Below are 139785 nucleotides of genomic sequence, written 5' to 3' on the forward strand. Positions count from 1 at the left end.
GGCATGATTTTCCTCTCACTGATACCATTTAATATTTAGTATACTTTCATTGTATTCAGTGGCCTTACTCCTCATTTATGCTAGTGTAAGTAACCAGAGAAACTGGCTCTCTGAAACTCATGTAACAAAACATTAAAAAAAAAGGGGCAAGTCTTGCTAGAAAAAGGAAATGAATAAGAAGTAATTTGCATAAGACCAACACGAAAACAGGAAGGAACTTCCCACCAGTATGCTAGATGAGAGCTCCTCAGTGACATGTGCTTGACTATGAGAAAAGCAGATCTCCTGAAATTATTAATAGCAATAATTATCATGTTCTTTGTAAGTTTGCCTGAATTTTTCAAAACCCATGAAGGTGAGTGATCCGCTTTAAAGAATGAGGGCTCTTCTTTATTTTAAGGTCAGATTGCAATTAAAGAATTCACATGTACTTTCCCAGAGGAGCTGATTGTGATACAATTTTCTTACTGATAGTAAACTTAACAAAATGTATATGAAATGTGTCACTTTTATTAGCTTTTTGTTAATTATAGTTAACTGTACATATTAATTATGAAGAATATTTGTCAAACAGTTACATATACCAGAATCAAAAATGTTGTAGGTGTTTTCATTTAATTGATGTTGTACTTCTTGCTTTTGGCAGGGTTTTTCTACAGAAGGTAATTGCTTGTTAGAATTATAACTATTTTGAACTTCTTGCACCCAAAGGCACAAAAATGTTTGTAACATTATTGTATTATACTTTCATTCAAAGAACATGAAAAATAGTTAATCCTGTTGAAGATATGAAAGTATTATGTATGTATGGTGAACTGAAACAAAGAAGTGCAGAGTGGGTAGAATGGAGTGAAATCAATCTCTTAATATGAATTCCAAATATAATTTGGTCATAGAGGTCAATACTGAGAGTTGGGAGAAAATGTATGAATAAGACTTATTTATTGGTTTCAGAGTAACAGCCGTGTTAGTCTGTATTCGCAAAAAGAAAAGGAGTATTTGTGGCACCTCAGAGGCTAACCAATTTATTTGAGCATAAGCTTTCGTGAGCTACAGCTCATTTCATCAGGTGCATACTGTGGAAAATACGGAAGATGTTTGTTTATATACACACAAATCATGAAAAAATGGGTGTTTATCACTACAAAAGGTTTTCTCTCCCCCCACCCCACTCTCCTGCTGGTAATAGCTCATGTAAAGTGATCACTCTACTTATAATGTGTATGATAATCAAGGTGGGCCATTTCCAGCACAAATCCAGGTTTTCTCCCCCCCAACACCCGCCCCCAACACCCTCCCCCAAAAAAACCAAACAAACCACTCTCCTGTTGGTAGTAGCTTATCTAAAGTGATGACTCTCCTTACAATGTGTATGATAATCAAGGTGGGCCATTTCGAGCACAAATGCAGGGTTTAACAAGAACGTCTGGGGGGGGGGGTTAGGAAAACAAGGGGAAATAGGTTACCTTGCATAATGACTTAGCCACTCCCAGTCTCTATTCAAGCCTAAGTTAATTGTATCCAATTTGCAAATGAATTCCAATTCAGCAGTCTCTCGCTGGAGTCTGGATTTGAAGATTTTCTGTTGTAATATCGCAACTTTAATGTCTGTAATCGCGTGACCAGAGAGATTGAAATGTTCTCCGACTGGTTTATGAATGTTATAATTCTTGACATTGGATTTGTGTCCATTTATTCTTTTATGTAGAGACTGTCCAGTTTGACCAATGTACATGACAGAGGGGCATTGTTGGCACATGATGGCATATATCACATTGGTAGATGTGCAGGTGAACGAGCCTCTGATAGTGTGGCTGATGTTATTAGGCCCTGTGATGGTGTCCCCTGAATAGGAATGTGGGCACAGCTGGCAACGGGCTTTGTTGCAAGGATAGGTTCCTGGGTTAGTGGTTCTGTTGTGTGGTATGTGGTTGCTGGTGAGTATTCGCTTCAGGTTGGCGGGCTGTCTGTAGGCAAGGACTGGCCTGTCTCCCAAGATTTGTGAGAGTGTTGGGTCATCCTTCAGGATAGGTTGTAGATCCTTGATATGCGTTGGAGGGGTTTTAGATGGGGGCTGAAGGTGACGGCTAGTGGCGTTCTGTTATTTTCTTTGTTAGGCCTGTCCTGTAGTAGGTGACTTCTGGGAACTCTTCTGGCTCTATCAATCTGTTTCTTCACTTCCGCAGGTGGTATTGTAGTTGTAAGAATGCTTGATAGAGATCTTGTAGGTGTTTGTCTCTGTCTGAGGGGTTGGAGCAAATGCGGTTGTATCGCAGAGCATAGCTGTAGACAATGGATCGTGTGGTGTGGTCAGGGTGAAAGCTGGAGGCATGCAGGTAGGAATAGCGGTCCGTAGGTTTCCGGTATAGGATGGTGTTTATGTGACCATTGTTTATTAGCACTGTAGTGTCCAGGAAGTGGATCTCTTGTGTGGACTGGACCAGGCTGAGGTTGATGGTGGGATGGAAATGGTTGAAATCATGGTGGAATTCCTCAAGAGCTTCTTTTCCATGGGTCCAGATGATGAAGATGTCATCAAGATAGCTCAAGTAGAGTAGGTGCGTTAGGGGATGAGAGCTGAGGAAGTGTTGTTCTAAGTCAGCCATAAAAATGTTGGCATACTGTTGGGTCATGCGGGTACCCATAGCAGTGCCGCTGATTTGAAGGTATACATTGTCCCCAAATGTAAAATAGTTATGGGTAAGGACAAAGTCACAAAGTTCAGCCACCAGGTTAGCCGTGACATTATCGGGGATAGTGTTCTTGACGGCTTGTAGTCCATCTTTGTGTGGATGTTGCTGTAGAGGGCTTTTACATCCATAGTGGCCAGGATGGTGTTATCAGGAAGACCACCAATGGATTGTAGTTTCCTCAGGAAGTCAGTGGTGTCTCGAAGGTAGCTGGGAGTGCTTGTAGCATAGGGCCTGAGGAGGGAGTCTACATAGCCAGACAATCCTGCTGTCAGGGTGCCAATGCCTGAGATAATGGGGTGCCCAGGATTTCCAGGTTTATGGATCTTGGGTAGTAGATAGAATATCCCAGGTCGGGGTTCCAGCAGGAGAGTGGGGTGGGTGGAGAGAAAACCTTTTGTAGCGATAAACACCCATTTTTTCATGATTTGTGTGTATAAAAACAAACATCTTCTGTATTTTCCACAGTATGCATCCGATGAAGTGAGCTGTAGCTCACGAAAGCTTATGCTCAGATAAATTGGTTACTCTCTAAGGTGCCACAAGTACTCCTTTTCTTTTTACTTATTCATTGTTATACCTTCATTTAAAAATCCATTGATAGGCTAACATTAAATTATGGGGTTTTTTCTTCTGTATTCCAAAGTAGGACCTTGAGGAGAAAAACATAACAAGAAAAGTGTCCATCTGATAAAGATGGTTCATTTTCCTGAAAGGCTTTATGTTAATTTTTAATGAAAAGTGATATTCAGTAAAAACTCTGAAAGCTTAAAGTGTATGCAAGTTAGGAAAGTTAATTTAATTTGAATTTATATTTTTATTTACCAAGCAAGAATTAAATTGATTCTAACTCAAGCATAAGGATAACAATCTATAGCTTACAAAATGATACTCCTGAGGGAATTCTGTGCCAAAAAATTAAAAATTCTGCACATAATATTTTAAAATTCTCCAAAATTCTGCCAATTTTATTGGTCAATAAATAAATGTGGAGGCTCCAGCATGGCAGTGGGGAGCACAGGCCACTGACTGCACAGAGGTGGGAGATCACCCTGCAGCCCCCACCCCGGGACATGGACTCAGTGGTGAGGCTGCACCCAGCCCTGACACAGAAAAAGGCCCAGACTTGTCCCTCCATGCCAAGCACACAGGCAGGCTCAACACAGCAGGATCCAAGTATGGAAGGGCTTAGTGTGGGGAGATCCAGGTGTGGGGTGATAAGGGCTCTGTGTGGGGCAGTCTGGGTGTAGGCAGCTTGTTGTGGTGGTCTGCATACAGGGCGGGATCTGGATGAATGAGCTTATTGTGGGGTAGGGTTCTGGGTGCAGAGGCAATGGGACTCTGCAGAAGGGGTCCAGGTGAAGGTGGTTAGGGCTCAGCAGAGGGGGCTCTGGGTATGGAGGGCTCAGCAGGGGGTAGGGGTCTGGGTCCTGGCTTGGTGGGGCTCAGTGGGGTGGGGGTCTAGGTCTAGTGGGGTGGGGAGCTAGTTTGGGTGGTCCAGGTCCAGGTAGGGGTAGGATAGGTGGAGGCTCAAGTATGCAGGGGCAATCTGGATGCAGGGGTGGAGTACAAATGCAGGGAGGTGGGGCTCAGCAGGGGTTTCTGGGTTCAGGGGTGCTCTAGATGCAGAGAGTGAGGCTTGGTAGGGGTGTGGGTTTGGGTTCAGAGGGCTCAGTGGTGGGGCGGTTCTGCGTGCAGGAGGAGAGGCTTGGTGGGGCAATCTGGATATGAGGTGGGTCCAGATGCATGGGGGTTGGGCAGATGGGGGAGCAGCTCCCGTACAGTGACTCCTCCTCCCCACAGCTGAGGAATGAGGGAGCAGGGAGGAGGGGGTGTGTGGAGCTTCCAGCAGCCAGGGAGGTTTCTGGGGGTGGGTCTGACCCAGCCCTGGCCGCTCCTTGAAGGGAAAGAGGAAGTCCCATCCTTTCCAGCCCTGTTGGGACTAGCAGCTGAGCCTGGCACAGGGTAGGAGCCACCAGCTGGGGAGTCCCCAGCCCCCCTCCCACCCGTGATTTACCTCTCTGCTGGCTGCTCCAGATGCCTGAAACAACGCACCTGCGCTGCTGGGTAGTGGCGCATGACCGGTTTTGCGGCTTCGCTTTGTTTGCCCCATCAGAAAGTCACTTTTCTGCAGGGAAGCAAAGAAATCTGCAGGACACATGAATTCTACGCATACACAGTGGCACAGAATTTCCCCAGGAATAAAAATGACAAGATCAGTGGGATGCTTTAAGTTTTCAGATATTGTAGAAGGTGTAAACAAAGTTTGCAGATTGCCATACCTAATGTTTTACCTCCATGTAAAAGTGGCGAAAGTGCTAAATAGTAATCAAATTGTTTAACAGATTGCACAAATATACAGTGATGACATAAATGTTATCACAAGAGTACATGTTGACATTACTGTCAGTACCATGTTATTTCTAGTTGATCTTTTCATATATAGTTCCTGTTTAGATAACACTGCATGGTATAACTGATGCAACCTCAAACATTTTGTCATTTTTGTACCTGCTGAATTTTAACTACAGTGCGGTAAAATTCGAAAGCGTGGTTCTGCCTTAAGTTCTGCACTAAGGGTTTCAGAGGACTTAGAGCAAAGTATATGAGAAGCAGAATGCACCGCAACACTCTATCTAGGAATTTTAAAACTAGCTACCCCATGTTATCTGGATGCTTTCTAAACTATGTAACAAATTTTGAACTTATGTAAGAGGGTGTAAAAACACTGGAATTACGAGCCTGGAATACACCATCTTAGAATTTGGCCCTGTGTGTGTCCTAAGAGCTGCATGGGCATTGTTAGTTAAAAATCTTCTTTAGGAGACGTCTCTTGTTTTGAGTTTTGTTACAAACCTGAATCATGCAGATGTTTGCTGGGGTTCAGCTGAACTTCTGGTAATTTCAAATTAAGTGATAAGGTACAGAAATACTCAGTTAAAGCACTCAAACAACCTTAACTTTGCTGTATAGTGATACCCTTGAGGAAGAAGGGGGGAAACAAGAAAAAAAAAAGTCTGTGTCTTTAAAATCAGTTTAATCTAATCTGGAACAAGGACTAATATGACCACAAAGACTAATAGGCATCATTCATAATTGTAAGCTATTGTATGACATCACTACATGGCAGAATAAAGGCTGTTTGAGTGCCTTCATTGTGTGTTTCCATATCTTACACATTTGGATTTCTTTTAGTTTAACATTAACTTTGAATTTCCTGGATCTGTATTGCTTGTTTTGATGATAATCACAACATCCACATAATACATTTATCCTAACTTACTGGTATGTGTTCTCAACCTTGACTCCACCTTAATGTAGTTGTGTGTCTGATACAGTGGAGCCTTGTTTCCTTAACTACAGTATATTTCACTATCTCAAGAAAGCATTATGAATTAAAAGGCATATCCTGTCACCACCCTTTTGTGGAAATGCAAGATCTATAAATAAAGCAGCAATACTGGTGCAGTTCTGCTGCAGAGCAGGGGGTCAGTTAGGTTGTGGACTGGCAGTGCATGAGAGTGGGGGGGGGGCATCAGAGACAGGTGGGGGCACATGTTACAACCTTGCCCAATACCCCACTGTATGGTTACCAGTCTGTTGCAAGTGGACCCCGTTGCTGGGTCCTATGTGCTTCCAAGCTGAATGGATTTTGGTAGAGTCTAGTCATTTGTTTTTGTCCTAAAGAGGATGAAAAGTTGAAATTTAAAAACTTTTCATGGAATGGAAAATCTAAAAAATTTAAATGAACAAATGAATAAACATTTCATTCTGACATTTTAAATCAAAACAAAATATTTCAATACTCCCACAATTGAAATGTTTCATTTTGATTTGTTGAAATTATCCTAAATGCTTCATTTCAACATTAACCTGTGTTTTCTTATGGTGGCACATTGCATTATGAGAGGTGTAGCACAGCAGGGAGTCTGGCCCAAAGGGAGAATAGGGACATCAAGGTCCCAAACATCTCCCACAATGCACCCAGAGTCATGTGACCACACCACTCGGTCAGAGTGAAATCAGCATGTTGCCTTATGGGAGAGATGGTCCTCTAGGGGGCCCAGTCCATAGTAGAGAATAGGGACCAGAACAACAGCTCCAATAAGATAATGCTACATAATATAAAAATAGTTTAATGTTTTGTTGAACTTATTCAAAATGAAACCCAACCCAAAATGATATATTTATTTTCGAGTTTCTTGATGGAAAATTGAAAATTTTCAGCAAAATCAAAGTTTTTCTGAAGAAAATCATTTTGATGGAAAATTCCTGAACAACTCTAAACACAGTCTTAGCAAAGGAACTTCTTAACCACAGAAACTTTACTTGCAAAGCAGAAGAGGGCTACAGATCTTAGAGAACAAAACAAGAGTCCGGAGACACACCCTTTCTTGGTCTGACTTCACCTCTTCTCGGGAATCAAAAGGTTGTCAGTGATTTAAGTTAGGGAGAGTCTCTCCTGCTCTCACTTGCCTGCCAGTCCTTTTTATGTGGTGATGGTTTCTCCCCCTCCCTGGCACACAGCAGCTCCTGCTCTTATGTAGGCCTCTGTCTCCCTGCCATGTACTCCACTAGGGACCACCAACTTCCCTCCAATTATGCCCACCCCGGACACTTTTGAGGGAAGTCAATTGTTCCAGGGGGATGGGCTGGTAGTTGAGAAACATACATGATGGCTCTAGTCTTGATGGCTTCTCAGTGATAGGGTTTCAGTGAGGTGTCAAGCCTCTTCCCCCAGTACAGCAGCTGCCTGGAATACATAAGAGGCTGCCTTCAGGTAAGATTAGTAAAATGTTCAGCACATAGCACAAAATGGACTTCATAATGTGATACAGACATATCTCACTCTGATATAGCACACTCACTAGCTCCACAAACTACATGGACAGAATACCTATGTAAAAGATGTATAGCAGAAAGTAGCCATTTATAGCTTGAAAACTGGAGTAGTAGGTTTGAGGAGGCTGCACAGGTGCTCAGCATCCTAGCTCCAGGATGGGAAGGAAAATTTAATTTCCTCCCCCTACACATTCTGCACAAAGAATATTTATTAGGAGTTTACTTGGGCAGATAATAAGAATTTGTCTCCAAGGGTCACAGAATCATAGAATCATAGAATATCAGGGTTGGAAGGGACCTCAGGAGGTCATCTAGTCCAACCCCCTGCTTAAAGCAGGACCAGTCCCCAACTAAATCATCCCAGCCAGGGCTTTGTCAAGCCTGACCTTAAAAACTTCTAAGGAAAGAGATTCCACCACCTCCCTAAGTAACGCATTCCAGTGTTTCACCACCCTCCTAGTGAAAAAGTTTTTCCTAATATCCAACCTAAACCTCCCCCACTGAAACTTGAGACCATTACTCCTTGTTCTGTCATCTGCTACCACTGAGAACAGTCTAGATCCATCCTCTTTGGAACCTCTTTTCAGGTAGCTGAAAGCAGCTATCAAATCCTCCCTCATTCTTCTCTTTCACAGACTAAACAATCCCAGCTCCCTCAGCCTCTCCTCATAAGTCAGGTGTTCCAGTCCCCTAATCATTTTTGTTGCCCTCCACTGGACTCTTTCCAATTTTTCCACATCCTTCTTGTAGTATGGGGCCCAAAACTGGACACAGTACTCCAGATGAGGCCTCATCAATGTTGAATAGAGGGGAACGATCACGTCTCTCAATCTGCTGGCAATGCACCTACTTACACATCCCAAAATGCCATTAGCCTTCTTGGCAACAAGGGCACACTGCTGACTCATATCCAGCTTCTCGTCCACTGTAACCCCTAAGTCCTTTTCTGCAGAACTGCTGCTGAGCCATTCGGTCCCTAGTCTGTAGCGGTGCATGGGATTCTTCAGTAACTGTGCAAATGAGGAGAGATCATGGACATTTAGAAGAAAACCTTCAACTTGCCTAAGGGAAGGATCAGACCCTAAATTTTATATTTTTAAATGTTCTTTATAGTATTAAAACAAATCATTGTCTTATATTTTATGTGCATAATATGGTATTTTAGAAATCACTGCAGTTTTTGTTTTTATGGAATATTTATTACTCGCCAATCTACTGTCACTAAAGAAGAGAAGGTAATTGACTTTGCATTTACTGTAGGATGTCGTTTCTTTATCCTGTCTGAAATTTTTCACTAAATTGATTCTGAGGCTAGTCCCCCTGGATGCTAGCACAGATGGCCTATTGCAACTGTCAGGCTACAATGAATGTTGGGCAAGTTAAGGGATGTATTTTCATCTCTATACATGAGAATTTATGACCATATAACTCCCATTAGTGCTAGTGGGAGTTAGGTACTTAAAACCCTATTTCATGAAGATGAAAGTATATATCTAAATTGGAAGGTGAGTTACTGTCGTGTGGGTTCCTACATCATTAGCAGAAACAGAGTGTTATTTGCTTGTTTTACAAGTTGGTGTTAGGTACCAGCATTTTTTGCTCTTTAATTATTTTCAGATTTTAAAAAATATTTTAAGACAAGTACAAGTTCAAATATAAAAGAGTGCTGTACAAAAAAGCCTTAATGGTTACTTACTGTGAGTAGGAAAAAATAAGAGATTCATCCTCCTCCTTAATAATAAATAATAGAGTATCCTTGTATCACTTGTCCAAGTTGAATCAAGGCACACTAGCTAAAACCAAAGAATACCAAAAAGAAGGAAGTGAAATAGGAGATAAAATTGGTGGATGATTTTTGTGTTAGAGTACACAAAAGCTGTAGTGTGGAGGTTTCAGGTATACCTTATATAATCCTGCTTTATGATAGCATTATCTTTGGAGACAGGTTTAAATTTGACTACAGCTGTTCTCCAATATAATCACAATGACTTATTGTAACCAGGCTTATTACTTATGTAACTTATTGCAGGCTGCCCCTCTGAAGTAATTGAAGAGACCCAGACCTGTTCTTACTCCACAGTTCTGGCATCTCCTTCTGCTGTCTCCATCCCGCCCCCATTTATTTTATTGTAACCATGTAGGTTTCTGAGCAAACTTCTCCTCTGAAAGTGTTAAGGGCTTCATCTTTTTTCAAACAGGATCAGATCCTAAGAGCTTTGGAAGAGGAATGTGTCCAGATACAATTATGAGTGCAGGTTACCGTTAGAAGAGATTTAGTATTATTGAGCAATAAAATCCAGCCTGTACAATGTGAGAGGCTTTCTTCTTTCATGCTCTCCCATTATACAATATGTTCAATATGCTGCCAGAATGTGGGAGATGTTTCACAGTAATATGGTGAAAGGATATCTATCTTTATGCTTAGATGTACATATTTTACTATGTGCTTCCAATATGACCATTCTTACAATATATAACTATCTTTCTTTTTGTTTTACAGCAAGCACTGTAATTATATCATGCATGGATGCTTGTTCATTTAATAACATCACCTTTCCACTCTGTGCTTTTAACAATTCTTCTGAAAGCTTCCTGCAACAAGGAAGTAAAAAACAGACTATTTTTTTGAAGGTCTTTATAAATTACTCTGATTTTCAAAATACTCCAAGTATTTGCCAAGTCTCGAGGAGTGAACTGCAACCATGTATTTTAAACTCAGCCTGTGAATCCAAGAATGATATGAATGTTGTTCACCAGGAATCAAGATCAGAAGGTAAAGAAAGCGAACAAGGGAAAAGAAGTGCTTAGTTTAGAGGTAGTTAATTACTTGCATATATGATTTATTCATTTTTTGTCAGTTAAACCATCATGAAAATGTAATAAGCTTTATACTGATTCCTTAATCATAAACTCTTGGAAAACTCTGTGAATATAGCTTCTTGGCCTTGGCAGCTTATTTTTGCATTGCTACAAAGTGCATAATTAATGACAAATTCTGCCCTCAGATACATAGGCAGTGTCGTGAGTGCAGAATTTATATTTAGAGCTAAATGCTGCCTTCTTCTATGTTGTGGCCTCATCAAAAGTCTATTGAAGTCAAAAGGAGTCTTTCCATTGACTTCCATGGGCTCTGTGTCAGGCCCTTGGTGCAGAAATGTGAAGTTATGAGAAAGAGTATAGAGATCCACTTTTCCTCCCTCTATTCCACCCTCTATTTCCTCCCTCTATTCCAGCAGCGAGCCAGAATACAGCCACATGTCCTTAACTTATACCATGATTTGTTTCTAAAAGTTTGCACCTGTCCATCCTTCCCATCTTTGTGCATTCTACTTAAATCCTTAATTTGCCCCGAAAGGGCATCCTGTCATCAGTTTTCATGCAGAACTCCTTATTGATTTCAATGTGGAGCTCTACTATGGAATATAATTAATCAAAAGATTAACTATAGATTATAGTTTTCCTGTGGTGGAAGGGAATATTGAGAGAAAATATCTGAAGAATGGCTTTGAAGACAGGTAATAAATAAATAATAAAACAAATAATGATTAACAAGTGTAGATTGTGGTTAGTTCTATGCAAGTGCATGGGTACCAGACAGCTAAAAGAATCAGTGTCCATGTTTGCAATATTGAGGGTGCGTAGTTCCAGAGTGGCATTGGATGATTCAAGTAGGACAAGACTGAAAAGGTCCTAGCCTCTTTCCAGCCACGCAGGGCAGAGCAGGGAAGTCAGAATCTACACCTTTTCAGAGAGGGTCTCATCCTCTCTCTGGCATTCACTCCTTCAGTGCTTCTGGAGACATTCTGGATTTTGCCCTCTCAGCATGGGCTCTGCCTACTGTGACAAAGTTGGAATGTTCTGTAATATTTTTATGAATCCTAGGCATGCCTCAGTTTCCCTCAGTATGTTGCTTTGCTATCCAGTGGATGCAAAAGTGTTAACACTGCTCCTGGAACAGTGCAGTAGGTGTGTGTGTGTGTGTCACCTTGCTGTCTGGAGGGAATGAATATAGTCATTAAAGAACTGGCTCAAACTGACCCAGATCAATTGAGGGTCCAGCAAGACAGAGAGATGTCCCAGTCAACATCTAACAGCAGGAAACCCCAGCAGGCAGAACTTGGGAAATGAGCTGGAGAACAAGATGCAGGTGACTGGATGAAGGGGGCTTTTTGGAGGGACTCAGGAGCCCAGACTGGGAGATACTAGAGGGGACAAGAGAGGGATCCAGAAATGGAGTCCATCACAGCTTCACTGGCTCATCATGGCACTCCTATGACCAAGATTGGACTATGGCTTAATTTCTGCCTTTCTGTGCTGATCTAAGGACTTTCAGATTTTGTGTACCAGGTGACTAATAAATGGGTACCTTGTTTTGAAAAGGCTGCCTGTGTCACTGCAAACACTCACTGAAAGAACTGCACCCTGAAAGGGTACTGTACAAGCCTCCTGTAGGACCCTGGCTTGGCTGGATTCATTACAGGGAGCTATGGAGAGACAGGGATTCTGGTGCTGATGGCTCAGTCTTGGAGTCATGGGCCTTCCCCTGTGGAACTGTGTGGGTCCTGGGGGCCTGGCCCACTAAAGGGGTCACTCCCAGGAGATTAGTTACAGGCTGGAGTATAGACCAGACTTTGTGACTCTTTGACACCTGCAAAAACAAGAACAGGATCCTGAATGAGCAAGTGCCCAAGTCTATGATGTTGTTGCTGTTGTTATTTTCAAACTGCATTCATAAAAATGAATCCTCTAGCTTTTACAAATTAGTTCCCTGTACAGATTTGGAGAATAACCAAATAAGAAGTACATGGGACAAATTCTGCTCTTATATTCGCTTGTGCAACCGTATTGATTTTGACAGAGTTATGTGGATGTTACTGAGGGGACAACTTGTTCTATGTTGTTGACATAGACATGATGGAAGCCCCATAGCTTGAATCACTTAAAATTGGACTGGGCAAAGCTCTGGAAAATATTGTGAAATGGCAAAGAGATGGGTTAGATGACCTAATAGGTCATGCCCAGCTCAAACCTCTATAATTTTCACATGTTCTTTTTTTTTTAATTTAGCGTTGGTTTGTGTTATCTCTGACAATGACAGATTCCAAAAAAACTTTTGCAGCTGGTAAATGAAGTCACTAACAGTTACAAGGAAAACACATTTTGTATAGCAAAATCAATAGAGCTTAGATTCATTCTGAAGGCTTATTACATATATTATTGTCCATTTTACTAAGTATTCAGTAATGATGAGTCTTGCCATCTATTTATAGGAATGGGGTTTAGTAGTGAGTTATGGTACTTTTATTTTGTAAGTACAATGTGCTACATAGCAGATCTTAATGTTTTTTGTTTATTTGTAGTTCCAGAAGTGACAGGATCATTAGAAATGAAAGCAAAAAATTTTATTTCTTTCCATAAACATTTCAATTTCACTGTGGGTTATGTGAATGAAGAAAGCGAGGAATACAACACTTACTATATACTGGAAATCCACATTAGAAATTCTACAACCAGAAGAGGAAACACTACAGAAGAAAATATAAATCACTTATGTATAGCAGCAATGATGGAAGACCAAAATGGCTGTATAAATATTTCACTGCAACTACAGACTTATGTGAAAAGTAAGTTATGAAAAGGGAATCAGAGGGCAAATCAAACATGGAACTAATATGAATCTTACACTAAGGAAGGAAAACTTCCAATAGGCAACCTTAAGCATTTCCAATAGGCAACCATATGCAACTCTTTGAAAGTATCCACCCCAAAATTGAGTGCAATTTTGATTTCTTGAAAGGCCATGGTCAGAATGGTCTTTAGATAGTACCTTAAGGTAGATTTGCTGTATATTTTTGGAAACAAACCAAGAACACTAACATCTGTGCCTTTGATTAACATTTTTTTGGCTTATAGTTCAGAGATTGATTGAATTTGTGTTTAACAAGAATTGATTTTTCTTATTTTTATTAGTTTATTCTGCCAAAGTTTTTGGCACAGTTCTGCTCCCTTTGAAGTTAATGGCAAAATTCCTGTTGACTTCAATGAGAAAAAGGTCAGGCTGCAATGTCAGTGTCATGATGCAATGTTTCGCTTATATTCTAAGTCCAGTATGCTTCAGGGAGAAGTCTTAGTCCAGTTAGTGAAGACAGTCTCCTTACAAAGACAATCTTTTCCTAGAGGATAGCCTGTCAACTCTTTAAATTTCTTCTTGTGCTGCATAGGCCTTTTAAGAGTCTTTTCTGTCTGATTATCTGTCACACTCAATGCCAGAGAACATTTGCCATTGGGATATTGGTGAACTCAAGTATTGTTTATTATTTATTAATGTATTGAAAATTCTAGATTTTTAAGTTGGCTGTGTCTTCACTAGGGAAAAAGAGGTGTGTTCTTCACTTAAATTAACTAACTCAAATTAACTAAGTTGAGGTAAAATCCTAGTGAAGATAAGGCAGTCTGCAGTTTTCACACAATTAAGCAGGTTGAGTTGAAGTCTAGGCTGCCTCATAGTCTTTCACTCGATCTACTAACTTGTGTTAAAGCTACAATCTGTTAGGTCGTAAGTAGAACTTTACCTCAAGTTAATTAACTCAACTTGAGAACATTTTTTCCCCTTAGGAATATAAATTCTAAAGTTTGGGAGGTGTTCAGAGCATCAAGGAAATAAAAATCAATAAATATAGGGTAGCCAGGTGGGGAAGAGCCATAAAATCTGGCCTGTGGAAGGGGAAGGCATAGGTAACTGCATAAGGCTGCCTCTCAGGAGCAGCTTATCCATGAGAATTGGGAGCTACCAAATGGAACCATCTTGTTACTTACTGGGTTCCTCTGTGGTTTCTCAGCTGTAGCTGAGTAGGAGACCCAGAAGGAGTTAATACAGCTCTAAACTATATTAGCTACTGAACAGATTTCCACATGGAACTCCGGTGGGTTTCTGCAGCAGATATTTCCACAGAGAACAGCCTCCCGCCGATGCTTTCCCTGTCTCCAAGATGCTTTCTCTCAATAGAACCCTAATAGATGGGATTCCCCAGGAGGTGGTCTTGGAAGTGGCACTCCTCTCCCTTTTTGCAGAAGCAAGAAGACTTCCATAAGCACCATGTTCCTCCTTCTCACGCATATGCAGTCGAACTATCTGGTTGTGGACACAAGAACAGGTGTATGTTGTACACTGGGCATGTTCCTTCTATTTCCCATCAAAACATATACCACTTTTTTGTTTATATAACACCTCCTTATATGTAGATGTTGACTTTTGCAGCATCTTCTCATTGGCAGGGTCACATATAATTTACACAACTTCAATGAGTTGTTAATTCACATATTTTACTTAACTATCTCAGACATGCACTGTGGTACATCCAGATGAAGATGAAACTTAATTCCAAACAATCCTACTGCTTCTGAACAGAAGGGGAGGGAAGAGAGAGGCAAAGGTGTTTTGTCTTTTCTTTTATATTTGTAAGCCACTGAGATACCCTGGTGATGGGCATGGTATAGCTATCTAGATAAAATGATGGATGACAGAAAATTGCTTTTTTTATCTCTTCTCCATTTTATTTTAAAACAGATCCAATGTGTATGCCGAAGATCATTTGGCTTGTTCTGATTCCATTTGTTTTTGTGCTTGCCGTCATTATTGTTGCCTACAAAGTATTCCAAGAAAATAAAAAACACATCAGTAAGTAATGAAGCTATGTAAATTTAAATTCCTATAATTTTTAAAAAGTACATTCAGCTTTGCAATAGGCCACACCCTTATTTATTAAAGCAGTTTAAAGAATTATGTTTTAGTTGCAATATACGATACAATAATTGCAGATGGGGGATTGGAAGATTTAGCAGATTGATAATGTAATCTTTCCCAACTGGATCATAGGTTCAAATCCAGCAAAGGCTGGCAGTGACTGAAATATGTTAACAACTGAGAAATGCCTGGTGGTCTATGTAAAATGAGCTGATGGTTTCAGTCCAGTTCTTGGAGATAGGAAACCACAATTAATGCCCTTGTTGAGTGTCTCAACAGAAGAGCCAAAGACTGAATAGGCATAGAAACTGAAATATCCTCTTGCTCCTAATGATGATCCCTGCAGGTTAGGATTGAGACAAATTAGGTAGATGTGATGAAGCATTCACAGCAGCTGCCTGTTCTGAAGACTGATAATCCAAATTCAGTCCTGGTTCAGTGACCCAGAGGTCAACTGTGTTGCACTTGCACTGAAGCTGAATTTGGACCAGATGGCACTTGGTTTCAGTGCTGTTAATTCAGCACCTTGTATGCATTTTGAGTATTTTAAAAAGCATTTACTGTGCTATAGAAGAGTTTGTCTTGAGTTCAAAGACCAAAATAATTTTCTAAACAGTATCTTCAACACTATGGGCTAAATTCTGGCTGCTCCAGGTGACATCAGTTAGGGTAGAGGCTACACAGGGAACTACCTCCAGCCTAGTAACCCAGGACTCCATTGAGAACTAGACTTCTGGGCAACTGACATAATGCCTGCACCCAACAACACTCTTCTGTACTGAAAGAGTGTGGGCAGCTGGCCTTTAGTACAAGCAGGTCTCTGATTTCTTTGTGACTACCAGAACTCTGAGACCAGTAGGTGCGGAGGGGTGAACGTACTGCTCCTTTCACCAGCATATAAGGAGTGTTAGTAAGCTAGCTCCCACCACACAGTGCTCACTCAGGCATCTGCCCAAAGCAGCCAGGATGCCTCCGAGCACTAGCACTCAGTTGTTTTAGCTTTGTTCTCTCCCAGTGCTCCAGAACTGAGCAACGCCAGAAGTTTTCATTACTCATATGGCTAAAATGATATCACATATGTGCCTTTAGTCATCCTAACTCTGGGCACAATGAGCCATTTCTGTAATAAAGGTACACTATAGGATTCTGGCTTTAATCATAATTGGTCAAGAGGAAGAAAACTAAATGCATGGAAAATTTTTCTATTTAAAGGTGAACTGAAAGATTATTTAAATGGATAAGCACTAGAGTTGTCTAAGATCCTAAATCTGAAGCAAAATACATAGATTACAAATAAAAAAAAATAATATATTTTAAACTATATCATTAGAAAATTATTTTATCTTTTTATTTCTTGCCGGAACCTGAGTCAGAGTTTTTTTCCCTTCTTTTTTTAAAATACAAAAAACAAAACAAAACAACCCCCCCAAACAAAACAAAACAAAAACCAACAACACATAGCCCTGAACTCATGTCCTAGCAGGTAAACTAAAACTATTATATCTTGTAGTTTAATATTAAAAATATTTTAATAGAAATTTTAAGATTATCTGTGCATTTTAAGGATTTAAGAGTAAGATTTTATAGCCTTTGGATCATAACCTGTGATTGTAATGCATACATTTCTAAGGTAATTAAACAATTTTTTGTATTTATTTTTAAACAACTCAGTCCATCTTTAATTGAGTTTCTCAGAATTTTCAAGAACATAATCAGTGAAGAAAAATATTATTTAAATTTTCAAGCTTCTAAGCTTCCAATTAATGATTTGATTCCAGAATTATAATTTCCGTTAATTGATAATTATTTTAATTAGTTAAATGTAGAATGTTATATTTCATAAAAGCCCACATTAAAAGAATGTTAAGGTTGCAAAGTCAACCACACAAAGGTTAGAAAATGCCAGAATTAAGTTTGCCTCTCCAATCTGAATTACACCCCTTTGTGCATATGCAGTGTAATGCAGTCTTTAATTACGTACTAGATGACTGGTGCCCCCGCAAGACACGTGACTTTCCCACCCCATGTTATCTGGGGGTGGAGGGGCTTTGTACTCCCGCTGCGCCGGCTCTCCCCGGCATGTTCAGCTGCTCGCAGCCAGACCCCAGAGTCACTCCCAGATGCTGGCTGGTGCAGCACAGCAGTTGCCTGGGAGAGTGCCTGGTTGCAGTGGCAGCAGGCTGCCTCCCTCCTGGGCTTGGCTTGCTGGACAGCATCTGAGAGGGTCGGAGCCCCCCGCCGCCCCCTGCATGCTCAGTCGGCTCCTGTCCCCAGAAGCTGAGCCTGGGCACGGAGGGGTGGCAGCGGCAGCCTGTTCCCTGCCCAGGCTTGACTTCTGGGGACAGGAGCGGGGGGCAAAGGGTGGGCCCTCCGACACATTTGGCCACTGTTCCCAGAAGCTGAGCCTGGGTGGGGGGCAGCCTGCTGCTGCCGCAGCCAGGTGCACTCCCAGTCTGCCACTGTGCTGCACCAGGCAGTGTCCCAGGCACCCTGGTTGTTCCTCACCATAATATTTAAGTGTCACAAATATAACAGAATTTATCTGAGATATGAGATATAAGGCAGAATGATTGCTAAGATCAGGGGTTGGATCCAAAAGGTGGTCAAGGCTAGTTCTGTCCAGTTCTCTCTTTCCATTTCCCCCGGGAGGGTGTGTGTGGTTCCTTCGCCATGTGGTGCTCTCACAGAAAGGGACAGGTTGCTGGGTCCATGAGGAGGGAATGTTAGGAGGAAGCTCAGCCTGACTCCTACTCTTCTGCTCCCAGACTGACTGACTGCCCCCAGAACTCGCAGTGACCAGTATGTGATGCTTCTACTTCAGCAGTGATTTGGGCCTTCAGTTAACATTCAGTTAATATTTTGACAGGCTGCCAAAGTTATCCTGAGGTACATAAGTGTCTGAAAGGAAAAAATCATTTTCAAAATCCTAACTTGAATGGAATTTCATTGGACAATGAAAAATCTGGCACCAAGATTTTCTCTTGGCCCAATTTCCCAGTCTTACTGTAAACAATGGAGGTGCTAAAGCAACTTAAAAGAAGTCACAAGGCTCTTTTATAATGGAAAGTGTTAGGCAACCTAAATATAGGGGTTGCTATGAGCTCCCCGGTGACGAGTAATATATATGTAACGATACAGCTGAAGATAAACTATTTTTGTTTTAATCAGATAGCAAATATAGAGCAACGGCAACTTCTGTTATCCAACAAAGAGACAGCAAATGGTCAAAAGAATCTACACCTACTAATATTACTCAGCTCCTTTCAGGTGAGTAATATATAAGCAAAATAAAAACCTAACAAATTCTGAAACAGAGAGGGGGCCAAGAAAGACCTTCTAAGACATCCTGTCTTAATCCCTATATTTTGTAGCATTCTCACTACATCTTTCACAATGTCTCTTCTGGCCTGCTCTAGGACCTCAGCAACGATGGTACTGTGAACACCTCTATTGTTAATCTTCTCCATTACTCAGCTATGCTCATTGAAGTCAATGGGATTTTTGCTGTTGGCTTCAAAGAAAGCAGGAGGAACATAGCCATAGTTAAGCATGTTTTCCTAATATGTAGTCTAAACACTTCTTTCCTTTGTTTTAAACCTTTTTTCCTTGTTCTGACATCTCCTGAGACTGTGAATAACTCCCTTTATGTATTTTGTTTAACTTGTACAGTTTAACAGACTCTAATAATATCCCTCCTAAATCACCTCTTTCTTAGATGATAAATATTTAGCTAGCTCAGGTTCCTCATATATTCTAAACCTAGTATGTTGCCCCATCATTTATTTTTTCTAGATTTTGTATCTGAAACCATGGGTAACTGAAATACACATTTGTTTTACATGTTATCATTCTATGTATAAATCTAAAAAGACCATAACTTTGTTTAACAACTGCGTTGCACTGAGTCCTCTTATTTAGGCCCAGATCCTCAGATTTCAATGAGAGTTAGGTACCTAAATATCTTTGAGGATCTGGGCCTTACTTCTGAGTATCTGAGTATCTTACTTCTGCCCACAGATCTTTCATGGATTTGCTGCTTTCTAATTAGCAGCCTCCAATTTGTATTTTTGCTGTTTATTTCCTATACCTGTATTATTGTTCAGTGTTTGTACAGCGCCTAACACAATAGGATCCTGGTCTAGGACTGGGTTCCTAGATGCTATGATAATACAAATAATTATAATAGCTATCAGTATTGCCTTGCATTTGTTAGCATTGAATTGCAAGCCTGTTTGGTCAAAAGCAGGAGATGACTTAAGGTTGGGTAACCGTTCCCTCCTATGCAGGGAGTTGGTTTGGGGGAAGGGAATAACACAGCCCTGACTCACCTAATGTACAGGAGCTATTTCAGGGACAGCAATGCAGGAATTTGTTCTTGCATGAAAGCAGATTGAGAAGATGAGAAGACATAATCAGTTTGGGAGAATGCCCTCACATGCCCGGGCCTGCAAAGAGGCAAAAGGGGTGGGGAAAGGGGCACTATAACCACTTTGTTACCAATAGTGCTGTCACAGCAGTTTAAGGAGTTTGTGTATTATGACTGGCACCTTAGAGCTCACGAAAGCCTATGCTCAAATAAATTGGTTAGTCTCTAAGGTGCCACAAGTACTCTTTTTCTTTTTGCGAATACAGACTAACATGGCTGTTACTCTGAAACCTGTATTATGGCTGTGATGTTAGCACTGAAAGCTAGAGTCACAAGCCTCTAGTGTTTGTAATGAAATCCGGCAGAAAGAAATCAATGTGAATGGGCAGGCCAGATATATAACCTTGCTACAAGAAATTAAAAAGCAACTGTATGGCAGGCCTAGTGTGGATTCTCTACAAAGAGAGGAAGTCATCTGTATAAAAGCAGAACTTGTGTCATCCCTTGACTGACAAGCACTCTATTCTCAGCTCAGAACAAATTAAATGGGCTAGTGAACAAATGAATCCCCATGTCATGTGGAAATAACTCTGGGTCAAATCCTGCAGCCTTCTGAAGCACCATAGAAGGCCTTACATTGGTGTGACTTACTGTGAGGCATATCCGAGGCATGGAAAGGCCACACAGGGTGACTTTACTCTTCTTTTGTGCCATTGTACTGGAGTTCGGGGCATACCTGTAAAATGTCCCTCAAGTCACATGAAGGCATACAGTTTAGTTCCAAAGTTACCTCCTTCCAACACAAAGTTGGCATTCACTCACTTTATTGTTGAAAATTATTTATATCAGAAAAAAAGAACTGTGAAACTGAGGTTATAGAAAGACTTACGTATGCTGCCAAGACTTTTAAATTTCCTGCATCAATAATTTTGTTGTGTTCCTCATTTTCGGTCCCTTGTCACATATTCCATCCCACATCAGGGCCTTGGCAGATAAGGTATTGTGGCCTGAGGCTCCATGACTCTGCAAGTTCCTCTTGACTAAAGCCCACATTAAAGGATAGATTCAAAACGATAGTAGCAACTTGAAATGGCTGTGCTGGTTTTCCGAAGCCTGGTGAAGGGGGAGGATTCCATTCCTTCCCTCTGCGCAGAACCCATTGATATGGCTTTGGGCAGGAATCAGTATTTGACCTTCTTAGTGTACATTATTAGCAACCCAGGGAGACTCTGGTGCATGGCTCAACTCACTGCAGGGTTGAGTTGGTAACCAACATACTAAACTGAGGAGATTATTCAACTTGGTCAAAATATCTTTGCTGGCTCAGGAAAGAATTGTCCTGGGCTCAGAGTATTATTGATATTACTAGAAGAGCCGTACTGTTTAATAAATTCCATGTAATTTGATTTCCTTATCTTTTTATTGATTAACACAAACCAGGAGTCCTCTGAAATAACTGTAAATGGCAAAAAAAAAATTACAAAGTCAACAAATGGGAAAATAGTTTTTAAACTGTCTAGACTTGGGCACCTCGCTGATCATTCAACATATTAGCAATATCCTTGTCTTGCCAATTTCTTCAGCAGTTTCAAGAGTCTCAATAATTTCTCTCTATAATCCAGTAATTTGTGGCATTTCAGTCTTACCTAGAAACGAGCGGATAGCTTCCTGTCTGCCTAAGCACTCTTGGGAATACAATTTATATTTCCAACTTTTAGAGAGCTGGCTAACTTCTGAAGATGTATTTATGAGCTCATTATTTTCATCCCTCAGGAAAGGAATCTGTCTCTGAAATCTTTTGTCTTTAGTAGCTCTCACTAATAACATTCTTGTTTTGTCACTATGTTCACAATAGCATTGTTTAGCACTGTATGTCTAAGGGTTTTTTGACCATGGAGTGTCTTTTGAAATCCCAGGGTAAATTTATGATGTTGAAGAAAGAACATGTAATTGGTCTTAATGTTATGCTCCTTCCACTCCAGGCTACCCATTTGACTGAAAAGTTTCTTGCTTATGAACTGCTTTTACTAACACCATAGGGCTGATTATGGAGCCATTCGCTGGTTTTAAACCATAACGCCGCTGACTTGAGTGAAATTACTCCTGGTTTACACCCATACAGCAAGCAGAATCAAGACCACATGGAAAGAAATGCTGTTTTTCCTAAGCACTAGTTTTAAGATCAGCCATTGCAAGATGGATTATAAATATCTACTACCTCCATTGTTTCAGAGAGCCATACTTCGACTCATTACATATTAGAATACATTCTCCAACTAAGTTGTCGTGCTCATGACAATGCAAAGTTAACTTTAATGAACTTAGGACATTTTGGGTTTTTTTTTTTAAAACGATGTTATGATGCTTCTGCCTTTCAACATTATTAAATTAGCATTCACGTCATAGGAGCTGAAGACAGACTGAATAAATCTCCATAATGTCACTGAATAACAAAGATCATTACGTAGAAACAAATATATAACTGAAAATTCAATAACTTGTGAATTGCAAGGTATATTTTTCCAATACGTTATTTTGTTAGGTTCATTTTACCATCACATCTATATCACTCAGCTGAAGTTTTAGGGCTACCTATGTAATTCTTTTATGAAAATGAATGTAGCCCAGGAATAGGAAAGTACACACAGTAACCAGGCAAATCAATTAAATCCTAGCCCTTAAAAATATAAAAGATAGAACTGTACATTGAAACAATAGAGATACTATTAATTCAAAATCCCAAATTCTGCAAACCTAAGGCCAATAGAAATTTTCCCTGTGATTTTGTTTTTTAAATTCCAGTGGTAGCAGTTATTTTAAACAAATAAACATTAACCTGATGTGTTTGCAAGCCAAGCAGTACCACATTAAGAAATTGAAACTGAAAATGATTATACAAGACAGGGGTGGCCAACCTGAGCCTGAGAAGGAGACAGAATTTACCAATGTACATTGCCAAAGAGCCACAGTAATACATCAGCAGCCCCCCGCATCAGGTCCCCCCTGTCCGCTCCCAGTGCCTCCCACCCACCGGCAGCCCTGTTGTTCAGCGCCTCCCGGCACCTCCTGATCAGCTGGTTTGTGGTGTGCAGGAGGCTCTGGGAGTGAGGGGGAGGAGTCAGGGCATGGCAGGCTCAGGGGAGGGCGTGGGAAGGGGTAGAGTGGGGGGAAGAGCCTGTGGCAGAGCCAGGGTTTGAGCAGTGAGCACCCCCTGGCACACTGGAAAGTTGGCACCTGTAGCTCCAGCCCTGGAGTCGGTGCATATACAAGGAGCTGCATATTAACTTCTGAAGAGCCACATGTGGCTCTGGAGCCACAGGTTGGCCACCTCTGATATAAGATAAAAGTAAAAGTGATTTAATTGACTTTCTTTGTTCAGGCAGGAGGACACTGCAAAAGCAAGCAAGCAATATAAATGATGGAAAGGAAACTGGAATATTTAAAACTCTTTCCATTTTAATTTTAACAACCTCTGACATTAGTAACATGGTAAATGAAATGGTTTGTTTGGTATCTGGGGTTTATATTGACAGTGACCTCTAATAATGAAGGGCTGGATTATAATTTTACCATCTAGCCTGAATAAGGGGAAGGATGTCACTGCCCTGCACAATCTGGTCAGGAACCAAGGCTCTGAGAATCAAAACTTGGTGCTTCCCCTTCTGTGCTGGCTTTGGGGCACTGGCCAACGTGTTGAGGAGCAGATCCTGCCCGGTCCCCACTGTGCCTGTCCATCCCTGCCCATCTGTGTGGGAATAGAAGTAGCAGCTGGCTGTGGTTGCGCTCTTACAACATGTAGACTTCGAAGATGTGGGTAGCTCATGAAAGAGAGTAAAGGGGCTCAGTGGCTACAGTGTGTGTAAATAAGTGAACAAGACACATTACCTCAAATCATTCGAATTACTGCATTGTTTCCCTTATTGTCTTGTTAAAAGGATAGTCCCTTGTCTCTGACATAAGAGAAAATAGTTCAAATCTTCCCTCAGCTATACCTGTGTCACCTCATTTAAGTCAATGTGGTGTAAATAAGAGCAGAATTAGGCTCAATTTATAGAACAGTGTTGGCATTCCAGGGAACTCTAAGCCCAGGCCCACCTCTCCTACCTATTCTGCAGCATTCCTTCTTGTTGAAGAAGGCAGGCAGGATGCATCTTCAGCAATGTTAAATAGATGTGAAGACTAGTTAAGAAGGAATTTTCTTGTTTTAATCTTGGCCAAGTAGAGCATCACATATTTGATTCTGTTCCTCCTCAGTTAATATTTGACTTAGGTGAGCTGTTGTCTCTTCTTCTACAGCTTAGGTGAGTAATGCAGAGAAAAAAAGCAAATCTTGTCACAATATTTAAAACAGACCTCCCAGCTTCAAAAGGCATGAAATTTAGGCAGAAAAGTATGAAATCTAGTGACTAATTTGGGTTTTTTACTGTGTTTTACAAGGGAGGATAAAAAAATATATGGGTCCAAGGCAGTTTCAGAGCAACTATCTCATAGTCTGTATGTGATTTCAGCTGCCCAGGTCCACAGTCATAGCCACAGACGACAGGACCAGAACACTGGTCCAATATATGTCTGGGTCATTTCTCCATTTGATATGCAGGCATAACAGTGGGAGTTACACTTAGATTCTGACGGGAGAATGGATACATTCACAATTCTATTTTAACCTTGTTTTTCAAATTTAATTACTTAAATGTTGAGAGCTGAATTGTACTTTCGAATTATATTTACAAAAAGGGGAGGCATAAATTAGATGCATGTTTGGACAGGGTGTGTCTTAATCTAAGCAGTATACTTTGTCCTCCTCCTTGGAACATATAGAAGTTCCTTTGCAAGTTTGGAGGGGTTGTGGCTGTGCAGGGAGCAGATGGATCTGGAGTTAAGATACTATCTACAACATCATCCCATTTCAGATCTGCATAAAATGTATCATATCAGATAATGCTGATTTCTTGAATGGTAGCTTATGAAGAGCTTCCAGCAAGCTCCAATTCCTTCATTTCCTAATGGCTCAGACTCCTTACGTGGGCCCCACTAAGGTGTCTTGTCTATAGGGCAGCTCCAATGCCAGCCTGTTGGGGTATCCTCGTACCCCTACGCTGCCTCCACCACTTGCAGATGTATGTTGGTAACTGTGTGATTCCTGGGAGCACTCCATGCTCCCCCTGTAGCCACAATAGCCTTTGAACCTCTGTGGGGTGGTTGTTCAGCCCTTCCATATGGATGATGCTCTGGAAAGTCCACAGATTGAGTTTTCTGCTTCCTGCTAGCAAATCTACAGCTTTATATGATTTTGATTTAGCCCTGAATTTGCTCTTACAAAACATGTTTCTGTATTTTCACTGAGTAAAATTTTCAAAAGTTTCTAAGTGACTTAGGCACCTAAATCCAGCTGACTTTCAATGGGACTTAGACTCCTGATAGTGGGATTTTTAAAAAATGTACTTGAACAGATTAGGTGCCTAACTTTCATTGAAATCAAATGGGAGTTAGGTGCCTGAAGTGTAACATTCCTCAGATGTTTTTGCTACTTATTAATGTGGACTAAAACTATTTTCTCTTTTCACAGAGCCCAATCAACGAAGACCCACAGCTATCCCACAAACAGCAGAGATATTGCCTGCAATACCTGAACATGAGCATTTTCAACAGGCGTAGGAGGTAAACAAATACCTTAAACCTCTCAGATGATTCGGCTTTCCCATCTATTGTTAAAATCAACAGATTAACCACATGCAATATGTACTCTAAATAAATTACATCGTACTTCTGGCCAAGATGCAGAAGGTGGTGAACTTGAAAATATGTTTCACAAGAGCTAGATGGCAGGAAAACAAAATCAATTTTTCTTTTAGCACCAAGACTGATCAATAAACTAATATTTTAGTCTGTTAAAAGATTGTGTGCCCCTGAAGACTTTAGCAGAAACCTTGGCACGTGGAGTAGTGTGTCCTGGATTTCAGAAGTAAGCTGACAGTTGTTTCTGACAAGGAGTGAGGCTATGGGAACCAGAGAAAGCAGCAGGGGAAACAATTTGCTAACGAGTCCTGAAAAGAACCATGCGTTTGAAATAATAAATAATTTGCTGACCAAATGCAAACAGCAAAGAATTCCACCATCAGTCCACTCTGACCACATTACAGCAGTCAGCAGAAATGACTGAAGATGTGGGTTTCAATCAGAGGTGGGCCCAACTGTGGAGTTCAGATTCACTTTCAAACTTCCTCAAAATTCAGAAGCATCTGGATATAGGTGTCAGTTCTAATCTCAACAGACATGGAGACAGACAAGTCTGAAAAGACATACATACTGAAAGGTGTTTTAATGTCTGAAAATTAAATAGATCATATTTGAAACACACAAAACAAAACTACATAGAAGACAGGGGCCTACAGATACTTCCACAGAATTGTCATTGTATATGAAAAATTACTTAAGTTAAAAGCTTAAGAAAATCCTTCATTATTTACGTACATGAAGTCTGCAGGCTTACAGAAAGGATATACTTTTGGTTTAATCGTAAATTTTCCAAAAAAATCGTATTTGCTAAAATACAGTTTGACTTCAGTAGTTCAGGTGTGTTAGGAGTATTAGGGTCAATGTAGTTTTGCCTGAGATAGTACTTTGAGTTCCGTTTGCCTATTTGGTTTTGGATATATATGGACACTGTCAGAGTTTGGTATTGCTCAGGTACGGGGTTCTCCTTTGCCCCGTTAGAGATAAGGACGAGCTATCAGGTCTGGATCATTTTCCACAGCCCAGCTTCCCAAAGTCTGTCTGTGACATCTCACTCATTGAATATTAGACTTTCATTCATTTGCGAATGAGGAAATGGCTGCCCTCATTTAATTATTGACAAGCCTGTGCCTTGGTATGCTGGCATCCTAGATGAGAATGGGATTTAAATCTTGCTTCAATCTCTCACTTGTTTGCTGCTCCTTTCCTCTCACTAGTTGATTTGGTCCCATTTTTCTATCATTTCCTCTTTCAAAAGGGTGTCCTCGGTTGTGCCCACTCACCTCCAGTAGGCACCTATTATTTCTCAAAAATGCCCCCAGCATCCTCTGCACCAGCTGCAGTGATGCATTGAAGAGCTATCTTGACAGTCAACATAAAGGATTCTGGGGTTCACTTGAGTCATAAAACCACAACTGAGCAGACACACAGAAATCTTTTTTCATTATTTGGGTGGGGGAAATTTTAATGTGCAGAATCTCGAGAGCCAGGAAAGAGCAGTTAGGGACAGGCCTGGGTATCACAGGCCTTTATTTGGTGGGTAAAGACCACTGTATCCCCTTTACATTAGGTCTCCTGGGTTATCAGGGCTTCAGAATTCCCTGGCTATTGATTTTGCTCCTGTCCTTCATTTTGAGGGGTAGCTGTGTTAGTCTGCATCTGTAAAAGTGGCAAAGAGTCCTGTGGCACCTTATCGACTAACAGACGTATTGGAGCATAATCTTATCCTTCATTTTGACTGTTTTTTCATTAGACTTTTTTTCCCTTGGTGATAAAAAGGAAAATTCAGTACAGTGAAAGTTATAAGAAAACTACATTTATTAAATACTTTATGAGGGGATCCACTAAACTTAAAGTAAATGAGAAATGGCTCTCTTTTTTCTCCCACATTCCTTTTATCTGATAATAGTTTCTTCTTCAGTTTCAGGCATTCCAGTATGAAACATAATCGATACACCATGAAAGAAGTCATCTTCATTTCCAAAACATCCTTCCTTAGTCACCTTTTATTCCTGAGAATGCCAGGAACCTCAGTTAACATGATTTTGTATTAGTCAAAACCACTCTATTAAAATATGAACAATGGATAAACTGATATGGTGCTGTAGCATCAACCTCAGTGGAAGACTATAGATTTCATATCTATTTTGGGTTCATTCAGGATTTATACTTACTCACAAAGTTGAGAGATTATCCTTGCTATAATTTTTCTTTCCAGCTGAGAAGAAATCAATTTGTATTCTCTGTGAAAAAATGAGACTGTTTTAAATGGAAAATTTTGATGGACCATGGATGTTAGTTTGTGAAATGTGAATGTCATAGGTGACAATGATCCTTAAAGGTGTAGTCTCTGGCTGCTGCTGAAGAAGCAAGAAGGGTCACATATCATGGGCTAAATCTTGAAGTTCAATGTGAAAACAATGGAACTTTTGCAGTGAAGTCAATGAGAGTTTTGTATGTACAAAGACTGCAGGATCTTAATGGGTTAAGGGGAAAATGCGGATAAATAGTGCAGATTTGGCTTCAAACTATGAAACCAATTTTTTTAAACAACTCATTAGCAGCACCAAATGGATTTTGTACTACTTGATAATTGCAATCCTATTTTTGCACCAGCTTAGGTCATTAGAATTCAGACTCATTATCTCCTGCAACTTTTCCTTATTTTCCATTTATTACTGATCCTTTGAGTGTAGTGGAGCTGTTTGGGCTTATCAGGGTCCCAAACTCATTCTGTGCTTACACATTATTTGTGGGTACAATTTAGCCATAAATTACCAGCAAGAGACTGAAATTGCAGAGCCAGGGCTTCTAACTCCCTTGTGCTAAATCCATCAGGATGAACAGATTGTAAACTGCCCATTGCAAATATGATATGCAGTAATTTAGCATCATGTTAATACTGAATAACCTCCATCTCTTACATTTATATGGCTCTTCCCTCCAGAAGCTTTCTGAAATTGCTTCTCTAGTCATTATACTGTACCGAGCAGTTCAGATTTAATAGGAACAATTGTGAACATTAGTTTTTGAATGGCTGAGCCTATTTGAAATTTTTATATCTAGTTGGATAAACTTGAAATATTTATTTCTACTGCTTGTGTCATCATATTACAAAAAAATCCAGGAAAAACCTTGATTTTGTTGTGTCTTTGGGGCTGATATGGTTAGTTGTAATAATAACTTCAAACCTTCCAGAAATGGCCTCTTAAATATAGTATATAAAATAAACTTTTGCCTCTATTTAGTTTGGTTTTCTTTATTGAAACTTACAGATGGAAGAGTGATGTTTTGGTTATTTTAAATCAATGACAGATTGTTAGTGCTTTTCTAGTGAAGGTTTAAATGCTTCAAGGGATGGCACTTTCACTGCTTTCCATAAGAGATTACTCAATAATCGAAAGAGATCTCACTGTCAGGAATTTTTTCTTCACATAAGCCTATTTTTCCCTTAATTTAATTCCATTACTTCTGCTCAGACCCCATTATACCAACCGATACAATTCCTCTTTCTCACTCCTTAGATGTCATTGGGCTAAACTGTAACTTATGTAGCTATTTGATTTCCTCCTCGTCAATTTTATTTTTTCAGTTCACCAGATGAACTGAAAAAATAAAAAAAAAATGTTTTGGGTTGACTTGAAATGGAATTTTTAAAATATTTCAGCAAACTGAAATAGTTGGGAAAAATGTTTCAGGTGAATGAAACATTTCATTCAAACTGAAATGAAATGTTTCATTTTGTTTGACTTTTTTTACCCTTTTAAAATTAAAACAAAAATTAGACAGAAGTAAATTTTGAAAGGAATAGTCATTTTCAACTGAAAATCAAAACATTTAAATTTTTTCCAAACTTTTTTGGTTTTGACCAATACAATTCAGTTAGTTCAACATGAATTCTCAGTATGTTTCAGCGGCAAAGAGTCCTGTGGCACCCTACAGACTAACAGACGTATTGGAGCATAAGCTTTGTGGGTGAATGCCCACTTCGTCAGACCCACGAAAGCTTATGCTCCAATACGTCTGTTAGTCTAAGGTGCGACAGGACTCTTTGCCGCTTTTACAGATCCAGACTAACACGGCTACCCATCTGATACTTGACAGAATGTTTCAGTCAACCTGAATGGTTTGGTGAAAAAAAGTGTTGTCCAAAATTTTTTGCCCAGCTCTATTCAATGTAATCAACCAATTCCTGAGTGCTAATGCTTCCTATGCCACCCTTTGCATCTGAGCTGTTGATGAACAGTGTCCAAAGTGATCAGAAGCACCATGAGTAGGGTTGTGAAGTTACATGCTCAAAAATGGGATTGAGATGTCTCCACAAATGTTTAAAAATTCTTGTTGAATTACACAGTGCCCCACTCTTGGGTGCTTGAGTTTAGCCCCATAGTTAGATTCCTTTCGTTGACCTAATCTTGACAGATAAAGAAGAACTGATCACAGAACTAAAAATTAATGGTAGCTTAGGTACAAATGATCATGACTTTATCTCATTTATGATGTGCAAAGAGAATAAATTCCAGACTAGTGATGGTCACACACACACTCACACTCTCTCTCTCTCTCTGCTTTAAAAAGGCTAACTTAAAGCTGAAAACAATTATGAGCCAACTCTGCTGGGAGAAAGAATTTAATTAGAAAAACGTGAATGATAAAGAATACTTTACCAAATGCCCCAAAAGCCACAATCGAGGAAGAAGGCTGTATCAATTTTAAAAAAAATGACCTGGTTTAGAAGTCTATCTATAAAACAAATGGAATAAAGGGAAAGCCGATAGTAATGACAACAAATCAGAAGCTAGGAAAAGACAGTTACCTTTCCGTAACTGGTGTTCTTCAAGATGTGTTGTTCATGTCCATTCAACTTAGGTGTGTGTGCTCACCACATGCACTGGTGCCGGAAGTTTTTCCCTCAGCAGTATCTGTGGGGACCGGCTCCCGCACCCCCTGGAGTGGTGCGCATATGCTGCAGTAAATAGGGCACCACCCATTTCCTCCACCCACAGTTCCTTCTTGCCGGAAATTCCAATAGTGGGGAAGGAGGGCAGGTCGTGGAATGGACATGAGCAACACATCTCAAAGAACACCAGTTATGTGTCCATTCAACTTAGGTGACTCCCAAGCAGTACCCCTGGAAGGTGGGTAGAAGTTCACAGATGTGTAGATTGAAACACTGCTCTGCCGAACCCAGCATCACCCCTGGCCTGCTAAGTGATGGCATGGTGGGCTGTGAACATGTGCACCGAGGACCATGTCGCGGCTCGACAGATGTCCTGGATCGGGAAGTGTGCCAGGAAGGCTGCCGAAGATGCCTGCGCTCTGGTCCAGTGGGCTCTGACGATTGGTGGCAGAGGGACTCCCACCAACTCATAGCAGGTCCGAATGCAAGAGGGAATCCTCTGCATTCGGACAGTTAGAAATCCTCTGCGTGGACACCAGGAGGCCCTTCATCCTATCAACTGTAGAGATGAAAAGCTGAGTCAACCTATGGAATGGCTTCGTCCAATCTAGGTAGAAAGTCAGGGCCCTTCTTGTGTCCAAAGCATGAAAGCACCTCTCTTCACTAGTCTCATGGGGCTTAGGGCAGAAGACCGGAAGGAAGATGTACTGGCTCACGTGGAAAGTAGACACCACCTTGGGAAGGAAGCTGGGTGGGGCCGGAGCTGGACCTTGTCCTTATAGAAGGCCATGTATGGCGGTTCTGAGTTCAGGGCTCACAGATCGGAGACTTGCCTCACCGATGTCACTGCCACCAGGAAAGCTACCTTCCACGATAGGTGAGACAGAGAGCATGAGGCCAAAGGCTCAAAGGGTGGGCCTGTGAGCCTAGACAGAACCAAGTTGAGATCCCACTGAGGGACAAGGGACTGAACTTGAGGAAAAAGTCTCTCGAGACCTCTGAGGAACCTGACTGTCATGACATGGGAGAACACCATCTGCCCCTAGATGGGTGGATGAAAGGCAGAAATAGCCGCCAGATGTACTCTGATAGAGGAGTGCGTCAGGCCCTGGTTCTTCAACTGAAGCAGGTAGTCTAAGATCGAGTGCCCCGAAGAATGCGAAGGGGAGATGCCCCGTTTGGCTGCTCAGTGGGAGAACCTCATTCACTTTGCCAGGTAAGTCTGTCTAGTCGAGGGCTTTCTACTGTTGAGGAGGACCTTCTGGACCTCTTCTGAACAGGCCCATTCCTCAGGGTTCAGCCACACAACATCCATGCCGTGAGGTGGAGGGATGCGAGATTGGGGTGCACTAGTTGACAGTGATCCTGTGACAGCAGGTCTGGTCAGTTTGGCAGGGGCCACAGAAGGATCGTCGACAGGCTTAATAGCATCCCAAGCCGGTGCTGGCAAGGCCACGCTGGGGCGATCATGATAACCTGAGCCTTGTCTCTTTTGATTTTCGCTAGGACTTTGCTGATGAGTGGAATTGAAGGGAACACATATATCAGACTTTCTGCTTATGGCAGGAGGAAGGCGTTGGAGAGGGAGCCCTTGTCCAGACCCCGTCTGGAGCAAAACCTGTGGCACTTCCTGTTCTGCCTGGTGGCGAACAAATCCACTTGGGGAGTTTCCCACCTCTGGAAGATCATGCCAGCTACCTCCGGGTGGAGCACCCACTCGTGGTGAGAGAAGTCCCTGCTTAGGTGATCTGCTAGTGTGTTCTTGGCACCTGGAAGGTGACATGCTTCTAGGTGGATTCCATGGTCAATGAAAAAGTCCCAAGGACAGATTGCCTCTTGGCAGAGGGCGGAGGATCGCACTCCAACTTGTCTGTTGATGCAGAACATCGAGGCTGTGTTGCCTGTCAGGACTCTGATCACTTTGCCCAACAGGTAAGGTCGGAAGACTGCGCACGCTTTGCGCACCGCCCTGAGCTCTTTTACATTTATGTGTAGCGTCATTTCCTCTGGGGACCACATACCTTGGGTTTGGAGGGTGCCGAGGTGTGCCCCCTAGCTGAGGTCCGAGGTGTCAGAAACCAACTCGAATGAGTGAGGACTGCTGTCGAAGGGGACTCCTTCAGGACTCTCTCAGGGTTGGTCCACCATCGCAGCGAGGTAAGTACAGTTGCAGGGATGGTAACGACCTTTTCCAGATGGTCCCTGGACGGGGAGTAGACAGTTGCCAGCCATGGCTGCAGGGGTCGCATCCAGAGCCTGGCACTGCCATGTGACCTAGTAGGTGCAGGCAAACCCTGGCCGTGGTGAGGGGAAATGTGGAGACTTCTGCAATGAGGTCTTTCAGTGCCCAGAATCTCTCCAGTGATAGATAGAGTTGAACACCACTCCGATGAACTCTATCCTCTGTACCAGAACTAACATGGATTTTTTTGTTGTTTACCAACAGGCTGAGGCAATGATAGGTGGCTAACAGCATCACGACATGCCTTTGGACCTGGGACCTGGAGGTGCCCTTGACATCTGACATGCACTTAGTAAATACAGCCACCACCAACATGCACTTGGTAAATACCTGCGGTGGGGTCACTAGGCCAAACAGGAGGACCGCAAACTGATAGTGGTTGGGACCTACCATAAAGCAGAAGAAGCGTCTGTGTCCCTCAACGATGGCGATGTGAAAGTACACATCTTTCTGATTGAGGGTGGTGTACCAGTTTCCCGGATCCAGGAAGGACATGATGGAGGCCAGGGGCACCATGAAGAACTTCAGCTTCGCTAGGAAGCGGTTCAGGTCTCACAGGTCCAGGATAGGTCGCAGACTGCCATTGGCCTTTGGGATTAAAAAGTAGTGGGAATAGAACCCCTTGTTTCTGTACTCTGGAGGAATGATCTTCACCATACCTAGATGCAGTAACCCCTCTACCTCCTGTGAGACTCTTGTGAGAAGGGTCCCTGAAGAGAGATGGGGAGAATGGGTGGGAAGGAGGGGTAGAAAGTAACTGAAGGGTGTAACCCCACGCCACCGTACTGAGGACCCATTGGTCCGATGTTATAGATACCCTTGCAGGGAGGAAAGGAGAAAGGTGGTTGGCAAAAATAGGGGAGGGAGGATCCTGGGAACAGTCCGGAAGGTCGCCCTTGGGCATACCCTCAAAATGAGCACTTGCCTGCCTGCTTATTGCTGGTTGAGCTTGACTGAAGGGCCTGCGAAGGTTGTTGGCTAGGATGCCTCTTGTAGCCTCTGGATTTCTTACGGGGAGGCTCCTGGCAAGGGTGGCTCCCCTGGCCCTGAGGCTGCTGAGGCTCAAACCACTTGCGGGCAGGGCCGGGAACATACAGGCCCAGTGTTCTAAGGGTTGTGCAGGAGTTCTTTTGGCCATGGAGATTATTGTCCGTCTGTTCTGCAAACAGAAGGGACGTCTTGCATTGACTACTGAGCCTCCATGGAGAAGCCAGAGAGAAGCAGCCAGGAAGCCCGGCACATGGCGACAGCTGAGGCCATGGTTCGGGCGGCAGTGTCCACTGCATCTGACGCCACTTGGAGTGTCGCCCTGGCTGCAGTCGTGCTCTCCTCTCTCCATAATAGCTCAGAACTCTTTCCTAGAGGCCTCAGGAAGAGACCCCTCAAACTTGGCTATGGCTTGCCATGTTAAAATCATAGCGTCCCAGGAGGGCTTGATGGTTGGCCATCGTCAACTGGAGACTAGAGGATGTATAAACCTTATGCCCAAACAAGTCTAGTCTCTTGGAGTCTTTGTTCCTAGGGGTAGCTCCGGGGTTAACCTTGTCACTCCCTGTGGTTAACCGCTTCTACCACTAGGGAGTTGGGAGCAGGATGGGTGTACAGGTACTTGTGGCCTTTGGATGGCACAAAGTACTTGCACTCAACCCTCTTGGAGATGGATGGCAGGGAGGAGGGAGTTGGCCACAGGGCATTGGTAATCTTTGAGACTCCTTCATGAAGCGGCAGAGCCACCCTGGACAGTGCTGTGGAGCAGAGGACATTGAGGAGAGAGTCTGAAGGCTCCTTTAGCTCCTCTGCCTGAAGACCCAGGTTGGCAGTGACACACTTCAGTAGTTCTTGGTGTGCTTTAGCATCATCTGGAGGAACCGGGGGAGGGGGCCCCATTATAGCCTCGTTTGATGATGAGGAGGAAAATGCCGGTGCCGTAGCGTCCTCCACAAACATAGGTGGTCCAGTGGCTTGTTCCCCTGCTCCCTCTTGGACCTGTGGGGTCCTTGCGCCCAAGGCTTTGTGCACCATAGGAGGGCAGGAGAGAGAGGCAGCTGGTCTCTCTGAGGCTCCGGACACTGAGCGGGCAGCCTGTGAGGGCTGGGTGAACCTCCACGGGTTCCATGGGTACCACGGCGCCAGCGACTGGGCCTGAGGCTGGTTTCAGTGCTGACAATGTAGCTGGTACCGCTGGTATTGGAGCTTGTCCTGCTGTCAGGGAACCTCGCTCCAAACCAGGGCTGGATCCTGAGCGGTCGCTCCCAGGTGACTAGGACAGAGCACAATGGTGGCTCTGTCCCAACCGGTGCTGGTCACTCCGCCTTGAGTCCGATCTGGAGTGGGGTTTTAGGGACCGGTGGTGCTCGACGAATCTGTGACAGCTTGGAGCCGGTGATCTACGTCTTGTGCTTGACGAATGGTATCAGGATGAGGAGCATGATCGGGAGTCAGAATGAGCCCAGTGCGGGGAAGCGCCTGCATGTGGTATGCTGACATAGGGGATCGGCGACGGTCCGAGGAATGGTGACGTTGATCCCTTGACAGGTCCCTGGAGTGGTACTGAGATCTCGGAAATACCAGGTGCTGGGACTGGTACTCCTGCTGGGGGGTGCGTGCCTCCAAAGGTCTGCGACCAGTGGCCGGTGAGCTGCGCCTCGAGCCTCTCTGCCTGTGCCCAAGGTCCGGGGACTGAATGGGGCTGTGCCTTATCTTCCTTTCACAGTCAGATGCTAGGGGAGGGCGAGTGCTGGCGGGACATTCCCTGCGACGGGGAACGGTGCTGCTGAGATGGGGACCAAAGCAGTCCGAACGTGGGTTTACCCTGTGACCACAGAACTGCAGGAGCTGGTGTGGGTGGCACCGGGAAGGACACGATCTCTTGTGCTGCCTGCAGAGCCTCTGGCGTGGCTGGCACCAGGAGCTGATGGAGGCTTCTGCTGTTATCCGGGGTAGCTGGCGGGGAGTGGGTTGGGCTACATCGCTCCAAGGGAGCTTGGGTCCAAGATCCCGACGTGGGTGAAGAGTTGCCCGGCATGAGACCTTGCTCAAACCCAGTGTTATCCTTTCCCTTACGGGAGGTTGGAGACTGGCCTCGCACCACCTTCTTGGGCTTCTTGGTTGGAGCCACGGATGGGGACCGATGCCTGCTATTGGATGCTCCTGGTGGGGCTCTGAGTACAGGTACTCGGTGCCAAGTTGGAGCATTAATCTGGTGCCGGGGTGAGGGCCGACTCCATAAGGAGCGCTCTTAAATGAATATTGCACTCTTTTTTAGTCCTTGGCTTGAAGGACTTGCAAATTTTGCACTTTTCACTAACGTGTCCTTCGCCCAAGCAATGCAGACAACTGCTGCGTGGATCACTAACGGGCATGGGCCTCTTGCAGCGATAACAGGGCTTAAAGCCTGGGGACCGGGGTATGCCCCGTCCCAAGGCAAAGTCACGTTTGGGATGAACCAAGTCTCTAACTATAGCTAAGGGATTTATAAACACTACAGAAAATTATATACACTATAATACAAGAGATAACTAGTTCATATGAACGAGCAGCAACAACACTAGCTGAAGCAGCAACAGTTCCAGCACCATCACTGGTGGCAAGAAGGAACTGAAGGTGTGGGGAACCGGTGGTGCCCTATATACCGCAGCAAGTGTGTGCTATTCCAGGGGGCACTGGAGCTGGTCCACTACAGATACTGCTGAGGGAAAAACTTCTGGCACTGGCGGGCACACACACCTAAGTTGAATGGACATGAGCAAGCACTCGAAGAAGAACTGTAGGAAACTGATAAGAGATGCAAAGGGATACAAGGAGAAATCTATGGCCAGCAGAGTTAAGGACAATAAGGAGTTTTTAAAGTATATTAGGAACAAAAAACTTCTTAACTAAAGTATTGATCCATTACTAGACGGGAATGATAGAATTATCAATAATGCAGAAAAGGCAGAAGTGTCCAATAAATATTTCTGTTCTGTATTTGGGGAAAAAAAACAATGATGTAGTTTCATCATAAGATGATAACACTGTTTCTATTCCACTAGTATTTCAGGAGGATGTTAAACAGCAGCTACTAAAGGTAGACAGACATTTTTAAACCATAAGGCCTAGAAAGCTTGCAAGCAAGAGTTTTCAAAAATCTGGCTGAGGAGCTTACTGGACCATTAATGCTGATTTTCAATAAATCTTGGAACACAGAGGAAGGTCCAGAAGACTGGAAGAAAGCTTATGGTGTGCCAATATTTAAAAGGGATAAATGGGATGACCCTGGTAATTATAGGCCTGTCAGTCTGACATCAATCCCTGGCAAGATAATGGAGTGGCTGATACGGGACTCAATTAATAAGAATTAAAGTGTTGCGGTCCAAATACAAGACAGCAAGGCTTTAAGCAAGCAAGCAGGCTGGTCTGCCAACAGGCTGGTCCGCCTGTCAGCTTTTCCACCCTCTCTTTTATTTCTCTCTCTCCCCCCGCGCATTACATACTCCAACAGATAAAAGGAATACACTGGCTTTGTATAATATTCTTATTTACCAATATCTATTTACCGCATTCCTTGCTCTTGAGCCTTGAGCCCAGTCCTGGGAGGCTTCCCACGATTCATGTCATCTGGGCGAGATTCCAAGGTTCATGCCCTTGAGAGGAGCTGTGTGTGCACTGCTCCTACACTACACTCCGGGTGTGCCCTGAATGTTGCCAAGTGCATGAAACCCGTATGAATCCTACATAAAGGAGGGTAATATTAATGCCAATCAACATCTGTTTATGCAAAATAGATCCTATCAAATTAATATGATTTTTTTTTAATGATTACAAGTTTGGTTGATAAATGTAACAGTGTTGATGTAAAAGACTAAGGCTTCTGTAAGTTGTTTGACTTTGTACCTCACATTTTGATTAAAAAGACTAGAATGATATAAAATTAACATGGCACTATGATGGGGTTATGGCCTTTGTGGACCCCTGCTGGAGGTCCTATCACACCCTACCCCAGGAAAACAGCAGGGAAGCAGCCAGTCAGAGTGCAGCAGGCTTAGTTAAAAGGAATTGCAGGGCCTGAGCAGGTTGTCACGGAGTCCCCGGGCGATGCTCTGGAACTGCTCCCTACGAAGCCAGTCAGGACTCTGGTGAAGTCTCCTCTCTGTGAGCAGATTGTCTTTAAGGCAAAAAGGTCACAGCTTCCACCTTCCTGGGTCTGACCTCTGAGCATTCACATCCTCTGCCCCTCGGTGCGCTTCCCACAGCAAGTCCACCCAGGCAGGGTCCTGGGGAAGCCAGAGGGTCCTGTACCCCAACTTCGCAGTCAGACGTGACTCTCAGCCAGCCAGTAAAACAGAGGTTTATTAGATGACAGGAACATGGTCTAAAACAGAGCTTTATGTACAGAGAACAGGACCTCTCAACCGGGTCCATTTTGGGGGGCAGTGAGCCAGACAACCACGTCTGCACTTCACGCCACGTCCCAAGCCAGCCCAAACTGACTCATCCTCCACCCCCTCCTCCTCTAGGCTTTGTCCCTTTCCCGGGCCAGGAGGTCACCTGATTCCTTTGTTCTCCAACCCTTTAGCTCTCACCTTGCAGGGGGGAAGGGCCCAGGCCATCAGTTGCCAGGAGACAGAGTGTCGGCCATTTATGTACACTGGCCCTTTGCTCTGCAACAATTACACCCCCTTATCCCACCACCAAGAGACTTAAGAAATGCATAGGGGAAACTGAGGCACCCCTACAGTATTCAGAGGAAACATTAAGAACAGTCCCACTTCGTCACACAGGTCAATTCATGGGTGGGACCAGTAGGGATAGGAGAGAGGAACTCTAAAGGCAAGGACGTATGGGAGAGACGTTGCTCAAACAGAGACAGGACAGAGTCTCTTCAGGCAAGGTTGCTTGGGTGAGACCCTGCTCAAACAGGGAACAGTCAGAGGGAAGAGGACTGAATTTAAGGAGTGAGCTGGCTGGATTGCTGGGACACCAGAGAACCACTGAGGACAAAGAGTCTCCAGGGAGAAAACCCTGGTGGCACTGCTCTATAACAGGGCAGAGATGGACTTAAAGCTAGTACAGAAGGGGCTGAGAACTGAGCCCAGAGACAGGGCTGCAGATACCAACAAGGGCACAGCGATAGTCCTTTTTTGGACCTTTGTTATCCTGGAAGGGGGTCATCCATTTAGATGATGTGTGACTTAACTGGAGAGCTTAGCCACTGAAGACCCGCCTGATGAGGGTAACAAACTACAGGGGACACCAGAGAGAGGATGGGATCATACCCAGCTGATACGAGGTGCTCATGAGAGGTGAATGCACCACGTTATGGGCACATAATAAATGGATAAAAATCTGGCTAACCGATAGGTCTCGTAATTCCGTTTACAAATATATTATCACTGAGCAGGTTTGTTTCTAGTGGGGTTCCAAAGGGACGGGTTTTTGGGCTGATGCCATTTAACAATTTTATCAATGACCTGGCAGAAAACATAAAATCATCACTGATAAAAGTTTGCAGATGACAAACAAATTGGAGGAGTGCTAAATAACAAAGAGGACAGGCAATTGATACAGAGCCATCTGGATCACTTGGTAAACTGGGCACAAGCAAACAATATGTGTTTTAATATGGCTAAGTGTAAAGGTGTACATGTAGGAACAAAGAATGCAGACAACACTTACATGGTGGGGGACTGTATCTTGGGAAGCAGAGACTCTGAAAAAGATTTTGGGGTCATGGTGGATAATCAGCTGAACATGAGCTTCCAGTGTGACTCTGTGACTGAAAGGTTCTTGCAGTCATAAACAGGGGATTCTCAAGTAATAGTAGAGAGGTCATTTTACCTCTGTATTTGGCATTGGTGTGCCTGATGCTGGAATATTGTGTCCAGTTCTGGTGTCAACAATTCAAGAAGGATGCTGATAAATTGGACAGCGTTCAGAGAAGAGCCATGAGACTGATTAAAGGATTAGAAAACCAGTTTTCTAGTGACAGACTCAGGGAGCTCAATCTATTTACCTTAACAAAGAGGCAGTGAAGGGGTAACTTGATTAGTCTGTTAAGTACCTACATGGGAAACAAATATGGGATAATGGGCTTTTCTGTCTAGCAGAGAAAGGTACAGAACACTCCAATGGCGGGAACTCAAAACTAGACACATTCAGCTTGGAAATAAGATGTAAATTTTTAACAGTGAGGGTAATTAACCACTTGAACAACTTACCAAGGGTTGTGGTGGATTCTCTATCACAGGCAATGTTAAAATCAAGATTGGATGGTTTTTCCAGGAGATCTGCTTTAAGAATTATTTTGGGAAAGTTCTATGGCCTGTGTTATACAGGTCAGGCTAGATGATCTCAGTGGTCCCTTCTGGCTTTGGAATCTATTGAGAACTTAATTTCATCCGATGAAGTGAGCTGTAGCTCATGAAAGCTTATGCTCAAATAAATTGGTTAGTCTCTAAGGTGCCACAAGTACTCCTTTTCTTTTTGTGAATACAGACTAACGCGGCTGCTACTCTGAAACCTATGAGCCAAATGTGCCTCCACTCTGTCATGCACAAGAGAACGACCTGTCATTTACTTGGGCGTAGTGTCCTCATGCTTCCCCTTTTCAGCAGCAGCAGCTTTCATTCATAGAGTTACAGTTAGCCGTTATTAGGGGGTTTGTTTTGTTTTCTACAGTTTATGCACTTTACTATGATGTTACATAGGGAATAGTCTCATTAAGTTCTGGGCTGGGGGGAAACAATTAAAAACTGGAATGAATAGACCTCAACTCCATTAGTGAATCTTCTCCAATGATGGTAATGGGACACAATCAAAGTGGGGAAACTCCTCTATTGCTGATTTTTTAGCAGGTCTGCACTTCAGAGTGAAGGGCTGGAGGTAAATACAATAGGGGGAAGTGAGCACTGCAGATCGAGTTTGATCAGTTCTTTCAAAGTAACTGCCCTCATTCCTTTGTGTTTTATTTCTTTGAATGTTCTGTTCTTTGCCTCATCTTCTTCATGCTTAATTTTTGTTTTACTTCAGAAAGACTGTGACTCAGATCCTGCTGGAACTAATTCGATATCATCTCTTCATTATTTTGAACAATGTTCAGCACTTAAAAAAAAAAGTCTCTTCTGGTACTGTCATCAGACCTTAAAAAAATAAATAAATCTCCCCTTTGCCACAGATCATGTCCTTTTTTCTCCCTGCCTGGCTTGTGAATACAGCTGAAATAATGACTATTTGCATTTTAATTCCACATTTATGCACAATCATCAACAACCATGACAGTTACAGCAATATTGTTGATATGCTGAGTCAGGTATCAAAATAATGCAAATACATAGGGCCTATGATAAGAGTGGTTATTTTAGTCCTCATATTCTCAGTAGCAGAATTTGATTTTTAGGTAAAAGAAATATACTTATTTAAAGTCCAGAGGGCTTTCCAGTCAGATTGCAACCATTTCCAAGTAGGTCAAATTAGTTGACAGTGTCACTTTAAGCCTTGCTCTGAGATGGCTTTAAAAAGATCTCAGAAAAGTCCTTACCCAGTCTTTCCATTCCTTTGAGACCAACAGAAGAGACAGGGCTGTCATTTTGAATTAAAAATAGAATGGCTCATAAATACTACTACTAGTGGGTGACTGTTCATGTGATAAAAAGTGCTTCTGTGAGTCAGACAAAGGTAAAAGTTCTCTAACGTGTCAAAACAGGACTCATCTACCTTTCAGACTCATTAAAGCGGTTATGAAGCCTGACCTGCTGATGACACTGGCATCATTAATAAAACATCTGAAATGCTGCTGGCTGCAATCATCTATTACAAGTAAAAAAGAAAGAGGTATGTTTTACAATTTAGAAAAAGATAATCAGTGGCTAATCTAAAGGACTTCAAAAAAGTGGAAGTGGCAGTTCCTTTGTTCAACTGTGTTAGGCAGTGGATGCAGGAGTCAATCACTGAGAAAAGCCATTTATAATTGAACAGCAAATAGCAGCAACTAATAAATTATACCTTTCTTTTTTCCATTTTGGAAAAAAAATGCAAATACTTTTGATACAGACATATAAAAAATGCCCTGTCAAATAGTTTGAAACCCAACTAAAATATGAGCTAGAAGCAGTCACCTGAAATAGCTGGGATTATTTGCAGGTTTGCAAATGTGCAGACATTCCAGCCCAAACACTATTTCAATCTAGTGCATGTAAAAGCCTAGCTTATTCTGAAGCCTTCATCTCTGGATAGTAAAAGTGAATCATTACTCAACAACCAAATATCATGTTCCACAATATGAAAAATTGGTTTGTCCATGAGTATAAGTAACTTTCATAAACACGATTTTTTTAAATTAAGTATTTAGGGTTTAGTAGTTTGAGATTTTCCTTGTGCAGATTTTACAAGGAATTTCATATAAAGTTTTCTTTTTAAAAAAATTATTTTCACTTAAGGTCAAAGCACTGATACACTACATGCATAATTTAAGTAATACAGTGAAACCTGTTCTAAAAACCACCTTAAATAAGAAATCCCCTGTCTCAAATAATTTCCCTCAACAGCTCCTTACAGTATCCCCTAGGGTTTCCCATACAATTCTGTTCAACCTTTAGTTAAAAGAACATTTTTATTCTTATTAGACAACCGATTTTTGCTGTCCCCTTCAGTGTTTCCTTGTCAGGTTCAACTATATGTATCTTGCTCTGGACCCCAGAGGAAACCTGAGACACTTGCCCAATTTTAAATCCAAAAAGATTAACCTCTGCATAGGGGTAATATGAAACTGCCATAACTATTCCTTATTAACGATTCATTTGACAGCAATAACACACTTACCCATACCGAATGCACAATTCTGATATGTCTGGTTTGGACTGAAAGGCTTTTCTCAACTATAATTAATGGTCAAACTAATTTAAAGTCAATAACATCTAAAACGTAATAACTGATAAATAAAGGCACTTTTCCTTTTGTGATACTCTCTCTTTAAAATGAAAACAGGGTTTTAATCATGCACTGTATACTGGTTTGACAACATTGTGATTAAACAAAAATATTACTTTAAATAACGAGGTACCTGTAGCAAGACACTAGGCCTTGGAGGCATGCGCATATCCCAGTGCACCCCTTGTGGACTTGTGCCCTTTAAAACTGGGAGCTGCAGGTGCAGGGCACATGACTAGAAGAAAACATGTGACCTGGTATATGGAAATGAAGTACAAAGCTTCTTCTCTCTAGGGCAGGGGAACAAAAAGGAGAAACCTAGGTTCTAGGAAGTCTTAGTGTGGGTCTCTCTGTAGTAGCTTCGTGGGGCTATCAAAGGGGAAGGATGTGTCCTCTCCCTTCCCAACTGGTTGAGGCTGGGAAAAATTTGGGCAGTTAATACCTAATATTTCGAATTTATTTGCTTTTGTTTTGGGACTAGTATTTGGAAATAAAACAAGCCTTGAGTAAAGAGGGCTACTGTTGAGAGCTTTATTCTACCTTCCCAGCCAGTAAATTTGCCTACCAGTTTACAGTAGCTTTTCTACACTTTCCCAAGTGCTCCTCTGTTTCATATTGGGCTATTATTTCAAGATGGTGTAAGTAACAATGAATGTCAGGTTTTGCTTACCAAGTTCAGCTGCACAGGCAGAACAGAAATTGTGCATAACAAACCACAGAACTACATAATGAGTATCTCCCATCTAAATGATGAAATATTAAACACAGTCACTACACAGATAACAGCAGAACATGGACCTCATTATGTAAGGCAGAGACACAGACCCTGCTTTCTGTCATCTCTTATTTAGGCTCCCTACAGTTACCATGCCTACGCAGATAGATGACTTCTCATTTCTAACAAATACAATTATAACATTTCCTAGTATTCTATTTGGATTATGTTTATGATGTGTGAACACATTGCTTCAACGATTAAATACATTCAGATGTTAGCTACAATTTTACAATATTTAAATAGAGCTCATCACTATATCAATATGAATTACAGTTATATTAAATTCTAATTACATTAGAAAAATGTAATAAACACGGACAATTCAGGAGAACCGGCTACTTAAATAATTGAAGGTTTGTATTGTCATGAGATAATTTTAACCTGGGCAAAATAAACCCTGAGGCTGAAGACTGCGAATTTATTAAGCCCAAATATGGATATCACCAAGTTTAACACAAGAACCCTTAAATTACTGTTATACTGAAATGTGCTTTCCACCCTCTCAGGTTGGCTCTGTGCACAGAATCCCTCTTCCATATTCCCACAACATGCTTCAACTTGTGACCTCCCCACCTTGTCACTCCATCCAACTCAACCTTCTCATAACTCCTTCTCCTCCTCTTTGACCCTTATAGGAAAACTTAGTTCCAATCCCTCCCTAGCAGTAATCCATTTTATTAAAAAAAACCCTGTATTTAAAGTCCAGATTTAGGTGAAATGATAGATTGGGGAGAAGGCTGAGAAGATGAGGCAATTTGTTTGTTATGGGCACACAGATTGGGAGTTCTGTCAACCAAAGTGAAGGTATTTTCTGATTTACTGTGTAGTTGTGAAATAACTATATGATTACTCTACAAATCCCTCTACTCTGGTCTTTAATGTCTTTCGGCCAGAGTGAAGGGACTGGCATAAATACAGTAAGTATACAATTATGGGTTAGCACGTGTACAGTTTTGCCTATGCTCTAACTGGCTCAGACAATTTCACTTCACTATATTGTCTGATATGCATATTTTTCATAATTTTCATTAGCTTAAGTTTGCTTAATGTTGTACAGCTCTTTGAACACCAAAGCACGGTATGAGTGCTAAGGATTACTATCAGACTGTCACTGAAGAAATAATACTGGAATGCTCAAAACAGAGTTCATTTGCTTAAGTTAACTTGAGAGTTAATGAAGGTTAAATACAGAAACTAACTTTCAAAAGTAAACATTTTAAACTGAGAATTAAAATGAAATGGTGCATCAGGTACAAAATGTTTAAAAAACATTGTTTTCAAATTTCCTTCAGACATCACTGTTTAGAATTGAAAGTGTCAACATTAATTACCTCCTTCATATTGAAGTCGATACTAACCTCAATAAACACTTCATCAGTTTAAATTAATGTGAAGAATATATACTAACTTGAAAAGAAATTACCTATTCTAGTAACTACATCTAGTTAAAGAACTTCTATTTGATTTTTCTCAAACGTTTTTCAGTACTGCATGTGCAAAACGGCTTTTAGTGTCCTCAAAAGGCCCCTCAGTGGCCAGACATCTTTTGTGCCATCTCTTCAAACTGTATACATTAAAGAGATTAGGTTTGTGGTTTCTTTTACACACAGTGATGACAACTGCTGGGAAACTGTCACTCTTGTGCTTTCAAACAATTGGTCTGGATATGTGAAATCTGAAGAACCGGAAGCAATAGCTGGAAAGCATCCTGAATATAAGTAGTGCTGTTGCAGCCCTAATGAGAGAAAAGATGTGATTCAGTAACATATTTTTCATGTACCTCAGTGACTCTATTCATACTCAGTCTGGTTGTTGCTACATCAGGATACAAATTCATGTGAGATTTTAAAAGCTCTATCCAACTACACTGGAAATCACAACAAGAACAGCCATACAGAGTCAGACCATTGGTCCATCTAGCCCAATATCCTGTCTCCGACAGGGGCGAATGCCAGATGCTTCAGAGTGAATGAATAGAAGAGGGCAATTACAAGTGATCTATCCCCTGTCCTCCAGTCCCAACTTCTGGCAGCTGGAGGTTTAGGGACACCCAGAGCATGGGGCTGCACCCTTGACCATCTTGGCTAGTAGCCATTGATGGATTTATCTTCTGTGAATTTATCAAATTCCTTTTTGAACGCTGGTTATGCTTTTGGCTTTCATAACATCCTCTGGTAATGAGTTTCACAGTTTGACTGTGCATTGTGTGAAGAAGTACTTCCTTGCGTTTGTATTAAACCTGATGCCTATTAATTTCATTGAGTGACCCCTAGTTCTTGTGATATGCAAAGGGGCTAAATAATACTTTATGTTTTCTGCATAACATTCATGATTTTATAGACCTCTTTCAGTCCCCCCTTACTTGTCTCTTTTCTCAGATGAACAGTCTCAGTCCTTTTAATCTCTCCTTCTATGGAAGATGTTCCATACTCCGAATCATTTTTGTCGCCATTCTCTGTACCTTTTCGAATTCTTGCATCTCTTTTGAGATGGGGTGACCAGAATTGCATGCAGTATTCAAGGTGTGGGCATACCATGGATTTATATAGTAGCATTATGATATTTACTGTTCTATCATATATCCTTTTCCTAATGGTTCCTAACATTCTGTTAGCTTTTCTGACTGCTGTTACACATTGAATGGATGTTTTCCGAGAACTAACCATAATGATTCCAAAATCTTTGAGTGGTAACAGCTCATTTAGACCCCATCATTTTGTACATACAGTTGGGATTGTTTTTCAATGTGTATTACTTTGTACTTATCAACACTGAATTTCATCTGCCATCTTGTCATCTGCAAGTCACCCAGTTTTGTGCGATCCCTTTGTAACTCTCTGCGGTCAGCTTTGGACTTATAAAATTAAGATAGTTATTGTCTGCAAATTTTGCCACCACACTGTTCATTCCCCTTTCCAGATCATTAATGAATATGCTGAACCACTGAGGTCTCAGTACACATCCTTGGGGGAACCTGCTATTTACCTGTCTCCATTGTGAAAACAGACCATTTATTCCTATGCTTTGTTTCCTAGCTTTTAATCAACTACTAATCCATGAAAGGACCTTCCCTCTTATCCCATGACTGCTTAGTGAGTTTAAGAGCTGAACGACCTTATCCAAGGCTTTCTGAAAGTTCAAGTACATATTTAGATAATAACTGTTTTCTTGTTTGTAAATAGTTTATAGCAAGCAAGCATAATTATATACAGAGGTATGCCATCCCCCCTGTTTGACTGTGCATCACCCTTCTAGAGAGAGTTGTGTGTGTAATGTAGGTGGAATACACCTCTGTGTGGTCAGGAGCAGAATCAACTTCCTCAACAAAAAGCATCAAAAATGAGTGAATCTTGCCATATGCTCAGGGTTTAGCTGATCGCCGTATTTGGGGTCGGGAAGGAATTTTCCTCCAGGGCAGATGGAAGAGGCCCTGGAGGTTTGTTGCCTTCCTCTGTAGCATGGGGCACGGGTCACTTGCTGGAGGAGTCTCTGCTCCTTGAAGTCTTTAAACCACGATTTGAGGACTTCAATAGCTCAGACATAGGTGACAGGTTTTTCGTAGGAGTGGGTGGGTGAGATTCTGTGGTCTGCGTTTTCAGGAGGTCAGACTAGATGATCATAATGGTCCCTTCTGACCTTAATATCTATGAATCTATGAAAATCGTTCCACCCACAGAGCTAATTTCAGACCTACTGCATGGGGATGTAGCACTGCTGAAATCAGTGAGTTTAAAATTATTCATATATTGCAGAATAAATACACAAGTATATTATTTTCTGAATTTCTAATACAATGTAGAACAGCTGCTCACATTTCTTTAGTATGCTGTAATTCTGGACTGACTAATGGCAAATCTTCGTATGGGTATACAAGACCTGGATACCCCAAACTTTGTGGTATGGAGTGAGCCTCAACTTCAGATCCAAATGTTATGGCTCAAGCTTTGTTAGGAATTTATCCAAGAGTTATAGTACAGTAAAATGAGCCAACTTAGGTACCAGCAACTTTAATCTTTACACTATAGTAAGAGGAAATATAAAAATAATCTTTACTCTAAAGCTAGGAATCTTTACAACAGTGTTTTAAAATATATTGCTCATTTAATACAAAATAGTCTATTTGCTATTGAATATTCAGATAATAGCTCTTTTTTGTAAATGGGTCCCCAGTGTTAGGTTAAAGCTACATAGTAACAATATGCATTCTGTACTGTATAGATTTTTATGTTTAAAGAGAATATGTGGCTAGTTGGCAAAGCAAAAGAGCGAGTGCCACAGATATATTAAACTTTAATCCTATATGAGCCAATCAGTGTCTGTTGATATTATGGTCTCTTGAACTCCTTCTGTCTCAGCCTGAGTGTAAAACTGAGTAAAATGCAGGGACTTTCTAAAACTTACTGAGCCTTTCTTGGTCAAAACTAGAACTGGGTGAAGAATGAGAAAAAATATTCCCAAACATTTTGACTTCAACAGACTTTTGGTTTGAACAAGATTGCTCTTATTTTTATGCACTTGTGAACATTTGTACAAGTGCAATTTAGTGTGGTTGTATGTGTGTGGAATCATGGGCAAGATTAATTTAATCACGAAATAAAACTTGTTTTAGATCATTGTAGTGTTTGACGATTAGGTCAACCAATGAAGAAAGAGCAAAACTACTATACTTGAGTATCCTTGCAGCTCAAACTGTGAATACTGAATCCTGAAAGGCATAATCACAGTAAACTGGTTCAAGCTAACCATGAGCTGAAATTATTTGTTTGACAAATGTTTTATGTGAACAATCACAAATAACGAATAGATTAATAACCATAGTCTGTTCACAGGCAATATCTGAGCAGGAAAAAAGGCTAAACTTACTGAATAAATTGCACATTGTTAATTGTTCACCCAGCTTAGTCAATACATTACAACACACAGTAAAAAAAGCATTTCACTTCTGTCAGTGTTCTTAGGAATCCTGACAAAATTTAGTATTACTCCTCTAGTCCAGCATTTGTGGATGACTGCTGAACACAAAATGGAGTTGTTTATGAGATGGCACAGAATTACAATGCCATTACCATTACATTTTTATGGTTCTTTATAGGGACATAAATGTGTGTGCTTCACTTCAAAATGAGTTTATCAAAGTTTTTCCTACTGTGAAGAAACTGAAAGCTTACCTCTAATAGCACACTATTGACCATTGGGTTAAGGAGCTCTGCCTTTTTGTTGCTCTGTAGAAAGACAAATATTGACAAGATGTAATGCCAGGGCTAAACATAGATATTTAACAGTAATATATTTGCTCAGTAATGGATCAGTTTTGGCTGTATGAATTTTGTGAAGGCCTTGGCTCAGCTTGATTCTATTTGATGAAAATAAGGTTTTCAAGGAAATACACATATTCAAGATAATTTTAATACTATGGCATACTACTTTTGATAACATTTAACACTCATCTGCCTATACTTCTCTATTTGCCTCGTACTGGTATCACAGTGTACAAGATGGGCTCATTGTTTTATCTGATTCTTTGCCTATGTCAAATGCCACAGAATTTGAGGCCACCTGTAAGAATTTAGGACTGGTCAGTGGAGAGCATTTTTTTAAATGGTAGATGTGGTCAGATCCTCTTCTCTCTCTGCACTTTGCCTTGTCACATAATGATGGCAGACACGTGCAGAAAGAATTGCTTTCATCTAACACTGAATAGGGAACTTTATTAGAACAAATAAAACACAGTATTTTTTCAATTCACTGTAGAGCTTCTGCTTAGAACTTTCGCAGGCCCCCGTTCTGCTTGGTTTCTGTAACAGAGTTAAAGAAACAGGACAAATATTGTCACACCTTGTAAGCAGTTTAAGTACTGAAGTGTGTTTATGAAGAGGTACCATATATACTTGTTCATTAGCCCATTCGTTTATAAGCTGACCCCCCAAGATGGATAGGTAAAAATAGTAAAAACTGTATGACCCTTTCATAAGCTGACCCTATATTTCAGGGGTTGGCAAACTTTGGCTCCCGGCCCATCAGGGTAAGCTGCTGGTGAGTCGGGACGTTTTGTTTACCTGGAGCGTTCACAGGCACAGAGCCTCGCAGCTCCCAGTGGCCGCAATTTGCCGTTCCCAGTCAATGGGAGCTATGGAAAGTGGCGCGCCATTGGCTGAGAACGGTGAACCATGACCACAGGGAACTGAGGGACTCCATGCCTGCAGACGCTCCAGGTAAACAAAACAACAATGTATTAGATAGTCAATTCAATGATTTCATAGAGTTTAAAATCATCAAATTTTGGTGTAGACCTGTTTATAAGCCTACCCTCGCTCGTTGATGCGCCACTTTTTTGCCAAAAATATTCGGCTTATGAATGAATATATACTGTAAATAGTATCTTTAAAAAACAGGAAGGAGAGAAGTGGAGGGAGTTTGGAGGGAAATGGAAGAACAAAAGAAAGTGGGGGAAGAGGAAGGGAAGGAGGGTAGATAGAGAAATAACAGAACAGTAGCTTTATTGTCCGAAACTAGAAAAGCTATTCCATATCCCCTTGTTTAGTTGATTATCAATAAACCGCTTAAACACAGAGAAAGTAGTGTCAATTAAACACTATTGATTGTAACAATCAATGGTAAGTGCAAGCAGGAAGAAAGAAATCTAGAGCAATAAATAAAGGAGATACTTCCTAGTTCTGAATAATTGCTGACTTTTAGGAACAAGGCCACAATTACACTATAATGACTATATGCCTGAATTATATAGCACTGCTGCTATTCTGATGATAGAGCTCTTCCATTCTAAACCACTATTGCAAAGGCCTGTGGCATTCCCAGACAGTTACCTTTTGTCCAGAATCAATCCAGCTAAGTATGTGAGTTAGCCAAATATGTGGAAAATTGGGTTGGTGCTCAACTCCGTGCACATTATAATTATCATGTTAGATGCATGTAATTTGCATTCAGTACATCCTGAAATGGGAGCAGTGTAAAGATGTACTGTCCCTGTGAGGAGCTCAAGGAGGGACTGGACTCCCTGTGACACCATTTTTTGCTGAGCTCCCATCCATACAGCCTGTACAGTCCTGTTGGATGAGGCTTCCTGCTCTCCCTAGTGCTGGTGGTGAGCCAACATCATTTCTTTCCCTGCTGGCACAACGTTTGCTCCTGAAGGCACATATGGATGGGGCAGCAGTTCTGCTGCACCAAGCACAGGGCCTGAGGCTGTCCCCTGCGTGGAGCATACTGGGGGTGGGAGAGCTCCTTGCGCCCAACTTCTCATACCCTGCACAAATGCCAGTGATAATTTGGCCCTGAATTCTGTTTTCCTGTAACGTAAACCCCCCCTTCAATGCCTAGGCACCAAGGGCCAGAAATAAAGTTTCTGTGCAATCCTTAGCTCTCAATATCCTGAGTTGGGTCTGGTTAATATTTCATGGCTAATTTTTTCTGTGTGCATACATTTATATGCTAAAACATGCTTAGAAAATGAAGAAACAGGCAGATTCATCTGAAATAACTGGAAGCAATGTAAATTATTCAAAATAAAAGCAACCCAATAAATTATGTTAGTTTTTAAATAACTTAGAAAAAAAATATCCAGTGATGCCCTGAAGTAGCAGGCAGGAGCCTCTTCTTAAAATTCCAACAGGCCTGGGGAAACTTTCGTGTCTTTGATAAGAATTCATGCTCCCTGAATAATCCCTGCCAAAGATGGCTTCACAAAACTATTTCTAAAGAGCAACTTTTTCCCCTTTGGACTGTGACAGATCACTTGGTTGTCAAGTAAGTTCACAAATATTTTGTGGTGGAGTTTATCACTTCTGCTCCCCTGACTCCCACAAAGGTCTTCACTCCTCCCCCATTTCCGGTCACACAAGCTATGTTACACTACCAATACCCTCTGTACATCTTTCAGGAACAAAGTATAAATGTTTCCAGCCAGAGCAGTAAATAGAAGTATGTTTTCTAAGTAGGTTAACTTGCTATAGCAAGAGTGTGATTTTGTTTAAACAGAAAGACAAATTAATAGATTCTCTAGTCTTTCAATCTCCTCAATACAAACACCAGGGGATTTATCAGTCGCTATGGGGATAATTTATGATGTGAAACCCCTCTGTTAACATACTGCCCATGATAATGCTCCCAATGTTGTATGTGGGTGTTTTTAATTTTTTTTAAAATACAGATGCATATAAAAGAAGGAGCTGGGTAAGGGTCTGCTGCAGTTCTTGGTTGTGTGTGGGCCACTCAAGGGGAGTGGGCTGGGGGAATGGCAGAGGGATATCTAGCAGGTCCAGGAACTTTGTGGATCCAGTTGCTACAAAACCAGCCTACGGAGGCAGGGCATATCACAGGATCTAGCAACAGTGGTGGATCGGCTGAAAGGGTGCTCTGTGTTCTGGATCTGGCTGGGGTTGCAGAGGACTCCAGCCCACCCTATTTCTAGTCTTGCACATAAAGCCAGTTTTCACAGGGGATGAGAATCTCTCTTAAAGATATTATGTTTATAAAAATAAAACAAACAATAAAAAGGAAATGCTCTCATATCTTACCCCGGTGGCAGTTAAAGAATCAGAAAACTTCTTAGATAAAGACAACACTTCATTGCACATGGCACTTGTTAAACTGGTTATAAAAAAGAAAAGAGACAAACATTAAAAATATACTCCTGCTTCATCTCAGAAGTCGAAGTTCTGCTGACAATCTTGTTTCTAATCAATTAAATTTTATCTTAAAGTGTCCTGGGATTTGCTCAACCGGTAAGAAGAATCATGATGGAGGCTTTATGCTTTGGATTTGAAAAATCCAGCACTGGCTACAGCTGGAGACAGGATACCAGAGTAGATCAAACACTGGTCTCTTTTGATATGGCAGGATTTTATTTTGTTTTTGTTTTTGGTAAAAACACTAGACTTTTAGTCTAATTATTGCTTTACTTAAGGTTATACAAAACTAATGACTAAAAATGCCACTGGAAATAAGTACTCCTGCCCCCAGCTAGAATGAATGTAATGAAGTTTTTTTTCTCTCCAAAGCAGTGGATTGTATTAATAGAAGAAGCATTGTCTAGCGGTTAAAGCACAGGGTTGTGAGTGAGGAGATCTGGATCTAGTCCCAGCTCTGTCACTGACTTGTTGCATAACTGTAACTCAGTTGGGGCTCAATCCTGCAAGGAGCAGAACATTCTGGCTCTAATCCAGCAGACAATTTAAGTAAGTACTGAATTTTAAACAAAAATGCCCCCACTGACTTTAATGGGATTAGTCACATGCTGAAAATTAAGTCTGTGCATAAGTACTTTGCTAGATCGGGACCAGAATGTTCATCACCTTGTTGGGGTCATGTGTTTAGGGGTTAATCCAAAGACCACTGAAGACAGTGGGAGTTTTTGTACTGTCTTCAGTGGGCTTTGGATTGGATCCTTAGGTCCCAGTTTTGAACCTGGGATTCCTGAAGTTAGGTGCCCACACCTGTGGGTTGGCAATGAGCTGGTGATGAATATGGCATAATTGCTTAGAAATAGATTTTTGTGCCCTTTGGGCAGAGTACAAATGATGAGACCCTATTGTGGGGTGCAGAAGCAAATTCTGTGCAAGTTGGTATGCTATCTGTGGTAGTGCTGGTGAAAAGTGCACCTAAAATGTGTGCGCACATTTCATCACTAATATAGCAACAAAAAGTCATCAGCTTGTGCATCCCTTGTGTTTTTTGTAAAAATGTATCTGATGTACATGTCAGCAAATCACAGGCAGTCTGTGATTTGATTGCTTTTGAAAACAGAGTGGCAGGAACTCTAAAGTCAGTCCTGTTTGTTGATCGACGGTGTGTTACGGTGTCTGCAAAAGCTCTGGACTCAATAAAACTGCAAATGTTAAGCAAGCTCATACTGGTGACAAAAATAAGAAACAAAAAGAATTATATTCACTTTGTCATAACTTTTGCTTGGTCCTGGGCTGTCTTTTCCACTTCTTGCCCATGAAGAATTAACTCTGCTACTTTATGAAGCTGTTCGATACAACGAGCTGTTACCTCAGCAAGGCTTTCAATAGATAGCATGTAGACTTCCTTAAATAAAACAAAAAAAACAGTAATATAATTTCTATAGACTTAAAAAAGAGGCTTTGTAAACTAGGGCAGAGTACAAACTGGTGATATCAGTGCATGCAAAGCCAAGGAATATCAGCTGTTACTTATCCCTGAGGGAAAGGGGATCTCTACAGATGGCAATGTAAGGACCTCATGCTTGCTTATCTCTGAGAAGTGAAAAAGCAAAACTGCCATTCATTTCAATGGGAGCAGTATCGAGCCTCAGGAATTTCTATGGTGGAGTTTTTGGTTCTGGTCCTGATAGATGCTAAAATTGAGCCCTTAACGCTCATGGAATTTACACTGATTTCACAGGGAGTTGAGAGGATCATGCCATTCCCAAAGCACAATTCCATAGTGAAAATAAATTATACTCTGGATAAAAAATTCATTTTGCTAGCAACAAAGTGACTATACATAAAACTCTTCCTAATCTCAACTCTCAGTGGTTTGGCAGTACATTGGAGTCGCATCTTACGCGGGGGTTAGTTTCTAAAGTCAGCGCGTAAGGCTAAAATCGCGTATAGTCAAAATTACCCTTGAAAATTTCCCATAAAGTACAGTATACTGTACATGGTTTTGTGTATACAACCCTGTACAGTAATACGTATAAATGTACCATGTGTACAGTATATAATAAAGAGTACATATGCAAAATATAATTTTAGAGTACTGTATTTTTAATTACAGGGAGGTAATTACGGGGGGTCATCAGGGCTTGATGTCGATCCAGGAGACGGAGGTGTCGGAGAGCTTGGGTGACGGAGAGTGAGTCGTAGATGAAGTGGTTGGCTCTGGTTCAGCTCAAGAAGTTGATTGCGTAGGCTCATCTGCTGCTGGTTGTTTTTCCTTCAAAAACATAGTAATCGGCAACTGTTGCTGTTGTCTCTTGAGCTGCTCAAATGTTTCTTGATATGGTCTCAAATCATCCATAATACTATGTGTGATTTTGAGGCTTCATTCCATAGAGGGATCGTAAACAGAAATTAAATCATTCAAGTGTTTCGCTGCTTGGAACACTTCAGGAAATTAAGCTTATCTTTCTGATTTCGAAGTGTAAGAGCGGTTAGGCATTTTTTTCCAGAAGAGCCCAGTCTCGCGAGCATTAAAAACTGATTCCGAAAGATAGCCCTTTTCTTCTGTGACTTCCTTTAATTGTTCGAGGTAGGCTTTTGCTGCCTCTTCATTGGCAGATGCAGCTTCACCAGTAGTCTGCACGTTTTTGAGGTTGAAGCGGTTCCTAAAACTGTTAAGCCAACCTTGGCTGGCTTTGAAATCCTTTTCACCAGAAGGCTGTCCCTCTTCGGTAGGAGGTTTGAACAGCGCGTAGAGGCTAAGAGCCTTTTCTTGCAATGTGTTGCCATTGGTAGGCACAAGTTTACGGTTCATGTCTTCCAGCCATAAGTTTAATGCCTTTTCAGTTTTCACTAAAGTCTTATCATGCACCTGGCTCGTCACCTTAGCAGCTATTGGAACACTTGCTGCCATGGCTTGACGAATTTCTCTGTCTCGAATCTTGATGGCATGGATGCTAGATTTGTTGCGGCCATACTTATGCACCACGTCGGAGACTGACATACCGCCTCTCAATAAGTCCAGCACAGCCAGTTTTTCCTTCAGCGTTGGAACAGATTGCTGTTTCTTCAGTTGAGCACCAGATGAAATAGTTGGCTTGCGTTTAGGGGCCATGTTGTACGAAAAATATGTACAGTACCTTTAAACACTAGAATCACACTCAGCATGGAGAGATGCTCACACTATGAGAGGCACGCGGGAACTGAGACCGACTGAGGGAACAGCAGATTCACGTCTCCCATCTCATGCTCACTCCGGGGCATATGCTCATTGAGTGGAATGGTGGGCGGAATTGCCCGCACTACTTACCGGTATCTTGTTATTTTTCTTTTTTTTTGCCGAGCGCGTATAGTTGAATTTACGTAAGTTAAATGCACGTATGATGCAACTCACCTGTATCTGAAAATCTGCAGTAACATAATCTATAATATACATAGTACAACTCAGTTTCCTACATTTTAAAGTGTTTGATTTTTTTTAAAGGGCACATAATGGATTTTTTTTTATTGGAGATCATTAAAAACAACACAATTTAACACTGTCATAACTTAAATTAAGAAATTCAACCACAGTTAACAGGTTTCAGAGTAGCAGCCATGTTAGTCTGTATCTGCAAAAAAACCAGGAATACTTGTGGCACCTTAGAGACTAACCAATTTATTAGAGCATAACCTTTCGTGGGCTACAGCCCACTTCATCGGATGCACTGAATGGAACATATAGTAAGAAGATATATATATATATATACATACAGAGAAGGTGGAATTTGCCATACAACTCTAAGAGGCCAATTAATTAAGATGAGCTATTATCAGCAGGAGAAAAAAAACTTTTGTAGTGATAATCAAGATGGCCCATTTAGACAGGTGACAAGAAGGTGTGAGGATACTTAACATGTGGAAATAGATTCAATATGTGTAATGACCCAGCCACTCCCAGTCTCTATTCAAACCCAAGTTAATGGTATCTACTTTGCACATTAATTCAAGCTCAGCAGTTTCTCATTGGAGTCTGTTTTTGAAGCTTTTCTTTTGCAGAATTGCCACCCTTAAGTCTTTTACTGAGTAGCCAGAGAGGTTGAAGTGTTCTCCTACTGGTTTTTGAATGTTATGATTTCTGATGTCAGATTTGTGTCCATTTAGTCTTTTGCATAGAGACTGTGCGGTTTGGCCAATGTACATGGCAGAGGGGCTTTGCTAGCACATGATGGCATATATCACATTGGTTGATGTGCAGGTGCACGAGTGGAGTGGCTAATGTGATTAGGTCCTATGATGGTGTCACTTGAATAAATATGTGGACAGAGTTGGCATCAGGCTTTATTGCAAGGATAGGTTCCTGGGTTAGTATTTTTGTTGTGTGGTTGCTGGAGAGTATTTGCTTCAGGTTGGGGGGCTGTCTCTAAGCGAGGACTGGTCTGTCTCCCAAGATCTGTGGGAGCGAGAGATCATTTTTCACGATAGGTTGCAGATCTTGGAGAGGTTTTAGTTGGGGGTTGAAGGTGACAGCTAGTGGCGTTCTGTTATTTTCTTTGTTGGGCCTCTCCTGTAGTAGGTGACTTCTGTGTACTCTTCTATATCCACAGAAGGCAATAGCACCACTGGGTATATTTAGCATTAAGAAAGACCTTTCATAAAAAAAATCAATACCTTTTGGTTTGACTAGTTAATAATATTGCTACTTCGCACATCTGTTTATCCATAATTTTAAATATAAGTTGATCATATTTTTTTTCATTTATTGACACCTGAAGTAAGAGCCACTACCAAATTCTGAGACATTACTTTAAATATGGTACATTGCTACGGACAAAACACCATAGGATTTTCCCATCTCCCTGAATTTAATCTTTTGTGTAAAAGGTATATTTGAGGCTTTTAATTTTTTTAAAGCTTAAAAAGTTACTATTGGCAGAGGTCCTGATCCTGTTAATTATTTACTCATAAGAATCATCTAATAGTGAAAAATACATATATAAGTAAGGTTTGCAGAACTGGGCTCATGGCTATTGATTACCAACTCTTTTAAGTTCCTTTATAAAACTAAATAACTTCTCCCTCTGGAGATATTAAAAACAACAGTACCACACATAAGGATGAAGCACCAATGCTGGTTGTTTAGAGAATCCAGCCAAAGAGATTATGATTTTGTTTATGAAATTTCTCCTTCTAGGACTATTTTACCTCCACAGTTTTATTTTTCTTTTCTTCTGTTTTATCACCACCATCTCCTCCTCCTTGTTCAGTCTTTTGTTCCTCCTGTTTGTTTTCCTCTGGCTTCTCTTCCAAGTCTAGTGATGTGGAGAAGTTGGTTTCTTTCAGCCAGTCATGAGCTTTTTTCCTAGCCTGCCAAACAAACCCCATAAAAAAAACTCCTATTACTCAAGTGTGGAAGATCAAATAATGTTGCTGAAACACAAGTTAACAATACATTTTTCTTTACCTAGTTTTACTGTTCCACTCAAAATTCTTATTTACATCAGGCATGTACATAGGAGAAAATCTTTTTGTCCACTGAAGCATTGCTCACCTATGGCCATATACTGAACTATATTATACTGCCCTTAATCTGCATATAGAGCTATCATTAAGACTAAGGTTACCAAAACCTCAGTTTTATGCAGGATGTATCTAAGAAATAAAAGAAGAAGAAAACTAAGATCTGAGTGGAAAAGTGAAGCAGAATTTTTATAAAGAAAGAAAAAATAAGCAAATTCTTTGAATAAGCTAAAATAAGTCCAAGTTCAGAAAGGAAATTAGAAAGAAAGCAACTGGATTTTGAACTGCTTAGTACCAAGCCGATAAGTGGATCAAAGCAGAAACAGCATCAGTGATGTCTTTCCAGATAATTAATGTGGCATTAATCACTTTTTTTAAAAATGCCAATTCTAATTAGAAGTGATAACATTTTGTTTCAAGCTTAGAATGTTCGGAGTACTCCCGCAGAAAAATGAACATGACCAATGCTAAATTTAATTCTGATGCTGAACTGTGTCGCTGGCCAGTAAGGATACACCTACACCACAGTTTAAAAACTCAGGGCTGGCCCATACCAGCTGACTCGGGCTAAGGTGCTGTTTAACTGCAATGTAGGTGTTTAGGTTTTGGCTGAAGCCCAGGTTCTAGGATCCTGTGAGGTGGGACGGTCTCAGAGCTCGGGGTGCAGCCTGAGCCTGAATGTCTACATTGCAATTAAACAGCCCCTTAGCCCAAGCCTACGCCAACTGTCATGGGCCAACCATGGGTTTTTAACTGTGGTGTAGATGCACCTAACGATACATCTACCCAGGCCATGGGAGCGAGCCTTCCAGCCTGGGTTGATGGGCTGAGGCTAGTGGTACTTGTGCTAGTGCTCTCAAAACAGTGGGGTAGCCAGTGCTGGGGATGAAGTTGCATCCCAGGCTGGAGTTCAGGCACTGAAGCCTTTGGAGGGGGTTGGGCTTCAGAGCCAAAGCTGCAACTTCAATGCGCTCTCTACACAGCTATTTTGACAGTGCTAACACGAGCCCTGCTACCCTGAGTCTGTAGACCTGCTGCGGTCTGTGTAGACGGACCATAATACACCAAACCAAACCCTCATGTAAAGATCCGTATTCTATCTACTAAAGCTTTCCCCACTTTGAGATTTCTTTGTGCGGCCCATCATTCTGGCTTGTCAGTGAGAGAGTAGCTAGCTAGTCTGGCCCCCTGGTTCTGGTCTGACTCACCTAATCTCTTCTACCACAGCTCTCTCTATTTAACATCTCTGTGCCATCCACCATTTGCGCTCTGATCTGCCACCCTAGATACTGCTCTACATCAAATTTCAGAGCAGTGCCCACTAGCTCTTCTTTATACTACGGAGTGGAGGCAGGTTCTGTAACTTGCACCAACCTTATTAAGTTTGTCAGGAGTGGCAGCAACGTGCAATTCAAACAGTAGCTCAGTAAGCATGCTAACAAACTCTTCTTCCATGTCTGCTGCAAAAGGAAATAAGATTATTTCTGAAAGTGTTGTTTTTGTTGTAGCATCCAAAAATCAAATCAAAGATCATATCCCAACATATTTCTAGCACTAGAGAACCAGCATTGGTTAGTCTAACAAAATTTGCATGTCTCCACTCTTTGTTCCATCAAAAGAAAACAGGGAGACAGCAGAGGCAAGAACTAGATGTATATTTTTAAGAACAGGTTAGACAATCACCTGTAAGGGATGGTCTAGGTATATTTGGTTCTGCCTTAGCATAGAAGGATGGACTAGATGACCTCTTGAAGTCCCTTCCAGCCCTTCATTTCTATGATTCTGTATAAGTCACAGGTCGTGGCTTACCTCCCCAGAATTGCAGTGGGTCAGCAGAATCACCAGGGAAGAACACATACAACCCCCAATAAATAAGCCCCTTTTCTCAAATGAGAATATATATACACAACAGAGCAGCATAACCAGAGAACATAAGGTAAAGGGTGTTTCCTGCTTATTCATAGGTTCTAAGGACAGACGTGATCACTGTGATCATCTAGTCTGACCTCCTGTATAACACAGACCACAAAACTTCCCCAAAATAATTCCTTTCACACTGTGGGGACTACAGCTAAAAAGGGTAATTTCCTTAACTCTGGTTAAGCAAAACTTTCATTTTTGTGGTTTAGTCTATGGCAGAGGTTCTCAAACTGTGGTCCGTGAGCTCCATTCAGGTGGTCCACGGATAGTTCCCTCTAAGGTGTGCGCCTGGGCGGCCGCACACAAAAGAATGAAGGGCCACCCACCTAATCAGTGGAGCTGCGCAGGTGTGGCTCCACTAATTAGGTTGCCTGGACCCAGGAGAAGATACACATGTAAGGTGAGGTGGTGGCCTTGGGGGGAAATAAAGGTAGGTGGGAGGGGGCAGTGGAGTGAGAAGAGGAGGTGGGGGGAATTTGGAATGTGCAGGACTGCGGTGGCAAGAGAAAGAGGTGACTTTCTCCAGCTCCAGGGCTGCGGCTGCCGGGGAGAGATGGCCCTCCTTCCCAGGTTGAGCTCTGTGGCTTCTGTGGCGGGGGAGAGAGGGACAGACCCCCCCTCCTTCTCAGTCCCACCTCAAGGACTGCTGCAGTGGGGGAGAGAGAAAGAGACCCCTCCTTACCAGCCCCAGCTTGGGGGCTGCCACGGTGGAAGAGAGAGGACACATCCATTGCATTAGAAAGGTAACTGATATTAAAATTTGAGTTGTGTGCTTTTATTTGTAGAACAAAAAAAAGTTAATTATTTTTAAGGTTTTTTTAATATAGCTCTTTTATCCAAAGTGCTTTACAATAGTTAGCTAACGGTACAAACAACATTTGGAAAGATTATTAAGTGGTCCGCTGAGACCCTCGGCAATTTCAAGTGGTCCATGAAAAAAAGTTTGAGAACCACTGGTCTAAGGGGCAGGACTTTCTCTCACTGTAGAATGTTTGTGAGTAAACCACAGATTCTCTGTGCTTGAACTCCATCTTGGTCGTATAGATTCCTTTTGTTTGCCTGTGACAGCTCAAACTACAACCATTGTTTCCCTAGGGCCTATTGTGTTCTTTCTGTGGGGCTTCCCAAGATGCATATATTTTACTATCTTTTAGTTTATCTTTGGCTTCACAGATAATGCTTTCCATGATGACAATTTCTGCCAAGCAATTCTACCATTTTATCTATGTAATCTCCTAAAAGTATCTTAGTTTGGTTGGTTGGATCTACCATGTGTCGGAATCCACATTAGCACCCTTCTGGGGAAATATGACTAAACAGCTTTCTAACCCTGATCATGCTACGGATAAGCACATCAAGATTTGTTTTGTCTCCATTTTTATCTATTCATTTATTAGCTAGGGATACATTTTCCATCCTTACCTCCTCAAAATAGGGTTTAATGGGACTAAGACATTACCTAGGGAGGTGGTAGAATCTCCTTCCTTAGAGGTTTTTAAGGTCAGGCTTGACAAAGCCCTGGCTGGGATCATTTAACTGGGAATTGGTCCTGCTTCGAGCAGGGGGTTGGACTAGATGACCTTCAGGGGTCCCTTCCAACCCTGATATTCTATGATTCTATGATTCTATGATTGCTATGCTAACCCTCTGCACAGGGTGATTCCAACCCCACTCCATTTCAAAAGTACCGTACCATACTCTGCAATTAGTTTAACTGATTTTGATAGGATGATGTACAAAATAAGGTACTACTCAGCATGAGTAAAGCTGGCAGAACCTGACATTATAATCTGTTTGAGGCAGGAACCCATCTCCTTACATGTAAAGAACCACACACAACTCAGTGCCATATAAGTAAATATGAATAATTGATAACACCAACTCTTTAACTGACCTGGCCTAGACACTGAACTATCCTGTCTCGCTTAGAGGTGATCCCACCAGGTCAACAATGAGACTAGTTTAGGCTCAAACAAAATGTATATGCAAAAAAAAGGAAGAGCCACAAAAATTCCCCAATGGTAAACAGCAGAGTAAAAGAGGCTGTTAGAGGTGAAAAAGCATCCTTAAAAAATTGGAAGTCAAATCTTAGTGAGGAAAATAGAAAGGAGCACAAACTCTGGCAAGTCAAGTGTAAAAGTATAATTAGGCAGGACAAGACAGACTTTGAGGTGCCATTAGCTAAAGAGAGAAAAAAAACCAGCAACATTGTTTTTAAGTACATCAGAAGCAGGAATCCTGCCAAACAATCAGTTGTGCCACCAAGCGAGTGAGTTGCTAAAAGAGCACTCAAGGAAGACAAGGCTGTCATGGAGATGCTAACTGAATTCTTTGCATCGATCTTCATGGCAGAGGATGTGGAGGAGATCCCCACATCTGAGCCATTCTTTTTAGGTGACAAATCTGAGGAACTGTCCAGATTGAGGAGGTTTTGGAATAAACTGATAAATTTAACAGTAATAAATCACCAGAACAAGGTGGTATTCACCTAAGAATTTTTGAAGAGATTCAAATATGAAATTTCAGAATTACTTACTATGGTATGTAACCTATCGCTTAAATAAGCCTCTGTACTAGATGACTGGAGGATAGCTAACATAATGCTGATTTTATAAAAGACTCCAATGGTGACCTTGGCTTTTACAGGCCGGTAAACCTCACTTCAGTATCTATCAAATTGGTTGACACTATAGTAAAGAACAGAATTATCAGACACATAAAAACAATATCTTGTGGAGGAGTCAACACAGCTTTTGTAAAGGGAAATCACGTCTCACCAATCTATTACAATTCTTTGAGAGTGTCAACAAACATGTGGACAAGGGTGAGCCAAACAATACAGTGACTTGGACTTTCACAAAGTCTTTGACCAGGTCCCTCACCAAAGGCTCTTAAGCACACTAAGCAGTCATGGAATAAGAAGGGGAAGATCCTCTTATGGATCAGTAATTTATTAAAAGCTAGAAAACAATGCATAGAAATAAATGGACAGTTTTCATAATGGAGAGAGGTAAATGGCAGGATCCCCCCTAAAGATCTGAACTGGGACCAGTGCTGCTCAACATGTTCATTAATGATCTGGAAAAGGGGTGAACAGGGAGGTGGGAAAATTTGTAGACAATGCAAAATTACTCAAAGTTAAGTCCAAAGCTGACTGCAAAGAATTACAAAGGGATTTTACAAAACTGGGTGACTGGGCAACAAAAAGGCAGATAAAATTCAATGTTGATAAATGCAAAGTAATGGACATACAAAATGATGGGGTCTAAATTACCTGTTACCACTCAAGAAAGAAATCTTGGAATCATCATGGATAATTCTCTGACACCATCCACTCAATGTGCAGCGGCAGTCAGAAAAGCTAGCAATGTTAAGAACCACTGGGAAAAGAATAAACAATGAAACAGAAATATCATAATGCCCTATATTAATCCATGGTATGCCCACACCTCGAATACGGTGTGCAGTTCTGGTTGCCCCATCTCATAAAAGATGAAATTAGAAATGGAAAAGATATGGGCAACAAAAATGATTAACGGTATGGAACCGGTCAATAAGAGAAGAGATTACAAAGACTGGGAATGTTCAGCTTAGAAAAGAGATGAATAAAGAGAGGATATGACAGAGGTCAATACAACCATGAATGATGTGGAGAAAGTGAATAGGGAAGTCTTATTTACCCTTTCACAAAACACAAGAACTAGGGGTCACCTGAAGAAATTAATAGGCAGCAGCTTTAAAACAAACACAGGAAAGTACTTCTTCACAGCACACAGTCAATCTGTGGGACTCGTTGCCATGGGATGTTGTGAAGGCCAGAAGTGTAACTGGGTTCAAAAAAGAATTTGACAAGTTCATGGAGAATAGGTCCATCAGTCGCTACTAACCAAGATGGTCAGAGATGCAACCCTATGCTCCAGGCGTCCCTACACCTCCAACTGCCAGAAGCTGGGACTGAAAGACAGGAGATGAATCACTTGAAATTGCCCTGTTCTGACAATGGCCAGTGCCAGATGCTTCAGAGAGCATGACCAGAAAACAGGATGCTGGGCTGGAAGGATCGTTGGTCTGACCCAATATTGCTGATCTTTTGACAGTGTTGAGCAAGTTTTCTTGTATTCAGGGTTATTATTTCAATGTTGGCTTCATTTATTTTTAAAAGTCTATGTTGAACTGTGTCATTATTTGCAGCCTACTGAAACTATAGAAGCTGTTCACTGACACATTGTACAAGTATCAGAACTTCTGATAACTTGTGGAATATAAAATTTGATACCCAGTTCAGTTACCTTGTCCCTTAATGTCAGGTGGTGACATGTGAAGTCACTGATATTAACGTAGCCTTAAGAATTAAGTACAGTCACTTTTTCAGGTATCCTCATCTTTCGTTGGGCACGAATATTAACACAGTTTGAAAGGAAACAGAAAACTACTGCAAAAACACATTTGGCCCTTTGGAAGCAAGAAGTGCCCTTTCCCCTTACGCCTGTGGATGCTGATTGTACCCGTCTGACTGATCCTAAAGATGGCATGGAAACGGGCTACACACCCAATCCCAAAGTTGCCAAGAATGAGATTTATGCAAACGAGCTTTCCCAAAAGTGCCCTCCAGAGATCTTCCTATATCTTTCTCTTGTGCCGTCTCCACAGAGATAACTGCAGCTGAAAAGCTCTAGTAACATCCTTGGAGCAGCAGCAGAAGGTGAGAAATGGTCCAGGATGGATCCTCAAGGTTACAGCAAAGAAACAAACCCCCCAAACAGTTTATTTGAAGGTAAGGAAGTATTTTTCTTCCAGCTAAATCTCTTATCTTTTGTATACGTAGAGCACAGCCAAATGATACCGTAGCGCTATAAAATCCTGTTGTCTACAAAATTACCTTGTCTACAATGGGAAAACACGGTGTCTTTAGCAAGACAGTTAGCCAACATAATGTCACTTAACATGTTTTTAGGTACTGCTGAGCACCTAGACAGAACTTAACATGGTCAAGAACATCTTGTCTAGGACCATGTCTTCACTGGGGGGAAAAAAGGTTCTAATTAAAATCCCACTGATGACAAGGCAGTTGTTGTTTTAACACAAGTTAGTGAGTTGAATTAAAGACAATAGGGGAATTGTGGTTTAACTCTACTTGCTTACTAACAATAAAACTACAACTACCTTGTCTTTGCTGGGATTTTAACCTGAGTTATCTAAGTCAAGTTAAGAACACACCTCTTATTTGCAGTGGGTTTCACCATGACCAGCTAACTCATAATTAAACAGCACTGTCCTTGTTCACACGAGGTGCTCAGTGTGTGCTTGAAAAACATGTTAAATAGTACTAAGCACACCGCATTTTCCCCAATGTAGATAAGGACTATATCATGGCAATATGCCGAAGGGCCCTAAACAAATCATTTTAGGTAAATAAATCAAAGAAAAAAAGAAAAAAGACCAAGAATCTGCTCTGGGAAGGACACACCTCAGTGCAACCTGGGAAGCTACATTTGGTTTTGTAAATAGGATCAGAAACATGAACCACAGTAAGTGGAGAATAGAAACGTGGCTTAAATTATATAGCCGTTGGCAAACGAAGGCTGTCTGAATTAGAAACCTGCAACAGTTAATAAAACTGTGCTCTGTTGGGGGAACAAACATTTACATCATTAATAGAATTAAATTTAAAGATGCTGGATATCATATTTATTTTAAAATGACAGATTATTGCCCTTTATGGGCCTATTAACTGAATTCTTTAAGTTTTATAGGGCCTTTATGCATTGGCTGCACTCAATAAAGACACTTAGGAATGCATGTGTTAAATTCAGGGAATGGCTTGGTGTTCCTGTCACACAGGCCTCCCAAGGGTCACAGGAAACCCCTTCTCCCATTATCCTAGTTTTTACACCCTTCCTGAAGATCCCACATTTCAGTCTGGCTGAGAAAAGATAAGTAGGATTCTCTTAGGCACCCTCAAAGATGTTGTCTAGTGAGGACATTGCAGGGCAATGTAAGGAGATGTGCACAGTGTCTTTGCAATGCTCCGTGCATGGCCAATCACAAGGGAAAGGCAGCAGCAAGCACTGAAACTCAAGTGTCTCATGAGGGTGTCCTCACCACAGAGATGCCAGCCCAGCCCTCATGGAAAGGTCCTATAGAAAATTATCATTTTTCCATAGTTTTCAAACCATCCTATAAAATGTAATACAAAATTATATCCTTACTACTGTATATAATTCTATAGGATAGTGTGACGGGGCAAGGCCAGATGGCTATATTAGCTCCAGGATAAACAAATCCCTGGTACCAGGATAAGTGAAATGGCAGCTGCTCCAGGTCAATTAAGACACCTGGGGCCAATTAAGAAGGCAGAAGGCAGGGAGAGCGCTAGGTTGATTGGGACACCTGAAGCCAATCAGGGGCTGGCTGAAACTAGTTAAAACTCTCCCAGTCAGTCAGGTGGGTGTGCATGTCAGGAGTTGTGGGAGGAAGTTGCGCTGTTGGAGAGGCTGAGTAGTACACACCATATCAGGTACAAGGAAGGAGGCCCTGAGGTAAGGGTGAAGTGGAGCTTGAGGAAGTGAGGGCTGCTGTGGGGGAAGCAGCCCAGGGAATTGTACATGTCATGTTTCTAAAAGGTCAGCTACCATAGCTGATACTATTAGGGTCCCTGGGCTGGAGCCCGAAGTAGAGGGTGGGCCTGGGCTCCCCCCGCTCTGCCCCCTGATTAATCACTGAGACTGGGAGACAACGGAGATTGTGCAAGGAAGGATAACTTCTCCTCACCTCCCTTGCTGGCCTATGAGGAAAATGGCTCAGTAGACTGACCCTTGTCTCTAGAGAGAGAAGGGTTACGTGGAGGTCACAGTGAGCCTCTGAGGCTAGCGAAATCCACCAGGAAACGCGGGACCCATGGAGGCAAGGACAGAGCTTTGTCACAATAGTTAAAAAAAAAAAGTCTTTAAGGCCTGCTCCAAAGCTCACTGAAGTCTGTGGAAAGACTCCTTCTCAGCTCAGTGGGCTCTGGAGCAGGCCCATAGAAAGGATTAGATGCTCTGTGAATTTCTATTAGATTTTAGAGTAATTTCTACAGAACCTTATTGATTTCATCCCTCTTAAATTATATAGGACTTTCCCATAAGGGTTTATCTTGTTCATCGTTTCACAGAGTTTAAGGCCAGAAGGGATCATTAGTCTTATGTCCAGTATATCACAGGCCATTAACTTCATTTAGTTACCCTCATATTGAGCACAACTAGGGTTAGACTAAAGTATTTCAGCCCTCAGGAGACTGAGTTGTAGCAAAAAATCTAGTTAATCTACATGAAAGTTTGCTAGCTGAGCAGCAAAACACTAGGATATATAAACCAAATAGCTGGCAACTTTGTCCTCAAGAGATTCAACACAGCTGCCTGTAAGCATGTTACAAATATCTGAAAAGAAAATGGGTCTCCTCTCCATTTCTCAAAGGCCAGATTTCTCTTTCTATCTCCTTTAGTAATTCTGTGTACGGCCAGATATTAAACATTTAAATATTTAATATTTTTATAGTCTCCTTCATCCTCTCGTATTAAAAAAAAAAGCAAGTTGACATCGTCCCCTTAATTGTTTGTAAATATCTGTGGACAGACATCATGTGATGTGTACAAGATATGAAAGTTCCCTTGTCGGATTGCTGCTTATGCAGTATGGGTGACATATGCCTCTGTGCAGAAGGAGAGGGCAAATCCTGTCCACCACTAAAGGGCTGATCACAAAGGGATACACAACACACTGTATTATACTGCCTTTGGTGCATAGGAATTGCCTGGCTTTCTGCACCATGGTGAATGCTGCCCAATGTGCACTTATTGTGGTTAAAGGAAATGAGTCACCTTGAACAGTAGTTGATCCTACTGCAGCCTAAAATAACTGTTGCACTTTCTGAAGACCATTCTCTCGCTCCAAGCTGCATTGAACTTGTCTGTGGTTATTATTTCCTCTGTCACAAGGGAGGATGTATTTTGGTCTTCCTACTGATTTGCTTTTGCAAAGCAAAATCTGCAATGTTTTTTGCTTCAGTCTTTATCTTCAAGGAGCTCTATGGCTTAGGCTTAGCATATCTAAACGATTGCTCAGAGCTTGAGAATGAAGACATTGGTTGACAACTCCCCTCCTCAGGCACAAGGGAACTTTCCACCTTAAGTGTAAAGCTCATGTGTGCTGGAGACAGAGCGTTCTTGGGGGCCGTTGAGAGGCTGTGGAATGAATTCTTCAGGCATTAAGGACCATCACAGACCTCACCACTTTCCACTCCAAATGCAAGCCATGTTTCTTTGATGTGCTCTCTCTAGTATAAACTCAAAGCAGTGTTTACATTAAAAAAACAACCATACCAAACTAAAACACTTTACTGCACACACAGCTTTCCCTTGAGGAGAGGATGAAAGAACAAACCACATGAGACAGATGTTAGTCCCTTTTTGCTTAATAAACTATTGGAAGGTGCTAGGAGACTACGGTGATGAGGGAAATATGTAGAGTAGAACAGAATAGAAGTTGCTGCTGCCCCAGGTGGTGTCAACAATGAAATATCTCTAGACACTTCTTTTAAATAAGGTTTTATTTCAGTGATTCTTAATTTCAGATTCTTGGTCACACATCTCTCAATATTTTGCAAAATGTAAGGTCGTATAGGCCTGCATCCCTGAGATTCGGAGAAGACCCTTATATGTAAAACATGGTCTTCTAAGTTACTGAGGATAGAGTCCATTTCCATTGATTTCAAGAGATCAATTCAGAGTGCACAACCCAGGAGGAGAGGGGACTACGGTGGCTTTAAGCTACCTATTCAACCTTCTGATTCTGTCCTGTTTCAGAGGCTGCAGAGGCCCCTGGCATAACATAGGCAGCCCTAAGGGTCTCTCTATGGAAACCTCCCTAGGCTGCCCTCTCAACCACAGCATGGTCTGGAATCCCCTCAGTGCTGTATACTGCAGCCCGGCCTGTAACATGCCCTGGCTGCCCCCCAGCACACCTCCTAAGTCAGGACTTGCAAAGAGAAGCCTTGGAGGCAGCCCTATGGCTTTCTTCAACAGTACCTGTGTGAGGGGAATTCTCTCTCAGCAGGAACTGGGGCTTTTAGGACCCTTTTATGTCACACAAGCCCTTTTATCTGGTGTAAAGTTGCTGGAGCAGGGGTAAGGATCTCACCCACTGTGTACTGGATACAGCCATTACGGTACAAAATCATTGCTGAACTCCCCTAAACTTTTAGCCTGTGGTGCATGCACAATTTTATAAGTAGAGTCTATAAACCAGAATGTGAATCAACTGAGTCTGAAATGAACATCTAACAATCCAAGCTTCCCTAGTCTCCATTGTATTTACTTCTTTTGAAGAATGTTAGGGTATTATAGAGAAACGCACTCCAAATTTTCTGTCTGCTGTCAACTCTCAATTAATTAAAGCATGCTAGTTTGGATTAAAGTTTTTTTTAATTAAACACAGATTTAACAGGTCTCACCTGGGATATGCCAGTATTTTTTTAATTACCTTTTTTTTCTTGATCCTCTTCATTATTTGAGTCCTTTGGAATGAAGATCTCTTTAATAGCAATTAAGTCATTTTTCACAGTTTCTAATTCCTCTCCATTAAGTGATGTTAAAAATGACTGAATCTGAAGAAGGAAATGACAGTGATCACTACTAACCCAAATCACCCCTCTCTTTCACCCCTCTGAAATTACAAATTTTGTTCCTGACCTCAAGGTGTGTTGAGCAGTAGACAAGAACTCCCATTAAAAGATCAGGTCTTTTATCTAATCTATCAACCTACCTTACCTAGGGATTAATTATGTGTTCATCCACTTGGTATCCGAATTTCTTACAAATATTACACAAGCCTTACAAGATATTTGAGCACATTTTTTGGATTAAAACCAATTTATTTTAACATCTTATAATTATTCTGGGAAGGCTCTGGTGAAGAGAGTGGGTAGGAAGAGCAGAGGGGAAGACTCCCTGTCAGCCTGAACAGCTGTGGCAGGGAATTCCAGAGTAGTGGCCCTGTTCCCTACTCCCACAGAGCTTATCCACATTACTGACAGTCCAACTGTTCTGAAGAATGCAGTGGTCATGGCAGATCATTGTGCTGGAGAAAGTCTGGTTCTAGCCCACTGAGAGTTTTGAAAATAAAGGCTATGAACCTAGGGAATGACTGTTAGTAGTCTGCTCTCTTCACAAGCCGCCTTAGTCCCACCAAATTCGCATAGGCTGTCTTTGATGGACACTCACCAGTCTGTTTTCTTCTTCAACTAGGAATACCCTTGCAGAGTCCCCAAACTGCTGTCAGTTTTCCTCCCCATGTAGGCTGCTTGATCTGCAGTTGATACCCAAGCACTGAACACTCTTGCTTACAAGAGATGAACCTCATTTCATTATAAAGAAGTCTGAGCTCTGGTTAACTTGAATTTAAATGGACTCAAGCTAAGTTTTGGCTATGATGAATGTGAAGGTGTTTTTACTTCTTTGTTTTTATAGGATCTGACTGTGATTTTTGTATTTACAATTCTACACCTAGAAATAGGTGCAATGCTACAATACAGGGACATTAGGTGTCAAAAGTGCTATGGAAACGGGCCTGCAGTTATTTGTGCAAGAAAAACAGGAGGCTGAAGTGAGACCCTTTTAAAAAAGCAGGACCGTTCTGTTTAAGAAAAACTATTCCTTACACTTCAATTTTTTGGGAGGGCAGAGAGAGATGGACTTAAAAAGGAAAAGGTGGAGGAAGATACCCTGAGAAATGTATTTGGAAAAATGTCACAATGTATAAATGACACCACTGAGTGCGCAACAAAGCTTTCCTGAACGCATGAACAGCAGAGCCAATAAACTGACAGTTGAAAGCTAGCTGTCACAGAGACCTTATTAACCTAAGGATGTGTCTCAAAGTAATCTTACAGGGTTTGTCTACACAGCAATAAGCCCATGTCTGAGTCTGGACTCAAGTCAACCCCCTCTTGCATCCACACTGCAATTGTGCTAACCTAGGGCTCAGATCCCAGGACCCCATAGGGTAGTAGAGTTTGAGCCAGAGTTAAGCCTGGACCTAGGGTCGGAGCCCTATTGCTATCCTGTGTGCACATGGTCCCGGTTTGACTTGGGATCCTGAGAATCTTCCAGACGTATCCTACAGTTCCTGACAGCAGAGTAGCAAGCAGCCAGGACAGTGGTCCGGAAGTGCCTGCATCCTCCTGGAGTACTGGTGGCTCTGGCTCCTGCGCCTCCTTGCTGTCGTAGCTTGCCCAGAGCAGGGAGCAAATTTGCCAGGTGGGATGTGGCTCCTGGCTGTTGGGGATCATTACCCCCCTGGCCGTGGTGAGCCAGGAGCTCTCCCACTCCCTCTCTCTGCAGTGTGGCGCTCTGTTTTCTGACCCTTGCTCCTGGGCTCCCACTGCCCTTCCTGGGGCTGTGTGTGCAGGGACGCCCTGTCTGTGTGCACTGTCAGGGTGGTGAGTGGGAGCTGGTCCCCAAACTTCCCTGCAGCCTCCTGGAATGCAGCGGGGACAGGAATAAGGGCCTGGGGGGTGTTGGAGGACAGTGCACCCCAAGCCTGGGATGCACTTCACCAGTCTGTAGCCTGCAGCAGCCATGCTCGGGTGTGTGTGTGTGTTTTAAGAGATGGGATCTTCGGGAGGACAGCAGCGATCCCCCAGCTGGGTCATGCAGGCAGGGGCCACACATTCCTGGTCGGAACGGAGCAGGGAAGGAAGCAGCTAGTTCTTGATCCCCTGGGGGGATTGCCAAGAGCTGAAGAACTTGATTATTGGGCAGACCAGTGGATCACAGCGTTGGCTGCTTCTCGAGACTTGTTAGTAAAAAGTGAGAGTAAGAAAGTGCCAGCTGCTGAACGTTGGAGGCTGCTTCTGCACCAGTCTTCAGCTGGGTCAGGGTTAGAAGACTTTAGACAGGGTGGTGACTCAGGTACAGTGTATGACCCCTTTGGAATGTTCCTTCTGCAGGGTGAGTGATCTGCAGTTTGCACAAGCACACTATCAAACACAACAAATTTATTTTTTATCATGTCATTTTGACTTACATTGCATGGCAATCAAGACCACCCCCTCCCAAACACTGCCCCCTCACCAAAAATGAGCCAGTTTTCCCCTCCCCTCAAAGCACATTCCTACAGGTACTATTCTCCCTCTCCCATTGGGCCATGCAAATCTGTAATGTGAGCACACAAAGTACCCCTTACTTCTGCTGCTTGGGTGCAATCAGCTCCCGCCACGCTAGCTTCACTTTCCAGCTGAGCATACCAATCCAGTGTTCCCTTGCTGTCATAGGTCCTTTTAGAGGGAAATAGCTCACCTCTGGCTTCACAGAGGTTGTGAAGAGCACAGCAAGCCACAGTAACACAGACAGCAGTAATTACACCGGCATCTAATGGGTTTGTAAACACCTCCAACAGGATATTAATCTGCCAAAAGCACATTCAACAATCATTCTACACCTGCTTAGAGTGTAATTAAACTTTTTTTTGCCTGGGCCTCTGAAATCAGGGTATGGTTTCATAAGCCAAGGCAAAAGAGTGTACACGGGTTCCCCCATAACAACAGTGGGGACAGTAACACCATTTATATCAATGTCATTTGGTAGGAACAGTGTCCCAGCCTGTCCATGAATCTAGACTCCAGAGTAGCAAAAAACTCTGGCATCATTAACTTCTCCTTTATAGCCCACACTGACATTCATAAATCTGCCTCTGGGGTCCACTAGTGCCTGCATAACAATGGAGTAATACCCTTTGCAGTTTATGCACTCATGTACTCCTTGAGGAGGGCCAACTATGGGCACAAGTCCCATCAACAGCACCACCACTGTTAGGAAACAGAGTGGGCAGTAGAGTTTTCCCATAGTACACCGTGTTCCTAGGGCTAGAATGTTGACATTGGTGGGGGGCATTAGGCACTCTGGAATATGGTTACTTTTGACTTGGGTCAGTGCACTGCAGTGTGGATATTAGAGTCCTAGGTTTGAGCACGGGTCAGAAAATTCTTAACCTAGTTAAAATGCAATGTAGATGCTCAAGCCCAGGTTTCCCTGATGTGGGTCAGCTGACTCAAGTCCCAGTTACCCTAGGTTACATTGCTGTGTAAACCTAGCCACAGAGACTGCTTACATCTCTATTTATATCTTGGGTTGGTCAACAACAGGATAATAACACAATGCAATAAAGAATATTTAGAAGTTAAATAAATAATCTAGAATGCATTATATTTTATTAATCTCTTGGTGTAGTTGGTGCAAGGTTCCTGAATATAAATGGTAACACCTTTAATAAAAACATTACACTTGAGTCTTCTGATAAAGCTTGAAAGGGCATTAGCACCGTGTAACAGGTTTAAAAATGCAGAACACATAATGTCTTAACAACTAGAACTTTCAATAGCAGATTTCCTTGCTTTCTTTATGCTAAATCCTGGTCCTCCTGAAGTCACTCGGAAAATGCTCATTGACTTCATGATATAAGGGATTGACCCTTGGGACCAAATCAAAGCCCACTGAAGTCAATGAAAAAACTCTTATTGACTTTAATGGGACTTGTATGAGGAGATTAATGCTTACAAAAAGTATTTCACTAAACATTGTGTTTGTTATTTATGCAGCTTGTATACTGTACCTTGGCTTCACTTTCATTTGACAGAATTTCCAGAGCTTCAAGATGGGACAAACCTTGAAACTCATCAAAAAGCAGCCCATAATGTACTGTCCTTTCAACTGTAACTTGATGGGCCAGTCTCTGCTTCTCTTTCTCTTTCGCTTCTCGCAACAGCTGAAAAAATATACATCATTCCTGGTAATTTACTGACCGCACTGCAAATTTGGCAGTTTTTATTACTCTCAGCCTCATCTCTTCTAGGCAATAATAATAAAATTTGGGACGATATCACACCTGCAGAGCTGAAATTTTAGTCAGCCTCGGATATCCCTCATCATTTTTTTTGATAAACCTCTCTAATAAAATATTTAAGTAGCGTTCTATATGTGGTTTTCTCTATGGTAATTATTAACTGTCTTTAAAAACCAACAACAAATAACATTGCTCATATCCTCAAATGCAGTGTTGGCTACAGGTAATACCTTATAAATTTAGCTATCATTTGCAAGGGAAGAAAAATTAAAAAGTCTTTACTTCATCTAGTGAGTCATCTGATACAGGTCCTATGGTACGTATACATAGAACACAATCTCTGCAGAATGCTGTTTCCAGGGTTCCTACCCACATGAAGTATTTTCAATATATAGTGAAACCTGCTGTAAATGACCTTTGGACCCACAAAAATCATTTGCTTAATGAAGGTAGGCTTTTGTAATAAAAGAGGAGCAGAACTGTACTCCATACATTTGGAGATATTATGGAGTACTCTCTTAATACAGAAGGTTGCGTAAGGAGAAATGGCCTCTTGTACACATTTTTCACTGTATTTATGAGTTAAATTTCAACCTATCCAAAGCCTATCTACCACTTAAGCCTATTTTGACATTTAACGCTTATGTGGCACTTTGGCCTTCTCCTGTTCCTCTGCACAAGAATGAAATGTCTAGCTCTACCACGTTTGCACTATTTCCTATTTCAATTTGGTATGACATGGCATTCAAGTATTCATTAGACGTATGAAGTATATTGGGTCGGATTTTCAAATGAGCCCCATTTTCAATACTGCATACACAATTCTTCATACCTAAATTTTGCATGCACAAATTACATTAAAAGGAAGCAGTGGACTGGGACTCAGGAGAACTGGGTTCAGTTATTCTACAACTTTCCGTGTGAACCTAGGCAATCACTTTACCTTTCTCTGCCACATTTTCCCACCTCTTATAACCTCCATTTAACACTTCCTTTCTCCCTTGCCTATTTAGGCCCCAGTTCAGGACCACACTTAAGCACATGCTTAACTTTAAGTATCTGCTTAAGTGCAGTCCAGAATAGGATGGACATGCCATCACTTAACTGAATGTATTAACATATACCTGCTCATGCAATTAGCTGGTTTCATGTAGATGTTTATTTTTTGCAGACGCAGCTGTAGTCCAGTGTTTGAAAAACTGGTTCTTACAATTTAGATGACTTTCTTCAGATCATAAATTTTCAGTCAGATCAAATATTGAGTCTACACTACTTGAGAGAGTCCCCTTTATTACCAGAGTTGCAATATTAGATTGTGAAGTGCCTTGGAATGCTTTACAAGAAACACATTACCCAAAACTAAGCTGTGATCTTGCAATCAGATCCACTTAGAAACTTCAACTGCAGTACTGGGGCTGTAGTATTTTATGGCTATACATATTTCTTGTTTAACAGTAATGGCCATTTGGAGCACTGCTTAAGTAGATACAGGTAAAGTGTATAATTATGTAATTTGCTTAGTACGAATTAGTTTGCTTTTGATCTGCTCTAACAGTATCATTCTGTTTCTGCTTAAAGTGGTAGATGTTAAAAATGAAACATTTTACTGAGAGAAAAATATCTCACTGCAATATTACATTCTACAAAAAGGAAAATACTGTGGTAATATAAAGGCTTCCTTTTAATGTCTACTGCTATAGGATTTCCCTTAACCTTACTACATACACTAGAGATTTTATGCTACCTAGGTCTATCTGTGTTTATTAATACACACACACACAAACACTGTTTATTGATGAAATTCTATTGCAGCTAGCAAAAGTAGTAAGCAGTTACTGAATATCTGTACCTGGAGAGCTAAAGTAACTGGCACTTGCAATGATTATATTCAGATTATACTGTTACAAGGTCTCTGAATCTTTGAAGACACAAGTCATGTGTCTTTGACTCATATAGTGAGGGCATGGTGCATTGCTGTTGAGTATCCTGTTTCCCTAGATGACAGCATTAATTTAAAAGCATAAAAGTAATAATTTTTTACTGCTTTAATTTTTTTCCCAATAAAATGAATGTTACATTTCACTATTACTCATTCCCCAGGAAACCACTACAACTATGTATGCATTGGTGTGAATGCAAGATTTATAACTATCATGAAAACATTTGATCACTTATCCAGAGTACAGTGTTTATCACCTGACACAGTATCTTATGAAAATCGGTAATTGCACATCCTTGCTTATATGCAAGTGCTGATTTTACAAAATACGTTACTTTGCAGTCCTGCAGAGAACAAAGCGGAGCTGACACAATGCATAATTTTTATTTGCATAGATTTAACTATCCTAAATTAACCCTACCACTGATGTGAATGAAATTCTGGCTCAGTAATCTGCAACTGCACTAACAAAACAGGTTTGAAGCAGTCTAACCTGAGATAAGGAAACTGTTCTTTCCATCAGTATTTTGGTTCTCTTAAATCCAGGATCACTTTCTGCCAGGACATTCATGGTTTTCTTGCCGATAAATTCCAAAGCATCTAGACCACCAGTCAAAACACTTTTTCCCTGTACATAAAACAATGCAGTGTGGTTATTTTCTTTACACTTTAAGTTAATAAGAAATTGTAAAAAACATTGATACTGCTGATGCGGACTTTGAATTTTTAATTTATTAAAGTTTCTCCACCCGTACTAATAATAGGATTTATGACTTCATCAATCATCTCACTTTGCTTTGAATCCATGTTCCTGGAGAAAAAGTACTATACAAAGGCTTTATAATTAACTTATTTTGAATGACATTTCATAGCTTGAAGTCAATAAGAAATATGTCCAATAGCAATTCTCTTAATAAATTAAATAATACTAATCAGAGAATAAAGCCATATTTGCTTTGTATACATGTATGACTCATCTTTTCCTGTAAATGGCATGCAGTGGGTCAGTGCAAATCTTAGGTACAAAAGGTTCCTTTGAAGTTAAGGACCCTTATGAGAGGAGCTCACCTCACTCATGGAACTGATTTTTTTTTTTTTCATTTGACAGCTGCAAAGAACTGCTACATGGGAGATTCTCTCAAATGAAACCATTGATCCTCTGTCCTCTCATCAGCTTTATTCACCTCTCTCATTGGTTCAGCTACATGGAAGAAGAACCTACACTGGCTAACTATTCTGTCTTTAGCCTAGACTCTATGTTTGGCAGCTTCTCAAATGAGGAGCTGAACATGGAAAACTTTACAGAGGTCTCAGCAGTCAAGACTGCCTTTGTTCTCCGATTAGAACACTGAAGGAAACTTTCTTCAACCATAGGCAGGAGTCACTACATTACCATGAGGAACCTGAACTCCTCTTTTTCTTCTTGATACCATTTGTTACCTTGATATGATGGCCTTCACCACCCACGTGGACAGCTCTCACTTTCCAGCTCACCCTCCTAATTCTCCCACATCCAGACTGGCCTCCCCACAGAGCTCAGGCAGTCTCACCCAAACTCACCACCAGCAAATCGTGGGTAGCTACAACCTCACTGACTCTGTGACTCTCATTGCAGCCCTCAAGGAGTGGTCAATGGCAGTCTTTCCATGTTCCCAGAATCCTTGACATTAGAGCAAAGCTATGCTTCGAATGAGCTGGACAGTCATTGTAATGGAACATCACCCTCACCAGTTTTTCACAAGGGAAACCCTGCCACCTATGCTTCCTAGATGCTGCCTGCAATTTTCTGCAACCCCATGTTAGAGCACCATGCAAAAGAGTTCAAAGGAAAATGACTGTAGTGGTAACATTGTATACACACTGAAAGGAACAAGGCAAGATGTGGATGGACACTGGAGATGGTAAAATGGAAGAAGCAACAGGATTAGGCAAAAGCAGGGATACAGGGGAGGAGAGGGAAGAAGAGAGTGAAATGCAATGCTTAGGTTTTGAGCCTGGATGACAAGGAATATGGAGAGGACAATAGTAATAATGGATAAGGGAGGAAAGATGAATAGATAGCTCAAATTTTGCCATGTTGAGTTTGAGATGGCACCAAGATATCCAGAGAGCAGTGTCAAAGAGACAGTTAGAGATGTGAGACCAGGCAAAGAGGGAGAGGCCAGGGTAGAGAAGAAAAGGAATCATTTAGTAAAAGTCTTGAACCAAGCAAATGTAGGATTGTTTTGTTTTATCTGCCAGGAAAATATCAGAAACCCTCCTCTCAAAGTTAATCACGAAGGACTTGATTTTAATAAAAATCACATGAGAGCACCACACCTCCACATGACTCCCAAGGCTTTGCATAGACATACACAGTGCAGCTGCCAGAATTTTTTTAAAACTAAGTCTAGTCCCAAATGTTCACTCAAAGGCCATGTCTACACTTTGAGCTAGCTATGTGATTCCCAGCTCACATACACGTACTCGTGCTAGCTCAATGAGAGCCAGCGCGAGTATAAACAGTAGTGGAGCCATAGTAGCATGGGCAGCAAGATGCAGTGGCATGGTTCAAAACCAGGCTGAATACAAACTCACCTGAACTTCATGGGTACGTCTCAGCATTGCTAAGCTGAGCCTCTGCTGTTACTGCCCGTGCTACTACAGCTACGTTATTGTTTATAGGTGCACTAGCTCTCATCGAGCTAGCATGAGTATGTGCAGGCAAGCTGGGAATCACACCCCTAGCTCGCAGTGTAGGTGTAGCCTAAATTGGTTACTTTCTTTGATATACCTGACATTTTATATTGAGCTAATTATTTTTGCATAAAAGTGTCATTGTAGATCTGTGGTTCAAACACTGTTTTTCAGTCACACAACTCCCAAACCCTCGTCTTCAAATATGACTTGCAATTAGAGGGCATGAAGGAGAACTTGAGAAGACAAGACACATTTGAGTTACTCACTGTGTTCTGTACAGCATTAGTGATTGTTGACAGCATCCCACGAGATCCAGATGAAGGAGAAGAGGGTGAAGCCCCAACAGAGCTCTGGTCTGGGACATCGTTGGAATCTAATAAAATGAAAAAGAGCCAGGCACAATGCATCTTCAACACTGTGTTATCTTCAACAAATCACAATGAACTGGATTCTGTCACCAAAATCTTTGTATTTCCTAAATTGTATACATTTGACAATTTGTCAGAAAGTTCCGTTCAACTTGGACTAATAAGCTACTTACTGATGATCCCTGGTGTTTCACTCTCAGTTGTGGCAGGTTGTGCTCCTTCTGAAGATGTTGAACTCGCATTATGAATTCTTAGAGTGGCCCCTGCTTTTTCCTTTACTGCAGTTAATCCATGACCTGTTTAGATGCAATTATGCATGTGTCTGTGATTTGGAAACACTCTTATTACTACTAACAAGTCATAATATTTAATCTTAGTAAATACATTAATTAAAAAATAGGTGAAAATCACAAAATATGAAGCCTACTACATCTGCTTAACTTATTTTCTAGGTCAGAAAAGCCAGCTAGACCTTCATTTACTCACTAGTTATATTAACACATTTCAAACTCGTGTCCTGTTTGTTAATTGAGCAGAAATGATGAAACTGAAATACAATACAAATGATACAGGATATAGATCATTGTAAATCTTGTTACTGTGAGAGCGAGAGAGAGAGAGAGAGGTAAATGTAGTGCCCAATCTTTCAAAGTACTGAGTGCCTTCAGCTCTGATAAATTGATACGGGAATTGAGGGTGCTCTGTGCCTCCCAGGGCTGGAACTTAAGTGGAATTCAGATGTTTCATAAGAATGGATGGCCATACTGGGTCAGACCAATGGTCCATCTAGCCCAGTATCCTGTCTTCCGACAGTGGCAAGTGGAATGAACAGAACAGGACAGTTATTGAGTGATATATCCGCTGTCATCCAGTCCCAGTTTCTGGCTATCAGAGGTTTAGGGACACCTGGTGCATGGGGTTGTATCCCTAACCATCTTGGCTAATACCCATTGACAGACCCATCCGCCAGGAACTTATCCAGTTCTTTCTTGAACTCTGTTAATAGTCTTGGCCTTTACTATATCCCCTGGCAATGAGTTCCACAGATTGACTGTTCGTTGTGTGAAGAAGTACTTCCTTGTGCTTGTTTTAAACTTGCTGCCTATTAATTTCATTGGTTGACCCCTGGTTCTTGAGTTATGTGAAGGGGTAAATAACACTTCATTATTCACTTTCTCCACACCAGTCATGATTTTATAGACCTCTATTATATCCCCCCTTAGTCATCTCTTTTCTGCATTGAAAAGTCCCCATCTTTTTAATCTCTCCTTGTATGGAAGCTGTACCATACCCCAATCATTTTTGTTGGCCCTTTCTGTACCTTTTCCAATTCTAATTATCTTTCTGAGATGAGGTGACCAAAACTGCATGCATTATTCAAGGTGTGACCATATCAAAGATTTACACAGTGGCATTACGATATTTTCTGTCTTATTATCTATCCTGTTCTTTATGGTTCCTAACATTGTTGGCTTTTTTGACTGCTGCTGCACTCTGAGCAGATGTTTTCATCAAACTATCCACAGTGACTCAAAGATCTCCTTTTTGAGGGAAAACACTTAATTTATACCCCATCATTTTGTATGTATCATTGGGATTATTTTTTCCAGTGTGCATTACTTTGCACTTATCAACATTGAAGTTTATCTGCCATTTTGTTGCCCGTCACCCACTTTTGGGAGATTCCTCTGTAACTCTTTGCAGTCAATTTTGGACTTAACTATCTTGAGCAATTTAGTATCGTCTGTAAACTTTCCCACCTCACTGTTTACCCCCTTTTCCAGATCATTAATGAATATGTTGAATGGCACAGGTGCCAGTATAGATCCTGGGGGGACCCTGCTATTTACCTCTCTCCACTGTGAAAACTATCCATTTATTCCTACCCTTTGTTTCCTATCTTTTAACCATATACTTTCCTCTTAACCCTTGATTGCTTACTTTGTTTAAGAGCTTTTGGTGTGGGACCTTGTCAAAGGCTTTCTGAAAGTCCAAGTACACTGTATCCACTGGGTCTCCCTTGCCCACCTGCCTTCTGACACCCTCAAAGAATGCAATTCATCTTTTTTCCCCAACATTTTTGGGGCTATCAGATTTGTTGTCAAGTGTGTTACTTGGATTGGCATTTTAGCAACACTTTCCCTAAAAGCCCTGAGAGGTGATACAAAGGAGAGTTGAGGATGCTCAGGACCTTACAGGACTAGGCTCTGAACACAGATGCAGGGCTTTCCCTTATGAACCTTTGCTATCTAAACAATCAATCATCCCACTCTCCTGGGTTATCTTGTGGCTCTAATTTTAACCTTCAAATCATCTTCCCCCATAATGCTGTTGCCGGCACCCAGTGCTGAGAGGCAAAACAACAGCGGGGTTCGTTACCTGGTGTGCGTCACCCAATAATCACAACGGGGTGGAGAAGCAGAAATGTTTATTTGCAGCTGCAAAAAGGTACAGGGAGAATAGAATCTCAAATCCTGCACACAGAGCAGGAAGTTACACAGGCTTTTATACATTTTCTTTTTAGCATACTTATTTAATAGCAAGTTTCAGAGTAACAGCCGTGTTAGTCTGTATTCGCAAAAAGAAAAGGAGTACTTGTGGCACCTTAGAGACTAACCAATTTATTTGAGCATAAGCTTTCGTGAGCTAGAGCTCACTTCATCGGACGCATACTGTGGAAACTGCAGAAGACATCATGCACATTGTAGGGAGAGTGGTCACTTTGGATGAACTATTACCAGCAGGAGAGTGAGTTTGTGTGTGTATGGTGGTGGGGGGTGAGAAAACCTGGATTTGTGCTGGAAATGGCCCACCTTGATTTTCATACACATTGTAAGGAGAGTGGTCACTTTGGATAAGCTATTACCAGCAGGAGAGTGAGTTTGTGTGTGTGGTTTTTGGAAAAAAAAAAAGGGGGGAGGGGTGAGAAAACCTGGATTTGTGCTGGAAATGGCCCACCTTGATTTTCATACACATTGTAAGGAGAGTGGTCACTTTGGATGGGCTATTACCAGCAGGAGAGTGAGGTTGTGTGTGGGGGGGGTGGAGGGTGAGAAAACCTGGATTTGTGCTGGAAATGGCCCAACTTGATTATCATACACATTGTAAGGAGAGTGATCACTTTAGATAAGCTATTACCAGCAGGACAGTGGGGTGGGAGGAGGTATTGTTTCATGGTCTCTGTGTATATAATGTCTTCTGCAGTTTCCACAGTATGTATCCGATGAAGTGAGCTGTAGCTCACGAAAGCTTATGCTCAAATAAATTGGTTAGTCTCTAAGGTGCCACAAGTACTCCTTTTCTTTTTATTTAATAGCAAGCTGCCCTAAGTATCCATATAGCCAGCCAATCCAGTTACCAGCTAGTTTCCTTGTTTTTTGTATTATTTGTTAAACTATACATAAAGCTGCTTTATTTAGCATTGTTTTTTTTATATTTGCCCTGTTTGGCCTTGTTTAGTTTCAGGCAGTCTGACTCTGCAACATATTGTTGCAAATCCTCAGCATAACTGCTGCGAGTGCCTCCAAGCGGGGGGGTCCAGGGACACTTGGGCCTAGTACGTATAGCTGCTGCGAGTGCCTCCAGGCGGGAGGGGGGGCCAAGGACACTTGGGCCTAGTGTGAGGGGGCTTCATTGACACTCGTGGTCTTTTATCCCCTCGAGTTACCTAGTGGCCATGCCCCAGTGTCCCCAACAATACTAACCAGCTTTCATTGTGCATGTTACCTGGACATTTGACCTTTGGATAGGAGAAGCTCTGGTTGGATTAGATGGCAGAAAAACAAGCATTACACTACCATTTAGGAAGGTATTTGGTAGGCGGTCCCATTGAAGTCAATGGGACTATTTACAACCTCAAGGCAGGCTTAGGTAAAGGTTGTTCTTTCAAAAGCATGCAGTGTTTGCCAAACTCTGCTCCTACTGGAGTCAACGGGACCAGGGTTAGGACAATGCTGAGAGCTTCTGAAAATCCTTTGCATATACCCTGCGGATTTGGAGCCTAAGTATGTATAAGGAGGTATTAATGATACTTCTGCACACTTATGCTTCTCTGCCATCAGCTAAGTTGTCATGAGTTAATAAGCTGTGATGTGAAAAATCAATATAGAAAACAAATCAAAGACATTTCTAGAAATCTAAAACAAACACAACTGTAGGTGTTTATTAAATATTGTCCATACTCCCTAAGATTGGGAACAGCATGCATTTTATAAATTAAAAAATGAGTCTTCCCGGAGTTATTTTGATTGCTGCAGAACAGTTCATCATTAGCTAGAGTACAGTACAGTATTTATATACATCTGGGGTATCCAATTAGAGAGAGATGCAACAAACCATTTTGATTGAAGGTGGAGAGGAGGGAAGTTTTGCTGCATGATTCTGTGATCACCAGACGGATTACTCATGAGATGCTCTATGAATTCAATAAGTATCGCCTGGGGACCATAAAATTACATAAAATAACTCCACATTCTGAAGCAGCACATTTGAGAGATCACATGCAAGAACAGCAGAGTATCTGGGGGAAAACACAAAGTTCCAAAGTACAGGTTTCAGAGTAGCAGCCGTGTTAGTCTGTATCCGCAAAAAGAACAGGAGTACTTGTGGCACCTTAGAGACTAACAAATTTATTTGAGCATAAGCTTTCATGAGCTACAGCTCACTTCATCGTAGCTCATGAAAGCTTATGCTCAAATAAATTTGTTAGTCTCTAAGGTGCCACAAGTACTCCTGTTCTTTTTCCAAAGAACAGAATCTCTTACAGAACAGACCAGCAGATTGTGCTGACTATGTGCAATAAATGATTTACTATTTTATAGTTTAGTCTACATGGGACTCTTGCATTTTACATCGAAACAACGAGACTTCACAGCTTAGAATTTTCATTTGTCACAACAAGATGGTTGAAGTAATCTTTGCCTCTTTTTTCCTATCTCACAAACTGTAGTTGTATGTCAAACTGCATGGTTAGTTAGACTACCTGCAATAAAACTGTGAGTGAACAGAGTTATTGCAGAGTGGAGTTCTACTTTATCTTTCCCTAGCCTGCTGTGCATTTTAATTGGTTCAATGAAAATATTATTAGCATTAGTAAATTCATGATTCATTATTTTTATTGACCAACTTTCTGGGACTTGTTTATGTAATTGTTAATTTGTGCTTGTAAACTAATATAGCTAGATACTCTATACGTTGCATTTGTTAGCATTTCTATTATTTATATTTTTACAAAAGGGAAATCCAAAAGAAATTTCAATTACTTTTTTTTCTACTGAGTCATAAAATTGAATTAATCTTTTTTTGAGATTGTGACAAAATATTGCAGATAAATCAATACATAATTTTTAAAAATCTTAACTGCACATAGGAAGGGTGTGCCGGGTTTTATTTAGGTTTATTTTCCAGTTTCCTTACATAAAAATGACGTTTTGTTATTCTTACATTCTGAAATGCTGACCTGAAAAATATGCTTGTAGCTTTTCAGCTATGCTCACACCTTCAAGAGAACGAGCATGTATATCTTTGTTGCTGTGTTGATATTTACATATGAGAATTCAGCATTTGCAGAACTATACATCTAGCTTTCATGCACCACAGAACTGTGAGCCAATAATTCAGGGAAACTGGATGCAGTTTTGCTGAACTAAGCTCTGAGCTAAGCACCTTTGATTATAACACAAGAAGCTGATTAGCTCAGAGTAGTGCAGCTGGGGCATGTCATCATTGTTGAGGATGTACATGAATGAGGAAATGCACAAACATTGTGGAAATACAAATTGTTTTAGAATGTGAGAGTGACAGACATTCAAATGAAAAATTATTTGTTACTTTAACAACATGGAAATGGGAGGGTTCTCAGTGGTTCTATGTTTTAGAGATGAAGACTTACTGATTTTGTTTTACAAAGTGGTGTCATATTTACGCAGATATTACAAATACAGTATCTTCTCACAAAATTAGTGACTCTTTTCTGTCCACCCTCTCTCCATCTCTTTCCTAATTAAATTTGTGGCTTTGTCTCCACTTCCTTCACCTAACTGTCTCAAAGACAAAGGAGCTTCTCTTGGGTGAGAGGAGAATCTTTCAGTACCCCTGTCATTTTGGAGAAAAACTCTGCTTGGGGTACTTTTTCTTGTTTTGTTTTTTTGTTGGTTGACTTGTTTGTTACAAGGTTAGAGAGTTTTGATTAGTGGGAGAAGGTGTTTGTGTAGAATGTTGTCACTGTCATTCTTGCTACGGTGGAAAGGCTTTTTCAAAGAGGAAGGTTTTGCAACAAATCCTAAAGACAGTCAGCTCCGCATTTGACGATCACCTCTGGAAATTTGTACCAAAGTCAGATCCCCTAAATCAGGAACACTTTGTCCACAACTCTGACTCTTCATCATGGGCTTTATGATCTTCATGGTCCCAGAGGAGTAGTGCTTAATTTGTGCCAGGGCTTGCCAGGGCTGAGCCCCGACACTTCTGGGCTTGGCAGTTCAGAACCCAGGCACCTCTGGGCTTGCTGTGTCAATTATAAAAAAATTGCTTGAGCCCCAGCATCTCTTTCATTACAAATTAAGCTCTGCAGAGGAGTGCAACTGTTGCAGAGATTCATATGTTGAATTCTGATCTTTATGATTTAATATGTCAAAGATTAGGTCCAAGGCCTAAAACTGGCATCTGAAACTGGCTGGGAGCCAGCAGAGGGAGTTGAGCATGGCCTGATGTGCTCATAACAACCTCAATCACAGAATAAGACAGCACATGCAGAACAGTGCTGCCCCCAGTTCATATCTAGAAATACATGGCATCACAGCATGCTCACCCTCAACGCTACTAGTTCCCCATGGATTTTAGGGTGCAGGTCAAAACTGCCCTCTGTGTTTTTAAAGCTCTCCAAGGACACACACCTGGGCTAGATTCTGATCACAGTTACACCATTATGTAAATCAGGAGTAAGTCCATTTAAAACAGTAAGTGAGATCAGATTCAGGCCCCATGTATGTTCAAATTCCAAAAGGTATTTATATGTATATGTTTTTATAACACAGCAACAAAATGGCAGAGGAAATTCAGTGTTGATAAATGCAAAGTAATGCACATTGGAAAACATAATCCTAACTATACATATAAAATGATAGGGTCTAAATTAGCTGTTACCACTCAAGATAGAGGTCTTGGAGTCATTGGGGATAGTTCTCTGAAAACACCCACTCAATGTGCAGCGGCAGTCAAAAAAGCTAACAGAATGCTGAGAATCATTAGGAAAGGGACAGATAATAAAACAGAAAATATTATATTGCCTCTATGGTAGGCCCACATCTTGAATACTGCATGCAGATCTGGTTGTCCCATCTCAAAAAAGACACACTGACGTTGGAAAAGGTAAAGAAAAGGGCCACAAAAATTACTGAGGTCTGGAACAGCTTCCATATGAGGACAGATTGATAAGACTGGAACTTTTCAGCTTGGAAAAGAGAAGCCTTAGGGCACGTCTACACTGGCAAAGTTACAGCACTGGCAGTTACAATGCCACTCAGAGAGCGCAGAAGGAAAACCACTGTTGTGTGGTCACTTTGAAAGTTGCCTGCACAATAGGGTGTTCACACTTGTGGCACTTGCAGTGCTATTTGGAGTGGTGCACTCTGGGCAGCTATCCCACAGAGCACCTTTTTCTCTTTTGCCGCTAAGACTTGTGGGAAGGTGGAAGGGGTTGCGGGGCATCCTGGGTCCAGTCCCAATGCCCAGTGACGCATTGTTTCGCATTCCAGCAATCCCTGAGCTTCCGTCCGCATTTGGCACCGTCTTTCAACAGTTTGTGTACTGCATGCTCCACTTCTTTCAAGCTGTAGGAATGGATCCCGAACTGCTGACCAGTATGCTGCTCACTCTGACCAACACGTCATGAGTGGCAGGGGAGTTATTCCTTAAACTACAAAGTCAAGAGGAGCGTGATGTTGATCTCACCACACGTAGTAGCTATGACATAAGATTGCTTGTGGCTTTCACGGAGGTGCTGACCACAGTGGAACGCTGCTTTTGGGCTCAGGAAACAAGCACTGAGTGGTGAGATCACATCATGATGCACATCTGGGATGATGAGCAGTGGCTGCAGAACTATTGCATGAGGAAAGCAACATTCATGGGACTGTGTGATGAGCTTGCCCCAGCCCTGCGGTGCAAGGACACGAGAATGAAAGCTGCCCTGTCGTTGGAGAAGCACGTGGCGATTGCACTGTGGAAGCTGGCTACTACAGACTGATACTGATCGGTCGCTAACCAGTTTGGAGTGGGAAAGTCAACCGTTGGACTCGTGTTGACGGAAGTGTGCAGGGCCATTAATCGCATCCTGCTCCGAAAGACCGTGACTCTGGGCAACGTGCGTGATATTGTGGATGGCTTTACACAAATGGGCTTCCCTAACTATGGAGGGGCAACAGATGGCACGTACATTCCAATTCTGGCACTAGACCACATAGACACCAAGTACATTAATTGCAAGGGGTATTTCTCAATGGTTCTCCATGCATTTGTGGATCACCGTAGACGTTTCACGGACATTAACGCAGGCTGGTCCAGAAAGGTGTATGACGCATGCATGTTTCGGAACACTGGCCTGTTCAAGAAGCTGCAAGCAGGGGACTTTCTTCCCAGACCAGAAGATCACCATAGGGAAAAGTCGAAATGCCCATTGTGATCCTTGGAGACCCTGCCTACCGCTTAATGCTGTGGCTTATGAAACCGTACACACGGCAACTTGACAGCAGCAAGAAGCGGTTCAAAAACAGGCTGAGCAAGTGCAGAATGACTGTGGAGTGTGCATTTGTCCGTTTAAAAGCCCGCTGGCAATGCCTGTATGTTCAGCTGGACATGGCTGATGACAATATTCCTATGTTTATAGCTGCGTGCTCTATGCTCCATAATATTTGTGAAGGGAAGGGCGAAAGCTTCACTCAGGGCTGGACCACAGAGGCTCAGCACCTGGAGGCTGTGTTTGAACAGCCAGAGACCAGGGCTATCAGAAGGGTACAGTGTGGGAACATAAGGATCAGGGATGCCTTGAGGCAACAATTTGAGGCTGAAAACCCCTAATATTTGTTACTATGCTTGGGACTGCAGTGCTTGTAATGCTAGGAGGTGATTGGTGCACATGCTGCAAGAGGGGGCCTTAATATAATTGTATATTGCTTTGCAGTGCTCTTTTTGCTTTCACTTAATAGAATAAAGATTGCTTTCAAACAAACAATTCTTTATTAAAAGACAACAACCCGAGGAGAGAGTCAAACGAAAAAATTCATCAGCAGGGAGGGGGATGGGGGAAGGGAAGGTATCAAGAGGAGGAGGGGTCCCAAGATGGCTACAGATTTGTGTATGTCCAGGGATCATACCCAACTTTCTCCTTGGAGTACAATGCAGTGGGTGCTGTACTTCAGCAGGGCCAAACCCAGAGGAAGGGGTGTTGAGTGCAGTGGATAGTGGGAGCCCACACTGCTGGACTGTGAGGAGGGAGGAGTGGAACGCTGCGGGTAGGGAGTGGAGCCAGGAGGTTGATTACAGTGTGTTGACGGTGTGCGGGAGGGGCATGGGAAAGAGTTTTGTGACTTTTTATTAGTATACTAGAATCGCCTGGTGCGTGTCCACTTGGCGCTCTATAACATTTAAGAGCCACTCGATGGCTTCTTTCTGGTGTGCCGCATTCTCCTTTCAGTCCCTCTTCTCGCTGTCCCGCCACTCCTTCAATTCCTGTTTCTCAGCGGCGGAGTGCATCATAACCTCACAGAGAAAGTTCACCTTAGTTCTTTGTGGCCGCTTTCTAATTTTGCACAGCCATTCTCCTGCCGATAAGGGAGGCCGGCCTCCCAGGGTCATCTCTGTGAAGTTTAAATGCAACATTTTACAGAAGCTGTATTGTTTGCAACACAGACAACACTGATTCAGTGCTTTAAAATACAGACAGTCCTCACACACCTGTCACTAACTGGCTGACCCCAGGCAAACACACATGAGCCACAAGACCCCCCAAAATTGTGAGTTACCGTTAATGGGGCAAGAAACAAAGCACCTCTGCCGAGGAATCTGCGGCAGCAGATTGCCCAGTATCTCCATGAGTATCCTGGAGATCGGTGAGGGAGATTCCCGTGAAGTGAGGGAGTCTATCAACAGCCTGTTCCGCCGCTCAGATTAGGCATGCGGTAGGAGACAAGCCTGATTTCTGCAACCCTCCTGCTCCCAACAAATCACTTCAGCAATTCCCAAAATCAGATCCACTTACCAAGGGCCTCCTCTCCTGTATGTGCTTCAGCAAGATCCAATTGCTGTGACTGGCTAGGTTCCTCCAGGGTAGAAAAGAGCTCCTGTCTGCATGCATCTCTGGTCTCCGAGCTATCCTCTGCCTCTGGGTCCCCCTCCCCATCTTCATCCAAGATTTCCTCTTCCTTTGCTTGGTCCACTCTCGACTGGCACATGAGCCAAAGAAGTATCCACAGGGGCCTTCGCAGTGGAGGTGGGTTCGCCACCGAGTATTGTGTCCAGCTCTTCGTAGAACCAGCAGCTCGTGGGCGCAGCACCGGAGCAGTGGTCTGCCTCCTGCGCCTTGTGGTAGGCGTTCCGCAGCTCCTTCACTTTTAACACACACTACAAGGTGTCCCGGTCTTGGTCCCTTTTTATCATGCATTGTGAAATCTGTCCTTAGGTATCATAATTCCTATCGCTGGAGCGCAGCTGGGACTGCACAGCTTCCTCTCCCCAAATGCTGATGAGGTCTAGCAGCTCAGCATTGCTTCAAGAGGGGGATCACCTAGTGCGTGGAGCAGGCATGGCCACCTGGAAAGGTGCGCTGAGACCACTGTATGCATCACTGAGCAAACAGGAAGGGGACTTTCAAATTTGCAAAGGAATGTACGAGGTGGGGATGACGGTTGGTCACCTGAGGGCAGGGCAGTAGAGTTCAAACCGATGACCAGAGAGGCGAGAACAAGCATTGTGGGACACCTCCTGGAGGCCAATCGCAGCGCTGTAATCACCACTGTGTCTACACTGGCACCGCAGCGCTGCAGCCCCGGCGCAGAAAGCTCTACGCCTCTCGTGGGGGTCGTTTTTTTACAGAGCTACAACTGCACAGAAACTGCGCACTAAGTGGCTTGGCAGTGTGTACACCTCAGGAGTTACAGAAAGCAGAAAGCTGCTTTACTGCGCAGAAACTTGCCAGTGTAGATGGGGCCTAAGAGGGGACATGAAAGAGCTCTATAAAATCATGAATGGTGTGGAGAAAGTAAATAAGGAAGTGTTGTTTCCTCCTTCTCATAACACAAGAACTACAGGTCACCAAATGAAATTAATAGACAGCAGATTTAAAACAAACAAAAGGAAGTATTTCTTTATAAAATGCAGTTAACCTGTGGAACTCTTTGCTAGAGGATGTTATGAAGGCCAAGCCTATAACAGGGTTCAAAAAAGAACTGGATAGGTTCATGGAGGATAGGTCCATCACTGGCTTTTCGCCAGGATGGGCAGGGATGCAAAACCATGCTCTGAAGTGCTGCTAGCCTCTGTTTGCCAGAAGTTCGGAATGGGTGACAGGGGATAGATCACTTGATGATTATTTGTTCTGTTCATTCCCTCTGAAGCACCTGGTATTGGCCACTGTTGGAAGACAATGTTAGGATATAGATATTCAGGCCTCTCTGTAAAGGCCTATACTCTAAGAATTTAGATGTATTGTTATCACTTGGCTAGTTATAGAGATATAAAAGAAAGAATCAGAATCACTGTCTGCCGGTGTAAGGGCCTTCTCTTACTGTGACAGTCTGAGGCCCTGTGCTTAGGCTAAGGCCTTTGGCTAAGCACCAGAGGCAGCCATAAGCTGGGAAGCAACCGGTCACCTCCTCACATTCCAAACTAGTCACATTGAAATAAGGTGCTATTGGGCTGTTAGGAATACAATTCTGTCCTGATAGTGCCTATCACCTCCAGAGAAAGGGAAGTGCCTAGAAAATGTAAAAGGAAACTTAGTTTGATAGCATCCTGTCTGGCAAGAACTCACTTATCAATAGCTGGGATGTGAAATCCTCACTTCTGTATTGTTTTGTCATTATAGTTCCCACTTTGCTATTGTTTGTCTGTATAATCTCTGTCTCGTTCTGTGATTGTTTCTGTCTGCTGTATAATTAATTTTGCTGGGTGTAAACTAATTAAGGTGGTGGGATATAATTGGTTACATAATCATGTTACAATATGTTAGGATCGGTTAGTTAAATTTCAGGAAAATGATTGGTTAAGGTATAGCTAAGCAGAACTCAAGTTTTACTATATAGTCTGCAGTCAATCAGGAAGTGAGTGGGAGTGTGTGTGGGGAAATGGGAACAGGGAATGGGGGTGGGGAAATTGGAATCATGTTTGGCTAAGGGCAGGAATGGGAACAGAGACACAGGTGTAAGGCTCTGTGGTGTCAAAGCTGGGAAGGGGGACACTAAGGAAGGAAACTGGAATCATGCTTGCTGGAAGTTCACCCCAATAAACATCGAATTGTTTGCACCTTTGGACTGCGGGTATTGTTGCTCTCTGTTCATGTGAGAAAGACCAGGGAAGTAAGTGGGTGAAGGAATAAGCCCCCTAACAGACAGGATATTGGGCTAAATGGACCATTGGTCTGACTCAGTAAGGCCGTTCTTATGTTCTTAACTGACATGAAGGGCTGTAAACTGTATCAGTGATTCTCAACCTTTTCCATGTCACGACTCCATGTTATAAGAAAAAAATATTTCATGCTCCATGTAGCAACAAAGAAAGGGAAGATGGCTGCAGCCCCCTGAAATCTGTTCAGCACTACTAGGTTGCAAAGCATGAACTTTATTAAATGTCTTTATAATGTAAGAACTGTAAAAAATGTGTTCTTTTTACAGCAGCTTAATCATCTGTGTGTTATTTCCAAAGCGGTTTTTAACATCCATGTTATTTCAGTCTTAAACATATCATGCCCAATCAGCTCTAATGTATGTAATGAAAGAGAAAGAGATTAAGTTGTCTTTTTTATGACCACACAAGGTATGAGCATAACATCCAGCCTTCGCAGTTGATGTTATTTCTTTTTCTGCACGAAGGGAATAATATATTTAGGGAAAGGAACAGCTTTTCACAGCATCTGTGTTTCAGTTTCACATCTTCTCAGGCATTTCCACTTCTGTTCCACACATAACGAAATTTAAGCTATGTAACACTGATTACTACACATACCTACAAACCACTCATGCATACCGTGACATCAGCAAGCTACATTTCATTTTGTCATACCAAATGACAGAAAGACATCAGGAAGCACAAAGAAAAGGTTTATGGTGGTTGATATTTCAGTGTACTGTTATGCAGGATAAAGAACTGGAAGAGGAATACAGATATGCACAAAATAATCAAGATAGCAGAATACTGAATATGAGCAATGTGTAAAGAGACACCTTATGCAGCTCTCTAATATCAATTAATTGATAATTCAAATTAAACAGTGGCAGAATAGAAACCCAAATATTTTTTCACTGTATTATGGCATATTAACGGATATGTAAGTTTAAACATGGGCATCTGATTTTTACAACTTATGTGGTGTGTTGTGCACATATGCCATAAATTAGGGAATAGGCTTTGGTAGGATATGCAACCAGTCCAACATCATAAGTGAAGCAAATATGTAACTTATGTAATGCACTAATATAAAGCAATAAAACATCTGCGTACACTATTGTGGATTCATTAAAAACATGACCATTTTAGAGAGGGAGGGGAAAAGGGCAAAGAAAATGGTTCTTTTTGTGACACAATGCAGCTATGCTGTTCACACCATAGTGGGACTGATTCTCTTCTCATTTACACCAGTTCAACTCCAGTGACTTCAACAGAGCTACTCTCAATACCCAGCACGCTTTTAAACAAAAATCTTCTTACCTCATTAAATGGCAACCTACTTCATTCTTTCTCCCATAGCCTCAAACATTTAATTAGTATGACATCTAGTGTCAAATACTGACCATGATTCAGGTTGTATGTGTTACCAATCAAAAGGCATTACGAAAGCTTTTTGTTTAGCACTGTGTCACAGTGTTCCTTCACCGACAACAATGCTAGTGGGGGTGCTGAGAAGAGGGGAAGCCCAACAAGACCAGTTAAATGTCAAGGTTACTTTGGAGATGGACATTTTCTTAAAAAAAAAAATTATATATATATATATATATATATATATATATATATATATATTTTGTATATTGTGACAAAGCTCTGTCCTAGCCTCCGTGGGTCCCGCGTTTCCTGGAGGATTTTGCTAGCCTCAGAGGCTCACTGTGACCCTCCACGTAAACCTTCTTTCTCTAGAGACAAGGGTCACAGTCTACTGAGCCATTTTCATCATAAGCCAGCAAGGGAGGTGAGGAGAAGTTATCCTTCCTTGCACAGTCTCTGTTGTCTCCCAATCTCAGTGATTAATCGGGGGCAAGGTGGGGCGGGGGAGCCCAGGCCCACCCTCTACTCCGGGCTCCAGGCCATGGACCCCAATAGTATCAGCTATGGTAGCTGACCTTTTAGAAACATGACATGTACAATTCCCTGGGCTACTTCCCCCACAGCAGCCCTCAATTCCTCAAGCTCCACTTCACCCTTACCTCAGGGCCTCCTTCCTTGTGCCTGATATGGTGTGTACTACTCAGCCTCTCCAACAGCGCAACTTCCTCCCACAGCTCCTGACATGCACCCGCACCTGACTAACTGGGAGGCTTTTAACTAGTTTCAGCCAGCCCCGATTGGCTTCAGGTGTCCCAATCAATCTAGCATTCTCCCTGCCTTCTGGGAAGTTCTTAATTGGCCCCAGGTGTCTTAACTGACCTGGAGCAACTTCCATTTCACTTAACCTGGTACCAGGGATTTGTTTAGCCTGGAGCTAATATATCTATCTCCCACTACTTTTCTATAGCCATCTGGCCTTGCCCCGTCACAATATGTAGAAATAATTAAGTAGAGAAAGAAGATTGAATCCACAGTGAAACTGCTGCTAGACACCACCACCACCAACGCTAAGCAAATTACTGCCATACTGTAAAAATGCTAATCCGTTTGGAAGCGCTAAATCAGGGCTTGAAGGATAATGAAACCACCAGGGATGAACATCCATTTCAGTCAGCCTTGAAGAGAGCTGTTAGCTCTTTAAAATTTTAACTGGTCAATCACAACTGTGCAACCATTTCAGCTACTTTTGCAAAGAACAATTTATAACAAAAAGCGTAGGACAGTAAACATTTGTCATGCTTGACTGGGAACAAGCAAGCCTGTTACAGAAATGAGATTACTAAGAAATAAAGTCCAAATCTAAGGTGTTGCTGCTAGTTTTAGTATGAGAAAAGTGGCTTTGTTTGTAGTACTTGCTACATTAAGGGAATGAGCAACATTCAAGTGGATTGAATCATGTGATGTCTGTTTTCTGTTATATTGGAACAGATGAAAGAGGAAGTATGGGATGAATTACTCAGCTACTCAATAGAATATTTTTTAAGGAGAATAATAAATATTCAATAAAAGGAAGCTACATTGCAAGGATTCCTTACCGACAGTAGAAAAAGCTTTGCTCCATTTCCTCTCTATACAGGAATTATAATACTGCTCAGACCTGTGGTCCATCTAGTCCAATAAATACCCTGTCTGACAGTGGACAACAATAAATACTTTAGAGTTGGGAACAAAAATTCCTATAATGGACAATTAAGAAATAGCCTGTCTGTAGGGGGAATTTCTTTCTAACCCCAAGTAGGCAGAGTCTGGCTTACGCCTGGAAGCATGGGGGCTTATATCTCATATAACAATGTTTCAATTTTATCTAAGGTAACTGTGAGTATTCATCCATAAAAATGTCTAATCCTTTTCTAAACCCTTCAGTACGAAGCTCTTGGCCCCAATGATATCTTGTGGCAGTGAGTTAGACAGGTCAATTATGTGTTTAAAAAAATATTTCCTTTTACTAGTTTTAAATGTGCTTACTTTCAATTTTATTGACTGTCCCCTTGTTCTTCTACTATGAGAAAATGTAACTATATGGGTAAGTATAAAATCATAGGATTAGAAGGGACTGCAGGGGACATATAGACTAACCACCTAATCTAATAATCTAACAGTATGATATTCTCTATACCATTAATTATTTTATATACTTTACCATATCCCGCATACCCATCTTCTCTCTAAACAATGCCATTCTTTTTAATGTCTCTTCATACCATACATCATGTCTCTTTTTTAGTCCTGAAGGGCCACATTTTACCATCAGATAAAGGTGTCTCTCTTAATTACCTTAATGAGAAATTCTGTTTTGCAAGTTAAATTCTGCTCTCAGTTACATGCCTGCAACCTCAGTTATTTCCAATATATAACAAAGGATTGGATTTGGCCCTACTTAGATAATTTCAGCATACAATTCAGAGACAGCAGTACACAATAAGAAAGGCTAGAGGTCATCCAGTCCAGCTGCCTTTCATATACAAAGAGGGAGACATTTTTAATTAGATATATTTATCACACACACACACACACACACAAAACCTATGTTAAAAGAACATTATTAAAGTTGCAAAGTCAAGCACACTTACATTAGGAAATACCAGAATACAGGTTGCCTGTGTAACCTTATTTCAGCACCCTAGGAAATTGGATTATGATACTGTCTTTATTACATGCTATTTTTTCCATGGGATCCCTGCTTCATTCAGTGCATGGGATGGATGGTGCTCTCTTAATGATCAGTTATTCAATATTTTGTTTTCTCCTCATTCTTCAAAGTGTGGCCCCATGTCTTAGTTACTATACACTATTCATACACTGCTCTGAAGACATATTAATTTCCTAATGGGCTTTTCTTTAGTTCTCTTCACTATAGTAACTGAGTGCTTTATTAATATTATTAATTAATTTATTTTCACAATACCCTGTAAGATTAGGGTGTGGCATTAACCCCACTTTATAGATGGAGAACTGTTGCACAGAGAGATTAAAGTCAAAAGTATCTACTAGTTTCGGGTATCCAATCTGAGATGCCTAACACTTGATTTTTCAGAATATGGAGCATTGTATTGCACTTTATATATTCAAAGCACAGTTCCCAGTTCTTCAGCTGCAGTGGTGAGTGCTCAGCACTTTTGCAAATCAGGCCCCAGGGTCTCAAATCAAGCACCCAGAAAATTAGGAAATACAATTAGTGACCACACGTGAATTGTTAGGTTTAACATTACACAGGAACTCTGGGGCAGAAGAAGTAGGATTAGAATCCGATTCTCCAGGGCAGCATTCAACTGCCTTAAGCATGAGACTGTCCTTTCTCTTCTTGCAATCCCCTGCCTCATTCACCACACACATTCAACTTCAGAAACAAATGAAGGAGGGGTCCTACAGACAGCAGCCTCCTTCACTAACAACCCTGATTCATCCCTAGAGTAGGTCCATCCTGTGCACTGAATGAGGCAGGGGTCCTGTGCAAAAATAGTATGTGATCTTGTAATTAAAGACTGTATCATAATGCATACACACAAGGGAATTGAACTGAGTTGCAGTAGTGATAAGATTTATATCCAGTGTAGAAGAAACATTAGACCGGGGTGAGTGAACTTTTTGGCCCAAGGGCCACATCGGGGATGCACTACTGTATGGAGGGCCGGGTAGGGAAGACTGTGCCTCCCCAAACAGCCTGGCCCCTGCCCCCATCCACCCCCTCCCACTTCCCGCCCCCCTCAGTACCTCCGACCCATCCAACTTCCCCTGCTCCTTAACCCCGACTGCCCCCCCACAGGACCCCCGCCCCTAACTGCCCCCTGGGACCTCACCCCCATTCAACCCCCTCCCTGCTCCCCATCCCCTGACTGCCACGACCCCTATCCACACCCCCTGCTCCTCATCCCCTGACTGCCCCCCCCCGCAGAACTTCCACCCCATCCAACTGCCCCCTGCTCCCTGTCCCCTGACTGCCCCTCGGGATCCCCTGCCCCTTATCCAACTCCCCTGCTCCCTTACCATGCTGGAGCCAGCCACGCTGCTGCGTGCCCGACAGGAGCGGTAGGCCAGAGCGCTACCCGTGCAGTGGTGTGGCTGCAGGGGACAGCGGGGAGGGGAAGGGGGCTGGGAGCTCAGGGGCCAGGCAGGACAGTCCCGCTGGCCAGATGTGGCCCGTGGGCCGTAGTTTGCCCACCTCTGCATTAGACAATAACCTGATCACATAGTGGAGTAAATACAGTAACTCCTCTCTTAATGTGTTAGTTATGTTCTTGAAGAATGCAACTTTAAGTGAAAGGATGTTAAGCTAATCCAATTTCCCCATAAGAATTAATGTAAATAGGAGGGGTTAGGTTCCAGGGAAATTTTTTTCGCCAGACAAAAGACATTATATACCTATACAGTATAAGTTATAAATAATTTTAAACAAACAATTTAATACTGTACTCACCAATGAGGATTGTGAAGCTTGGTTGAGGCAGGGACATAGCAGGATCGGGGCGTGGAAGCTTGCCCTGTTCCGCCCGCCCAGGGCTCCTGCCGGGGAGTGGGTGTGGGGATGCGGGGGCTTGCCCCGTTCCGCCCGCCCGGGGCTCCTGCCGGGGAGTGGGTGTGGGGGCTTGTCCCATTCCACCCACTTGCCCAGGGCTCCTGCCAAGGAGCAGTGTGGGGGCTTGCCCACTCCCCAGCTGGAATTCTGGGCAGGCGGAGCAGGTCAAGCCCCCGCACCGCAACCCCGCTCCCCGGCAGGAGCGCTGTGTGAGCGGAGCAAGGGGAGCCAAACAACGTTGTAAGGGAACATTGCAGGACTTTAAAGGAGTATGTTCTCTAATAGGTCAGCAACCTAATAACATCCTCACAGTTAACGTTGTTTCGCTAAGTGAGGAGTTACTGTATTTCATTTAGTAAAAAGACAGTGATACAGATGCATGCTAGCCATTATGTCATCAAATACAGAAACTTTCTGAACACTGTGTGACAATACTGATATAATAATAGTAAGCAAATTGGGTAACTGAAATAAGAAGACTATTGCATGGCACATCTTACTTGCTTGAAAGCATGTTTTGTATTTCAGTACCCACAGGTCTCTTGCATATTCCTTGGTTATATTAAGAGATTCATAGATTCCAAGACAGAAGGGATCATTGGGAACATCTAATCTGACCTCCTGTTTAACACAGAACTTCCCCAAAATAATTCCTAGAGCAGATCTTTTAGAAAAACATCCAATCTTTACTTAGAAACAGTCAGTGATGGAGAATCCACAATGACTCTTGAAAAATTGTTCCAATGCTTAATTACTCTTACTGTCAAAAATGTCTGAATTTGTCTAGCTGCAACTTCCAGCAATGGTATCATTTTATACCTTTCTCTATTAGATTGAAGATTATTACATATTTGTTTCCCCATGCAAGAAACTACCTATTAGGGCAGGGGTTCTCAAACTAGGGGTTGGGAGCCCTCAGGGGGTTGTGAGATTATTATGTAGCGGGTTGCGAGCTATCAGCCTCCACTCCAAACCCCGCTTTGCCTCCAGCATTTATAATGGTGTTAAATGTATAAAAAAGTGTTTTTAATTTATAAGGGAGGTTGCACTCAGAGGCTTGCTATGTGAAAGGCGTCACCAGTACAAAAGTTTGAGAATCACGGTATTAGAGGATTACAATCATAGGTCAACAGTACTTATATGAAAGACTTTGCTCATGTGTTATTTGTAACAGCAATGCTATTATGTGTGTGTAAAGTATAAACATAGGAATATTGTGTTTCCTCTCTGCTCAAAGCATATACATTTTTGTTTTAATCTAACATGACTAAACTCACTGCATGCATTTCTTAAATTCCTTGAGATGCCTATTAGTTATAATCTAAATCATAACATACACAAAGTCCCTGCTTGTGCCATGAGTTTACTATTACATAGAAAATTCTCTATGTGTAATGCCTATTACTTTACATAGCTTATATTTTATTCATTTTATCAAACATTAATTCAAAGAAAGATAGTACATTTGGATGTTAGTAGAGCCCACTCCCAAGAATCCAGGATTTAAATGGTGATTTGTGTGAACATAATCAATGAAAATACCGTGATTTCTCAACTATGACTCTATGGTCAGCATGGGTAAAAGGTGACCTTTTAACCCTTCACTGTTGTGAAAGATGCTGGCCAGACAGCCCAAAGAAAATGAAGAATATGAATGGGCAACAGCAGTAAAAGCTTCTCCAACACGGTCCTCTCAATTTGCTTCAACTCGGATACCATCTTGAAGAGTTAATTCAGTCTTCAAACCCACTCAGTTCTTAGCCTCTCTTTTGAGACTTCCAGTAAGGATGAAAATTAGACTGTCTTTGTAATATGGCTACCTGAAACCACAAACTTATGCCACATAAGAAACTGATAATGTAACATATTTTGGTCACTGGTGACTTAGGTTGGATTTGAAGTTAGAAGATACATTAGAAGTTAAAAGAGGCTTACAATTTAAAAAAAAAAGATTCAGGATCTCCTTACGCGCTGAAACCCAATGGGGTACCTTGGAAAGCCAAAATGATTTAAAAGAAGAAAATCAGTCTTTCTTCCACATTACAAAAGTCATGATAGCCCAGGAATTTTGTCATTCAAATCAGGATAAGATTGCCTATAAATCTTACAAAATGTAAGCAACCACTTTGACATTAATTGTTGCCTTTAAGAGCATTTAACCATGCCAACCTGCATTAAAACGCTGATTTAAAAGTACTTTCCAGTGATGCCACAACCTTCAATGGTTGAACACTTACCAACTGTGGCAGATGCTGTTGACAGCAGAGATTTGCCCCACGATCCCCAAGCTCCCCATCCACTTCCTTTTGGAGAGTCCAAATCCTACAGTAGAAAATATTCAGTCCACTGTCAGAAATTTGTTACCCAAAGACAGGAGGAAAAACCACCAACACTAGAAAACAGAATCCAGCATATAATAAATGATGACACCAGGCAGAAAATATAATATAAATTATCGGTTTCAGAGTAGTAGCCGTGTTAGTCTGTATTTGCAAAAAGAAAAGGAGTACTTGTGGCACCTTAGAGACTAACAAATTTATTTCAGCATAAGCTTTTGTGAATTACAGCTCACTTCATCGGATGCATTCAGTGGATGCATCCGATGCGGTGAGCTGTAGCTCACGAAAGCTTATGCTCAAATAAATTGGTTAGTCTCTAAGGTGCCACAAGTACTCCTTTTCTTAATATAATTAGGTTTGTGATTCAACAGTAATGCCATCAGGGAATCTGTGGGAAGATAAACCCAAGAGAAGATACTGGCTTCTCTGCAATGGTGATGTTGCAGTGCTACAGTATTTTATTTACTGCCCATTGAATGGCACTTTAAATTGAGGTTTCTGGTGAAAGCTTAAGCTTCTGTGGCAGGTGTGGAGAAGAGAACAGTTCTGGTGCACAGTCCTACATTCCCTTTCTCAAGAAAATCAGTTGGAACAGCTAAGATTATAGTATTAGACTATTTTCAGTAATTCACATTTTTAATAAGGCTAAGAAACCAATAGCCTTGTTAGAACCTCTATACTACTTCTTTGTAACCTAGCTTCAATATGTATTAGACCTTCTGCCAGGAAAACAGGTGCATTAGAAAACGTACATGTCTTTTGTGCTTAAACCTCTTCATGCATCTTCAAAGGGACAGAGTAAATAATCTCTTTCCTCCAGTCCTTGACCTACAATTCCTTGTTTGTAATTTGAGCAGACATCCTCTTAGTTTACAATAGAACATGAAGAAGCTGCTGAGTGTGTCCTGACTGGACATGGATTCTATTCTGCTGACATGAAAAAACAAACAACTTTTGCTTTTACAGGTGTAACAAACACTGTATCCACAAGCAATAGCAATATTGCTACTAACGTAAGCAGTTCTGTGCACTCAGTTGAAGTAGAAAGGAACCCGCAACAGCCAGGTACACTTTAATTTCAGGGATGTCTCACTGTTTTATTATGGCTAATTAACTATAATTTTCAAAGTAGTGGGTAATAATATAAATAAAACAATAGTAATAATAACTGAAATAATTCAAGATTTTGTAAATGAGCTCTATGGAACATATAATAGAAATGCTATCTGATAATGGTTAGACAGATGGTGAATTGTGGCTATGACTACCAATTAGCTAAGAACAACAAATACAGCTAGTTTAGGAAAACATCCTCTTGCTTTTGAGCTTGTGTGTTTGTCCATCTGTCACGTCTTATCTTTAAAGGGCCCTATTCAGCAAAGCATTTAAAACTGTGCTTAAGTCTCACTGAACTCAAAAGGGATTAAGCACATACCTAAATGCTTGGCCTTAGACTGTCATCTCTTTGGGGCAGGGATTGTCATTATTATGTTTTTACAGTTCTACAATGTGACCCAAATCCGATTGAGGCCTCCAGGTGCTATCACAATGTAAATTTGAAAACAAACACATCCCTAGGACACTGTATAGGCTGCAAAGTCAAGAACTCAGAAATAAGGAAGCACCAATTTATGATTGTATGTGTGACCCAATTCTGCCCACTTTTTGGTCCATCCTGTGCACTGAATGAACCGGGGTATGGGGGAAATTAAAGACTATCATAGTGCATAGGCAAAAGGGGGTCAAATTTATGTTACATGGGCAAATCTGACTCTTCCTAACTTTGGAGTGCTTCACTGCAACCTAAATAGTATTATTTTAAACACAGATTTTTTTTTTTTTATTTCTTAGGTTTTTGTAGAAAATTGACCATGATTATTTCATAGCAAAATGCTAATGCAATGAATATATTATTTTTACAGAATCCTGTCCTTCGCACAAAGTGGGGAAACATGTTCATGATTCTGTCATACAGAAAGCTAATTACCATCAAGGAAAGATGTTTTGGAAGAAAGACTGGAGTACTGTCATGGATGGGTATAAACTGTTCAGGAAGGACAGGGAGGCCAGAAAAGGTGGGGGAGTTGCACTGTATGTAAGGGAGCAGTATGACTGCTCAGAGCTCAAGTATGAAACTGCAGAAAAACCTGAGAGTCTCTGGATTAAGTTTAGAAGCGTGAGCAACAAGGGTGATGTCGTGGTGGGAGTCTGCTATAGACCACCAGACCAGGGGGATGAGGTGGACGATGCTTTCTTCCGGCAACTCGCAGAAGTTACTAGATCGCACGCCCTGGTTCTCATGGGCAACTTCAATCATCCTGATATCTGCTGGGAGGGCAATACAGCGGTGCACAGACAATCCAGGAAGTTTTTGGAAACTGTAGGGGACAATTTCCTGGTGCAAGTGCTGGAGGAACTAACTAGGGGCGGAGCTCTTCTTGACCTGCTGCTCACAAACCGGGAAGAATCAGTAGGGGAAGCAAAAGTGGATGGGAACCTGGGAGGCAGCGACCATGAGATAGTCGAGTTCAGGATCCTGACACAAGGAAGAAAGGAAAGCAACAGAATACGGACCCTGGACTTCAGAGAAGCAGACTTTGACTCCCTCCGGGAACTGATGGGCAGGATCCCGTGGAAGAATAAACATGAGGGGGAAAGGAGTTCAGGAGAGCTGGCTGTATTTTAAAGAATCCTTATTGTGGTTACAGGGACAAACCATCCCGATGTGTAGAAAGAATAGTAAATATGGCAGGCGACCAGCTTGGCTTATCAGTGAAATCTCTGCTGATCTTAAACACAAAAAAGAAGCTTACAAGAAGTAGAAGATTGGACAAATGACCAGGGAAAAGTATAAAAATATTGCTCGGGCATGCAAGAGTGAAATCAGGAAAGCCAAATCACACCTGGAGTTGCAGCTAGCAAGAGATGTTAAGAGTAACAAGAAGGGTTTCTTCAGGTATGTTGGCAACAAGAAGAAAGCCAAGGAAAGTGTGGGCCCCTTACTGAATGAGGGAGGCAACCTAGTGACGGAGGATGTGGAAAATGCTAATGTACTCAATGCTTTTTTTTGCCTCTGTCTTCACAAACAAGGTCAGCTCCCAGACTACTGCACTGGGCAGCACAGCATGGGGAGGAGGTGGTCAGCCTTCTGTGAAGAAAGAAGTGGTTCGGGACTATTTAGAAAAGCTGGACGTGCACAAGTCCATGGGGCCGGATGTGTTGCATCCGAGAGTGCTAAAGGAATTGGCGGATGTGATTGCAGAGCCATTGGCCATTTTCTTTGAAAACTTATGGTGATCAGGGGAAGTTCCGGCAGACTGGAAAAAGGCTAATGTAGTGCCAATCTTTAAAAAAGGGAAGAAGGAGGATCCTGGGAACTACAGGCCAGTCAGCCTCACCTCAGTCCCTGGAAAAATCATGGAGCATGTCCTCAAGGAATCAATTCTGAAGCACTTACATGAGAGGAAAGTGATCAGGAACAGTCAGCATGGATTCACCAAGGGAAAGTCATGCCTGACTAATCTAATTGCCTTCTATGATGAGATAACTGGCTCTGTGGATGAGGGGAAGGCAGTGGACGTGTTATTCCTTGACTTTAGCAAAGCTTTTGACACGGTCTCCCACAGTATTCTTGTCAGCAAGTTAAAGAAGTATGGGCTGGATGCATGCACTACACGGTGGGTAGAACGTTGGCTAGATTGTCGGGCTCAACGGGTAGGGATCAATGACTCCATGTCTAGTTGGCAGTCAGTATCTAGCGGAGTGCCCCAAGGGTCAGTCCTGGGGCTGGTTTTGTTCAATATCTTCTTTAATGATCTGGAGGATGGTGTGGATTGCACCCTCAGCAAGTTTGCGGATGACACTAAACTGGGAGGAGTGGTAGATATGCTGGAGGGTAGGGATAGGATACAGAGGGACCTAGACAAATTGGAGGATTGGGCAAAAGAAATCTGATGAGGTTCAACAAGGACAAGTGCAGAGTTCTGCACTTAGGACGGAAGAATCCAATGCACTGCTACAGACTAGGGACCGAATGGCTAGGGAGCAGTTCTGCAGAGAAGGACCGAGGGGTGACAGTGGATGAGAAGCTGGATATGAGTCAACAGTGTGCCCTTGTTGCCAAGAAGGCCAATGGCATTTTGGGGTGTATAAGTAGGGGCATTGCCAGCAGATTGAGGGACGTGATCGTTCCCCTCTATTCGACATTGGTGAGGCCTCATCTGGAGTACTGTGTCCAGTTTTGGGCCCCACACTACAAGAAGGATGTGGAGAAATTGGAGAGAGTCCAGCGAAGGGCAACAAAAATGATTAGGGGTCTGGAACACATGAGGAGAGGCTGAGGGAACTGGGATTGTTTAGTCTCCAGAAGAGAAGAATGAGGGGGGATCTGATAGCTGCTTTTAACTACCTGAAAGGTGGATCCAAAGAGGATGGATCTAGACTATTCTCAGTGATAGCAGATGACAGGACAAGGAGCAATGGTCTCAAGTTGCAGTGGGGGAGGTTTAGGTTGGATATTAGGAAAAACTTTTTCACTAGGAGGGTGGTGAAACACTGGAATGCGTTACCTAGGGAGGTGGTGGAATCCCCTTCCTTAGAAGTTTTTAAGGTCGGGCTTGACAAAGCCCTGGCTGGGATGATTTAGTTGGGAATTGGTCCTGCTCTGGGCAGGGAGTTGGACTAGATGACCTCCAGAGGTCCCTTCCAACTCTGATATTCTATGATTCTATTCTATGATTACTTACTGGACTGCTTTGTTCATTCGGTGTCACTTCTGATCCAGGTTCAGGATCAAGGCTCACAGACTCACTGCAGTCAGTAGGTATGTTTTCAGTCACCTCTCCACTGGAAGGCTGATTTGCAATTACTTCTGCAGTCAAAGGATTTTCATTGATAACCATGTCCCCTTCTTGTTCATTACTAGTATTATGAGAAACTTGTCTCTGTTCATCTTGGAAAGACCCATGCAAGATCCCAGCTGTTTCACTGTGTTCTGCTGCATCATTAGACAATACATCACTGCTAAGCATTGCCATTACTTCAGGTTTTCCTTCAACGGGTATTGCATCACTTGCGCCATCAGACATTTTTATTTCTGCTTAAAAAAAGCAAAGAAATTAGTATATTTATATTAGCTAATCAAAGTAATTTCAAATCCCATAAACTCTTAAATGACACAAGGCACTGAAATATATAGCCTTCCTCGCCATCCACAGCATGCTAATAATGATACAGAAGACTACAGAAGTTTGCGTTGTAAATTTGCAGTGTTTCATCTACAGAAATCATCAGGGTCCATTTGGGAAGGCTAGTTATAGCCCTTGATCTTGTAGGAACTCCCACTGATGTCAATGAGAGACTCAGGTGGCGATCAAGGAGAGGACATAGAATCCATGTAAGTAACACTAATTGCTTCATCTAAAGAAATCTTGCAGATTTAAAACCCTACATAGATTTGCCCCAGACTTTTTCTTTTCTTCACATTATAGACTAATAGACTCTAAGGCCAGATGGACCATCATGATCATCTAGTCTGACCTCTTGCACATTGCCGGCCAAAAAACCTCACCCACACTCCTGTAGTAGGCCCATAGCCTCTGGCTGAGTTACTGAAATTCTCTTTGCTTGTTTAGCATTGGCTTCCGCTAGGTCCCGCCCATTATCACACCAATGCAAGTGCAAGAAGAGCAGCCTCTCTGTAACCCTTGACATCTGGAACAATGTTTCTAGTATCCGTCCTACATGCCATTCATATTCTAATCTCATGTGAAAACTGAATTTTTCTTTTCTACAGCCATTTTTTAAACTTTGAATCAGAACTGCATTATTTAACTCTGTAAAGCATTTTCAAGTACTATTTGTATGAAAACTACTGTAAAACATGCATTCTGATGTATAAAATTGTGCTGTTCAATAGCTGTGGGGGTGCACGCAGTCCATTCTTAAAAGTGTATTTTGTGACTCTTCCAGCTCTAGCAAATCCCACTTACAGGGGTCTGATTCTGATTTCACTTGTACTGATGAAAACTAGAAGTAACTCTACTGAAGTCAATGGGCTGATTCCAGCTCTTGTGGCCCCTTTACACTGTATGGTGTAAAGGGACCATGCAGTGGGCCCTGGGGGGAATTTCTCTGAAAAGTCATCAGTTGAGCCCTAAAGCCCCCCACAGGAGCATACTGTGGGCAGACCTGGGCCAGAGACTTCCCAGACAGGTCTGGTTGGCTAATCTGGGTAATGCTGGGTAAAAGCAGACACTGGGGCTGCTCTGTAACTTATACTGGGGACTGCTCTGGTTCCCAAAGTAGCCTGGAGTCCAAGAGACAAAAAGATGGTATAAAGCCATCGTTGCGTGATATTCTTCCTGGACTGCACCTTCTCTGCCACACCTCCTGATCCCATCTCATTGAACCTCTCAGAATCAGGCATAATGAGCGTAAGCATCTGATGCACACAGAAAAATTGAGGGGAAAGCGTTTAAAGAAAAACTGAGAAACTATTCAGAACTTAGAGCAGGATATATGAGAGAGAGTATAGATGCATTTATTAAAACTCAGCTCTTTATTAATTACCTACAGCCACAGGTGACATGACTTGACAGTTCAGAAGTCTGTTTTACATGCAAGGCTGCTGAGAACACAACCATATAAAGCACAACAGGGGAGAGAGCACTGGAAAATAATTAACAGATTTTAAGGACAGATGGGAATATTTTGATCATTCAGTCTGACTGTTATACATATATTGTATGTATAACTCAGTCCAGAAAACTTCACCCAGTAATTTTGGTAGTGAAGGGAGCTGTTCTTCTTTACTACATAACTGAACACTATTGAAATGTAGCAGTTTGTAATACCATCAGTTGCTGCAGAGAATTTACCTGAATGTAAGTCTTGGAAGACTAATGAAGGAGAACTGCTTTTCAGATATACTGGGCTTGATTCTTCTCTCATACCAGTTTTACACAAATGTAGGATCTTTAACTCCCATGGAGTTACTTCAGATTTACGACAGTGAGTTATGAATATGAATATATGAATACATACCTATCAAGTGTACAGTTTTAGTAGGTACATTCCTCATTTTAGACCCAAATGTACTTCTGTCCCAGACAAATATGGTGCTCTCTCATGTTTTTAATGATTGTTTTTTCATTTGACATTTCTAATACCAGTAATTAAACTGATAGAAAATTTTACGTGCAATAAATAAGCGAGCCCCCCATTCAAGCTTTTTCTGGTATATGAAGTTGGTTATATAATTTAGGAATGTAATTCGTTTTAACTGTTGGTAATTCACACTTTGGGTTTTGGCTACTTGAGTTCTATATAGATATATTTGTAATGATTAAGACTATACAAAGAATCTGATTGATATGATTTAAGCAGAACTGGCTGGATTCTGATCTTGCTTACACTCATGTAAATTAGGAGTAGCTTGACTGAAGAGTTAAACTGGTAGAAAAAGAGAGAGGAGAGTTATTCCCTATATATCTGAAATTAAAACTTTTTCCTTCACTTTTCAGTTAATTCTTGTTAACGTTAGCTCATTTTCAGTCCTTTATAGTCTAACAGGAAATAGCAACATTTGAAGTTAAAATCATGTGATGATTGTAAATTAATGAAATTGCATGTATGCAAAAAAAAAAAAAATGTAGATAGATTGGAGTCTGATCCTAAGCTCTAAGCAGCTTGAAAGATCACATCCTGAGAAGTACAGAGGACATCATACAAGTGGTTCCATTCTTCTCTCTCCAAAAGGCCCCAGAGAGTGTTTTGGGGGGAATTGTTCATTTGTCCTGAAGGATCTCATGTCAGAGCTACCACAGAGATTTATTTTCATTTGTCCCAAAGAGGTGAACGTAAGGCCATTGCGGGGAGAGAGGATTTGGGCTGCAGTGCCATTGGCATGCAGTGGACATACAGGCTCTGGGTTTCATTTTCATCAGTCCCAGATAACATAGTTTCCAGAGCCTGGCCACCAAATTAAGAATTGGATCAGAGGGTGCTGTCAGAAGCTTAATCTGAATGAAATAGCGGTGATGTTAGTGCATTGGGTTGGGAGAGAACTGGAGGGAAGGTCAGGGCATGGTTTCAGCAGGCATTCATTACTGAGATGACTTCTCCATGATTTGTTCAAGATCATTGCTATTTGAATGGTGTTTTGGGGCTCCTTGTTTGCTCCTAGAATTCCAAGTGGTTTTAGTAGCTCTCTGTTCTGTAATTCACATCTCCAGATGGTTGGGCAGAGCCCAGGTTTGTTGTTTTTTATTGAGGGTGCAGTATGCTTGTTTGAGGGCAGGATTGTCATTTTTTGTTATACATTTAAATAGTATTTATTTTTCCCACTTCCCCTCACTGAATTACTTTCCTCCTCCAATTGTGCTCGTGCTGAAAAAAACAACTGGTATAGTTGTTTTCAGTAGCACTTTGTTTGCTGTGTAATGCAGCTTTTAACTCACACTTCTTACTTAAAAGAGAGTAACATGGGTGACAATTAACATTTCTGACCATGGTTCTTTGTAAACAGAGAAAGTTATCAATTCCTGAATCTGGTCTCTCTGACTCATCCAGAAAAGATTACGGCCGTGTACACATTAGACCTCTTCTTAAAATTTCACATTATTCCTTCCACAGGTGGAGCAATAGAGAGTGCTGGGGCAGAGTGACTAGCAGCATTTTAATGGCCATGACATCTACTCCTGGTCTGAAAAGGAACTACACAAGAGTTAGGATGGAAATTTAAAAAAACCAAACCATCCCATGTAGAGAAGTCCTATGAATGCTGTGTAGATTGTATAATGAAAATCCACAAGGGGAAAGGAGTGACTGTTCAGCAATTACTGCAGCTGAGGAAAGGGTGGCAATGGCAGAGTCTAAAGGGTGTACTGTACAGGGATCACAGTTATCTATTGGTTGAGCACCAACAGTATGCCTGCCACTGCACATGGAAGACACAATCCCTGTTCCCAGGAGCTTTTAGTCTTCACCTTGAACGGTCGCTTAGGGTATGTCTATACTGCAATTAAACACCCATGGCTGGCCTGTGTCAGCTGATTCAGGCTTGCAGGACTCAGGCTAAGGGGCTGTTTAATTGTGATGTATACATTTGGGGGGACATTCCCCCATCGCAAGGTCTCTGAACCTCAATGTCTATTCTGCAATTAAACAGCCCCATGAGCCAAAGCCCCATGAGCCCAAGTCAGCTGGCACAGACCAGCCATTAGTTTTTAATTGCAATATAGACATACACTTAGAATGTGCATTAATTATTTACGCTACACAATCTGTTCCACCTTATATTCAGCTGTGACACTCTGAGAACCTTTTCCAGACCTGAAGAAGAGCTCTGTGTAGCTCAAAGCTTGTCACTTTCACCAGCAGAACTTGGTGCAATAAAAGATAATACCTCACCCACCTTGTTTCTTGAAAATGGTGTGGTTCTTTAAAGTTTCTATTCAAAGCTGCAGCCACAGCAATACTGGAGGTGAGAATTCAAATCCTGTTCAGTAAATTTAGGAGTTTGAACTGTATTGTTTATCCAATTTTCAGTGTTGCATCCTTGAGGCAGAGACTGAGTCTTCCTCTGTGTCTGTACAGTTCCATGGATACCATTGACAGTACATGAACAATAAAAGTCACAGTTAAATAACAAGCACTTGGTGACATTTTAATTATTTGTTTATATTGTAATTTACTTATCTTTGGAAAACGCATTTACAACTCACACTGTTGCAAATTTATCACAGTGTTAGCAATGTTTGCCATTATGAGTATGGCAAATACCACAAATACTGAAGTACAGATACATTCTGTCTAGGTTTTAATGGTGCTCACTGGCTGATGATTCTGGTGGCATTACATGAAGAGAAATAGTTTGTTTCTAGTTAAAAGGACAGATTCTATCCAGAGATATTTGCACACAACTTCCATTGAATTCAGTGGAATTATGTGCATGTATATCCTGATTGCACAATTTAGCACTAATAGCTTCATTATGGGCCTAATCTAGCAAAGATTTATATACACTTGTAAATTTGACTGATACATGCATACATAAGACTTTACAGGATTGGATCCTATATTTAGAAACTCACTCAAGTTCATCCTAAGTGCAACTGGTCAGTTAAACCCCTTCCCCAATGAGCTAGGTAGGTATACAGCATTCTACCAGACAGGGGCTAAAAATAGTTTGCAGAAAGAAAGGAAACAAAAAGAGCAATGAAAATCCCTGTTTCAACCCAGCATAATGTGTAATTCAGGTGGTCATGCATATGATCTTACAAAAAAGTAGCCTACATTCACATTAAAAAGCAATTGAATCAGTTAGCTCCTCTGTATCTAAACCAAGTACATGGAACTATATTCTTCTGTAGGTTTCAAGGAAGACTCAGGACCATGTTTACACATGCTGCAAACAGACATTTCTGTTGATGTTAGTGGAGCTGCATCCACTTATACCAGTTTGAAATCCGGTGTAAAGTTAGGAAAAGCGACACGAAGCTGTAAGAAAACAAAGATAGCTCCGCACTTGAGTGCATTCCAAATGCTAGGTCTCCTGTTGTCTTGCAGCTGCTGTCACCCTGAAGGCCACACCAGACTTTGAAAAGAACACTGCAGTACCAGCAGCAAGTAGTTTAGAAGTTCACTTTTGGGATTAGCTTGCCCCCTGCTGGTTTCCAGTTTTCCGCGCATAGTTCAGATTTCCTCAAAAGCAAGGCTGAAAGCACAACTGCAGAGCGGCCTTTCAAAATAAATCTCTGCGCACTGACGCCGGGTATTTTGCAAATGGTCAGGTCAGGGCATGTTTTTAAGCGGCAGCTGTTTCCCCTTTGGTTAGGGTCCTTAATTAATTGTACACTTGACGCTGATGGGGTTCTAGAGAACCCCAGGGAAATACCGGCTGTAGGGGAGAAGTGGTGGAAAGATATTCGGGGGCGAGGGGGCAGCTCCCATTTCAGTGCAAAGTGCCACGAAGCCGGGAAAGCAGCCTGCTGGAAGGACTGCTATTATTAACCCCGCGCCCGGCTCTCAGGGCACGAAGCAGGAGCGGACAGAACTCCGGGCCGCTGAAGGCCGGTGGGACCGAGTTCTCCTCGGGGCAGGGAAAGTTTCTTTGAAATCTCTCTGGAAGACAGCCTCAGAAGTGGGGGAAGAAGGGGAAATCGCTTAGTTCCTTACCGCTTCGCAGCTGAGCTGTGCCTGAGCCGACGCGCCCCCGGCTCCTTCCGCCTCCCCGCCGCGCCACGTCGGCAGGCACTGGGACAGGGCGGAGGAGGAGGAAGAGGAGGAAGCCGGGCAGCTGCTGGCCGGCGGAGGGAGGGCTCTTGCCTCGCCTCGCAGTCGCGCTGGAGCTGCTGCCTAGTGCAAAAGGCTCGCTCGCGCTTTCCAAGCTTCGCTCGGGCCAGCGCAGCCCCGCGGGCTGGAGAGGACGGCGCGGCTCGCAGCTGCTGAAGAAGGCGCTGGAGTGGGGACGGGTCGAGCCCGGGGCGCGTAGCCTCGCGCACAGCGACGCCCCTCGGGGTGCTCCCTCCCCCCCGGGCTTTAAGCTTCTCCGAGCTGAAATCAGTCCTTTGTATTCGAACAGCCCTTAAAAGAAGCAACCCGCCACGACCCTCTGTTTGTTTGGCCTTGATACTTTTTGTGCAATTGCCTCAGGGATTCCCCTCCCCTCCCCCGGTCTTTCTTCTGTGCCTCTAATGCTGACCCATAGACTGAGGGAGATTATTAAGCGATGGGTGCTGAGATTTTCCAAGCGGCTCCTTGTAATGGGAATTGGGCACCCAAATCCTGGAGGCAGCTTTGAAAATCTCAGCCTGGATCGATCGCTGCTTGCCCTTCTGGCGGGTGGTGTAGACAAGCCCTGTTGCGACTTAAATACAGGAACGTTGGAGGAGCTATTACCCTGCTATCCCAATGCATTGGAATTACTGTGATCTCATTTGATCACTTTCACGATTTACCAGCACTCTTTTTTGTAAGGTTTATTTCTATAACTTTAGGCACTTAAAAAACCAGAACTCATTCCTTTCATGAGGAGAGGACTGTCCCCTTTGGGGTAGTCATTTCAAAGTGATTAGCCTCTGAGGAGGAAGGATAGCTGTAGTGAGCCTTTTTATCTAAAAGGAAGGAGTCACAACCTAAACTCTGCACAAAAGGGCAGTGTAGCAGCAAGCGAGAAGATGAAATGGAGAGAAAGGTGAAGGGGGGGGGGGAGGGTTAGCTGGGATTCATTGGCAGAAGTGGTCCAAGGGAGAGTGGTGAGAATTATGAGCAGAAATGCAGGTATAGGTAATGATAATTTATGTCAGGGTTTTGTTACATAACAATATAAAATTTAAGGCCCAAAGATTTCCCCTCAGATATGTGTATTCAGCTTCTATTGATTTTAACTAGTGTTATAGGCTTGTTGTAACTCAGAGGAAAAAGCAAAGGCTTGAACTGAGTAGGACTCAGGCTAACACAGTTCTCCTTGTTAAAACAAATGGATTTATCACAGTGCATATTTCTTCTACTTTGAGAAATGTACCAAAATGTAAAAATAAATAAATAGCCTTAACAAGCTGTTTTTCATACCTGTCATTATGTTTTAATATTATTGCTGGCACCAGATGTTACATGACAGGACTGTGTAGGTCATGGTATGGCACCAAAAATGTAATGTGTATCGATGCCCCTCTCTAACAGGGCCGAATGTATACTTGCCAATATTTTCAATTATTCTTATCTATATTTTTGTTTGTGGTAGCATCTCTAAGCCCCAGTTGTTTATTAAATTCCTTGTAGAAAATTGAAATCAAATTGAGGAGGAGAAATGTGTGGAAGCCTTGTAGAGCTGGCGACACAATGGAGTTATGACAGAGTAGGAGCTGGGAAACAGCTTCTGTCAGACCCTTGTGTTTAGTGATTAATTCTCATATTTTTCTGAGGCAGTGATGACACCCTCATACAGTATCAGCTGTACACCACTGGACAAATTACACAATATTAGCTAAATGCATCATCTTTCAGTATCAAAGAAAATTGGTAGATTGCAATTTCTTGCTTTTTGTTTCTGCTTTTTCTGATCCTTCAGTGAAATAAATGTGACTACCTATGTGCATAAAGTTAAGTATGTTGAGTACTTGCAGGAGTATTTGCAGTATAATACATGAGTATTTGCAAGGCCGGGAGCCCTAGTTATTTTTTTTCAATCTCTGCATTGAGTGAACCAGGATGTTAAAAAAAATTCAGAATTGTTCATACTAATTTCCAGGAAGTTACTGTTCACTTTGGGTACCAATAATGTTGTGAAACAAGTTCTGCATCATCTTTTGACTAAGAGAAAGTTGATTGCAGGCTCTTGCCAAACAACTTGTGGTTCTTGTCTCCTTATTTCTCCACTTTCTTCCTCATTTTATTGTAGGGCAGGACTCTTCAGTTTCATTCTATGGAAAGTTAGTGTGTAGATTTATCAGAGCTTTTTGCCACTTTTGTTGTTCTTCCTCTGCTGGAGAAAAGGAAAAATAGTTACTCTTGTGTAGTGTTGCTATAGGAGCATAAGGAAATACGTTACGATTCATTAAGGAATTTTACGAACAGAAAAGTATCTCAGTACCCCCAAATACGTTGTGGTGCTCATAGAAGCACCATTAAAACCAAACAACTTTTCAATAAATTTATTAAGGAAAATACTCTGAAGTTCCCATTTTAAGGTAGGTGAGACCAGAATAAATATTGAGTAAATATATTTCCAGGGCATTTTAATAAGGATAGAAAAATCAGTGCAGACCAATGATTATTACCAACATATTTTATATGTTTTTATTGATTTTTGACATATAGTATATATTGACAATTAAATCTTGAAAAATACGGAGGCTTGTCCTCTGCTTTGTAATGGATTTGGTGGAATTTAAAAAAAACCACTCTTTTGACATGAGCTGAAGAGGATAAGTGAAGCTCAGTAACTGGAGATCTATTTTACTCTTGATGGATGGTGGAGTTTCGGACTGACAAGGAAGCTAGTCTTAGAGTGCTAGTTTTACAAACTCTGTAGAAGCCTGTGCGTGGATCAGAAACGTACAAACAAACGTATAAAGTTTTTAGCTAGGATGAATGTGTATTGGAAATGAATAAGCCAATGATATATGTCCTGCTGTTAAGTGTAACGATTTATTTTCTTAAGCATAGAGATTTCTTTAACTGAATTTATTTTTCTGTAGTTATGGTTTTAAATTTTGTTTTTGCATTTCTCATGTTAGTTGATAAAAATACAGTAGTTAATTGCACTTATTGTTTCTTATGAATTAGTGCAATGCTGAAATGTCTGGGTTGCAAACAATGCATAAGAATATTTAGTTCTTTCAAAAATAGTTCACACAGAAAATTAACTGTAAACAGAAAGTCATGGAAACATTTCTTTTGTTCTCAGTTTAATAAAAGTTTGTTCTAAATCTAAATTTGGGGCCAGATTTGACCTGAGTGTCTCTTTAATGTGCACTTTATGGTTTCTAGGAATGGTACTTGCTCTTTAAGAAATGAATGAATTCAATGCTGCAAAATTTTTAAAAAAATGTTGAGAAGGTACTGGGTGCAAGAGGTGCATTAGTGCTGCTGCTGCCCTCAGTGGGACATAACAAGGTAGTTCTGGTTTGGGAGGACATACCCTCCCTACTCATGCTCCAGCAAATGGTTGCACCTATGAATGAGCATGGTGAAGTATAATGGTTAACAGTGCATTAGCACTCATGAGAATGTGCTTGTTTCACTTTTCTAATTTATACTTTTATTTACAATATGTTAATCAGATAATATATAGGTATGAGTACTGAATTCAAACAGTGTCAGTGGCCAGCCAGTTTGGCCTTATAATCACAGGGCTACTTCACCATAACTGCTCTGATATATGACCGTCCCCTTCAGATTAAATAAAGTGTATTATGCACCATGTTCACTAGGGCAATAGACATTTTATAACAAGACTTTTGGATGTTGCCTGCCTCCTGAAGTTTATCAGAGAGCACAGTCTTTACAGATGGCCATAATTGCCATGACAGAGGATAGATGTTGATGTGGTTTGGATATAGCTGGTTCCTAGGCCATTTAGGCCTTGTCTACACTATGAAATTAGGTCGAATTTATAGAAATCAGTTCTGTAGAAAGCGTTCTTATACAGTCGACCGTGTGTGTCCCTACACAAATGCTCTAAGTGCATGTAGTCGGCAGAGTGTGTCCACAGTACCGAGGCAAGCATCGACTTCCGGAGCATTGCACTGTGGGTAGCTATCCCACAGTTCCCGCAGTCTCCGCGGCCCATTTGAATTCTGGGTAGAAATCCCAGTGCCTGATGGAGCTAACACATTGTCGTGGGTGGTTCTGGGTACATATCGTCAGGCCCCCCTTCCCTCCCTCCCTCTGTGAAAGCAAGGGCAGACAATCATTTTGCGCCTTTTTTCTTCGGTTACCTGTGCAGATGCCATACCGCGGCAAGCATGGAGCCCGCTCAGCTAACCGTCACCGTATGTCTCCTGGGTGCTGGCAGACGTGATACTGCATTGCTACACAGCAGCAGTTTATTGCCTTTTGGCAGCAGACAGTGCAGTATGACTGGTAGCCATCGTCGACGTAGTCCAGGGTGCTCTTTTAACTGACCTCAATGAGGTCAGGGGAACCTGGGCAAACATGGGAGTGACTCAGCCAGGTCATTTCCCTTTTAAGTTTCGTTTCATGGCGATTCAGTCTTACTGGCAGTGTCTTTTAATCTGCAGCCAGCAGAAGACGATGGCCAGCAGTCATACTGCACCGTCTTCTGCCGAGCACCCAGGAGATGACGATGGCTAGCGGTCGTACTGCACAGTCTGCTGCCAGCAAGATGTATAAAGATAGATGAAGTGGCTCAAAACAAGAAATAGACCAGATTTATTTTGTATTCATTTTCTCCTCCCTCCCTCCCTTTGTGAAATCAATGGCCTGCTAAACCCAGTTTTGAGTTCTATCCTTGAGGTTTTGAGTTCTATCCTTGAGGGAGCCATTCTGTTTCTCACAAAGCCACTCCCTTTGTTGATTTTAATTCCCTGTAAGCCATGTCGTCAGTCGCCCCTCCCTCCATCAGAGCAATGGCAGACAATCGTTCCGCGCCTTTTTTCTGTGCAGACGCCATACCACGGCAAGCATGGAGCCCGCTCAGATCACTTAGGCAATTAGGAGCACGTTAAACACCACACGCATTATCCAGCAGTATATGCAGCAACAGAACCTGGCAAAGCGAAACCGGGCGAGTAGGCGACGTCAGCGCGATGACGAGAGTGATGAGGACATGGCCACAGACTTCTCTCAAAGCACGGGCCCTGGCAATGTGGGCATCATGGTGCTAATGGGGCAGGTCCATGTGGTGGAACGCCGATTCTGGGCTCGAGAAACAAGCACAGACTGGTGGGACCACATAGTGTTGCAGGTCTGGGACAATTCCCAGTGGCTGTGAAACTTTCACATATGTAAGGGCACTTTCATGGAACATTGTGACTTGCTTTCCCCTACCCTGAGGCACAAGAATACCAAGATGAGAGCAGCCCTCACAGTTGAGAAGCGAGCGGCAATAGCCCTGTGGAAGCTTGCAACTCCATATGCTGGAGCAAATTAGTTTGATCCTCCAGCAGCCTCAGCATTGAATCCTGTCTCCTCTCATCACGCTGCCGCCACTTTTCAGCTTCAGCCCTCTCTTCAGCCCGCCACTTACTCTCTTTAGCCTGCCACCTCTCCTCCCGGTCATTTTGTGCTTTCCTGCACTCTGGCATTGTCTGCCTCCACGCATTCGTCTGTGCTCTATCAACGTGGGAGGACAGCATGAGCTCAGAGAACATTTCATCGCGAGTGCGTTTTTTTCACCTTCTAATCTTTGCTAGCCTCTGGGAAGGAGAAGATCCTGTGATCCTTGAAACACATGCAGCTGGTGGAGAAAAAAAAAGGGACAGTGGTATTTAAAAAGACACATTTTATAGAACAATGGGTGCAGTCTTTCATGGTAAACCTTGCTGTTAACATTACATACATAGCACATGTGCTTTCGTTCCAAGGTCGCATTTTGCCTCCCCCCACTGCGTGCCTAGCCCCTCATCCCTCCCAGTGGCTAACAGCGGGGAACATTTCTGTTCAGCTACAGGCAAACAGCCCAGCAGGAATGGGCACCTCTGAATGTCCCCTTAAGAAAAGCACCCTATTTCAACCAGGTGACCATGAATGATATCACTCTCCTGAGGATAACACAGAGAGATGAAGAACGGATGTTGTTTGAACGCCAGCAAACATACACTGCAATGCGTTGTTCTACAACGATTCCTGAGTACGTGCTACTAGCCTGGAGTGGTAAAGTGTCCAACCATGGTGGACAGAATAAGGCTGCCCTCCCCAGAAACCTTTTGCAAAGGCTTTGGGAGTACATCCAGGAGAGCCATGAATGCCAGGGCAAATTAATCATTAAACACGCTTGCTTTTAAACCATGTATACTATTTTAAAAGGTACACTCACCAGAGGTCCCTTCTCCACCTGGCGGGTCCGGGAGGCAGCCCTGGGTGGGTTCGGGGGGGTACTGGCTCCAGGTCCAGGGTGAGAAACAGTTCCCAGCTGTCGGGAAAACCGGTTTCTCTGCTTGCTTGTTGTGAGCTATCTACAACCTCATCATCATCATCTTTCTCATCCCCAAAACCTGCTTCCGTGTTGCCTCCATCTCCATTGAAGGAGTCAAACAACACGGCTGGGGTAGTGGTGGCTGAACCCCCTAAAATGGCATGCAGCTCATCATAGAAGCAGCATGTTTGGGGCTCTGATCCGGAGCGGCCGTTTGCCTCTTTGGTTTTCTGGTAGGCTTGCCTCAGCTCCTTAAGTTTCACGCAGCACTGCTTCGGGTCCCTGTTATGACTTCTGTCCTTCATGCCCTGGGAGATTTTGACAAATGTTTTGGCATTTTGAAAACTGGAACGGAGTTCTGATAGCACGGATTCCTCTCCCCATACAGCGATCAGATCCCATACCTCCCGTTTGATCCATGCTGGAGCTCTTTTGTGATTCTGGACTCCATCATGGTCACCTCTGCTGATGAGCTCTGCATGGTCACCTGCAGCTCGCCACACTGATCAAACAGGAAATTGAAATTCAAAAGTTTGCAGGCCTTTTCCTGTCTAGTGCATCTGAGTTGAGAGTGCTGTACAGAGCGGTCACAATGGAGCACTCTGGGATAGCTCCCGGAGGCCAATACCGTCTAATTGTGTCCACAGTACCTCAAATTCTACCCGGCAAGGCCAATTTCAGTGCTAATCTCCTTGTCAGGTGTGGACTAAGGAAATCGATTTTAAGAGCCCTTTAAGTCGAAAAAAAGGGCTTCGTCATGTGGACGGGTGCAGGGTTAAATTGATTTAATGCTGCTAATTTCAACCTTAACTCCTAGTGTAGACCAAGGCTGAGAGTTGCGCAGACGATACACAACACTGTGAATTTTTTTTGGAAGCATGATGTGAACATTTTTGCTTCTTTCATTTTTGTATATTTTGACTGCTCAGCTTTTTGAAGTACATTGGCACAACAGAGGAGGACAGGGAGTTACCATAGTGCTTGTCCATATTATATTGTGTTTTCACCTGTATTATCTTTCTCCTCCTTTTCCTGACACCAGGTGTCAAGGCAGATTCCCTACTCTGACACTTCGAGAGCAGAAGGTGGGGGCCCGCAAGGATTTAAAAAAATCAATACTTGCCACTTTGGGCTTGTATTAAATCCTGAAGGTTACAGCTTTTCTCTGACCTTGGCTTGGTAAATGCTTCCACCACCCAAGTGAAAAACTGCCTCTTGCAAATCCTGGAAAAACTCACTTGGGAAGTTTTCCCTGAGGCCCCTTGGCTTTGCCACCCCTCCCTCGGGGAAGCCGAGAAAGAAAACAAACAAAAAGGAAACCCAGCTGTTGCCACCAGCTAATTGAAAAACATATGCACAGACCTTTTAAGACACAAAACCAATTAGGTTCTTAAAAAAGGTAAATTTTATTAAAACAAAAACAAAAAAATACCATATGTCATAAATATAAAGGGAAGGATAAACCCCTTTGAAATCCCTCCCGGCCAGGGGAAAGCTCCTCTCACCTGTAAAGGGTTAAGAAGCTAAAGGTAACCTCGCTGGCACTTGACCAAAATGACCAATGAGGAGACAAGATACTTTCAAAAGCTGGGAGGAGGGAGAGAAACAAAGGGTCTGTGGGTCTGTCTATATGCTGTTTCTGCCGGGGATAGACCAGGAATGGAGTCTTAGAACTTTTAGTAAGTAATCTAGCTAGGTATGTGTTAGATTATGATTTCTTTAAATGGCTGAGAAAAGAACTGTGCTGAATAGAATAACTATTTCTGTCTGTGTATCTTTTTTGTAACTTAAGGTTTTGCCTAGAGGGGTTTTCTATGTTTTGAATCTAATTACCCTGTAAGGTATCTACCATCCTGATTTTACAGGGTGGATTTCTTTATTTCTGTTTACTTCTATTTCTATTAAAAGTCGTCTTGTAAGAAAACTGAATGCTTTTTCATTGTTCTCAGATCCAAGGGTTTGGGTCTGTGGTCACCTATGCAAATTGGTGAGGCTTTTTATCCAACATTTCCTTGGAAAGGGGGGGTGCAAGTGTTGGGAGGATTGTTCATTGTTCTTAAGATCCAAGGGTCTGGGTCTGTAGTCGCCTAGGCAAATTGGTGAGGCTTTTTACCAAACCTTGTCCAGAAAGTGGGGTGCAAGGTTTTGGGAAGTATTTTGGGGGGAAAGAGGTGTCCAAACAGCTCTTCCCCAGTAACCAGTATTTGTTTGGTGCTGGTAGTGGCCAATCCAAGGACAAAGGGTGGAATATTTTGTACCTTGGGGAAGTTTTGACCTAAGCTGGTAAAGAGAAGCTTAGGAGGTTTTTCATGCAGGTCCCCACATCTGTACCCTAGCGTTCAGAGTGGGGAAGGAACCTTGACACCATACATCGGGAACTTGGGCTTTTGCTAGATTTTAAAAGAGCAATTCCAAAAATTAAGCACCCAAAATAGCTTTTTGGGGGGTTCAGCTTAAAGGTTACAAGCAAACAAAAGCATCTGGGGTTAGCACAGAGGAGTCCACAAGCCTTACAGAAAATAAAAGAAATAAACCTAATCGTGTCTATCTAAACATTCCCTGTCCCAATGAATCCTTCTAGGTATGGATGATGAATTTTCATACCTGGTCCAAACGTTACACAGCTTTCCAGCTGCCCCGTCTCTTCAGCCCATAGAGAACAACAGAGAGACAAAGGGAAAGCTTTTTCCCATTTTAAAAAGTTCTAGCCTTCCTATTGGTTCTTTTGGTCAGGGGTCCACTCCATTTTCTTTACCTGAGGGACTTTTTCACCCTTTACAGGTAAAGCAAGCAGCCACCAAGAGGGACTTTATAGCTAACTGGCTGGCTGGGTGTCCATAAAAGGTAGCTCTCTCCTTTCATTTATCAAACCAGGCTTGACTTAAATTTCAGAAATAAAACATGACATGACTAATGATGTTTAAGACAAAACCAGCCACTTTTAAGGTTGTTTCTTTGACTTCCTGGGCTATACCAATGTTGCATCATGAGTCATTATGTCAGGTCATTGTCTTGTGGCACCCTAAACTAGAAGGATGTGGAAAAATCTCAGTGATTTCAGTGGGATGACTTACTAAGTAAGTGCTAGTCTATATGAGTTAGGGTGGTAGATCTAGTCTCTGAATTAGATCTCAAGGAAAGTAAAGTTCTCAGGGACTGTTTTTGATGGAGTTATGGAATTTTTAAAATTAAGATATCACAAATCATCAAGTGGCACTGTCTTACAAGTCATAGTCTTACAGGTTTTTGTTGTTGGTTTTAGCATGCAAGAAGTGTATAATCTTTGAAGAAAAGCTGTGTTATTATGTAATCCATGCCTGATGGGAATGGTGATCTGTCCCCCTGCAGTGGCACCTAGACCACTTAACAATTAATGAGTCTACTACAGCCTTAATTAAAAGGCAGGTGGCTTTTACCTCACACGACAAAGGATCATGCATTTAGCTCCAGAGATCCCAGGTTCAATCCTGCTTGCTGACAAATCCTGGTTGTCAGAGTTACAATTAGTTTTGCCATATAGGTTCTCCGTGGGAGCTGTGAAAAACAGCATGAGAGTTTGTTCTTTGCCTTAATCTCTCCAACAGAGTCAATTTCTTGCGTAGAGTTGCTTCGCTGGAACTGGGCATGTGAGCTTGTGCTTAGGTTTCAGAAAGATGGGTTTTCTTGTGTGCTGTTTGTGACCACCTCTGTTCACGGACTGTTGTGTATCATGTAAATAAACTAGTTATACTTAGAATCTACACAGACTCCATGTCATTGATTATTCCTCCAATAAGAAGCTGACTTGCAGGGCCTCAGCATCTGCTACCACTTGACAGAGGGGTGACAATATAATAATAGGCCTATTTTTGTCTTGACTTCAATGTAGCTAGCACTGTTGCCTTTAAAGTAAAAGAGATCTATCATTCTCCCTTTCAGACCAATATGCAATTTAAATGGGACATAGTTACAAAAAATACTTTTAGAAACCATTTTATGACAGGTTTCAGAGTAGCAACCGTGTTAGTCTGTATTCGCAAAAAGAAAAGGAGTACTTGTGGCACCTTAGAGACTAACAAATTTATTTGAGCATGAGCTTTCGTGAGCTACAGCTCACTTCATCGGATGCATTCAGTGGCAGGAACTTACAACTAAACTATTTCAACTAAAATGACAAAATGCTCAAAACCAGAATTAGAATCATGCTTTTTGACTTAGATTATTATTTAGTTGCAGGAGAAGATATTTGGGTGTCAATGTAAAACTTGCTCAACAGAAGTAATATTTAATTTATTTTAAAACAAATTCAGTAGAAAGGGAAAGCAATTGATGGATCAGCTGAAATGAGGATTAAGGAATTTATCCTATTTAGGCTATTGCAAAGCATGAAACCATGCAGTTCAATAACATAATTAAATGAGCAAAAAGTTATATCAATAATGTCCGGAAAAATATAAATTTGTGGAAAAAATGTGTAATTTCATGAGAAGTCAGTAGATGGCACAAACAACTTTTGGAAGGTTTGAGTGTTGTTAAATGTTGTTATCCAAATGAGCTGTTTTACAGGAAGTTTGCTTTTTGTCTTTTCCTGTATAATTTTTCTGCTTATTTGCGCAGCAAGACTTCCTGGTAAGAAAGGACTATTAATTTATGTTTGTTTTAAATAGACCTCTGATTAACTTAAAGTGTTGTGTACTCTGCATCTTATTCAGAAGATGAGACGCGTTTTGTAAATCGTTTATGAACTAAAGTTTATTATTAGCTTTCTAGTCTGTGTGTGAGTGACTAGCATAACCTCATTTGAGTTCAGTAAATTCAGTGAAAGAAATTATAGCAATATAAACACCTTTATACTGGTATCACTGTGTCTACCTGAGAGCTTTGCACCGATTCAACTAAATCCATTTTTGTGCATGTGTGTGTTTTCAGGATTGGAGACAAAGCAACAATATATTTTACCTGTATCAATTATATATTTTTACATCAGGTTTGTGTCTTATAATGGTATCTTACAAAATATATGGCCATGCTTAAATGACTTTTCAATATTTTCCATATATTTTGTGTGTTAATAGAGAGTTCTAATCTTAAATATTTAAAATGTATTTCAATTATGACAAGAATCCATGATTTCAGGAGTGCCTGGAGTTCAAGTGTGGAGAAAACAACAGTTTGCAGCGTTGTGCCCGTGTTGGTCCCAGGATATGAGCAAGACAAGTATCAGAGGGGTAGCTGTGTTAGTCTGTATCCACAAAAACAATGAGGAGTCCGGTGGCACCTTAAAGACTAACAGATTTATTTGGGCATAAGCTTTCATGGGTAAAAAACCCACTTCTTCTCCATGCATCCACGAATGCTTATGCCCAAATAAATCTGTTAGTCTTTAAGGTGCCACTGGACTCCTTGTTGTTGTTGAGCAAGATAAGGTGAATGAGGTAATATCTTTTATGGGACCAACTTCTGTTGGTGAAAGAGACAAGCTTTTGAGCTCTGTGGTTTGGAGCTTGAAAGCTTGTCTCTTTCAGAAAACAGTAGCAAAGTTTGCTTTTAGTTTCTCTCTGCCTGCATTCCGCTGGGTTTAGCTAGCTGCCTGCCTGCTGTCAGCTGTGTCAGTCACCAGTTTTCCTCGCTGTGCAGTTCTGTTAGCCTGTCAATCATATTTCTCTGATCCACTCACCCGCTGTGCCAGGTTTATACCTGTTTTAGAGTCTGATCCTGGGAGGGGCTGATCAGGTGCTGCCTAAGCTCAGAGTGAGAAATGAACACGTGACAAGAAGTGAGCTCCCAACATCTATGTTTTGATCTTAGTAGCTCAGATTTTGACTCTTTGTCAAATGAACATTTATTTCATACTAAGTGCAACAATTTTGGATTAAATAATAGTTGGAAATTTTGCCTAAGAACACAAATAAAATTGAATATATTCTGATTTTGAACACCACACTTTCCCTAACCAAAATACTAAACAAAGCCAAGAACTGGTAAGCTTTATTGGTCTCACAGGCTCTTTCTGGAAGAACTCTACCAAAACCTGTCTCATGTCTCTGGTGGAGGGAAGGCGGAGGGCTTTTCTTTGCCACCACACTTGGCAAGTTCCTTGCTGAATTTACACCTGTAATATATATGGCGAGCGTGACTGTCTGGGAGGGCACTGACTGCAATTCCATTGTAGAAGACTTCAACCACAACAATCTGTAGTTAACATTGGTTTTATTCAATTTACTTTGCGTGGGTGGTGAGTGGTCTTTTGGATGAGACCTTAAAAATCAAGATTTTGTCTGTTCTCCGTGTATAATAAGGATCCTATGGAACTTTAAACACAGTAGGGATTTGCCCATGTGAACTTGGCTTAAATTCCTCACCACTACCACACATATGGGTTGCCTATCTGGCTGCACCTACCAGGTAGGAGGTGATTGCATTTTATTGATGCTCTGCTTATCAAGTTTAAGTGCTTTGGGATCATTCAGAATGAAAATTGCCTTGACCACGGCTCTGTCAAATGTTAGTTCTCAATTAATTATAGACCCTAAAGATCACAGACGTGTTTTAACTCTTATCAATTTCATTGTACTACAGAGCATTCTTTCTCGAAAAGAAACTCTGGGCATGAGAAAGTGGACAAAGAATGTACGAATGTATATGTAAATAATTTGACTCTAATGATCAACATTCAGGAATAAAGGAGGATTTATTTTAATAAAGCAGCTGGAAAATGTATAGCCTCCTTTCAGCTGGTACTTACCTATAAAACATGGCTGAAATTATGTTGTGGGCAATAAGGGGAAGGAAGGAAGGAAAGAAAGATGGTAATGTATATTTCAGGGCCTTATTCAGCTGTGCTGCAGCATCTCTTACATGAATGGGGCGGCATTTCACTTAAGGTTTGATCCTGCACAACACAGAAAGAGTGTTGTCCATATAAGCACAAGGTAAGGAGGTTGGGGCAGTGAATGCTGCTTTGCCCAGTCCTGTTGAGCTGTAGTACAGAGTAGCCAAGTTACTCATGCCTAGTAGCTGGAGTAAGTCCTAATATGGGAACAGATAGCTAAGTGTCTCATGCCATGCTGAGGATTGCATTTATACTGCCATTCTCTGCCCAGGCCCAGGTATCCACTGGGGACTACCATGATAAAAGCAAACTAAATTTAACTTGACACCTAAGCCAAAACCTGAACCTAGGTCTCTGGAGGTAAAAATACTGCACCTGTTAGCCCCAAGATTTCTAATTTGTTTCTCATTCTGGTTCAACATACTTTTTTAAAAAGGTGTTGTAAGTCAATGAGTTGATCCTCTGTTACTTAGTGACCTGCTAAAAATTGTTAACATAAGTAAAGATTTGGCAAGGAATGTCAGTATGTTACGTCTAATAAAGCAGTGGTTCTCAACCCGGAGTCCGGGGCCCTCTGGGGGTCCTCGAGCAGGCTTCAGGGGTCTGCCAAGCAGGGCTGGCATTAGACTTGCTGGGGCCTGGGGCGCCAAGCCCCACTACCCGGGGCTGAAGCCAAAACCTGAGCAACTTATCTTCTCTGGGCCCACTGTGGCATGGGGCCCCGGGCAATTGCCCTGCTTGCTGCCCCCTAATGCTGGCATAATTATTGTGGCACAGGTGGGCCATGGAGTTTTTATAGCATGTGGGGCTCAGAAAGAAAAAGGTTGAGAACCCCTGTAATAAACTATAATTTCAAGGAGGGTTTGTGAGACTGGGAATGGGATAGAGCCTATTCTCCTCTGAGACCTTTCCCGTCCAGCTAGCCTTTTCCCTCCAGCCTAGGGTGGCAGTGACAGACAGGTATTGCTTTCTGATAGCTCTTTGACAGGTTATGTGAAATGAATTAGTTGTTGGTCTCAATCCAGTTCCTACTGGACAGAGGTTTATGTGACAAAACTTCTATCTACTGAGATTAATTGATTTCCTTGTTGGCAGCCTCAGGAAAGAACCCAAGGACTGGATGACCACGGAAACTCTTATTCCTAGGGTTAGTCCCTTTAGTTCAACAGTGAGGTGCATTTTGTACGGTCTGGGGAAGCTTGCATTGTCCCTGCTCATGCATACACAGTAGATTTCAGTCTCCTAAACTATCAGTCGGACACATTTTACAATAATGATATTAATTTTTTAAAAAGGAAGAGTTTAAAAAGTAGTAATTGTGTGTTTTCCCCCTTAAACAGACATGAATGAACATCAATGTGCGTTGCCTCTACTGAATGGCAGAGTGCACTCCATTGCTGTTAAAATCAGTTGGAGAGAAGGACACTCAGCACCTTCCAGAATTAGACCCTAACACTTATATTGGACACTCACTTAGTCATTACTAATAGTGATTTAATGTGAATTCTTTTATAGGATTAGAACCAGTATGGAGAAATGCTGAAGAAGGGCAACGAGCATCTATAAAGAATAACAAAACAACATGGCAGAAAACAGAAGACCCCTTACAAACTTTCTCCTTTGTAGTTGTGTCTTTATAATAACTCTCTGGAACAATATCAAGCCATCTGATGAAAATGAATTTATTGCAAACTATTCCAGCAGCTCACTAGAAGACCATTCTGATTATGAAACCAAGAGCCTGCCACTCTCACACACAAAGAGGCTTCAGTTTGCATCAGCAGATAACAGAATAAACCATTCCAGTTGGGATGTGGTACACAATACTTCGGACAGTTTAGTACTGTCAAATATCCCAGAGAATGGAATCAGTGATTTAATACAATTATTGTCAAAATTCAACAAAACCTCAGGATTACAAAATCTTACTCTGAACAATATTACAACGTCCTGGAAAAACTTTATTAGAATTCTTCAGATCGTGTGGCATACATCCATTGAATATTTCAATATCTTTGAGATGAAACTGTTGTCAGATATTAAAAAGCAATCCTTCAACTACACTGGTACTTCCATGAAAGCACTGATAATAACGAATGTTTCTATTGAAGTATTCTATTTTTCACAGGATGACCTATACCGCATATTTTCAGAGATGAACATTACAGCCTTGACGATATCTGATTCGAAGATAATACATATGCTTTGCCCTTCCGAACGAAGTCAATTTCGCTTTTTAAGCTTTTCAAACAATGATTTGACAGATATGGTTTTTCAAGGCTGTAATAAATTAGATCTCCTGGAAACACTTATTCTACAGAGGAATCAATTAAAAAAACTTTCCAAGGTGAGCTCCATGACGAGTAAAATGAAATCACTGAAACACTTGGACATAAGTAGGAACTTGTTGTATTACGATGAGAATGAGAATGAGAACCACTGCCACTGGGTTGGAATGCTAGCTAAACTGAATTTGTCCTCAAACAAATTGACAGACTCAGTTTTTGGATGTTTGCCAATCAGTGTCCAAATACTCGATCTACAAAATAACCAAATCAGAACTGTCCCCAAAGACATTACTGAACTGAAAGCTTTGAAAGAGCTAAACATTGCATTTAACAGGTTAACTGAGCTGCCTGGGTGTAGTCATTTTAGGGGTCTGGAATTACTGAATATAGAAGAGAATTCAGTTCTCACCCCATCATCTGACTTTTTCCACAGCTGTCAAAATATCAGAGCGCTCAGAGGAGGGCACAATCCATTCCAGTGTTCTTGTGAACTACGAGACTTTGTTAATTTGGAAAAAAAATCAGGCGGAAGGTTGGTTGGCTGGCCAGAGTCTTATGTGTGTGAATATCCGGATGGCTTAAAGGGAACCCAGCTAAAGGACTTTCAGTTGTCTGAACTATCTTGCAATACAACTCTCTTGCTTGTTATAGCTCTAGTTGTCACAGTGGTGGTAGTGGTTGTGACATCCTTTCTGTGTATTTATTTTGATATAATGTGGTATTTGAAGATGATGTGGCAGTGGACACAAACAAAACGTCGGGTTTGGAACAGTCATCCCGAAGATCTGCAAAGCATTTTACAGTTTCATGCTTTTATTTCATACAGCGAACGGGATTCCCTCTGGGTGAAGAATCATCTGATCCCAAACCTGGAGAAGGAAGATGGGTCTGTACAGATCTGTCTGCATGAGAGGAACTTCATTCCTGGCAAAAGCATCATTGAGAACATTATCAACTGCATTGAGAAAAGCCACAAATCAATCTTTGTTTTGTCTCCCAATTTTGTCCAGAGTGAATGGTGCCACTATGAGCTTTACTTTGCCCATCACAAATTATTTAGTGAAAGTTCCAATAGCTTAATCCTCATTTTACTGGAACCAATCCCGCAGTATCTCATTCCTGCCAGATATCACAAGCTGAAAGCTCTCATGGCAAAGAGAACATACCTGGAGTGGCCAAAGGAGAAAAGCAAGCATGGCCTTTTCTGGGCTAACCTTAAGGCAACTATTAACAGTAACCTGCCAGTGTCCACTGAAATGATTGTGGTGTAGATCACAAGATAATTTACCAATTCTTGGATTTTATCTGTGTTAATTTTGCTTATAATGCAACTAGATGTGTAAGAAACTCAACTGATTTACTGTGGAATGACACTGTGTTAACCAAATCACTATCTTGCTCATAGTATTTGATTGTGTACCCACAAATACATGTAATACATGTAGAAATTATTATTTCCACTTCTATTAGTGAAATCATTGTGTAAAAAGTGTTCTTATATAGTTTGCCTATTATGAAAGGGCAGGAGAAGAAAATATTCATAATAATTTTACTGTTCTAATTATTTCATGTTCAGATGTTCAGGGTGAATTTTTTTCTGGAGCTGTGTTCCCGTTAATACTAGTCATAATTGAAAATAATGGAAATGATGAGTGGGTTGGATGTAATGAAGTTTTGTAGCATCATGCTTTTTAAGGCTGAAATATGTCTACAAATAATTTTGTGCCTGGCATGTTCTGGAGTTATGGTCTTACAGAATTTCTTGCTTGTATTAAATAAAATATAAAAGAAAGTTCTTTCTTAGGACTATCACTGGATTTTTAGTTATGAGGAAATCTTAGCTGTACTAAGTAGTAAGAACATAACATAATGGCCATACTGAGTCAGACCAATGGTCCATCTTGCCCAGTATCCTGTCTTCTGACAGTGGCCAGTACCAGATGCTTCAGAAGGAATGAACAGAATAGAACAATTATTGAGTGATCCATTCTGTGTCCACTTCTGGCAGTTTGGGAACACTCAAAGTTTGGGGTTTCATCCCTGACCATCTTGGTCAATAGCCATTAATGGACCCATCCTCCATGAACTTATCTAATTCTTTTTTGAACCCATTTATACTTTTGGCCTTCACAACCTCTCCAGGCAACAAGTTCCACAGGTTGACTGGGAGTTGTGTGAAAAAGTATGTCCTTGTGTTTGTTTTATTATTATTTTCATTGGATGACCCCGGGTTTTTGTGTCATGTGAAGGGGTAAATAACACTTCCCTATTCAGTTTCTCCACACCATTCATGATTTTATAGTCTCTATCATATCCCCCCTTAGTTATCTCCTTTCTAAGATGAACAGCATGATGTATTCACAGACTAGTTGCATTTAATGGAACTCTTCATGTGCTAAATGCTAAGCACATACTAAAGGGACTGATTCAAAGCCCATTTTTGTCAATCAGAGCCTTTCCTCCATCCATTAAGAAGCTTTCCTATGTAAGGCCTACAGGATTTAGCCCTATATTCCTCTTTTAATACTTCTTGCTTTGCTGCACTTAAGCATTCTGGTTGGCCTAGATCTGCTTACAAAGGAGGTACAAAATTTCTCAGAAATCTCTATTAATTAGTTACTGTGTATTAGTTAATACCTGAAGTTATGAAGAAAAATGTTTTACATGGTAATGCTCAAAATTGCTACAATCTACAAGGATCATATCAGTCCATAACAGCTCACTTTTTTGTATCTTATTTTTGATGAAAAGAAGTTACTATATATTTTGATAAAGTAACATGTTTTCTATTAGGAATTGACAAAGATATAACAGGAACAAAAGAGTCCTTTACTCTTTCAATTTACCACTTTATTGACCAGATTGCCCTTACTTGGAAACACCATAAATGGCCTGTTCATTTAAAAACACATTTTATTTTATTATAGCCAATTATCTCCTTCAGCAACTAATGAACAATCTACATTACTCTTCATTATTTTTAGCTGAGAGAGAGAGAGACTACACATAGTTTTGCACATATTTAGAAAATGTATTACATACATTGTATTAAAGTCTTTTTTATTTACAGAACATCAATAACAAAGCAAAATATGCATTAAAAAGGGGAATTCCCATATGTTCTAGTTAGCGGGATTTTTTGGATAAGCAGAACTGATACTGAATTAGCCAATCTGTTTACTATTTCGATGCAGAAACTTCTCATTTTTGGTAGTTCTCCTTTCGGCTCCAGACAGTATATTTTAACTCTAATAGCCTATTATCTTTGCATGTGTGGGAAACCCACAATGGATTTAGCCACAGGGCTTGGAAGGGAAGGGGTACAATATTGAGGGGAGGGTCTGGGGTTGCTGATGTTAGTGTGGCTCCATCAGAGGTCAACAGCTTTTCACTTTTGTTGCATGCTATCTTACAATTGTGTCAGAGTTTGGAGGTTTGCTCAGAGGGGAGTTTGGCAGAAGTGGTCCCAGTCACCCCACATGGGTTCAGGTTTGAGATATGGGAGAAAAACAGATGGCACAGACCACAGACTTTGGGATTGGAGTCTGCCATAGGGTAGCTGTTCCCATGGAGAGACCAAGTGAAGCTCTCCTGGACCAGAGCAGACAAGTCCAGTCCGAAGGGCTGGGCTACACCTGGGCCTATAAAGGGCTGCTAATGGGCACTTGGAGGGGAGGAATGGAGACAGGCTATGCCCTGAGGATAGAAAGCCATACTGGAGTGCAGCTAGCTCCTGTGGCGGGGACCCTGGAGCAAGGGGCTCGGGCTCATGGAAGCAACCCTAGGGCTGTTGCTTCAGGAAAGGAGTGGAGCAGACTGAAACTGGGAAGTTTCCAGGAGTAGGGGTGCCAGAGACGCCTGGCATGGATTGCCCTGAAGCCTGAGGCTAAGTAATGAGTTACTTACTTATCAGTGAGGCTTTCCTGATTGTTAAGAAAATAAACCTCCTTGTTGGAGAGGGAGAAGCTGGGCTGGGTGACAGAGTCATTAATTCAGGGGGTTGGAGAGAAAAATTCAGATCCCGGCTCAGACTGGGAATGTTGATTCATGACATAGGATCACTCTTCTGGGATCTGGGGTGGGGGGTCTCAGGACTTTAAGGGTTTCATAGAGGTTAGCTGAGAATATGATTATGCAGACGTGTCAGACCAAGTGGGAGTTCTGGAACACTGAAGATACAATATTGAGAGGTGACTACATAGACATCTTAGCACTGCTCCACGGGGAAGCTATGACAGACAGTAACACGGGACAGGACAAGCAAAGCAAGGACAAGCCAAGCATCCAAGGGTGGCTAGAACCTGGAAAAATTGGGAAGCAGCTTTTTTAATCCACACAGGTGTCATTTCAGAACAATTGCTGGGAAGAAGCCTGGATATAATCAGGAGGGCACATAATATATTTGGAGGCATGGTTTGATTTAACTATGATGAGTGATTTAGACTAAGAGCTGCAACTCAGACTAGGATTTGATGGGACATCCTGATTAATATGCGGTGGTTGGGATGCATGACACCACGGGAGCCAGGTGTTCACACTGATAATGGCCTGTTTACTACTCAGCATGTCCACTAGAGACTTGATGCTCTGAATAACATTTGCTGGACTTTTAATGAGGGTGGGTGTTTTTGGAACATCTCCAATTTTAAACATGGCTACAAGCTGTGCTTTGGGGCCTATGCAGCCCACAACTGCTATAGCTTTAAGGGAAAGCAACAATATGGTAGAAGATGCGGGGTAAACCCATAGGCGCCCACACCGCAGGTATCACCATGAAACTTTAGGGCCTATGACAGGAATTTTAACAATTCTGTGCAATATGAAGAGGAGGGAAAGCCTGGCGATGGTATTGCTGATTCCAGACCAGATGCTTCAGTACATGGTGTCTCTGGTAACCTGGGGGCTTGCAGCAGCTACCATCTCCATTTGCCCTTCGGGCCTTATATTTGCCAGTAGCATGTGCTGCCGATGGCAGGAGGGAGGTGAGGCAAGGATTTACACTGTAAGGGCACTAAGGACTTATACAGTAATGGTGCCCATTGGAGAGGAGACCCTCTTTATTTAGGGTGATGGAAAGCCCCATACAACATACAATATGTTACAGTTACAAAGTTCATGTTATCAGTCAGAAATCTGGTTCCCAGGCTTTCCAGGTAGGGACTGCTATGACTGCAGCCGAGCTAGATCTGGGGGCTACAGCAATTCAGGCAATTGGGCAATAGCATACAACTGCATACAGGACATACATGAGACCCAAGGTAGAGAATCAGAGCTAATTCTCTTCTCTTACTTTGAGGATCATCATGCAAATAGGCCAAGCACGTGGTAGTGTGGACTTGCAGGCATAGTATTGCATCCTGGGTGCATAGGTGGGCCTCCAAGTAATTGGGCAGTTCACATCTGGGCCTGGGGAGTGAGGCAACCCTGAGACGGCATGGAAGAAGAGACATGCTATGGGACCAGCCGATGCACCTTGTACACTCTTTGAAAGCCAGGGAACAGACACTAGATGCAAATATTGTTCACCTCAGTTTAAAAAAAAAAAAAGAGGATGGAATCTATGGATATCAGAGTAGCTGGTGAGAGTGGGAGAGGCAGCCAAGCATTTTGCTGGTGCCTCCATGTGGCCGATGTCCAGTACAGTACTTGGTACGGAAGAATTTGAAGGAAGGCATCCCTTATGGGAACTGAGTAGGAGGGTTTGGGACTCCTACATCTTGTTAGTGGGGAGCTGATCCCCCTCCTTTCCCTGGTCCCCTTTAAGGGAGCTGAGGAAGAGTGTATGGGGATCCTATGTCGGGATCAGTGGGGAGGCCAACCCCCTCCTCCCTGTGTTGTACAATTTGTTGTTAGTTACTTCCAGATATTATAAGTGAATAAAGCTGTAGCCTAATTAAACCAATCCATGGCCTCCTATCTTTCATCCGGTTTGGATGGACAATTCAAGGTGGCCTGATTTCAGAGGTTCTGAAAACCCACTACTCACTGATTTCAGTGGCACACAGCATCTTTGTAAATGAGGCCATTTAATTAGGAGCATAAGTATGAATTTAGATGCCTAGTTTTAGGCACCCAGGTTCGAAAATGCTGGTCACAGATTTTATCAAGTCTTGCCTGAAAGAGGATATTGTATGTTTGTCTTGGACCTGTTCATGAAATGGCTTGTGGTAGAATTCACTCCTGTTCAGCACCAAGCTGATGCACTATTTAAGCATCACAAACCAATTCAACCCTAAGACTTCAGTGGGGCCAGATGAGTGCATACTTCATTGGGCTGAGTGCTCAATACTTGAAATTCAAGCCACTTAGGACTCGGGGGAGATTTTCATAGGCAGAAGAGAGTTTAGTGCTGATGGTGAGTATATTGGTGTTTCAATATGTAGCACAGTCCTCTCTGAGTCATTACTGAATGTAATGTAGCCCCTGGAGGTGACTAGAGAAGATGTATAAAACTAATGTTCTGATCACTCCTAGTTATTAAAGATTGGATGGAATTTTTCACAAGAATAGCAATGTTACCTCTGGTGTGACTGCCAAGTTCCAGCTGGGATAGTTACCTACCTAATTTCTTCCCCATCCCTACAATGTCAATTTGGATACAGAATTCTTAACTTACTGTCCTAAAGTGCTGTGTAATATTGCTATATGCTGTTAAACAGCTGCCCGGCTAAACTCCAGAGGTGGCTGCATTTCAGCACTGGATGGACTGACATCTATAATGATCACTTTACATACTGCAGTGTCATGAAAGGTGCTGTATAACTGTCAGATATATTAATGAAACACAAGGCAGGACTGGAAGAGCTCTATGTACGCTTGAAAGCTCGTCCCTTCCACAAACCGAAGATGACATCCAATAAAAGATATTACCTCATCTACCTTGTGTGTCTCATATCCTCAGATTCACGCAGCTACAGTAACACAGCAAACAGATATATTAATAGTTATTAATAACATAGGCCAGCCATCTGCCTCTACCTACATAGGACTTTTACAAGTACTAAATTATACAGCAAAGAAAACTATCAATCTGTCAAAAATACGTATTCTTCTGTACCTTAAAACACATTTGCCTGTTCCCAAAGACCTAAAACAAAGTGGAAAAAAATTAAACAAATGATTATCATTAGTTTTATTGAAAATATTGAGGTGACATTTACCAGCACTTATTTTGTCCTGTTTACAAGATGTGAAAAAGAAGAAGTAAAACATCTTAACTTAGATTTCCTTACTTATGCAAAGCAGTGAAACCAACAAGACATTTCTTCCTGTTAGCTAATTTCTGGTATTCTGGTTTGTTGAAGCTCTCAAACTTAGTTTGTTGGGAAACACGATTTTTTATTTCTTTCTAATTTGCAGGTAGCTGGGAAAGAGATAATTTGATTCCTGATGTTCTCCAAATATGATTACTAACCAGCAACATTCTCCTATACTTTTCCTTTCCTCCCACAAAAGTCCAACTCAAAGGCAAAGTGCTAATTTCATTGTTTACATATCATATCCTGCTCTACTGGGATTTACAATACAGAGCAGAGTCCCCCTCAAGGAGCAAACTTTTTTTAAATTTGTTTTTGGAAATATTTCTTGTAACTTGTAAATGTAGTTTGTCTTTCTGAAATTGAACAGGACAGTGTGCTTCTGGCCAGGGGATACACAAAATGTTGGTTCCTCTTGGCTTTGGCTAAATGCCACAAGAATTTTCTTTTCCTTATAGGTTAAGTGAGGAAATGTGCCCTGGCCACAAGCTTTAAAAAATGGCTGCCTAAAATTAGCTCCTAGGGAGAGACTTTCAAAGGCACAAAGGGGGATTTAGGCACCCAGCTCTCATTGACTTTTCAATAGAAGTTGGGTGTCTAAATGCCCTTCATACCATTGAAATTCTCTCCTTAAGTTTTTAGAGGCCTGATTTTTTTCAAGTGTTGAGCACCAACCAGCTCCCACTAAGTCATAGGCATTGGAGCACTGTGACATTTTGAGTCAGGCATACAATTCTATACTTGCATGCAAAATGGCATACTCCATGCTGTGACCTTGCTCATACGGTGTGTGCGAGGTCACACTGTGTGGCAGATACTATTTTGTTCTACAAGATGGTATCCTCCATGTGCATCTGGAGTCCGGACGGAATTACCCTGCTGTCACAGCTGGTCATGGGGCATGCAATGCATACATAGGCAGCACACCACTGGTCGTAGGTCTTAAGTGGTACATGATAATTTAGTGGTGCCTCACCTTTGTTCTGGCCCTCTCCATGGGGGTGAATTTCAACACCAGAGAACAGGGTAAGTGTATTTTATAAACAAAAAATAAATATTTAACAAAGATTGGGAGTACAATCTTGAAAACAGTAGGAGATCTGGGTGTGCAAAGACTGCATGATCAGACTCTCTGGGGGAAAGCTAGATGTACTAGATGATTAATTTTTTAAATGTCTGATGACATTTTTTAATTGTAATTAATTCACTTGTTTCTTAATAAGTTTGTCATTTTCTGTGTTCATCTGTATTCATATGGAGTAAGGGCGACATCCAGTGGCCAGTTGTTTAATCGTTGTTGAGTATTTCCTGTGTATCTCTTAAAGGATAGCTTGCATTAGAATAGATAAAGCACACTCTTCCTCTGAATAAAATGTCACAACAGAAAGGTAATGAATTGCTTATCCAGTTCAACACATTCAGGAACATCTCCCAAGTGCAGGTTCATTTACAGCAAACAACATAACATGCTGCTTAGAGCCTGGGACTCAAGATGCAAAGATTTGAGTGCTATATCTACCAGTGATTCGGGGCTTGCCTTTTGGAAAGTCAATTACCTCTTGGTGCCTCAGTTTCCCATTTTGTAAAATGCACATATCTACTCATTTTTGCTAAGCGCTGTGAGATCTGCCAATGCACAGCATTGTATAAGCACTAAATAGTACCATGTATCCCCTAACAGGTGGTTCCATGGGAACCATTAGGAACTGGTGCTAAACAGATGCTTTTATTCTCATTTATTTCATATTTTAATTGTTGTTTGTAGGGTCTTATTTTAGTGCATTTGTTTCTTCTGTATAGTTACCCAATACCATATTACTTTTGACAACTTTTGAAAATAAAGTAAGTGCTCATGATTTTGATTTGCTGGGCCTGTCTCCTCTCCCAGTTACTTCAGGGAGTCTGCTGAGTATTTTGTGTGTGTATGTGTATGAAGGGAGAACACACTGAAACTCAGAACAGACAAAGGGGGTAGGGTGGAGAGGCAGAGGCAAAAAGCACGAAAGCTGAGCAGTAGATTGTGAGCACAGTGTGACCCTGGAAAAAACTAGCAAGGCAGCTTCTGGGTCTGGTGTTGGCTAAAGAGGGTTGGCGCTGTAAGTTAAGAATCTGCTCCTTTTTGTTCTTGGTTCCTCCTATGTTTGGAGGAGCAGGACTGTGATGCAGTCTTGATTATTTACACTGAATATATGAAAACACCAGACTCCATCAATTTCTACTTCCAACTGGAAGAGGGCCTCACAGTTTGACTAACCATTCAGCTCGAAAAGGGGAACGTCTGAATAGACTAAGAAAATCCCTGATCTGCAATGAACTTACCTGACACCAATGCGGCTCTGTCTTCCCAAATCATCACTGACTGTTGTGTAGTCTAGTCCTGGACATCTCTAATAATGAGGAGTCCGGTGGCACCTTAAAGTCTAACAGATTTATTTGGGCATTAGCTTTCGTGGGTAAAAAACCCACTTCATCAGATGGCTATTCCACAGCCTTTCCTGACAGTCTGTTTCATGGAGTGCCTTCATAGTTCCAAGATTGCCTGAGAATCTAAATGAAGGTTGTGTCTTTGTCTACACTTGCAGTTTAACAATGTTCAGCATCGGTTCAGTTGTAAATGTTGCTCACATCCTTTATTGGCGAGGAGTAACTTTCTCAGTGTAATGCAGACTTCCTTCTCTCCATCCATGCTCTTCCATCTCCACCTTTCATTACTCTCCTTTTTTCCCACTTATATTTGCTTTCTTTTTCCTCTTTTTCTCCACTGCCTGGTAGCTCATACTGGGTCATTGTCAGAGTGAGCTGATTGCCTTACCGAATATTCTGTAATTTGTAAGAAGAGCCCAAGAACAATGAAGTGAGTGCCAACCAATATTCTCAGCTGCATCTGCCCAGCGTCCTGGAAAGCTGCCTTTGCAGGACATTCTGGACACTAATCCACCGGGCAAATGCAGTGACCCATTTCTACAAATTGTCAGACAGGAGTTTGGCAATTAAATCAATTGCTTTAACAGTCCTGAGAAGTACATAACAGCTGGCATGTGCCTCACCATCATAAATACTCTGTAAAACATGTGCAATTTTCTAAACAGGCCCAGAGCCTGAGTGCCAGCTACATTTCCACATTTTATCTGTCTGGCACTACCAGCTAGCTGCCTGCAGCATTGTTGAGACCTGAAGCATTAACACTTGGAATTCTGCTTCTTCATCCACATCTGTATGGCCAAGAAGATAAAATGTCAATATTTTTCATATGAAGTGACACTAGTGTGCTCTGTTTCAGAGTAGCAGCCGTGTTAGTCTGTATTCGCAAAAAGAAAAGGAGTACTTGTGGCACCTTAGAGACTAACAAATTTATTTGAGCATAAGCTTCCGTGAGCTACAGCTCACTTCATCGGATGCATCCAATGAAGTGAGCTGTAGCTCACGAAAGCTTATGCTCAAATAAATTTGTTAGTCTCTAAGGTGCCACAAGTACTCCTTTTCTTTTTATTAGTGTGCTCTGTTTTTGTCCTATCTCTTGTTTCAACTGCAACAAGGTGCCTCAGACCTGTTTGGGGGATGTCACAGTTTACACTGTCCGGCTTGACTGGAAAATTTTTTCATTTTTTTCCTCAGCTTTTAGCTTAGATGACTAGCAACTTGGCATGATTGTTAAGCTTGGCATAAAAAAAAAACAATCTGTTTTATTAGCTCAGTGAATGCCAAAATGTTTCCTAGAAGACTCACTTTTGTCATCCCCACTAAATGAAATATGAGTGTGCCCGAAAAATAATTAACTCAGAAATGTGAGCATCTAATCTGTAGCTTGAAGCTGATACTGAAATGAACTGTCTAGCAGCGGTTCTCAACCTATTTACCATTATGGGCCAAATGTGCAGCTCTCCACATCCACACAATATATATACTACCTTTATGACCCTGAGGATGTGACATGGGCCACATCTGGGTGCTGATTGGGCTGCAAGTGGCCCGCAGGCCGTAGGTTGAGAACCACTGGTTGTGTAGGCAGATCATGGCTCAGCTGTGTATCTTAAGCCCAATACTTATAACAGCTAAAGGAGATTCTCCTTTAGCTCAAACAATAGGTACCTGTGCATCTGAGTTCTCTCCCTTCTGCTACAGCAAATGGCCCTGTTCTACAGCAGAGTGATGATGGCTAAGTCCTAGCTTGCAACAGATTTGTTACAATAACTTAGATTTTTACTGACTTAAACTCTCAGTGGGCCTTGCTTTCAGGGCAAGATTCAGGCCCCACGGTGTTTGTTAAAATCAGGTCTAGTTACTGGTTTTAAATTCACGTTTTTTAGTTTTCCCAACCAGGAGATAGTTGAAAGTATTTTATAAAGGATTTTAAAAAGTAAGTAACTTGTGTATGACGTCAATCATTAATTGCCTCTGTTAATATTGATTCAGAACAAGAAACAGTCTGTTTCTGTTTTCAGAGTGCCGTGCATGAAAGCCTTTGTATGAGTTTCTGGTCCTCGCTCTGGCTTCTTCACACTGCTCCAGTGACACAAAACTGCTAGAAACCAAGTTTAACCAGCTACCTCCAGTGTAGGGGCATCCCAAAGTGAGATTGGGATAACACAGCAAATCTGACATCACTCCCCTTGCCCCCACTCTATGGGATCAGGTTGCAATGTTGCTGGATTGTCCATTTGGGGCCACAGGTAGCCGGGTGTAAGAAAGACCAACCTCAGACCATCTCCAGGATCAGCGCAAAGAGGGCTTAAGGCCACCATTTCCCTACCTTGCCCAGAACATCCTGTGTTGAGTGTGCATCAGCTGGAACATAACAAACAGGGTTAATCAGGCCACAAGCAGGAAACATTTCCTAGTCCTTTGTCTCTAAGAAAGACGCTCTGAAGCAGCCTCTTGCTGTGGTAACTATGTATTTCTTTCTGTAAAGCACAGTAAATGGACACATGACATGCATAACTGAGCAACATGTAGGTCACAGCCACCTGAGGCTACAGTAAAATCCACACCCACTTCTTAAAATTACTTAAATCTCTGGATTTAATGGTCAAATGCTTATTCCACCCTCCTTGTGGCCTTATATAATCCTTCTGTGTAGCACAATTGCATTCTTCAGAATTAAAGGGCTTTGGTAAATAGTGTAGCACTGAAATCTGAATGACTTTTTTCAGAGCAGCAGCTGTGTTAGTCTGTATTTGCAAAAAGAAAAGGAGTACTTGTGGCACCTTAGAGACTAACCAATTTATTTGAGCATAAGCTTCCGTGAGCTACAGCTCACTTCATCGGATGCATTCAGTGGAAAATACAGTGGGGAGATTTATATACACAGAGAACATGAAACAATGGGTGTTATCATATACACTGTAAGGAGAGTGATCACTTAAGAATGACTTTGTTTCCTCAGTTTCTGTAATGCTGATGCTTTATAGTTGAGCAGAAAGCTTCTACAGGGTCTATATCAGTGGTGGGCAACCTGCGGCCCGCGGGCTACACATGGGCCGTCAGGGTAATCCACTGGCGGGCTGCCAGACAATTTGTTTACATTTGCATAGCCGCCCACAGCTCCCAGTGGCCACAGTTCGCCGTTCCCAGATAATGGGAGCTGTGGGAAGCAGCGTAGGCCACAGGGACATGCTGGCTGCCGCTTCCCGCAGCTTCTATTGGACGGGAACGGTGAACCGCAGCCACTGGGAGCCGTGGGCGGCCATGCAAATGTAAACAAACTGTCTGGCAGCCCGTCAGCAGATTACCCTGAAGGGCCGCGTGTGGCGCATGGGCTGCAGGTTGCCCACCACTGGTCCATATGCTTCTGTGCTGACTGCTGTGCACAGCAATTATTGACAATCCAGATCTGCAGATTATACAGTAAGTCTACATAAAGCAGTGGTTCTCAATGTATTTATCATTGTGGGCTGCATAAGAGACTCATGCTCCGCTGTGCAAAGCCAGGGAGGGAGGCAGGGGCTGATGTGTGTGTGTGGGGGGGGGGGGCACCCCCTCCCCCTTCCTCAGGACTGGTTGCATCCAGCTTCTGTGTGAACTTAAAAAGATGCCATGCCTGACATACTCACTCTCCCCCAACACACACTTCTCTCTCCTCCACTTCAGTTGAAAAGCAGCTGGCACTCTAGTAGGATGCCCATGGAACGATGGGATTGAGAAACCTGCATCATGTGATGCTGTACCTGCCCCATGAGGCATTGCAAACCCTTCCCAAAGCACCCTGTAGCCAGTTGCACAGTGGGATAGCTACCCACGCTGCTCTCTGTGTCACTGCAAGAGCTGCTATTGTGGCTGTGTTCTGCCAACACAAAGAGCATAGCGTGGACGTGCAACAGTGGTTTAATTAAAGTGGTGGCGGCTGTGTGTCGGCATAAGTTGTGTTGACAAAACGCTGTAGTACAGACAAGGCCTCAGTGAAGTAGCCTGTACTTTGCAGGCTGCCCTCAGAGAGGAAAAAAGGTTGGCGGTTTTCAAGGGAAACAGGTGTGGGCTTTCAAAACCATGGACTCCATTGATCTGTGGGGGAGCTCTGCCTCTAGCCCCACAAAATTCACAGCACTTGTGTTGCTCCTCAGCTCCACCATGCTGTTCTCTGGCAGAAAGACTCCTTCAGAAGCTATACTGTTATTGGCTGCTTTCCCCCTCTCCATGGCTGAGCAGTAGCAGTTGGAGAAAAGCTGCTGGTTTAATTAGGGTCAGCATCATTGCTTTGAGGATAGCTGAAGGATTTGGAAGGGAGTGTATTGCAAAGTATATTAGGGGATGGGTTTATCTCCTTTCCCTCCCTAAACTCTGATATCAAACATTCAATTTACCTTTCAATGCAATTACTAGTTGCTTTAT

General features: G+C 41.9%; 3 protein-coding genes across 6 annotated transcripts; 2 read left to right on the top strand and 1 right to left on the bottom strand.

The window, feature by feature from the left end:
- Nucleotides 1-232: 232 nt before the first annotated feature.
- Nucleotides 233-28752, top strand: TMEM156 (transmembrane protein 156). Of its 2 annotated transcripts, XM_077814603.1 has the most exons (8): nt 233-355; nt 10033-10305; nt 12893-13156; nt 15100-15210; nt 18445-18543; nt 25209-25293; nt 26256-26258; nt 27297-28752. In XM_077814603.1, the coding sequence occupies exons 1-8, from the start codon at nt 256-258 to the stop codon at nt 27427-27429; spliced, it is 1068 nt and encodes a 355-aa protein (XP_077670729.1). In that variant the 5' UTR covers nt 233-255; the 3' UTR covers nt 27430-28752. The 2 variants fall into 2 exon arrangements, with proteins under 2 accessions (XP_077670729.1, XP_077670728.1); XM_077814602.1 differs by lacking the exon at nt 26256-26258 and having other exon boundaries at nt 25209-25300; nt 27297-27409.
- A 13802-nt stretch (nt 28753-42554) lies between these two features.
- On the bottom strand, nt 42555-110317 carry FAM114A1 (family with sequence similarity 114 member A1). 3 transcript variants are annotated; one of them, XM_077814605.1, is made up of 14 exons: nt 110182-110317; nt 103749-104098; nt 98902-98986; nt 78297-78419; nt 78022-78128; nt 75570-75704; nt 72907-73059; nt 68779-68902; nt 58714-58799; nt 57025-57186; nt 53106-53245; nt 51733-51805; nt 48367-48420; nt 42555-44933 (listed from the first exon to the last, which is right to left on the bottom strand). In XM_077814605.1, exons 2-14 carry the CDS (start codon nt 104088-104090, stop codon nt 44832-44834), a joined length of 1686 nt encoding a protein of 561 aa, XP_077670731.1. In that variant the 5' UTR covers nt 104091-104098; nt 110182-110317; the 3' UTR covers nt 42555-44831. The 3 variants fall into 3 exon arrangements, with proteins under 3 accessions (XP_077670731.1, XP_077670732.1, XP_077670730.1); XM_077814606.1 differs by lacking the exon at nt 110182-110317 and adding an exon at nt 108419-108551 and having other exon boundaries at nt 58714-58796; XM_077814604.1 differs by lacking the exon at nt 110182-110317 and adding an exon at nt 108419-108551.
- A 10861-nt stretch (nt 110318-121178) lies between these two features.
- LOC144264217 (toll-like receptor 6) lies at nt 121179-127468 on the top strand. Its single transcript, XM_077815748.1, has 2 exons — nt 121179-121213; nt 124932-127468. Exon 2 carries the CDS (start codon nt 124999-125001, stop codon nt 126973-126975), a length of 1977 nt encoding a protein of 658 aa, XP_077671874.1. The 5' UTR covers nt 121179-121213; nt 124932-124998; the 3' UTR covers nt 126976-127468.
- Nucleotides 127469-139785: the final 12317 nt, after the last annotated feature.

The sequence above is a fragment of the Eretmochelys imbricata genome, chromosome 4, assembly GCF_965152235.1.
Source record: "Eretmochelys imbricata isolate rEreImb1 chromosome 4, rEreImb1.hap1, whole genome shotgun sequence".
Lineage (NCBI taxonomy): Eukaryota > Metazoa > Chordata > Testudines > Cheloniidae > Eretmochelys > Eretmochelys imbricata.

Excerpts from the sequence above, each read along its gene's own strand:
- LOC144264217 (XM_077815748.1), top strand. The coding sequence starts at position 124,999 with ATGGCAGAAAACAGAAGACCCCTTACAAACTTTCTCCTTTGTAGTTGT.
- TMEM156 (XM_077814603.1), top strand. The coding sequence starts at position 256 with ATGTGCTTGACTATGAGAAAAGCAGATCTCCTGAAATTATTAATAGCA. Across the intron at positions 356-10,032 it reads ATTTTTCAAAACCCATGAAG|CAAGCACTGTAATTATATCA; the intron begins GTGAGTGATCCG and ends TTTGTTTTACAG. Across the intron at positions 18,544-25,208 it reads TATTACTCAGCTCCTTTCAG|AGCCCAATCAACGAAGACCC; the intron begins GTGAGTAATATA and ends CTCTTTTCACAG.
- FAM114A1 (XM_077814605.1), bottom strand. The coding sequence starts at position 104,090 with ATGTCTGATGGCGCAAGTGATGCAATACCCGTTGAAGGAAAACCTGAA. Across the intron at positions 78,420-98,901 it reads AACAGCATCTGCCACAGTTG|GTCATGGATTAACTGCAGTA; the intron begins GTAAGTGTTCAA and ends GCATCTAAACAG. Across the intron at positions 44,934-48,366 it reads TCAATAGTGTGCTATTAGAG|GGCTGCAACAGCACTACTTA; the intron begins GTAAGCTTTCAG and ends TTCTCTCATTAG.